This window comes from Vitis riparia, chromosome 15, assembly GCF_004353265.1.
Source record: "Vitis riparia cultivar Riparia Gloire de Montpellier isolate 1030 chromosome 15, EGFV_Vit.rip_1.0, whole genome shotgun sequence".
NCBI lineage: Eukaryota > Viridiplantae > Streptophyta > Magnoliopsida > Vitales > Vitaceae > Vitis > Vitis riparia.
Window position 1 is genome coordinate 863,406 of NC_048445.1, and position 136,408 is coordinate 999,813.

The 136,408-nt window shown below is 35.1% G+C and overlaps 23 protein-coding genes, 2 non-coding genes and 1 pseudogene across 31 annotated transcripts; 15 read left to right on the forward strand and 11 right to left on the reverse strand.

Annotated features, from left to right (window-relative positions):
* LOC117932548 overlaps nucleotides 1-1,595 on the forward strand; it is a 1,866-nt pseudogene extending 271 nt beyond the window's left edge.
* A 2,647-nt stretch (nucleotides 1,596-4,242) lies between these two features.
* Nucleotides 4,243-10,772, forward strand: LOC117932490 (O-glucosyltransferase rumi homolog). The gene is made up of 6 exons (XM_034853760.1): nucleotides 4,243-4,677; nucleotides 5,419-5,921; nucleotides 7,672-7,864; nucleotides 8,443-8,507; nucleotides 8,602-8,812; nucleotides 10,184-10,772. Exons 1-6 carry the CDS (start codon nucleotides 4,408-4,410, stop codon nucleotides 10,544-10,546), a joined length of 1,605 nt encoding a protein of 534 aa, XP_034709651.1. The 5' UTR covers nucleotides 4,243-4,407; the 3' UTR covers nucleotides 10,547-10,772.
* A 1,955-nt stretch (nucleotides 10,773-12,727) lies between these two features.
* LOC117932535 (O-glucosyltransferase rumi homolog) lies at nucleotides 12,728-15,232 on the forward strand. Its single transcript, XM_034853809.1, has 6 exons — nucleotides 12,728-13,132; nucleotides 13,230-13,780; nucleotides 13,852-14,044; nucleotides 14,129-14,193; nucleotides 14,486-14,696; nucleotides 14,771-15,232. The coding sequence occupies exons 1-6, from the start codon at nucleotides 12,962-12,964 to the stop codon at nucleotides 15,128-15,130; spliced, it is 1,551 nt and encodes a 516-aa protein (XP_034709700.1). The 5' UTR covers nucleotides 12,728-12,961; the 3' UTR covers nucleotides 15,131-15,232.
* A 1,767-nt stretch (nucleotides 15,233-16,999) lies between these two features.
* Nucleotides 17,000-19,351, forward strand: LOC117931847 (O-glucosyltransferase rumi-like). Of its 2 annotated transcripts, none has more exons than XM_034852918.1 (6): nucleotides 17,000-17,331; nucleotides 17,499-18,010; nucleotides 18,119-18,311; nucleotides 18,392-18,456; nucleotides 18,539-18,749; nucleotides 18,825-19,351. In XM_034852918.1, the coding sequence occupies exons 1-6, from the start codon at nucleotides 17,155-17,157 to the stop codon at nucleotides 19,203-19,205; spliced, it is 1,539 nt and encodes a 512-aa protein (XP_034708809.1). In that variant the 5' UTR covers nucleotides 17,000-17,154; the 3' UTR covers nucleotides 19,206-19,351. The 2 variants fall into 2 exon arrangements, with proteins under 2 accessions (XP_034708809.1, XP_034708808.1); XM_034852917.1 differs by having other exon boundaries at nucleotides 17,001-17,331; nucleotides 17,499-18,049.
* Nucleotides 19,352-20,979: 1,628 nt separating this feature from the next.
* Nucleotides 20,980-23,333, forward strand: LOC117931729 (O-glucosyltransferase rumi-like). Its single transcript, XM_034852769.1, has 6 exons — nucleotides 20,980-21,262; nucleotides 21,425-21,975; nucleotides 22,044-22,236; nucleotides 22,319-22,383; nucleotides 22,482-22,692; nucleotides 22,769-23,333. Exons 1-6 carry the CDS (start codon nucleotides 21,089-21,091, stop codon nucleotides 23,123-23,125), a joined length of 1,551 nt encoding a protein of 516 aa, XP_034708660.1. The 5' UTR covers nucleotides 20,980-21,088; the 3' UTR covers nucleotides 23,126-23,333.
* Nucleotides 23,334-23,616: 283 nt separating this feature from the next.
* Nucleotides 23,617-24,921, reverse strand: LOC117931730 (actin-depolymerizing factor 10). Its single transcript, XM_034852770.1, has 3 exons — nucleotides 24,685-24,921; nucleotides 24,141-24,406; nucleotides 23,617-24,051 (listed from the first exon to the last, which is right to left on the reverse strand). Exons 1-3 carry the CDS (start codon nucleotides 24,685-24,687, stop codon nucleotides 23,901-23,903), a joined length of 420 nt encoding a protein of 139 aa, XP_034708661.1. The 5' UTR covers nucleotides 24,688-24,921; the 3' UTR covers nucleotides 23,617-23,900.
* A 6,152-nt stretch (nucleotides 24,922-31,073) lies between these two features.
* On the forward strand, nucleotides 31,074-35,901 carry LOC117931728 (FT-interacting protein 3-like). Its single transcript, XM_034852768.1, has 2 exons — nucleotides 31,074-31,374; nucleotides 32,621-35,901. Exon 2 carries the CDS (start codon nucleotides 32,675-32,677, stop codon nucleotides 35,735-35,737), a length of 3,063 nt encoding a protein of 1,020 aa, XP_034708659.1. The 5' UTR covers nucleotides 31,074-31,374; nucleotides 32,621-32,674; the 3' UTR covers nucleotides 35,738-35,901.
* A 976-nt stretch (nucleotides 35,902-36,877) lies between these two features.
* Nucleotides 36,878-40,155, forward strand: LOC117931708 (pentatricopeptide repeat-containing protein At5g16860). The gene is made up of 2 exons (XM_034852731.1): nucleotides 36,878-39,697; nucleotides 39,813-40,155. The coding sequence occupies exon 1, from the start codon at nucleotides 36,899-36,901 to the stop codon at nucleotides 39,455-39,457; it is 2,559 nt and encodes an 852-aa protein (XP_034708622.1). The 5' UTR covers nucleotides 36,878-36,898; the 3' UTR covers nucleotides 39,458-39,697; nucleotides 39,813-40,155.
* Nucleotides 40,156-44,658: 4,503 nt separating this feature from the next.
* On the forward strand, nucleotides 44,659-47,101 carry LOC117932633. The gene is made up of 2 exons (XM_034853912.1): nucleotides 44,659-45,232; nucleotides 46,616-47,101. Exons 1-2 carry the CDS (start codon nucleotides 44,672-44,674, stop codon nucleotides 47,099-47,101), a joined length of 1,047 nt encoding a protein of 348 aa, XP_034709803.1. The 5' UTR covers nucleotides 44,659-44,671.
* Nucleotides 47,102-48,345: 1,244 nt separating this feature from the next.
* On the forward strand, nucleotides 48,346-49,063 carry LOC117932550 (putative ripening-related protein 2). The gene is made up of 2 exons (XM_034853827.1): nucleotides 48,346-48,403; nucleotides 48,630-49,063. Exons 1-2 carry the CDS (start codon nucleotides 48,346-48,348, stop codon nucleotides 49,061-49,063), a joined length of 492 nt encoding a protein of 163 aa, XP_034709718.1.
* Nucleotides 49,064-50,914: 1,851 nt separating this feature from the next.
* On the forward strand, nucleotides 50,915-57,394 carry LOC117932551 (putative ripening-related protein 1). Its single transcript, XM_034853828.1, has 2 exons — nucleotides 50,915-51,475; nucleotides 56,840-57,394. The coding sequence occupies exons 1-2, from the start codon at nucleotides 50,915-50,917 to the stop codon at nucleotides 57,323-57,325; spliced, it is 1,047 nt and encodes a 348-aa protein (XP_034709719.1). The 3' UTR covers nucleotides 57,326-57,394.
* LOC117931713 (BEACH domain-containing protein C2-like) lies at nucleotides 52,633-55,816 on the forward strand. Its single transcript, XM_034852743.1, has 2 exons — nucleotides 52,633-54,735; nucleotides 54,837-55,816. The coding sequence occupies exon 1, from the start codon at nucleotides 52,710-52,712 to the stop codon at nucleotides 54,339-54,341; it is 1,632 nt and encodes a 543-aa protein (XP_034708634.1). The 5' UTR covers nucleotides 52,633-52,709; the 3' UTR covers nucleotides 54,342-54,735; nucleotides 54,837-55,816.
* A 1,383-nt stretch (nucleotides 57,395-58,777) lies between the features above and the next one.
* Nucleotides 58,778-62,231, forward strand: LOC117932162. Its single transcript, XM_034853260.1, has 2 exons — nucleotides 58,778-59,338; nucleotides 61,627-62,231. Exons 1-2 carry the CDS (start codon nucleotides 58,778-58,780, stop codon nucleotides 62,110-62,112), a joined length of 1,047 nt encoding a protein of 348 aa, XP_034709151.1. The 3' UTR covers nucleotides 62,113-62,231.
* A 991-nt stretch (nucleotides 62,232-63,222) lies between these two features.
* LOC117932161 (AT-hook motif nuclear-localized protein 9) lies at nucleotides 63,223-69,849 on the reverse strand. Of its 4 annotated transcripts, none has more exons than XM_034853259.1 (6): nucleotides 69,521-69,849; nucleotides 68,259-68,860; nucleotides 66,536-66,603; nucleotides 65,717-65,848; nucleotides 64,534-64,695; nucleotides 63,223-63,820 (listed from the first exon to the last, which is right to left on the reverse strand). In XM_034853259.1, the coding sequence occupies exons 2-6, from the start codon at nucleotides 68,698-68,700 to the stop codon at nucleotides 63,587-63,589; spliced, it is 1,038 nt and encodes a 345-aa protein (XP_034709150.1). In that variant the 5' UTR covers nucleotides 68,701-68,860; nucleotides 69,521-69,849; the 3' UTR covers nucleotides 63,223-63,586. The 4 variants fall into 4 exon arrangements, with proteins under 4 accessions (XP_034709150.1, XP_034709147.1, XP_034709148.1 ...); XM_034853256.1 differs by having other exon boundaries at nucleotides 68,259-69,099; XM_034853257.1 differs by having other exon boundaries at nucleotides 69,449-69,849.
* A 7,154-nt stretch (nucleotides 69,850-77,003) lies between these two features.
* Nucleotides 77,004-78,612, reverse strand: LOC117932377. The gene is made up of 3 exons (XM_034853614.1): nucleotides 78,435-78,612; nucleotides 78,198-78,259; nucleotides 77,004-77,330 (listed from the first exon to the last, which is right to left on the reverse strand). Exons 1-3 carry the CDS (start codon nucleotides 78,490-78,492, stop codon nucleotides 77,205-77,207), a joined length of 246 nt encoding a protein of 81 aa, XP_034709505.1. The 5' UTR covers nucleotides 78,493-78,612; the 3' UTR covers nucleotides 77,004-77,204.
* A 1,138-nt stretch (nucleotides 78,613-79,750) lies between these two features.
* LOC117931572 (50S ribosomal protein L21, chloroplastic) lies at nucleotides 79,751-85,899 on the reverse strand. Its single transcript, XM_034852551.1, has 5 exons — nucleotides 85,559-85,899; nucleotides 85,146-85,226; nucleotides 80,485-80,586; nucleotides 80,320-80,394; nucleotides 79,751-80,102 (listed from the first exon to the last, which is right to left on the reverse strand). The coding sequence occupies exons 1-5, from the start codon at nucleotides 85,856-85,858 to the stop codon at nucleotides 80,031-80,033; spliced, it is 630 nt and encodes a 209-aa protein (XP_034708442.1). The 5' UTR covers nucleotides 85,859-85,899; the 3' UTR covers nucleotides 79,751-80,030.
* A 1,584-nt stretch (nucleotides 85,900-87,483) lies between these two features.
* Nucleotides 87,484-94,978, forward strand: LOC117932279 (serine/threonine-protein kinase BSK3-like). Of its 2 annotated transcripts, none has more exons than XM_034853453.1 (11): nucleotides 87,484-88,412; nucleotides 88,897-89,022; nucleotides 89,104-89,330; nucleotides 89,941-90,076; nucleotides 90,719-90,852; nucleotides 90,944-91,049; nucleotides 91,719-91,804; nucleotides 92,458-92,646; nucleotides 92,864-93,016; nucleotides 93,585-93,698; nucleotides 94,144-94,978. In XM_034853453.1, exons 2-11 carry the CDS (start codon nucleotides 88,941-88,943, stop codon nucleotides 94,396-94,398), a joined length of 1,482 nt encoding a protein of 493 aa, XP_034709344.1. In that variant the 5' UTR covers nucleotides 87,484-88,412; nucleotides 88,897-88,940; the 3' UTR covers nucleotides 94,399-94,978. The 2 variants fall into 2 exon arrangements, with proteins under 2 accessions (XP_034709344.1, XP_034709345.1); XM_034853454.1 differs by having other exon boundaries at nucleotides 87,485-88,412; nucleotides 89,110-89,330.
* A 723-nt stretch (nucleotides 94,979-95,701) lies between these two features.
* Nucleotides 95,702-95,773, reverse strand: TRNAC-GCA. Its single transcript has one exon. It is a non-coding gene; the product is annotated as a tRNA-Cys (tRNA).
* A 312-nt stretch (nucleotides 95,774-96,085) lies between these two features.
* Nucleotides 96,086-100,275, reverse strand: LOC117931630. Its single transcript, XM_034852623.1, has 3 exons — nucleotides 99,967-100,275; nucleotides 98,789-98,843; nucleotides 96,086-96,815 (listed from the first exon to the last, which is right to left on the reverse strand). Exons 1-3 carry the CDS (start codon nucleotides 100,168-100,170, stop codon nucleotides 96,445-96,447), a joined length of 630 nt encoding a protein of 209 aa, XP_034708514.1. The 5' UTR covers nucleotides 100,171-100,275; the 3' UTR covers nucleotides 96,086-96,444.
* A 4,189-nt stretch (nucleotides 100,276-104,464) lies between these two features.
* Nucleotides 104,465-106,657, forward strand: LOC117932160. Its single transcript, XM_034853254.1, has 2 exons — nucleotides 104,465-104,618; nucleotides 106,281-106,657. The coding sequence occupies exons 1-2, from the start codon at nucleotides 104,505-104,507 to the stop codon at nucleotides 106,359-106,361; spliced, it is 195 nt and encodes a 64-aa protein (XP_034709145.1). The 5' UTR covers nucleotides 104,465-104,504; the 3' UTR covers nucleotides 106,362-106,657.
* Nucleotides 106,658-107,693: 1,036 nt separating this feature from the next.
* LOC117932159 (UPF0187 protein At3g61320, chloroplastic-like) lies at nucleotides 107,694-110,328 on the forward strand. The gene is made up of 4 exons (XM_034853253.1): nucleotides 107,694-108,573; nucleotides 109,015-109,182; nucleotides 109,653-109,859; nucleotides 109,946-110,328. Exons 1-4 carry the CDS (start codon nucleotides 107,887-107,889, stop codon nucleotides 110,141-110,143), a joined length of 1,260 nt encoding a protein of 419 aa, XP_034709144.1. The 5' UTR covers nucleotides 107,694-107,886; the 3' UTR covers nucleotides 110,144-110,328.
* On the reverse strand, nucleotides 109,463-113,495 carry LOC117932158 (riboflavin biosynthesis protein PYRD, chloroplastic). 2 transcript variants are annotated; one of them, XM_034853252.1, is made up of 4 exons: nucleotides 112,950-113,495; nucleotides 112,022-112,336; nucleotides 110,100-111,755; nucleotides 109,463-110,002 (listed from the first exon to the last, which is right to left on the reverse strand). In XM_034853252.1, the coding sequence occupies exons 1-3, from the start codon at nucleotides 113,003-113,005 to the stop codon at nucleotides 111,146-111,148; spliced, it is 981 nt and encodes a 326-aa protein (XP_034709143.1). In that variant the 5' UTR covers nucleotides 113,006-113,495; the 3' UTR covers nucleotides 109,463-110,002; nucleotides 110,100-111,145. The 2 variants fall into 2 exon arrangements, with proteins under 2 accessions (XP_034709143.1, XP_034709142.1); XM_034853251.1 differs by having other exon boundaries at nucleotides 112,022-112,320; nucleotides 112,950-113,494.
* A 38-nt stretch (nucleotides 113,496-113,533) lies between these two features.
* TRNAV-CAC lies at nucleotides 113,534-113,607 on the reverse strand. The gene has a single exon. It is a non-coding gene; the product is annotated as a tRNA-Val (tRNA).
* Nucleotides 113,608-114,392: 785 nt separating this feature from the next.
* LOC117932553 (integrin-linked protein kinase 1-like) lies at nucleotides 114,393-120,592 on the reverse strand. Its single transcript, XM_034853829.1, has 12 exons — nucleotides 120,515-120,592; nucleotides 119,650-119,886; nucleotides 118,995-119,069; nucleotides 117,930-118,010; nucleotides 117,642-117,736; nucleotides 117,152-117,272; nucleotides 116,986-117,065; nucleotides 116,132-116,194; nucleotides 115,845-115,957; nucleotides 115,679-115,764; nucleotides 115,360-115,478; nucleotides 114,393-114,642 (listed from the first exon to the last, which is right to left on the reverse strand). Exons 1-12 carry the CDS (start codon nucleotides 120,548-120,550, stop codon nucleotides 114,510-114,512), a joined length of 1,239 nt encoding a protein of 412 aa, XP_034709720.1. The 5' UTR covers nucleotides 120,551-120,592; the 3' UTR covers nucleotides 114,393-114,509.
* A 4,205-nt stretch (nucleotides 120,593-124,797) lies between these two features.
* On the reverse strand, nucleotides 124,798-132,540 carry LOC117931835 (integrin-linked protein kinase 1-like). Its single transcript, XM_034852907.1, has 12 exons — nucleotides 132,129-132,540; nucleotides 130,498-130,734; nucleotides 129,843-129,917; nucleotides 128,621-128,701; nucleotides 128,337-128,431; nucleotides 127,785-127,905; nucleotides 127,621-127,700; nucleotides 126,754-126,816; nucleotides 126,507-126,619; nucleotides 126,341-126,426; nucleotides 125,650-125,768; nucleotides 124,798-125,146 (listed from the first exon to the last, which is right to left on the reverse strand). The coding sequence occupies exons 1-12, from the start codon at nucleotides 132,162-132,164 to the stop codon at nucleotides 125,014-125,016; spliced, it is 1,239 nt and encodes a 412-aa protein (XP_034708798.1). The 5' UTR covers nucleotides 132,165-132,540; the 3' UTR covers nucleotides 124,798-125,013.
* A 1,699-nt stretch (nucleotides 132,541-134,239) lies between these two features.
* LOC117932717 lies at nucleotides 134,240-135,081 on the reverse strand. Its single transcript, XM_034854009.1, has 2 exons — nucleotides 134,625-135,081; nucleotides 134,240-134,430 (listed from the first exon to the last, which is right to left on the reverse strand). The coding sequence occupies exons 1-2, from the start codon at nucleotides 134,987-134,989 to the stop codon at nucleotides 134,325-134,327; spliced, it is 471 nt and encodes a 156-aa protein (XP_034709900.1). The 5' UTR covers nucleotides 134,990-135,081; the 3' UTR covers nucleotides 134,240-134,324.
* Between the last annotated feature and the right edge of the window lie 1,327 nt (nucleotides 135,082-136,408).

Below are 136,408 nucleotides of genomic sequence, written 5' to 3' on the forward strand. Positions count from 1 at the left end.
TATACCCTAATATGTTACCAGACTTGGATTTGATGTTTCAGTGCGACGACAGGCCAGTCATCCAGAAACGGGACTACAGAGGATTTAGATCGCCTCCGGCTTTGTTCCGGTGCTCTAAAGATGACCTTACTTACGACATTGTCCTTCCAGACTGGACTTTCTGGGGTTGGTAAGATACTCATATTCCACTTGACAGAACAATTGTGCTAAGAAAACTCTAGTAAGGTTACAATTTTTCTTGATAGGGCGGAAACCAATGTAAAGCCATGGCGGAGTATTTTGGAGGAAATTAAAGAAGGAAACAAGAGAATGAAATGGAAGGATAGGGTGCCCTATGCTTATTGGAGAGGAAGCCCATATGTGGCTCCAACTAGGGTTGATCTTCTCAAGTGTAATGTCTCTGAAAAAGAAGACTGGAATGTCCGTTTATATTTTCAGGTATTTTTCCATATCTGATTAGAGCTGTATTTTTATTGCTTCCATGAATTAAAATTAAGATGCTCTTTATGCCATCAGATTGAGCACAACAGAGAAAGGGGCGAAAGAAAATATCAATAATGCTTTATCTACATAAGACTTAATTTTAATACTCTGTCGATTTCAATTGTCACATCTAGGCTAATAGGCCATGGTTAGAGTCATATCTAATCTAGGCTAATAGGCCATGGACACAAGCACATAACATTATTATATTTTTTCAGAACTGGGAAAAAGAATCCAATGGAGGGTTCAAGAACTCTAATCTAGCACATCAATGCACCCACAGGTACTTCAATTTTCTCTCATTTCTTTTATGCTTTTTTCTTGAGAAAATTTTGAAATTTTCTTGTGGGCTATATTCACATGAAGGTACAAGATCTATGTAGAAGGATGGGGATGGTCTGTGAGTGAAAAATACGTCCTAGCATGCGACTCCATGACACTTCTGATAAAACCTTATCACCATGATTTCTTCACTAGAAGCATGGTGCCATTGCAGCACTACTGGCCCCTTAGGCCTAGAAACAAGTGTAGAGATCTTAAATTTCTTGTTGAATGGGGTAACACTCACCCTAAAAAGGTAACCCGTGAAATCTTAGGTTATGTTTGCTTTGAAAAACACAAAAAAAAAAAAAAAAAAAAAAGGTTAGAAAAAGAAGTGAAATGAATTAAAATAATTTGTTAATGTTAATTTTTTTTTTCTTTTTCTAAGAGCTGAACTGGGAAACGAATTTTTGTGAAATTGTGTACTTAGGCCCAGGAAATTGGTAAGGCAGGAAGCAACTTCATTCACGAAGAACTAAGATGGATTTTGTGTATGACTACATGTTTCATCTGTTGAATGAGTACTCAAAGCTCTTGAAGTTCAAGCCAGCAGTACCGCCAGGAGCGGTCGAGCTCTGCCTGGAACAATGGATTGCAGTGCAGACGCGGTGTTGCAGAAGTTTGTAATGGAATCCACGGTGAAGTCTCCTAGTGATTCAGCCCCATGTTCCATGCCTCCACCCTATAGTCCTGAGGCTCTCAGGGCTTTCCTGAACAAAAAGGAGAATTTAACGAGGCAAGTGGAGATGTGGGGGGATGCGTATTGGGAGAATCAAAATAAGCAGCTATAAAGCTTTCTCTTCTTTGTACGACGATTGGATATGAATTTTTCATCCTGCAATTTGTCTTCAATATATATTGGGTCAACCAATGGATCATTTCAAAGAGTGATGTAAATCCCATTTTTCCTGATTTTGAAATAAAATTAATGAAATCATTGATTTGAAATAAATTTTCAAAGTGACGTATATAGTTCTAAAAATGTCCACAAATTGATGACAAAGTTAAGCACAAGGAATATGCTCTATTTTCACTTTTAAGGAAAACAATTCACATGAGTTGAATGCTTTTTATTGAGCTCGTAAAATAGTTAATCACAAAGCAATTGCTTGAATCTGAATCGTTAAAAACACAAAATAAAGTTGGTTTTATAGATGCTGATTCGATACTTTAGATTTTTTTTTCTTATAAATTTTTTAAAATTTGAACCTGTTAAATAAGGATACAGATAGATAAATCTAAAGTATAAATAAATAAGACTAAAATATAAAATATTAGAATTTCATATTTGATACAAATAAATGACAGTTGACTACAGTATAACGGGACTTGAGTTTTACATGTGACACGCCTAATTAATGTAACAGAACCTAATTCATAATTAAATAATTTAAAGTCCATTAGAGTCTTGTCTTCATCAATATAGTCAATTCCACGTTTTTTTTTTCAACACATGAACAAGAATATAATGCCTTTGTGCTTGAATGATAATTCTTTTAAAACATTCACTTTATTCTTCATGAATGTGAAATCAAATTAGATATTATTCAAAGCATGTTCTGATTCTAATTTTTTTGTTAAGCACAAATTTTATTCTTCTCTTTTGATTTTTTTATCAAGCAATGCTTTGGTTCCCATTCTTTAATGCCTCATTTTCCATACCAACAACATGACTATTAATACTAATACATTAGCTAAAAATTTCACATGACCGTCTTTTTCTTCTCTTCAAACATGATTCAGGGAATAAATTCTCATTGAATTAATTTTCTAAAAATATAAAAAATATCCTTTTCTTCAATAAGTATTTTCAAAAGTATAATTTCAAACATAAAATTCAATTGTACAATATTAGTTACAATTTTTTTTCATCAATTAATAAATAATGTATTTTTCAAACAGACCCTTAAACTATATTTGGCTACCAAAAAATGAAAAAAAATAAATTAAAATCAATAAATTATTTTTATATATATTTTTTCAAATTTATTTTACTTTTAAAATATATAAATTTTTAATTAATTTTAATTATATTTGATCTTTCTTATATTTTCTACAATACAATCAAATATATGAAAACCATTTTCCTTAATTTTTTTTCCTTGATATTTTTTGGAAAACCAAACATGGCCTTAGAGTAATACACAAAATTTTCTCATAATCTTCTTGGAATTTGAAAGAATATTGTCCATAAGATTTTCACTATTCAATTTGTTTTTTCTTAAATATAATTTATAGAAAGAAAGAGGTGAATTTTTTCCACGAAGGAAGCTTAGTATAGACCGTATAGGACGCAAGAACAGACCCAAAATCGAAGTCAATCCTAGTGGATGTGTTACATCTTCATCCTGTCAAGTCACCAACCACACCATCTCGCTTCGAACACAGAATTCTAAGCCCCAAACTTCCATCTGGTACGATCCTACCCCACTTTTGATTCCTCTACAAATTCGCTGCCACGCCATCCCTAACACATCTCTCTCTTATTATGGCTATTTACCAAACGAGGCCTAACAAATATAATTAATAATTACGTGTTATTAGGTCCAAATAATCAAGTAATATTTTTTTGACGTGTGAAATAAGAATTTGACCTAATTAAAAATAATTTTTTTTATTATAAAATATTTTATGATCATATGATAATATTTTCGGTAACGTCGGGCGCAAAGGTTGGTTTCACATTTTTAGACTTTTTAGTCCTTTCCAGCGAACAGTTCAAGCCGTCGCCTCCAAAATAGATTGAAAAATCAAGAGGTGACATATTTTAATACAGAGCGGGTTCCAGTGCATTAATTAAAGATTAACAATTCAAATAAACTATGATATAAAAAGAATCAAATCAACTGAACGTGATGGCACGACAGATTAATTTCTACATTACTTATACAAGTAATTAATCTTTATTATTTCCTTGATTAAACAAATATTGATAAATTAATATGAAGTAATGAGCAGGTTGTGCCGAAGAGTCAAAAACCATACCCTCAACCATCAGTCTTTTTCATCATTTAGGACACGTAACTTCGTATTTGGAACCCACCTAACCAAATAATAATGACAATTAAAATCTCCTATATACATTACTCCCAGTAATCCAAGTTACATACACCATAAAAAAAGGTTTTATATCGGGATTTTGTACCTTAATTATATTGTTCGATCAATGACGTTATTAATTAAGCTTTTAAAATCATGATTTTAAGTTTAATTTATGCTTTTAATTACGATCGAAAATAAATCATTCTGTTATTATACGAGCATGTATAGATATTTATGATCATCTTGTCTTACCTAGTATTGTATTATTCTTTGGTCATTTTCATGTGAAACCAAAGGGTTAATTAAAAAGAAAAAGAGCTTTAAATAAGGGGTCATGCTCTTAGAAAAGTCAATCAGAGCTTTAATGGTAAACACCAAGATATCTCCTGTTGGGCCTTTCAACTTAGCTTTCTTCTTCTTCTTCGTCTTCTTCTCCCCATTCATCAGTCTTTGTTTTCAATATGCACCACGCATACACAGCCACAGGGTGAACGCCCATCAATAAAGAACTTTTCTTCTTCTTGTTTTTAAAACTAAATCTTGGTATATCTGAGGCTAAGCATGGCGGCATCAAAGGCTGACTATGAGGCTGTGGCCCATGAGGAATTGCAGAAAGAAGAAGAAGAAGGAGGAGGAGGAGGAGGAGAACAGGAAGAAAGTGTTGATGAAGGAGGAGTTGAACATGGGTTTTGGTCGCATGGAAGCAAACTGTTGAGTGATTTTCCAGAGAGTGTCGGGAGGCAGTTCAAGAGGGGGGCTTCAACTACCGTTCCTCTCTTCTTTGTTCTTCTCTTCATCGGTGCCTTCTTCTTTATTCGCTGGTTTGATGTTGTGAGTCTTTCTTGATTTTCTCTTCTCTTCATCGTCTTCTCTGCAATATTGCAAGATTTTTTTTTTTTTCTTTTTTCTTTTTGTTTACTGATTATTGTAATATGGATTAAGTTAGTAGTTGGTTCGGCTACGTTTGGTAGATTAATTTAATCTGGCATGCTTGGTTTTTTTAAATTGCCTAGGAAAGAGAGATCGAAGAAAAATCCATGGATGCCATGAAAAAAAAAAAAGCCAATCGATTTTCCTGTTAATTTTCTTTTAATAGAGATGAGAAAATTTTCGTGCACAACTAAATCAAAGAATACTTCTTTATGGCTTTATATATATATTTTTTTCAAGAACAATGGGTTGGGAGGAAAAGTTTTGTTTGGAGGCCTAGAATCCTGGGGTTTGACTAGCGTATTTGTTAGGTACATGTTTTTAATTGGATGACTGCCACGTACCAAACACTGTTCCATGATTTGGTTTGATCATATTTTTGTAGAACCTTGTTTTTCTCATGGGCTCCAAATTGGCATTGAGAGACAGTCAAATAATAATAAAAATAAAATATTGACAATAGGATGACATTAATTATATTGGGCATGAGGGCATGCTTGGGGTCTTTTACCATCTTGCCCCATCAGACTAATTAATTTGAGGTTATTTGGTTAATGCAAGATTGAAGGAGGAAAAATAATTTGGACATTCTTTTCATCCGACCAATGACAGACTAAAGAACCTTATCCATTCTTTTTCCAGTCCCTTTTCTCAGGAACCTCTCTAGAGAAAGCCTTTAGCACCTTCCAAACAACCGAAGAAAACTGCACCAAGGAAAACATAACATGCTCAACCAAACAGCACCCACTCTCCGGTAATGCATGCCCGGACTACTTCCGGTGGATCTACGAGGATCTCCGGCCATGGGCGGAGACCGGAATCACCCAAGAGATGATGGAAGCAGCGAAGGACCCAGCATTCTTCAGGCTAGTGATATTGGACGGAAAGGTTTACATGGAGAAATACAAGGGGGCTTTTCAGACAAGGGACGTGTTCACCATATGGGGGATTCTGCAGCTTCTGAAGTTGTATCCGGGGAAGGTGCCGGACTTGGAACTGATGTTTGAGTGTGGAGACCGGCCGAGGATCAAGGCAAGTGACTATGGAGGAGGAAAAGGGAAGAAGAAGGTGCCGCCTTTGTTTCACTACTGCGCAAGTGATGACACCTTGGATATTGTCTTCCCGGATTGGTCCTTTTGGGGTTGGTAATGCCTTCTCAACTCTACACTTTTTTTTTTCTTTTTTTTTTTTTCTTTTTATGGTTCACAATTTGTTTTGTTTTTTCAGATGTTTGAATGTGGGTGTCTGTGGGTTTTTGTTTTTTGTTTCTGTTTTTTGCGTGTGGGTGTGGTGTTGTGTGTCTATCATTCCTTGTTGCAATTTGTGTTTCGGCATGTTACAACGTATGTTATACGTTTAGGGTCTTTGACTTTTAGGTGTGGGTTAGGATTTTTTGAATTTTATAAAAATAGGATATTTTTACAAATAATTTTTTATTTGTTAGCTTTTAGATATACATAAAGGATAGATTTAGTAATATATTTTATAGTTTTTAAAAGGAAAATATATAAATTTAATGAAAATTAGTTTCAATGATTTAATTGCCAAACTTTTGTTAATCCTTTAGATATATATTTGGGTATCTGAAAATTTGAGGAAAAATAAAAGACAAAAAAAATAGATTAAAAAAAATTAAACCTATCTACTTCAAATTTATTTCATTTGTTTATTGAAAATAAAATAATTTGAAAATACATAGATTTTTAATTAACTTTTATTTTTTTTAATATTTTTGAGAAAGCAAAATTTTGTTAACAATTTTATTACCTTTCCATTTATCCACATCAACTATTTTCTATTCCAAGTAGACATTAATTTCTTCTTTTAGAAAATTTATTTTAAAGGACATTTATTAAATTGGATTATTTTTCAAATGTATCAAAATGTTATTATTTTCAATATTGACATGGATTTTCTTAAACATGTTCATTATTTTCATTTTTTTTGAATTTTTTTTATAAAAATCTGTTTTTGAGTATTTGATTTATATGGGTAAGGCCTATAAAACACAAAAAAAATGTTAATTTAAATTTTTTAAAATAAAAATTAGACTTAAAATTGATTTGATCATAAAACAGACATTATGGAAATATTCTTAAAATTTTATTTTAAAATATTTGGTATTTTATTGGTTGTATAAATATACAAAAAGGTTAGTTATAAAAAATAAAATATACTGGTTTGATTCTAGTAGATAGATAGATAGATACAAAATTATTGGTAAAGTAAACTTACATCAGAATAATTAATATTAAAAAAATAGATTAACGACAAATTAGTGGAAGACTGCATTACAATTCTACCCTCATAGTAGTTTCTTAAAATTATGATAGTCCCTGGAGTTTTATGTATTTAAAGAAGTAGGTGGTAGCCCCGCACGTGCTTTGTTCACTTCGGGTTCGGTTTCACCTAAACTTCTCAATCCTCTGTTTGGTTCTTTATTCTCAATCCTTTGTTTGGTTTTAGAGTGTTTCTATTTGAAGTGTTTTAAGCATGGAAGAGTTTTTAAAAAATAATGTTTGACAATTAGGAAACATTTTCAACTTTTCCAATATTTGAAAATTTTTTTTATCATACCAACCTAAAATATTTACATAGAAAGTATGATAAGTAATATTTTAATATTATAAATGATTTTTAAAATTTTTAAAAGTGTTGCTTAAATTTTATCAAACATTTAAATTAAAATACTTCCTATAATTACTGTCAAATAGACCTAAAAATCAAGAAAATTCATTAAAAAAAAACGACATATTGATGCTAAAAAGACTTTTCTCGTGGTTTAAACTTCATTTTTATAATTTTTTTGGAAATCAAATTTGAGAAAAAATTTATGACTTTTCCCTACTCTTATTTAGTTAATATATATGGGTCAATTCCATTATGGACATGCAGGCCAGAGATAAACATAAAACCATGGAATTCCTTGAGAAAGGAACTAGAAGAAGGCAACAACAGAACCAAGTGGGTGGATAGAGAACCCTATGCTTATTGGAAAGGCAACATCAGAACTAGTGGAAATAGACAGGCACTTTTCAAATGTAGACCCTCAAACAATCATGATTGGAATGCTCGCGTATATGACTTGGTAATAACTTGTTATTTCTACGACTATTATTTAATTTATTTTTCATATTCTAATTAGGATTTGATAATGCTTTGGGATTTTTATTTTTTCGTTATTATTATATTGAGAAGGTGACATCAATCATAAACAGGAATAGCATAAATTATTTGGGCTGAATCTGGATAGAGAATTAGAAATTAAAAATTAAATATGAATTCTGATATAGGGAATGGGGGTCAGCGCTACATTGGATACTTATCCATATAGTGACCATTTGTGGTCCTTGACCCACCTAATTTAGGATAGGAAACAATACAAAGATGGAGAAAGAATTATACATCGGAAAAGGACGGGGGATTCTATTTGCCCCGGCCCCACCTCATTTACATATGAAGTCATACGTACATTTTAATCGTATTATTTCATATGTCACATTTCATCATTTTGTACCTTGATCTCATTATTTTATACTGTGATTCAATTTTTCATGTTCAATAAACCGAACTTTATCATACCTTTAAATGGTAAAAGGTAAGATTAAAAATTTCATATGGTACTAACTTTATGAATATTTGGTATTAACTTTTATGTGTTTTTAGGATTGGGGACGGGAGTCTCACGAAGGGTTTAAAGATTCGAATTTGGCAAGCCAATGCACTCATAAGTGAGTAATCAAATTAATTTTGAATTTCATCCTCATTTCCTTTCTCCTGTGGGCCTTTTTTTTTTTTCTTATTGGTTTAATTAAAGTAATGTAGGTACAAGATTTATATGGAAGGAATTGCTTGGTCAGTTAGTGAAAAATATATTCTGGCCTGTGATTCTATGAGCCTGGTTCCAAAGTCTCGTTACTATGATTTCTTCACCAGAAGCTTGCAGCCAACAATCCACTACTGGCCCATACAACAGAATGATATCTGCAGATCTGTTAAGTATGCTGTGGATTGGGGCAACAAGCATCCACAAAAGGTAAATTAATTTATATATCTTTCTATACCTAAGGAGTTGAGGCCTTTGATGGGGGCGACTACATAAATTAAAGAGCGACTTCATTATTAAAATTAATTATTTGGACACAACATTTTATAATTATTCTAAGGTTTTATGATAACCCACATCAATTAGGAGAATAAATTCCTCAATTTATATATATAAAGATTTTTTCATAATCGTATAGACTCATTTCAAAGATACGAGACTGATAGACTTAAGCGGATAATATTTATATAAAAAGAAGTTGATTGTTATGGTTTTTTGTTTTAATTAGTAGTAACAAAAAATGCATCAATTTGTCACCATCAATAACATGATACCCAATAAATAATGGTTAATGTAGAGAAGCTTTTAGTAATTAGGGTTACGCCTTTGGTTTAGTCAACTTTATATTATATTGTTAGCTCATTGTATAATAGTTGAAGCTTTTGAATCAAATTGAAAGTTTAATATAAGATCAAAGTCTAGTTTTCAAAGCAATGTGAACAATAGTTAAAGCAATGTGAAAATGAGGAACTTTCAATTCATAGATTAAAAAAAAAAAATTTGTTTGTAATATTTGATTTTGGACTAAGTCTATTGTAGATGAAGTACCTCTTCTTTTAATCAATTTTTTTTATTGGTTAGATTCTAGTCGAGGGTTGGTGATTTTTTGTATCCCATCTTCTTTTTGTTCTTATTTTTGGCGCCTCTTGTATACCCCGTATGCTTTTGAGTCAACCTTAAGGTGCCTTTTTTTCTAATATATTTTTTCTCTGTGTGTTTACTTTTATATATATATATATAAAAGGATGTTGTTGTTTAACCCATTACATTATCAATCCAATATTTAATTAAGAGGGTGTTTGTTTTCAGGTTTTAGATTATTTGTATTTTTACATTTTCATAACTTATTATAAATTTTTTGTTGAATTGAAAATGTTAAAATATTTAATTTTTGCTTTACTTTTTTAACGTTTAATAGAAATAAAATTCTACAAAAACGACAATTTAATACTTGATACTATTAAGTACTATTTAGTTTTAATTTTATTTAGAATTAAGTAAAAAAAAAAAAAAAAACATCACCTAAGTTTAACTTTTGAATAAGTTAATAGTTTAATATAGTATCATAGCTTAGGTTTTTTAGAGGCCGAGATTTTAGCTAATCAACTTCGCAAAACATTTTCCCTATTTATTATCTACCCATTTAAACTGTCAAGTCAATTAATAACTAAAACCCGGATCAATCATAGGAAGAAAAACTTATGAAATTGATCTAATTTTTGTTTTTATGTTAGTAAGATGGCACTTCTCATACAAATTGCTAATTCTTTGTTTTCTAACGACATTCTAATCATCTTGCAGGCACAAAAGATAGGTAAGGCTGCAAGCAACTTTGTTCTAGAGGAGCTCAAGATGAATTATGTGTATGATTACATGTTTCATCTCTTATCTGAATATGCCAAACTCTTCAAATATAAGCCAACAGTACCTCCAGGAGCCATTGAAATTGTGCCAGAGACAATGGCCAACACTGGGGGAGACTTAGAGAAGATTTATAAGAATGAAAGCTCAGTAAAAGGCCCTGCAACCACAAGCCCATGCACCATGCCTCCTCCCTATGATCCCAAAGCTCTTAAAGCTTTTCTCAAGAGGAAAGACAAAGTGACCCGTAAAGTGGAGAAGTTGGAAGCAAGTGGAAATCTTAATAAAGACATCTCCCCCTAAATTCTTAATGGGGGAAGGCCAATTTTTGTAAATCATGTTGTCTAAGTATCCATTTTCCATTATTTTGGTTGTGAAGAAGGGGGATTAATCACATATTCACACCAGCCAAACAAAGATAATGAGGGTATGCATGTCAAAGCTTACTCATTTATAGGTTTTGTTAATTCTCTTATACACAATAAATCTTTGAATTTATCTCACTTTTATGAGTCATATAACTTTAATATCTCTAATTTTCTCCATGTGAATTGTTCTTGTTGGTGGTTTTTTTTTTCTTTTTTTCCTTTTGAGAATCAATTTGTTACAATGGATGATAAAACTTAGGCTAAAGAAAAGGTAGCAATTTTAAACTCAAAAACATGTTCGTAAAATTTTGATAATTTATTCTCAAAATATGGTATGTTTTGAGAATATAATTTAATTGTTTTTATTTATTTTCTTAAATATTTAAAAAATTTATTATACAAATATAGAAAATGATTGAAAATAAAATATTATAAGTGAAAGTTATTTTTAAAAAATATTTAAAAACACAAAATAAATTGATAATATTTCATGTTCTCAAATAGATTTTTTTTTTTTGGTAAAAAATACCATATACCAATTTTTGAAAATTGTTCCCCAACAAGCCTTAAAAAATAAAATAAAATAAAAAAATTCTAAATTCGGATTTTGATGAGAAATTCATTTTAGCATGTTGACTTAATGACCTTGCTCACAAACCCTCTCATTACTGCAATTTCTTCATTGAAGGTTTGGTACTAGAAAGAGGCGCAGACATCATAAATCTTGCTGCGGAATACAGTCATAATCAACCTGTGGGCATGGTTGATGCCAATTAATGAAGCATTACTAATCCATTAATACCTGAAATGAGTGCAGACATTCTTGAATGGTTGGAAGAAGACACCAGAAATTCATGAAATGTCGGTAGTTAAATTTTATGAAAATATTACAGAGTTTTTTTTTTTTTTTAATGAGATGAAAAATTAATAAATTATGTAATAATTGTCTATTGTTCTGAATATTTCTTAAATAGTCAGAGCCTATTTAATATTATGTTGTTGGGTTAATGTATAACCAATATTTATTCATATCATGTCATCTTAATATTCAAATATCGAGCTACTTTAATTTTATTTTTATCTTGTACTAAAGATGGTGATTATACATGAATTAATGTTCTCTAAATAAACATGAAATTATTTTTCTTGTCGCTAAAATAAAATGTTTTAATATACGAATATAAATCATTGAGAAAATAATAAACCATTTTCCTTGATAGAAGAACAAGTTATTCCTTTAACGTCTCAATCTTCACATTTTTCATTGCTTTCAATCTCCTTTCCTCCATCTAAGCTCAAACCCACTCATGATTTCTTTCCTTGTTCATGAAAAATTCAAACCTAGTTCATGTTGATAATGTGACTCTTCCCTTTTTCTTCTTCCATCCTCACATTTCCATGCTTTTCATGTTTGTTTCTTTCCTCTACACAAGAGGTAAACAAGAGTAATTTAAAGAAAAATATTATAGTATCGATTCGATATCATAACTAAGATATAATCCTAATCGTTTAAATGAATGATAAAATTTGAATTTTAGAATTGGACATATATGAGATTAGAGAACAAATAAAGTAATGGTATTTAAATAAATTTGATGTGACATTTTTCTATTGATATTTGTTTTTCAGCACGATTCTGAAAAATAGTCATTCAATAACTAGTTAATCTATTTTTAAATAAATTTACATACAATTAGAAATATTCATTTATCAATCTTAATGCAAAAAAAAAAAATTAAAATTAATAAGGGATTAAATCAAAGATGTCTTTAAAAAGGGGGAGTGAAGTTGATTTTATTTCGAAATAAATGGAATTAACAACCCACATAACCTATTGTTAGAAGTGACATCTAAGCATTGAATATTAGTGCAGCCGTTGCCGTCCATATATTTAATTGTTTAAATTAAGCCTTCTTTGATCTTATTATCCTCTTAACTTTCAATTTATTTTCTTATTTTGGCTTCTTTTTTTTTAATATTTTAGTTTTAATTCAATTCAATTCAAAACAGGATGGTCTAGCTGCTTAACTGTCAAAACAGGAACCAGCGGGCCTTTTCAAATGTTGTATTGAATTGATGAAAAACCCCACTCCAGGATTTAAATCAAGGAAAATTCCATGCATTGAATTGATGAAAAAATGCACCCTCTTTTGTGCAAATTTTCCAGGTCAAAAACCTTAAGGGAAACCCCATAATTCACACTGTTTTTGTCTTCTTCTCCTCCTCCTTCTGGGCTTTTTCTTCTTCTATGGCCATGGAGGCTATCATGGAAGATAAATGGTGATTTCTCTTTTTCTTGTCTCAACATTGAGGTAGGAGAAGGGTGATCATCTTGGATAAGAAGAAGGCAATGAAGGAGGCTGTTGGTAATGAGAAGTTGCCCCATATGGGAGACAATGTCCATGCATTTCATGGAGCTGGGCTGCCTGGTCTCTTCAAGAAAAGTTACACCATGAATGTTTCTGTCTTCTTCATCATTCTCCTCATCGGCACCTTCCTTTCGACCCGGTGGAGCGGTGTTGTAAGTTGCCATTTCCCCCTGCATTTCTCTCCATTATCCCATAATGCATGCCTCCTTCATTACACCATACAAAATTAGGCTAAGAGCTGTTTTTCAGTCTATTGTTACAGGAGATTCCTTTAGGACAGCTTGGAATTATAGGAGTTCAACAAAGCCCCATTATAAAATATTTGAGTACTCAATGAATTGCAGTGAGGGAAACATGACAAAGACCTGCCCAGTTACTCATCTGACAACATTTGAGCCGAGCAACCTCTCCACCGGGACCTGCCCAGAATACTTCCGGTGGATCTACGAAGATTTGAAGCCATGGATGGAGACGGGAATAACGAGGGACATGGTGGAAAGAGCGAAAACCCCAGCACATATTAGGGTTGTTGTGGTGGATGGCAAGGTCTATACGGAGAAGTACAAGTGGGTGTTTCAGACTAGAGATGTGTTCACCATATGGGGCATTCTGCAGGTGCTGAGGATGTATCCTGGGAAGCTGCCGGACTTCGATTTGATGTTCGAATGTGGTGACAAACCGGTGATCAAGAAACATGACTACCAAGGGCCTAATGCCACTGCTCCACCTCCATTGTTTCATTACTGTGGAGATGATGAAACACTTGATATCGTCTTCCCGGATTGGTCATTTTGGGGATGGTAAGCCTTCTAACATTGATCTCTTGATATGGTTTTCTGAAGATTAGGCAATTTCACATTTGGTTATGCAGGCCAGAGATCCGTATAAAGCCATGGACCACCTTGAGAAAGGACCTGAGAGAAGGCAACAACAAAACCAAGTGGGTGGATAGAGAGCCATATGCTTATTGGAAAGGCAACTTCAAAATGGGCGTAACCAGACATGAGCTTTCCAAATGCAGTAAGACCAATGAACAAGATTGGAATGCTCGAATTTATAACATGGTTACACATCTTAATCACTTTCCCAATTTTCTCAGTAATAGTACCACATAAAATAAGTGCTGATCATAGCTAGAAAATTTGCAGGACTGGCTCCAAGAGATGCAAAATGGATTCAAGAGTGCAGATTTATCGACCCAATGCACTCATAAGTGAGTAACCAATAGGGCTGCAACTTGGGTGCATCTAACCCACCCAACCCGTGCCCAATCTTCTAACGCTGGGTTGGTGTGGACAAGGTGTTAACAAGATTGGGTTACAAAAATATTAACCTAACAATATTACCATCGGTATGAGTTAAGAATTCTCAACCCGATCTTGGGTCGAATTTGCTACAATACGTCCAAGTTGCACCCTAAATTGGATCATTTACCGAGTCTCCTTTCCTTTTTTTTTTTTTCTCTTTTCATGGCCCTTTTTTTCACTTTGGCTCAACTGATCCAGATACAAGATTTATGCGGAGGGAGCTGCATGGTCAGTTAGCGAAAAATACATTCTAGCTTGTGATTCTGTGACCCTGCTTGTCAAGCCTCAATACTATGATTTCTTCACAAGAAGTTTACAGCCTCTGGTCCATTACTGGCCTATAAAACTCAAGGACATGTGCAAATCCATCAAATTTGCCACTGAATGGTGTAATAACCATACACAAAAGGTGACAAACAAAGATTTTTTAAGAGAACAACTCAACATCTTGCTCTGATTTCTAACCTTGAAGCCACCTAACAGGCACACGAGATAAGGAATGCAGGGAGCAGCTTCGTCCAAGAGGAGCTAAGAATGAAATTTGTGTATGATTACATGTTCCATGTGTTGTCGGCTTATGCAAAGCTGTTTAAATACAAGCCAACTGTGCCTCCAGGGGCTGTGGAGGTCTGCCCAGAGACAATGGTTTGCCCTGTGAAAGGGTTACAGAAGAAGTACAAGATCCAAAGCATGGTGAAGAGTCCTTCTGATACGGGTCCATGCGCCATGCCTCCCCCATATGATCCTGCAGAACTCAGAGATATGCTTGAGAGGAAAGACCATGTAATGAAGCAAGTGGAGATGTTGGAGGAGGGTTCATTGAAAAATCTGAAGGCAAAATGACCAAATTTTGTAAATGATGTCATGAGAAAAGAGCTCCCTTGTGCCTGTCTCTTGTTATTTTTTTCTTAGGAAACAAACAGAGAATAATAGTTTGAACTTTTACTAGGACTCAATTTTCTCATTCATAGGCATTAATGTTAACTGATAGACGGATTAACAAATCTTTCATATATTTTCGCCCTCTGCAGATCATCTAAATTCAGTTTACTGATGTTTCCTCTTTCACTGCTTCTATGAACATTCCCAACTTCTATCAATAAACTCCAGAGAAAGTGATTGCTAGGAAGAGGAAATTTATGATTATAACTCAACTTTTATACATGAATAAATTCTCTTTTCCATCTATGTACCAATTGAGTAATTCATGGGATTCACTTCAACTCTGTTTGGCACATGGGAAACAAGTGCTTGCCATGAATTTTTTTTTTTTCTTTGGTTTTTTCATTCTAGCTTACTTTCTTGAAAAGAGAGACTGGATGCGTTGAATTGATGAAACAACTGCGTAGAAAACCAAACTAAAGGCATATAAATTTTTATGTAAAAAAAAAAAAAATTGCAATAAATCTTATTTTAATGGAAAAAAAAAAAAGATTTTTTTAGAGAGGAAGGTTATATTATATTTACGGAGACAAATATTTTTTCACAAGATTTTGAAATAATAGCTCCGTTTTTTTAATGATATCATTAAAAAAAATGTAGCTATTATTTTAATTAGATGTGGTTGTTGAAGTTTTATAATTAAAAATATATATATTAAAAAAAGGTTGATGGGCAAAATCGTCCCTAGTTCAAGTACCTCAAACAAATTTCTAATTAATATACACAAATTTAAATTAACAAAAATTTTATAGGAAAATTGTATAAGAAATTATTTGTCATAAATCATTGTCATCATTACATGTTATTTTTTTGCTATGAATACAAAACTCATGTCAAAATCTTATGAAAAATTATTTGTCATAAATATATAATGTTATTAAAAAAAATATTTATGGGCAAAATCATCTATAGTTCAACTGTTCAACCAGCTTAGACAAATTTCTAACGGGCTTACACAAATTTAAATTAACAAAAATTTTATAAGAAAACAAATCATCGTTATGATTACATCTTATTTTTTGCCATAAATACAAAATTCATATCAAAATCTTATGAAAAAAATATTTGTCATGAAAATATAATGTTATTTATAAAAATGTTGAATGGACAAAATCATCCCTAGTTCAATTAACCCAAACAAATTTCTAATAGGCTTACACAAATTTAAATTAACAAAAAATTTATAGGAAAATTGTGTAAGAAGCTATTTGCTATAAATCATCCTTGTGATTAAATGTTGCTTTTTGACATCAATACAAAATTCATATTAAAATCTTAAGAAAAATTATTTGTCATGAATATATGATGAGATTAAATATAATATTTTGTTATGAGTGCAAGTTTCATGTCTAAGAAAATCATTTTTTCCATAAAAATAAAATTTGTTGCAAAATTTTTTATTTTTTGGTAAAATTTTTATTTTTGCCTTAAATTATAGTAGGAAAATGTGAAATTTGTTGTAGTGTCGTGGGATTCACTTCAACTCTGTTTGGCACATGAGAAACAAGCACTTGCCATGAAAAAATTTATTTTCTTTGGTTTCTTTATTCTAGCTTAATTTCTTGAAAAGAGAGACTGGATTTACTCAAATGAAAGCAAATTCTAAGCGTTGAATTGATGAAACAACTGCATAGAAAACCAAAATAAAGGCATCTTATATTAAGGAGTACGTCAAGCTATCTCCAATTTTCAATAGCCAAAAAGCCTTGAGGTGAACGCCAAAATTCACTTTCTTCTTCTTCTTCTTCTTCTTCTTCTTCTTCTTCTTCTTCTTCTTCTTCTTCCGGGCTTCTTCCTCTTGTTTTTGTCATTGTATTTACCTAATAAAATGCACCCATATAGCAATTAGAGCTATCATTGAAGATTAATTCTGAACATTTTCAAATTGAAGTGGAAAGAGGGTCATCTTGGATCAGGAGAAGGCAATGGGGAAGGTTGTTCGTAATAGGAAGTTGTCCCATACGGGAGAGACGGCTCCTAATCAAAATTATGGAGCTGGTTTGGCTGGTCCCTTCAAGAAAGGTGCTACCGTGACGGTTTCTCTCTTCACCATCATCCTGATCTTCATTGGAGCTCTCGTTTCCACCCGATGGATTAATGTTGTAAGTTGATCCTGTCATCTGCATAATTCTTTCTCCATCCACCCCATGCATGATGTTTCTTTCTTCTTGTTTTTATGTTTATATGTTTTATTATATACATATGTTTTTTAATGCAAAGTTCTTGAAAATATTTTCCCTTTTTCTGATTCTAATTTTTGTTCTTCCAGTCTATTCTCACAGGAGATTTTTTGAAGAAAACTTTGAATTATACTAGTCCAACAAAGCCCCATAGTCAGAAATTTGAGTATTCTCTGAATTGCAGAGAGGGAAACGTGTCACAGACCTGTCCGGTTACTGGACCGGTGGCATTTGAGCCCCGTGAACCGCCCAGTGAGACCTGCCCAGAATACTTTCGGTGGATCTACGAAGATCTGAGGCCATGGATGGACACGGGGATCACGAGAGCCATGGTGGAAAAAGCAAGACCTGCTGCAAGCATCAGGATTGTGGTGGTTGATGGCAAGGTTTATATGGAAAAGTACAAGAGGGTGAACCACAATAGAGATGAGTTCACCATATGGGGCATTCTGCAGCTGCTGAGGATGTATCCGGGGAAGCTTCCGGACTTCGATTTGATGTTTGAATGCCGCGACAGACCAATGATCAAGACACATTTATACCAAGGGCCTGATGCCACTGTTCCACCACCATTATTTCATTACTGTGGAGATGATGAAACGTATGATATTGTCTTCCCGGACTGGTCATTTTGGGGTTGGTAAGACTTCTACCATTCTCTTGTGATGGTTCTTTGGAAGATTATGCAATTTCACATTTGGTTGTGCAGGCCAGAGACCAAGATAAAACCATGGAATGGCTTTAAAAAGGACCTGAAAGAGGGCAACTACAGAACCAAGTGGATAGACAGAGAACCCTACGCTTATTGGAAAGGAAATGTCAAGATGGGTGTGGTCAGAAAAGAGCTTTTCAAATGTAGAAACACCAGTGAACAAGACTGGAATGCTCGTCTTTATATAATGGTAACAAACCTTCATGACTCGGCCAAATCTTTTCAGTTACAGTACTACATAAATCGTGCTGATAGCTTCAAGATTTGCAGGACTGGGGTCGAGAGGTTCAAAGTGGATTCAAAACTTCAGATTTAGCAAGCCAATGCACTCATAGGTGAGTAATTGAAATTGGAGAAACTTTAAGGATTTTTTTCCTTTCTTTTGTGTTTTTTCCCATGACCCCTCAACTGATCCAGATACAAGATTTATACTGAGGGAATTGGATGGTCAGTTAGTGAAAAATACATTCTAGCTTGTGATTCTGTGACCCTGCTTGTCAAGCCTCAATACTATGAGTTCTTCACAAGAAGTTTACAGCCTCTGGTCCATTACTGGCCTATAAAACACAAGGACATGTGCAAATCCATCAAGTTTGCCGCTGACTGGTGCAACAACCATACAGAGAAGGTGATGAAAGATCGATTTCTCTAATAGAAAATTTTCCATCTTGCTCTATTTTCTAACCTTGATTCCACCCAGCAGGCACAGAAGATAGGAAAGGCGGGGAGCAGCTTCGTCCAAGAGGAGATAAAGATGAAATTTGTGTATGACTACATGTTCCATCTGTTGTCCATGTACGCAAAGCTGCTTAAATACAAGCCAACTGTGCCTCCAATGGCTGTGGAGTTCTGCCCAGAGATGATGGCTTGCGCTGTTGAAGGGTTGGAGAAGGATTATAAGCTCCAAAGCATGGTGAAGAGTCCTTCGGATACAGGTCCATGCATCATGCCTCCTCCCTTTAATTCAGCAGAACTCAAAGATGTGCTTGAGAAGAAGGACCATGTGATGAAGCAAGTGGAGACATGGGAAGAAAGTGGAAGTGTTGGAGAAGAGACCATTGCAAATATTCTTAAGGCAAAATGACTAAATTTTGTATATAATGTAGATGAGAAAAGAGTTCCCTTTGTGTCCTTTTCATGTTACTTCTTATTCTTAGGAACCAAACATGTAAATTTTCTCATGCATAAGCATTGTTGATCGATAAATGGATCAAGATCTCTTGGATGTAATTGTATACTCTGCTGATCATCTAAATTTAGTTTTCTTCCATATACCAATTGTGTAATTCATGGGATTCACTTTAACTTCTGTTTGGGGGAACTGTTCATTCAGACATCAAACTCAAAGGAAACATTTTGGGTTAATTCCCCACCCCCAACCCAACCCCCCTTCTAAGCAACTGGGCTTAATACCTTATAGAACAGCCCCATTACCCAATTTTCCCAAGATTTTAAATTTGGGTCCAAACAAACAGGGGAACCACTGGCTTGAGTTTCAGAGTAAGAATTGAGATAAACAGGAAACAAGTAAAAAGAACAAGTATTAACAATCAAATTGAACAGAAACTGAATGCAACAGTAGAATTATTTACTTCAAAAGCTCTTAATACAAAGCCACAATTTGGAAGCCAAGGTTCAGGGAAAAATGGAAGGAGCAGCAACTTCCTGTAGATCTATGAGGATTTGATGTCGTGGATGGAGAGGGGGATCACGAGGGAAATGGTGGAAAGAGCGGAAACCCGGCACATATTAGGGTTGTGGTGGTGGATGGCAAGGTCTTTATGGAGAAGTACGAGTGGGTGTTTCAAACTAGACATGTGTTCACCATATGGTGCATTCTGCAGCTGCTGAGGATGTATCATGGGAAGCTGCCGGACTTGGATTTGATATTTGAATGCCGGGCTAAAAACCGGTGTTCAAGACACATGACTACCAAGGACCTAATGCCACTGCTCCCCACCATTGTTTCATTACTGTCGAGATGATGAAACATTTGATATTATCTTCCGGGACTGGTCACTTTGGGGTTGGCAATCCTTCTAATCTCTTGTGATGGTTTTTTGAAGATTAGGCAATTTCAAAATGTATTCAAGAGCTCAAACTTACCAGCCTAAGTTGACATGGGCAAGGTGTGAACGAGTTTGTGTCGAACCTAGATTACAAAATTATCAACCTGAAGATATTAGGGTTGGCGCAAGTTGAGAATTCTGAACCCGACTAAGGGTTGGATTTGGCATGAGTTGGACATATTCATAGACAAGTTTAGTACGAATTAGTCTTTCACCCGTCCAACCCAAAGTTTTCTCATTCATATGCATTAATGTTTACCGATATATAGATAAACAGATCTTTGATGCCATTTCACCCTCTGCAGATCTTTGATGTAATTACTGATTTTTACCGATGAATACTCCCAACTTTTAAAAATGAACTCCAGGGAAAGTGATTGCTAGGAAGAAAAAATTTCTGATTATAACTCAATTGTTATACATGAATAGATCTTCTTCTCCATCTATATGCCAATTGACTAATTCATGGGATTCATTTCAGCTCTGTTTGGCACATGGGAAACTAGTTGCCATGAATTTTTTTTATTTTCTTTGCTTTTTTTATTCAATTCAATGGTATAGCTTAACTTCTTGAAAAGAGAGACTGGATTTATTTAGATCATATCAAATTCTAAGCATTGAATTGATGAAACAACTGCATAGAAAACCAAACCAATGGCAACTTGAATTAAGAAGTACGTAAAGCTATCTCTAATTTTCTATAGCCAAAAGCCTTGAGGTGAACGCCAAAATTCACTTTCTTTTTCTTCTTCTTCTTCTTCTTCTTCTTCTTCTTCTTCTGGGTTTTTTTCCTCTTCTTATTATCATGGTTTTTCCCCATTAATACATGTAGCAATGGGGGGTTTCTTGGTTTTTCAATTGAAGTGAAACGAGAGTCATCTTGGATCAGGAGAAGGCAATGGGGGAGGTTGTTGGTAATGAGAAATTTTCCCATATGGGAGAGAATGCTCATAATGAATTTCATGGAGCAGGTTTGGCTTCTCCCTTCATAAAAGGTGCTACCATGACTGTTTCTCTCTTCTCCATCATCCTCTTCGTTGGAGCTTTCATTTCCACCCGGTGGAGCAATGTTGTAAGCTGCTCCTGTCATCTGCATATTTCTTTCTCCGTTCGACCCATGATGTTTTCTCCTTCTTGTTCTTATGTTTATATATTTGTTAAATACATATGTTTTTTCATGCAAAGTTCATGGAAATATTTTCAGTTTTTCTGATTCTAAGTACTGTTTTTCCAGTCTGTTTTTACAGGAGATTCCTTTAGGAAAGTTTGGAGTCATAGCAGTTCAATAAAGCCTTGTAATAAAAAAATTGAGTATTCACTGAATTGCAGTGAGGGAAACATGGCACAGACCTGCCCAGTCACTCCACTGGCGACATTTGAGCCCAGTGAACCGTCCACTGAGACCTGCCCAGAATACTTCCGGTGGATATATGAAGATCTGAGGCCGTGGAGGGAGACGGGGATCACGAGGGACATGGTGGAAAGAGCAAAACCTGCAGCATATATCAGGGTTGTGGTGGTGGATGGCAAAGTTTATATGGAGAAGTACAAGGGGGTCTATCAAACTAGAGATGTGTTCACCATATGGGGCATTCTGCAGTTGCTGAGGATGTATCCTGGGAAGCTGCCGGACATCGATTTGATGTTTTCATGCGGGGACAAACTGGCGATGAAGACACGATACTTCCAAGGGCCCAATGCCACTACTCCACCCCCATTGTTTCATTACTGTGGAGATGATGAAACATATGATATTGTGTTCCCGGACTGGTCATTTTGGGGTTGGTAAGCCTTCTACGATTCTCTTGTGATGTTTTTTTAAAGATCAGGCCATCTCATATTTGGTTGTGCAGGCCAGAGATCCACATAAAACAATGGAATACCTTGAAAAAGGACCTGAAAGAGGGCAACAACATAACCAAGTGGATAGACAGAGAACCCTATGCTTATTGGAAAGGCAACATCAATCTGGGTCTGGCCAGACATGAGCTTTCCAAATGCAATAAAACCAGTGAACAAGACTGGAATGCTCGGATTTATGACATAGTAACAAATCTTCATGACTCTCCCAATATTTTCAGTAATAGATCAAATACATGAATGTTGCTGATAGCTTCAAGATTTGCAGGACTGGCGTCAAGAGATTCATAGTGGATTCAACAATTCAGATTTAGCAAGCCAATGCACTCATAGGTGAGTGATTGAATTTGGAGAAACTTTTCGGGTTTTTTTTTTTTTTCCTTTTGTGTTTTCTCATAACCCCTGTTTTCACTTTGGCCCAACTGATCCAGATACAAGATTTACACCGAGGGAGTTACATGGTCAGTCAGTGAAAAATACATTCTAGCTTGTGATTCTGTGACCCTGCTTGCAAACCCTCACTACTATGATTTCTTCACAAGAAGTTTACAGCCTATGGTCCATTACTGGCCTTTAAAACTCAAGGACATGTGCAAATCCATCAAATTTGCCACTGAATGGTGCAATAACCATACAGAGAAGGTGATGAAAGATAGATTTCTCTGTCAGAAAAACTTGTAATCTTGCTCTATTTTCTAACCTTGATGCCACCCAACAGGCACAGGAGATAGCGAAGGCGGGGAGCAGCTTCGTCCAAGAGAAGCTAAAGATGAAATTTGTGTATGACTACATGTTCCATCTGTTGTCCATGTATGCAAAGCTGCTTAAATTCAAGCCATCTGTGCCTCCAGGGGCTGTGGAGTTCTGCCCAGAGACGATGGTTTGCCCTGTGAAAGGGTTGGAGAAGGATTATAAGATCCAAAGCATGGTGAGGAGTCCTTCGGATACGGGTCCATGTACCATGCCCCCTCCCTATGATCCTGCAGAACTCAAAGATGTGCTTGAGAAGAAAGACCATGTGATGAAGCAAGTGGAGACATGGGAAGAAAGTGGAACTGTTGGAGGAGATCTTTGAAAATAATCTTAAGGCAAAATGACCAAATTCTGTAAATGATGAGGATTAGGAAAGAGTTCCCTTTGTGTCCTTTTCCTGTCATTCTTATTCTTAAGAACCAAACAGCTAAATTTTCTCATGCATAGGCATTGTTAATTGATAGACAGATTAAGATATCTTTGATGTAATTCTCCCCTCTGATGATCATCTGAACTGAACTGTTAGTTATGCATATAGGTCTTCTTCTCCATCCATATACCAATTGAGAAATTGATGGGGTTCACTTCAGCTTCTGTTTGGTACATCGGAAACAGTTGGAAAATCATTCTCCAGAGAGACTCGGCAAAAATACCTTATAGAACAGCCCCAATAACCCATTTTCCCAAGAATTTAAATTCTTCCCAAACAAACAGAGGAAACCATTGGCTTGGGTTTCAGAGTAAGAATCGAGGACAACCCAAATACAAATGAAATCAACAAGAAGTATTAAACAGCTAAAACTGAACAGAAACTGAATGCAACAGTAGCAGTATTTACTTCAAAAGTTCTAAATACAAAAGCGCAATTCGGAAGACAAAGATTCAGAGAAAAATGGATGGAGCAGCAACTTCTTGCAAAAGTCCTTTGGTATGAGGATCAACCACATTAAAACCCGACAATTTAAGCCTCAATGTAACAGAAGAATGAATGGTATTACACCCTACTAATGGTTCATATTCAATCCACACAAGTCAAGAAATCTAAAAATAGAAAAAGGCTCAAGACTGGAGACGCCAAACAGCAATGCCTCAAGGGTCTAAAGAGCTCGGCCTTTTATGATATCCATGCTCATTTCGCTAGGATCTGTTGCCTGCAACTCAACTTGGATCCCATCAAGCTCTCTCTTGAATCTGTCTTTGGAGCTTGCATACAGCATCTTACTCCTCACCCTTGATGTATCTGGTGACCTACAGTCACAAAATGATTAGGCCTTTTTTTCAGGTTGAGAATTAAAGATCATACAGTGGATTAGAGATTGATATTGGAGATAGCCCACCATGCAATGAAGAAAATCTTGCTCTTCTGGCAGTTCTCATCTGTTGTGAAGTCGAAATCAAACACAGCGTAGCGACACTCATCGGCAGGCAAGCTGTTGGTGAAGTCCTCATAGGTCTCGTCAGGGCTTCCCAACTTCTCTACCATCACTTGTTGGATCCTTTCATCGATCTTGAAGACAATGAACCGATGATTTCTCTTTGTTTTTAGTTCCAAGAACTTGAGCTTGCACTCATCATGCACTGCCATCCCAGATGCCGAGTTCGCCTACCAGGATAAAATATAAGCTACGTAAAATAGAGCATGGTAAATCACCCAACAATCACTTTTCCTAATTAAGATTTAGGTTCACAATTCAAATCATGCTATCTAACATGCAACGATTGGAATTGTGTAACTTTCAATTATGTGCATTATTTTACTACCATTTGATCTTCTTTTTGGTCTTTGCATTGTTTCTTCAATGTTTTTGGGTGATTGTTTTTCATTAGTCTCATCCATCAACACAAAGTGAAGGAAACTCAATAAGATGTGTGAGAACATACCATGTTGTCCTCCACCGAGAGATGACCCTTCTGTAAAATGAACCAAAAAGAAAAACCCCACAAAGTCTGAAAGAAGAAGAAAGAGAGAGATCCCTAAGTTTTGGAGGGCATATGGGAAGTGGGTTATGGAGGAGGAAGAGAATAAGAAAAGGTTAAAGGGAGGAGAGACATTTGTGGGGGTGAAAATAAGGGGTTGGCATTCACTTCTTGCATTTATCCAAGGCTGATCACGTCCACCACTACACTTTCTTGTTGCCACGTTTTGGTTTCCACTTTTTAGGAGTTTTGGCCTTAGGATTTGGCCACTGAATTTTTTGCGGGGTTTTGTAATATTTTTGGCCTTTTTGACCATGTTTTTCTCTTCTTTTGGTCTTCTCCTAACCCTGGTCTTTCCCTATAGTTCGGAAGCCGTTTGTGGTTTGTGGGTATGGTGATGGGCCTCTTTGATTTGGGTTGGGCTTCTTTCAGCCCAACTCAATCCAACCCTTCCACATGAAAGTCTTTCTTCTTAGGCCAAGCGTATTGGTTACACTTTCTCGATCATAATATCCTCACCTAAAGGGCTTAGATTAAGATGTGTTGTATAACCTTAATATGACATGAAGGCGACGGGAGATGTTATTGTCACACTTAATCCCAATCAATTTAAGTTGGATATAAATATTGACTATTGGAGAATAATAATGACATACGAAATTACAATCTATGAATTGATCAAATGTCAAATCTAAAAACTATTTTAAATATTTTATGGTATTACTTCCATATTGTACCAAACATGTGATTAAATGTTTAGTAAAATATGATTATATAAGACCATAATATCAATATATTAAAAAATTAGAATAAGGTATAAAATAATATTATTATTTATAAAATAAAACAACGATACCCACCCACCATATAAAAAAAAATGAAATATGTGGGCATATGAATATAGTACAAATACTTTTATATTATAAAGTGTTTAATAACTTAATTTATATTTATTTTAATTATTTAAAATCATTTTTAACTTTAAATTATGATATTAAGTTATATTAATAAATATATTTAATTTATGTAGAGTCTGTTTCACTTTTTCGATTCATTTATGTTTCGTGATTGGTGTGATAATCCGAAATTATTTTGAGTTGGATGATGGCAAGTCAAATCCAAACTTTTGCCTAAAAATTTTAGGTGGAGAAGACCAATGTTTGGCTTCAAGGAAAAAATATTCCACACTTTGATGGGATTCATTTTGGATCAGCCTTTTGTGGTGCATCGGCAATTCCTTTGATTCATGGGACCCAACCACCTCCCAACTTCTCTCTCATGTAGGTTTAGCCATGGTTCGAACCCACGTGAACCACTCATCACCACATGTGAATAAACAATCCCTATAGGAAAATGCCTGACACCTGTAAAGTGATAAAGAGCTCTTAATTTTTAGCATTTTTGTGAATGATATTTTCTTATTAAAGACTTTTTTTAATTTTTATAATTTTATACAAACTAATATCCAAATAAAAAAGTATTTAAATATTTGATATCTTCTCTTCTTGCCCATATTTTTTTCTTTATTTTTTATTTTGGGGAAATTATTCTCTTGTTTTCGTAATCACTTTTTTCTCAGGCCTTTCCAGGAAAGTATCCTAGAAAATGAATCCTAGCATATCTGGCCAAGGAAATTGACCATCCCTAGTTTTTTTCCCCAGCCATGTGCTTTGCCTTTTTGTTCTCAGCAAAGAAGACAAGGGTTTTTTAAATATTTTTCACATCAATGACCTGTTTGGGAAGCCAGAAAATCAAGATCAACCAGGTTGAGGACCCGTGCCAGAATGATCTGCCAAAAGCCCAGCTTTTTAGAAACAAATAAAAAAAAAATTATGATAATGCTAAAAAATAGATATGGGTGAGCTTAAATTTTTTTAAAAAAAAATTATTAATTGAAGAAGATGAGGGTGTGACAAGTGAGATCAAATAATTGGATGATTATTTTTAATTTAATTATTGATTGATTAAAAAATAATGTAGAAATAGTATAAATTAAAGGGATTACACATCACCTTACACAACCTATATTGACCTTAATTTTATAAACAAAGTGACGACCATGACCGGCCTCTACAAATTAAAAAAAAAAATCATAAAAATTGAATTAAAAAATTAAACCAAGAAAAGGATGTATTTATTTTATTTTAATAGTACTAAAATATTCTACCTAATTTTGATATTTATTAAATTATGTAAAGAATTTCAATAGTGTTATTATAGTATAGATATATAAATTATAAATTTTACCAACTTAAAAAATCATAATAAAAATAAATAATTTTATAATGAAGAACCTTCAAAGGTTTTTATAATATAAAAGTAATCTTTTATATGAAAAATCTACAATACGAAGACACAAAGTCAGTGTCCAGAGTCAAATATTTTTACTCCGATATTCTAAAACGAGTTCAAAATATATTAAAAAATATATTCAAATTTTATGTATAATAGATATTTTATATTATATTTATTATAAAACTTTAAGCTAACAAATTATGTGACTTTAACTATATTAAATATCTCATTAATTTTAAATAAAATTAAAATTATAAGTAAAAACTTTTCTTAGTGAATTAGATTTGCATCATTGGGATCAACCCTATCTTGGAAATTTGGAGGATTCGCAAGTACAAGCTCTCGAGTCCAATTTTTTTGGACCGACTTAATTTAATTTAAAATTTTCGAACTAATTTTTTACATCCTTGCCATGAGATAGCAATGTCTTACCCAATTGGGATCTAAAAAAAGTGAAAAATAAAAAGAGGCAAAAGGTTGGTTTGGGATCATGATCATTTGGTGAACGATATTTCTAAAGGAAATGATTGTATGGTTGACAAAGGGGCACGTATAAAGAAACTATTAAAGCTGCTAGATGTACTCTTTTAACATTTGATTACAAATTGTTTTTCCCCTATAGTGGCATGACTAACCTTTAGGATTCCCATTTCTAAATCATTGCGTTCTTTTTCTCTCTATAGTATTTAATAATTTCGAAAAATTAAATCATTCTAATTGGTAAAATTATTAGTGCCTATAATTAATTATTATTTGGAAGTTTTATACATTTAAAAATTTAAATTCTTAAATATAAAGATTAATAATTCATTCATAATGAGTTGGATGTTAATATTTAATTAAATTAGCTATTTAATATTTTATGTTCCCAAAAAAAAAAAGGGGGAGAAAGATTTTATACTTGTATTTATTTTAATGAAAAGATTGAAAGAATGTGCAAATAAATGATATTAAGGTATAAATAAATGGAATCAATTACAAAGAAATAAGACTGTAGTACAAAACATCGAGACCAAAATTTAGAAAATAAAATGAGGGTATGAAACTACAAAACCCTGTATAAATGACAAATCAATGAGAACATAGAGAAATCATGTGTACACGTAGCACCTCTAAATTGGTGATATTTTTCTAATATCATATTGAAAATGTATCAATTAGTATAATATCAAACTTTCAATCTAGATCATAAGTTTATACTGAAATTTGAACTATTAAATAAGACTACCAACGAATAAGACTAAGTTTTAAAAAAAAAGTTACGGTATAAATTTATAAGGTAATGAGACTATATATAAAGTACAAATAATAAGACGTGGAGTATAAAACAAATAAGTTTTAGGTAAAACTAAGGTGTGAAAACTCATAATTTATGAAACCTTTTTTATATGGTAGTGAAACGTACCACTTACTAACATGACAAACCCTATCTTAATACCAACCATCTAAATATTCTATATCCATCACCATCGCCATCATCATAAAGTTCATTAAATCTTCTAAAATTCTACTAGAATCCTAAATCAGCACTTACTAAAAATCAAGATCAATCACAATGGGTCACAAATATAATTTGACCACATCCTTTTGTATGTTTTGTATCTTGTTGTCATTCTTTTCTACTTTGATCTTATTTATTCGTATTATAATATCATATATTTATATCATCATATATAGATTTAAATTTTATTATATTATTTAAATGATCGAGATTGCAAGTTTGGTAAAATACCAAATCAGTACAGTAATTTGATTATGAAGGGGTTTTAAATTAATAAAATAAAATACTAAAATACTGAATTAATACATACGACCCAAAGACGTACCCTTAACATCACCTTATTGGTGGTGTGCTTTCGATATCTATGAAACCATAGTAGGACCATTAATAATTGGATAGCCACCTTAATATGTAAGGCGAGGGACGTAACGGCCAAATAAATAACCACTTTAATGTGCAGGAGAAGGGAAGTAAAGGCAATAACCCCGTGAAAAGCATTTCCAACGAATCTTTCTTTAAAAACTCTCTCATTGTTGCTTTCAAAATAAGTTGGGAATTCGAATGTGACATCAAAACTTTTTGTCTTCTTTCCTTTGGGAATCCACTTTCTTGTTTAAAATAATATTTTATTTTTTCATTAATATATTGAACGTGAATCATGACTATAATACGAAAAATTATAGATTTATTTTAAAGTATTAAAAATTAATTTTAAAGTAATATTTTACACAAAAAAATAAAATTTAGAATCTATATTTTTTAAATAGATAAAACTTGTAAAAAATAATAATAATTTGTTGTGGGCACTAATAAATTTATCAACCATATAATTATTATATTTAGAAATATTGTTACAAAAAATAACCATGTCATAATCCAACCTTTGCCATTATTATTATTATTATTTTGTGAGATCCCCATTAAGTTTTTTTTTTTGTATTTTTAATTATTTTATAATAAAATTTGAAAAAGATATTAGCGGTTTATTTTTCATTTTTAATGCCACTTGTATTTATTTTTATATTATTTAATGAAGCCTTAATTATTAAGTAAGTGGATAAAACTTGGGAAAAAAGTTATTAATCTTTGTTTTATTTGTAACCGTGGTGGGTGAGTCACGAGTGATGAAAGTCTAGTCAAATCCGAGTTAAGATAATCTCCAAACGTTCAAGGCCACACACGTCAACAACCAATAGGTGCCCCACACGTGGCAACATCCTACGTGGTTCCTACCCATTGCATGGCGCTTTCAGATAATCATAATGCTTTACCCCACTTTTCCACTTGCGACCCCTGTGGCCCCCACCTCCCGAATGTATTTCTCCCAAAAGGTTGGGGCGAAATCCGTCATTTTACTATCCATATCCTAACTCTTGTCCCATCCCGGCCAGCCTTTTCTTACCAGAATATTATACTGTGTAGTTTTAGGACGGAGACTACGGTATGCACGGCCCCACCTTGTGCATGATGCTCCGAACCAGGACCGTCGGATCGTTGGAACTTATCAGAGCATCGTCAATTCTTCTCATCCCCGGTGGGACCGGTTCGTCTTTTGATGTTTTAATTATTAGCCACCTGGAGATGATTTAACACAGGGCCTATGATGTTATAAGATGATGATAAAGTGTGTGAGTGACCACACTCAGGGCCTTCCTCGAATTATAGAAATTGAAAATAAAATTATTTTATCGTGTGAACGTTAGGAGAAGTGAAAGTAAGATAATTAGGAATTGAAAATTGTACTTGCAGTTGCAGGTGGACATAAATTCTTAAAATTCTGGGAGTGAAGGGTTTGTTTGTTTGGCAACCGATGTCAAAAACGCTTATTACATAGAATAGTTTATTTGAAAATTTATTCTAAAAATATATTATTTTTAAAATAATTTCTAGATACTTTTCAGGTGTTTTTATAAGATATAATGAGGAATCATTAAAATAAATATGAATTAAAGAAAATAAAAAAATGGGTTATTGATTAAATCAAATTGGTCACATTGACTTAAAAAAAAATCTAAAGTTGGTACCAAACTAGACTTTTCTTCAAGTCATTTTTTTATAAATAAATATAGTGGGGTGTGAAATGTGATTGCGATGCAACTACTTTATCTTTTTTATTTATTAATTTTGTGTATATTACATTATTTTACACTTAAAACTAATAGTTTTCTATAAAAATATATTTATTTTAAAAACTAATTTATCAATAATCCATATAAATTACTTCTTCTAATGAATTTAATAATTAATTTTAATATATGTATTATTAATTATTTTATTATTTTTCGAAATTATATTTTAAATTTTATATTTATTAATCAAATTTTCATTTTCATTTTATTAATATTTTTTTACAAAGTCTTGATATTTTGGTGGACAGCGATATTTTTAATCGTTAACTTTGGAAAGCAAAGAGGAAAAAAATATCCGAATATTCAAAAAGCGGCCAGCGCGAGTAATGGGACTGACCAAACAACCGCGAGTAGGGAAAAGATGGACGACGTAGTTTTAAGAGGAATACAACAGGTTTAAAACGCCTTTCAGTCCTTAGGTTCTGTTTGGCAGAAGAGGAAGAAAAAACAAGCGGAAACGGATACTTGCGGTGACCTCCTCTCGCTTTCTCTACTCGTTTTCGACGACTCTCTCTCTATCTTCTCTCTTCTCCGAAGCATCGCAGAAGCTATTTCTAGGGTTTCTCAGCTTCTTCTTCTTCTTTTCTCTCTGAAGCGGTCGCTTTCTCTTCTTTAAAGGTGAGAGCTCTGGAGGAGGATTGCTCGTTGATCAGCTCGAGGATCAAGAGGTGTGAGCTTCTGTCGGCAGCTTGCGAAGCGGAATCGGCAAACTTTGAAGCTGAAGAGAAGGTTGGTTTGTATCTTTGTTGGTTTTTCTGATTGTCATTTTGTTGTTTCTTTTTGTTTGTGTGGATATCTGTTGTTTGGTTGCTGGAAAAGCGTGGGAAAAGAGAGGAAACTTGGGATTTTCCGGCAGGTTGGGGTTGAATTGGGTTGAATGAGACGAGTTTCCGGGTTTTCTTTTTGTTTTCCTGCGTTTTCTGGTAGGCGAAGGGAAAAGTGAGGCGCTTTCGTGGCGTTTGGCAGGATTGTTTGTTTGTTGTTGTTGTTTTTATTTTTATTTTTATTTTTTTGTTTTTTTTTGGGTGCGGATATCTGTTGAACGTTGTGAAAAATCTGCGGAATTTTGTTTTCTAGATGACTCTGTTTTGCAGAAAAAAAAAAAAAAAGATTTTTCTGGTTTTGTTTTTTCCAGAGAATTTTGAGAATCGGATTAGAAAGCTGACTTCTCTAATTATTCAGGGAAAAATATTTGTAGGAACAATTTTTCTCGAGCGGTTTGATGTAAAGAGATTTTTTTTTTTTTTTTCATAATAATAATAATAATAATAATAATAATAATATTATTCTTAGTATTTTGGAAGCTGTAAGAAAATACCTTTTTTTGCCCCTGGAAAACAGAGCCATATCTTTGTCCTAGTTTTTCATCTGTGAAGTTGATGACAAGAGGAATTAGATGCCTGTTTTGCTGCTGAGAAAATCAAGCGCCTTTTTTTTCCCCCTTTTTTATCCATAATTTTCTCAAGAATATCCTAAAAGCTTTGTGGCTTTTATTCAGAATCTACCTTTTGTTCAATCTGAACTTTTTTAGATTCTCTCTTTCCCTTTGTGTAGGAATCAATGGAAATTTATCAATGGTTTCTTTCATTACTTTTGGGTTCTTTTCTATGTTATGAGCTTGATTCCATATATAGGAAGTTTTAACTCTTAAGAGTCATTTAAGGGTTGATTCTGGAGGAAAATGGTGTCTCCACCAGTTCACAACACCCATTTGTTTTTCTAAGATTATAGAGTGAATTTAGTTTCCGGATTCTTTGTTCATATCTTCTGAATTATAGTGATGTTAATCACTGTTGAATATTACTTTGTGAAGGTTCATTAATGTCCTAGATTTGGAGATGCTGTCTGTGATAGGAGGATGAGGAGAATGTAAAATTGACTGGGCATTCGTTGATTCTTCAGTTTTTCCTGCGACATTGCATTTATTTGTCTATTGGAAAGCCACTGTTGCTAAATTGTTTGTTCCTTCCTTCAGGAGAATACCTTGTTTTTGTTCACTAAGTCTTGGAGGATTACATAAAAGAACACCATGTCAAATTTGAAGCTAGGAGTGGAGGTTGTGAGTGCTCACAACCTCATGCCTAAAGATGGGCAGGGCTCAGCCAGTGCCTTTGTGGAGCTCCACTTCGATAACCAGAAATTTCGTACCACTACCAAAGAGAAGGATCTCAATCCAGTCTGGAATGAAAGCTTCTACTTCAACATTTCTGATCCAAACAACCTATCTAATCTCATTCTTGAAGCCTGGGTCTATAACCTTGTAAAGACCACCAATTCTAAATCCTTCCTTGGGAAGGTTCGGCTCACTGGGACATCATTCGTCCCCTATTCTGATGCTGCTGTTTTGCACTACCCTTTGGAGAAACGAGGCATTTGGTCGCGTGTAAAAGGAGAACTTGGTCTTAAAGTCTTTCTTACTGATGACCCTTCCATAAGATCCTCAAATCCACTTCCAGCAATGGAATCCTCTGTGCTTACAGATTTGCACAGAACCCAAGCTCAAGGGCCTGTCCAACAAGTTCAGAACATTGTCCAGAACATGGTCCAGGGCGCATTCTCTAATGACAAAGACAAAGCCGAGGCAAGGCACACATTTCATCACCTTCCAAACACAAATGTCCCACAACAACAACACCCTGCAGCCATGTCACAAGAGCCAGGAAGATTTGGGGCTGATCAGATGAGAGCCGAACCGCAGGGTCCAAGAATTGTTCGCATGTTCTCAGGTTCGGCTTCTCAACCATTTGATTATCAACTTAAAGAGACAAGCCCTATCCTTGGAGGGGGACAGATTGTTGGGGGGCGAGTTATACGTGCAGACAAGCCAGCCAGCACCTATGATCTTGTTGAGCAAATGCATTACCTTTTTGTACGAGTTGTGAAAGCCCGTGATCTTCCTACCAAGGATGTTACCGGGAGCCTTGACCCATTTGTTGAAGTAAGAGTTGGGAACTACAAGGGAATTACAAAACACTTTGAGAAAAACAAAAACCCTGAATGGAATGAAGTGTTTGCTTTTGCTGGGGACAGGATGCAGTCATCTGTTCTGGAAGTTGTGGTCAAGGATAAGGATATGTTAAAAGATGATATTGTTGGGTTTGTTCGATTTGATCTCAGTGATGTTCCCACTCGGGTCCCGCCGGATAGTCCATTGGCCCCAGAATGGTATAGGATTGCAAACAGTAAGGGAGAGAAAAATAATGGAGAACTGATGCTTGCAGTATGGTATGGCACACAAGCTGATGAGGCTTTTCCTGATGCATGGCATTCAGATGCAGCTTCCCATCATGATAGCTCTGCAGCTGGCTCCTCATATATACGATCTAAAGTTTACCATTCACCAAGACTTTGGTATGTCCGAGTTACTATAGTTGAGGCGCAAGACTTGGTTACCACTGAAAAGACTCGTTTCCCAGATGTATACGTGAAGGCTCAAATTGGTAATCAGATTTTAAAGACAAAGCCAACTCAAGCTCGAACTCTGAACCCACTCTGGAACGAAGACTTGATATTTGTTGTTGCTGAACCCTTTGAAGATCACCTGATGCTTTCAGTGGAAGATCGTGTGGGTCCAAACAAAGACGAGACAATTGGGAGGACCATTATACCATTGAACGCCATTGAAAAACGTGCTGAGGTTCGACATGATGATCGAATTGATCGCTCTCGATGGTATCCCCTTGAAAAGGCATACGTCATGGATGTGGATCAGAGTAAGAAAGATAAGAAAGATAAGTTTGCTAGTAGACTCCGGCTCTGTCTTTTCCTTGAGGGAGGTTACCATGTGCATGATGAGTCAACACACTACAGCAGTGATCTCCGACCCTCACTAAAGCAGCTCTGGCTCCGGACCCCCTCAATTGGTGTCTTGGAGCTGGGTATTCTAAATGCTGATGGGCTCCATCCGATGAAAACAAGGGATCAAAAGGGTACATCAGACACATACTGTGTAGCAAAGTATGGTCAGAAATGGGTTCGGACTCGAACCATAATGAACAGCTTGAGCCCAAAATACAACGAGCAGTACACTTGGGAGGTTTATGATCCAGCCACAGTTATCACAATTGGGGTTTTTGATAACTGCCATGTTGGGGGTTCAAACGGTAACAGAGACCTGAAAATTGGGAAGGTTCGCATTCGAATTTCTACTCTTGAAACCGGTCGTGTTTATACTCACACTTACCCGCTTCTGGTCCTTCACCCCAATGGTGTCAAAAAGATGGGTGAGCTGCATCTGGCAATACGGTTTTCATGCACATCCTTGATGAACACAATGCTGATATACTCACGCCCCCTTTTGCCTAAAATGCACTATATTAAGCCGTTCACTGTAATGCAGCAGGACATGCTGCGCCACCAGGCTGTCAACATAGTGGCAGCCAGGCTTAGCCGGTCAGAACCCCCTCTTCGGAAGGAAGTAATCGAATACATGTCTGATATGGACTCCCATCTCTGGAGCATGAGACGCAGCAAGGCCAATTTTTTCCGGCTAATGTCAGTTTTCTCAGGATTAATTGCAGTTGGAAAATGGTTCGGGGAAGTCTGCACATGGAAAAACCCCATCACAACAGGGCTGGTACATGTTCTGTTTGTGATGTTGGTATGCTTTCCAGAGCTGATCTTGCCAACAGTGTTTCTCTACATGTTTATGATAGGGCTTTGGAACTACCGGGGCCGCCCCAGATACCCTCCTCACATGAACACAAAAATATCTTATGCTGACAATGTCCACCCTGATGAGCTTGATGAGGAGTTTGATTCATTTCCAACCTCCCGGGGCTCAGAGTTGGTCCGAATGAGGTATGACCGGCTGAGGAGTGTGGCTGGAAGGATTCAGACTGTAGTGGGCGATGTTGCAACCCAAGGAGAACGGTTCCAGGCTCTGCTAAGCTGGCGAGATCCCCGGGCCACAACCATATTCCTGGTGTTCTGTCTTCTTGTTGCCCTTGTTCTGTACATCACCCCCTTCCAGGTGCTGGCTTTGGTGGCTGGGTTTTATCTCATGAGGCATCCCAGATTCCGGGGCAGGTTGCCTTCAGCACCGATCAATTTCTTCCGTCGTCTGCCAGCCAAGACAGACAGCATGTTGTAGATACAGGTTGCTGGTTTCTTTTTGGCAAAGTTTCTTTTGGTATTTACCTCTTGTGCTTGTGATTTAGTATGTTTTGGTCATGGGAAGTGGACATACATGACATTCTTCTGAGAACTCTTTATTATACATAAATTTGGTCTTCAGCTAGGCAAGCATGCCGCAAATCAGATGTATGATGCTTCATTCTCCAGGTTCCAGACAGCATCTGCTGTGGATGTTCAAGAACTTGTTATCACTGCCCCCGTCTTTCAAACTAAAAATTGCCGATTTCCTTTTTTAAATCATTTTTTCAAAAAATCAATTACACTACAAATTAAGAAATCAAAGTAAGAGTTATATATACCTATAGTATAAAATATTTGTTCATTATATTATTAATTTAGTACACATTTTTCAGATTTAGAAAATCTCAAACCGTAACTTCATAAAGATTTTCTATAATGGGACTATTTAGTATAATTCGTAAATTAGATTACCAATATGATTTGACATGGATTTTAATAATATCATTTAGGTTGCAATTGGTTCCGAAAAGTGTTATAAAAGAAAAGAAAATTAATTTTCTAATATTTTGTTTTATACTTTTATTATAAAATAAAATTAAATATAATTAAAAATAGTTAAAATTTTATATATTTTTAAATTATTAATCTTTATACAATGGAAAAAAAAATAAGTGAAATGAGTTTTAAAACGTATTGAAAATAATTTATTAATTTAAATTTTATTTTATTTTTTCTCTTCTTATTTTCCTCTTTATTTTATTTTTCTTGTATTTTTCTCAAATTTTTAAAAAATCAAACAAAACCTTTATATTTTTTTATTTTATGGTTCACAATATCCTAATATTAACTTTTTTATTTCAGCAAAAGAAACCCAAAAAAACCTTAAACAAAATAATCATCCCTTATTGTCATTAAACATAACCAATCCAATCAGTTTTTTTTTTTTTTTAAATAATTAATTTGATTCTTAACATATAAAAACCTATGAAATCAATTCAATTTGAATGCTCAAAATCCAACCCTACATATTCTTAATTAAAAAAATATATATAAAATATAAAATATAAAAAATAAAGATGAAGAGAGCCGTTAGGCTCGGAAGCAAACCGGTTTAATTGGTAGTTTAAACTCTGCCGCCACCACGGCCACGGCTACGATGCCAATATCGTTGCCACGCCTAAAGCCAAAGCCTCCATTTCTCTTCCTCACCACCTTCTTCTTCTCCACTGCGTCATCAACCACTGATCTCACCTCCACCCTCTTCCACCAATGCAAATCCCTAGCCTCCGCCGAGCTCATCCACCAACAACTCCTCGTCCAAGGCCTCCCCCATGACCCCACCCACATCATCTCCATGTACCTTACCTTCAACTCCCCCGCCAAAGCCTTGTCGGTCCTCCGGCGCCTCCACCCATCTTCACATACTGTTTTCTGGTGGAATCAGCTGATTAGACGAAGTGTGCATCTGGGTTTTCTCGAAGATGTCCTCCAACTTTACCGGCGGATGCAGAGGCTGGGGTGGAGGCCGGATCATTATACCTTCCCTTTTGTCCTCAAGGCGTGTGGGGAGATTCCGTCGTTTCGATGTGGGGCTTCGGTGCATGCGGTGGTGTTTGCTAGTGGGTTTGAGTGGAATGTGTTTGTGGGTAATGGGTTGGTATCGATGTATGGGCGGTGTGGGGCTTGGGAGAATGCGAGACAGGTGTTTGATGAAATGCGGGAGAGGGGAGTTGGAGATTTGGTTTCGTGGAATTCGATTGTGGCAGCTTATATGCAGGGTGGTGATTCAATTAGGGCGATGAAGATGTTTGAGAGAATGACCGAGGATCTTGGAATCCGCCCGGATGCTGTTAGCCTTGTTAATGTACTCCCTGCTTGTGCTTCAGTGGGTGCGTGGTCACGGGGCAAGCAGGTTCATGGTTATGCTCTTCGGAGTGGGTTGATTGAGGATGTGTTCGTGGGTAATGCTGTGGTTGATATGTATGCAAAGTGTGGCATGATGGAGGAGGCAAACAAGGTTTTTGAGCGAATGAAGGTTAAGGATGTGGTTTCTTGGAATGCTATGGTTACTGGGTATTCTCAGATTGGTAGATTTGATGATGCTCTGGGTTTGTTTGAGAAGATTCGGGAGGAGAAGATTGAGCTCAATGTAGTGACTTGGAGTGCTGTGATTGCCGGGTATGCTCAGAGGGGTCTTGGTTTCGAAGCCCTGGATGTGTTTCGGCAAATGCTACTTTGTGGATCAGAGCCTAATGTTGTTACCCTTGTGTCCCTTCTATCAGGTTGTGCTTCGGCAGGAACACTACGTCATGGGAAGGAAACTCATTGTCATGCCATCAAATGGATTCTGAACCTAGATGAGAATGATCCAGGGGATGATCTGATGGTGATTAATGCTCTTATTGATATGTATTCCAAGTGCAAAAGCCCTAAAGCTGCACAAGCAATGTTTGATTTGATACCACCAAAAGATAGGAGTGTGGTGACTTGGACAGTCTTGATTGGTGGAAATGCCCAGCATGGGGAAGCTAATGAAGCCTTAGAACTTTTCTCCCAGATGCTCCAACCTGATAATTTTGTAATGCCAAATGCTTTTACTATATCTTGTGCTCTGATGGCGTGTGCTCGTTTGGGTGCACTAAGATTTGGTAGACAAATTCATGCTTATGTATTACGTAACCGTTTTGAGTCTGCGATGTTATTTGTGGCTAATTGCCTTATAGACATGTATTCCAAATCTGGAGATGTTGATGCAGCTCGGGTTGTTTTTGACAACATGCACCAGAGGAATGGTGTTTCCTGGACATCCCTAATGACAGGCTATGGCATGCATGGGCGTGGAGAAGAAGCTCTGCAGATTTTTTATGAGATGCAGAAAGTGGGTCTGGTGCCTGATGGTGTGACCTTTGTAGTTGTGCTCTATGCTTGCAGCCATTCTGGGATGGTTGATCAGGGGATCAATTACTTTAATGGCATGAACAAGGACTTTGGAGTGGTTCCTGGAGCAGAACACTATGCCTGCATGGTTGATCTCTTGAGTCGTGCTGGTCGTTTGGATGAAGCTATGGAACTCATAAGAGGCATGCCTATGAAACCAACCCCAGCAGTGTGGGTAGCATTGCTTAGTGCTTGCAGGGTCTATGCAAATGTTGAACTGGGGGAATATGCCGCAAACCAGTTATTAGAGTTGGAGTCGGGGAATGATGGGTCCTATACCCTACTCTCAAACATTTATGCCAATGCCAGGTGTTGGAAAGATGTGGCTAGGATCAGATCTTTGATGAAAAATACAGGGATCAAGAAGAGACCAGGTTGCAGTTGGGTCCAAGGGAGAAAGGGCACTGCAACATTTTTTGCAGGAGACTGGTCTCATCCAATGTCTCAACAAATATGTGATCTCCTTAGAGATCTTATGCAACGCATCAAAGCCCTCGGCTATGCTCCCGACAATAGATTTGCTCTCCATGATGTGGATGATGAGGAGAAAGGTGATCTTCTTTCTGAACACAGTGAGAAGTTGGCTCTTGCTTATGGTATTCTAACAACAGCTCCAGGGGCTCCTATTCGCATCACCAAGAACCTTCGTGCATGTGGTGATTGCCATAGTGCCTTTACATATATCTCTATAATCATTGAACATGAAATCATAGTCAGAGACTCGAGCCGCTTCCATCATTTCAAGAATGGATCTTGCTCCTGCAGAGGCTACTGGTGATCCCTAACTAATGATCAAGTTGGATGCTTTGCACTGGGAGAGCAAGTTATACAAGGCAAAAAGAAACTCATAAAGCAGCCAAATAATTCAAGAGATCGTCAAAATTGATCTCAATTGGCCAGTATAACTGAAGACTGAGCAGAGGCTTTCACCACAGCTAATAGATTAATTATTCTTTTAGATGGGTTGCTCATTGGTCATTGGAAGCTTATTTGGATGGTGAGAAAATAATGGGAAGAGGTAAGAAAGAAAAGATTACTGTTATATTTCTCTTGTTTTGACATCCAAAACATTGTGAATTTACATGACCTTTCAATTCCAAGGTCAAAATAATGAAAAACCACACTCTTTGCAGCACTCCCAAGGCCTTACAAACAGCTTTAGAGGCATCAAGGATGTTAGGTTATGGGGGCTGGTAGTCATGGTCAGCATCACACGCCATGGTTGATCACACTCATGACTGCCATGGCTTTCATGCTCCCTCCATTCCCATAGATGGTAATGTTTTCAAATCACCTATGCTGTTTGTTGAACCATCCTGTTGACAGTGCCACAACTGGTGTGTTGTCAGAGTCTTTCTTGTTCAGATGGCATGCCACCATCCCTGCCAGCCTCAAAATTGTTCATTGTCATCACTGCCTTTGTACGTCTTTACACTTTTGGTGAATAATTATAAGTGGTATATAGCTTTCCTTCTTTGCAGCACTCTTGAGTCTTATACCTTAGCTTTCCACTAGGCCAGCAAGACTGAGCTTCAACATTTAAAAAGTTGTAACAAGAAGAAAGAAATGGGAAGAAAAGCACTTGAGCAAACCTGCTACCTCATCTTCTTTTCTTGTCTTATTCTTTGATTATTTGATGTGAAGAAGCTGAGTAGTCATCCAAGCATTGAGAAGGAGATCCTTAAACAGTTGGGAGCAGTAGAGATAGTTTAGAGAGATCTTTTTGTGAAGATGTTTTGGCAGTTCTTGAAGACAAATTTTGGATGCTGTTCTTATTACTAATGAGGTAATTATCGACTTGAGGTAACTTAGCTAGGGTTTTTTGTCTTCAGTTTTGAGTTTGATTGGTTTGTGCAGAAACAGATTGGGTGGATAAAATTTTGCATCTCTATGGCTTGTTTCTCATGTTGATCAATGGATCTCCCTCGGGTTTCTTTCAAAATCCTAGAGGTTTGAAAAAGGGGATCTGCTTTCTCCATATCTCTTCATTCTTATAATGGAAGTGTTGAGCTGCTTTATTCAAAGGGTAGTAGAGGGGAGGTCTCATCTTGAATTCCAAGGTAGGCGTTAGAGAAAACAGGGTGGAAAATGATACCTTGTTTTTGGGTGAGGCTAATGAAGAGCAGCCATTATATGTTAAGTTAGGTGGATTCTCCTCTATTTTGAGGAAGTGTCTGGATGGGGAAATGTGAGGTCATTCCTATTGGGAAGACTTTTTTCTTTGATTGGTTATTTGATTAGAGACATGTCACTTAATTGGCATGGTAACTTTATTGGGGTTGATAGTAGAAGGATTTAAAAGTTGATTCCTTTATTTTAGTTAGTTATTTTGGGAATACATGGAGAAGTGAGAACTCACAATCATAGAACATTCAAAAGAATAAAACAATCAACTTTCGCTACAAAAACTACATTCCTAAAAACCTTGTAGATGTGGATGGATGGCTACATGCCAAATGTAAAACTTTGATTTGTTGATTTTGATACAATTTGAAGTTGGCTAGGTCTTTGTTGTGTCAATGAACGTTAAGAATATAAAAATAAAATAATTTACATAAACGATATATGATATTTTAATGTGGTGCAACCATACCCATATCTATGTATTAAAGAAAATCATTCCTTTATACCATAAATACAAACCAAATATGGATTCATAAAACATTTCATGTTTCTATACTCATTATATTTACACTCTAAACAATAAGTCCTATCGTTCCACTAAGCGACTCTCATTCTTTCTCACATCTCTATTCACTTCATATGGTTTTTACAAGTTCATCTTCATCTCATAACCATTTTTCTCATAACTTAAAATATTTATAAAGATATTCCGAATAGCTTTCTCTATCCTATAAGAAAATCTAATATTATAATAACATATGAATGTAGAAAATATTTTATATAATTTTTTTTGTAAAAGATGAATCTATACTAATTAGAAATTTGAAACACTTTTCAATAATTTTCCTTTTATATGTATGGTATTCTTGTTGTATCTCTATGGTACTTTATTTTTGTTTGATACTACTAAAAAAACAATATATCCTTAAAGCTCATATTACAACACTCTCTTAGTCTTTTCCTTTGCGAAAATTACATAATTTGTACATTGTATTAGTGATCAAACGAGGTATGCATGATCAAAGATACAAGACAGGAAATTAATTCGAATAAAGTAATAACATATAACATTGTTGATTATATCACAACAATATAGGCTTTCTGTTGGTGTATCTTTGATGGGTGTCCTTGGTTGGTTTCGATAGAAAACAATGTTTTTGTCCTTTGGAATTCTATATCATAATCTAATTGCAACTTATAATAAAGGGAGTCTTATATATATATATATATATCTTGGTGTATCCTTGTTGGGTGTATTTGGTTCACTTTGAAGGCAAGTATTTGTCCTACGGAATCTAGGACAGCTGCAAATGACTTGGGTTTGGTCAATATAGATTTTTATCTTGGTGTATCCTTGTGGGTGTCTTTGGTTCACTCTGAAGGGAAGTATTTGTCCTATGTAATCTAGGACAGCTGCAACATGACTTGGGTTTGGTCTTGAACTTGAGAGGACCATGAGACTTGAAAGGGAGACCATTTGAAGGAAATGGTCTAGCCTTGTTTGATCACAGCATGGACCTAATGTAATGGTGCAGTGAAGAGTGTTTGGTAATCAAATAATTTGGTATATTTGTGTTGGAACCTAGAAAACTCAGTAGCAACGACATTTTCAAACACAAATTTTTGAGAATAGTTCTTAAAAATCATTTTTAAGAAACAATTTTCAATTATGTTCCCGAACAAAATTCTATATAAAAAATAATAATTTATTCTTTATAAAAGTAATATATACTTATATATAATTATATGAAGTACAAAATCTTTTAAAGTATTCTCCATGTTTTCGATTGTGGTCGGGATGCTATAGAAAATAACTAAACATATCTTAAATTTAAAGTTAGAGCATTCTTATCTATTAACATATATAATATAGAAGAGTATGAAACAACCAAGAAAACAAAGGTAAGAAACTGTAGAGGTCCATGGAAAACATAAAAAATCAAGCTGTGACCTTGTGACAGTCTCTTTGATTTTATCCAAGCATTTGCGGGGTTATCAGCATTGAGCATACAATTAGCTCAAATAATTTATTCACTGCACCATACAACCAGATCACATTGATGGTGATGGTGATGTGATGATCATAATAACAAAGAAGGAAGAATTTTAGCAGTCTTCTATACCACTATTTTCCTTGGTTTGATTAAAGAATCACCAACTCCCATATGTGAAGAAACCAAGAAATTCCCATATCTTATTTTCATTTTTATCATGAGAAGAAGTGATAACTATGACTATGGTATCTAACATTGTACTAGTTGCTAGGCCATGATAATTTTCTTGGTATAGGTGTCCTAAGACTCCAATGACTCATCTATCATCAAAAGGTAATAAATTGTGCTTTTTTGGCAAGTATTGAATACCATCAATGATGATGTCACATAAATACTTTTAAATCTTATTATTTGCACCCTAGTTTCATTTGCTTGTAATTTCATACTTTAATCTAATTTATTTATATTCTTGATTAACAATTTAAATCTCATCATAACTATTCAATAGTCCAAATTTAGACTTCGAGAGGTATCACTACAATACCTTAACATTTTCTAATTCTAACAAGCAATATATGAAATATAGAAGCAAAGTTGTCTGGTTATGATGTGGATTTAAATTCTCATTCCTACCTCCATTGTTTTGAAAGGTTTCCTTGGAAGCAATAATTTGAGAAAGTGTAAGCATATTGAGCACCATGACTTGGTGCTCCTAGGTTTTATGAGTACAAGGTCTAAAAGAAATTAGAATTACGTTGACAATATAAATATAACAACCCTTTTCTTATAAATAGCTTTGAACCATAGAAGATCTCACAAGAAATGTACTAGTCCGATTGTAATTGCATGGGAGGTTGATGCCTAGTCTTGATGTGGAAGTATTCTATAAAGCCTTGCAAGGGATATTTACACATTTGACCTACATAAAACTAATCGCTCACATCAACCAAAAAAGTTTTTCATACTATATATGTAATAGATTCCTATTAACCATAAGTAAGTATGATATAAACAAAAACTCCAACTCGTAACTATGATTAGGATATAAACAAAAACTCCAACTCATAACTATGACATGTAAAAAGACGACTATGAATGAATATGTTATAAAATTCCAAATAAAACCGACAAATGTTATCATATACCAATTCTCTTGTTCTTTTGTTTGTGTTTAAGGGGAAGTTGGAAGGGTTGTTGTCATTGGAATCTAATTCCACTGCCTAAAACAGCCAAGTGATTAGATGTAAATTAAGAAAGCTAACAAGCGTATGATGTGTAGCAAAGACCACTGCAGCATAAGATAGTTGGAGGATTTCTTTGTTTTCTCTTATGGATTGAAGATGCCTTGGAGGTCCACTAGGATACCAGCTTCCCCATTATGTATCAAACAATGACAGCCACAGGATCATGTGTAAAACCTCCTGCATATTATATTACCATTAAATTTAATTATTCTAGACTATGATCCCATGTGCACTTCCAAGTCCCCAAAAGGAATGCATAATCTCATGAGTTTGGATAAGGGAGATTATGATATCCATGTCAGTTTGAGGAAGATCTTAATACTATATATATAATGGATTCTCTTAATTATGTGGACGTGTTTCAAAATTTGAAGGTTCATTGAACTCAAATCGAATAAAATTTACACGATAAATAGTGATTATTACCAAATGGTATAAAAGTTGATTTCCAAACCCAAATAATATATTAGAGTATATGTTGCGGGCTCCAATCTAATAGTAGAATAACCCTATTTTTCTTACATTATCAGAATGCCCCTCCTTGGAACCATACCACTTCTATATATACCCACTTGAAACCCTAGTTTGGAACAAGCACTCAACACAGCTGCAGAGAGAGGGAGAGAGAGAATGATGACTTTTGGCCTAAAAGCATCCTTGCTCCTACTAGCTATTCTCTTATTCACAGATTGTTTGCATGTTCAAGGCCAGAACTGTAAGCCAAGCGGCAAGATTAGGGGGAAGAAACCTCCTCCTGGAGAATGCAACGACGGCAATGACTCTGAATGCTGTGAAGAAGGCAAGTTTTACACAACATACAAGTGCTCTCCACAAGTATCTAGCCATACCATGGGATTCCTCACTCTCAATGGCTTTGATAAGGGCCAAGATGGAGGTGCCCCATCTGAATGTGACAACCACTACCACTCTAATGACATTCCTATTGTGGCACTGTCAACTGGGTGGTACAACAAAGGAAGCAGGTGCTTAAACAACATCACCATAACTGCTAATGGGAGGAGTGTGGTGGCCATGGTGGTTGATGAGTGTGACTCTACTATTGGGTGTGATACAGACCATGATTATCAGCCCCCATGTGATAACAACATTGTTGATGCCTCGAGAGCTGTGTGGAAAGCCTTGGGTGTGCCTGATAACAAATGGGGAGGGATGGATATAACTTGGTCTGACGCCTAATTTCATGCTGTTACCTTTCAGCTCGTTGTCTGTCTTGCTGCTGTTGTTTTTGTTGCTTAGTGTGTTTTGAGTGTGGTTGGATGTAGTCTTTTAAAGTTTCCTACATTGGACTTGTAGCACTACCTTCTATAAGATCTTCCTGGTTTTACAATTTGAAGAATTTACTGATGATCCTTAAGAAAAACAGCCGATGACTTAGCATTTCTAGGGCACTAATTTCATATATTACAAGAAGAAAGAACATCCTAATTCTAGATGAGAAGAAACCGAGAAATCCCCATATTTTTATCATTCTGAGTTTTGGAGAAGTCATGACTCCTAACTATGATGGTACAAGCATAACACAAGTTGCTAGGCCATGAGAGTTTCGTTCAGAGATGTGCTATGAGACTCAAAACAGGCAATTATACTGATATTTCTAGCCCTGCATGAGAAACAAAAAAGAAGTTATCAGTTCTGACTCTTGAAATCCACATTTCGAAAGGTTTCTTGAACGGATATGAGCATGATCAAGGATCTTGGAGAAATGAGTGTATAAATCACCAGACAACAATGCAACATAGTAAAATTAAGTATTTCATGGGAATACTAGGAAGTATGTTGCTTCAGTTTTAGGTTTTTGAGCCTCGGACTGTGCATAAAGTTGAATCTCAAGCCTCAGGGAAAGATCACAATCTATGTTCCTAGGAAGGTACGCAGATCAAACTATATGCAGAAAAGACAACTATGCATAGGCATGTTATAGTAATGCCAAATAAAGTGAAGAACTCTGCTCCCTCGTTCATTTTTTAATAGAAAACTTGGAATGGCTTCTTGTCGTTTTGGACCTAGTCCCATTGCCCAAAAGAGCCAACTGATCAGCTATAAACTAAGAAATCTAAGAAGATGGTGTGTTAATAATGATGACTACTAAAAGAGCAGATATGTAGGAGGCCTTTTTTATTTTCTTGTGATGGGTAGAAGATACTTTGTAGATTGGAGGTCCTCTAGGATACCAGATTCCCCATTTTGTATCGACCAAGGAAAGAGACAGGGCCATGTCAAAAACTCCTGCATGATATATTACCATTACATTGAACTCTTTAGACTATGATGTTATGCCCACTCACAATTCTGTGAAATGGAATGCATAATTTGGAGTAGTATTTTGGACTTTTTCACTATTCAGCGTAGCAGTTATGCAGCTGAAATGTGGTCCAGACTCAATCTTTTCCCTATATATACCTACTTGAAAACTTGATTTGCATCAAGCATTCAACAAAATTGCAGAGAGAGAGAAACAGACAGACAGAGAGAATGAAGACTTTTGGCTTAAAAATATCTTTGCTCCTAATGGCCATTCTCTTTTTTACAGATTTTTTGAATGTTGAAGGCCAGGTTTGTCACCCAAGTGGCAAGATTAGGGGTAAGAAACCCCCTCCTGGAGAATGCAACCAAGGCAATGACTCTGATTGCTGTAAAGAAGGAAAGCTTTACACAACATACAAGTGTTCTCCAACGGTATCTAGTCATACCAAGGCATATCTTACTCTTAATGGCTTTGAGAAAGATGAAGATGGTGGTGCACCGTCTGAATGTGACAATCAGTACCACTCTGATGACACACCAGTTGTGGCACTGTCAACTGGATGGTATAACAAAGGGAGCAGGTGCTTAAACAACATCACTATTACTGCTAATGGGAGGAGTGTGGTGGCTATGGTAGTCGATGAGTGTGACTCAACTATGGGATGTGACAGTGACCATGATTATCAACCTCCATGTGCCAACAACATTGTTGATGCCTCAAGAGCTGTGTGGAAAGCCTTGGGGGTGCCTCGTGACCAATGGGGAGGGCTTGATATCACTTGGACCAACGCTTAATTTCGTGCAGTCATCTGTGTTTAAGAGTATTGTTGTTCTATTTCTTAGTATGTATCTTATGTAAGGATGAATGTAGTCTTCATACTCCCTCCATCGTGTCAGATAATAGTAAAATTCTATTGAACTTATCTAGTTGAAATCCTTTCTAGATGAATGAGGCACCAAGATTGTCTGCAATCTGGCATTGCCTAACCAATATAAAAATCAATATTGGCCCAGTTTCACAATACCTGAAACCAAGGAAAACATACCCTAGACACAGTAGGATCCCTTAAAAGAGTTACCATTACGATGGTATAACATAATTAGCTAATTAACAATTAGATCAAATAATTAATCCGTTGGACTGTACTACCTTGACTGCAATGACACTGATGATGATGATGATCAAGAAAGAAAAAATAAAAGGAAATATACAAACAATAGCTTAGAATTTCGACAACAATTTTCAACAATTCATTCAAGGGAAGAACAACTTATTCTAGATGAAAAGAGACCAAGAAATCCCCAAATTTTATTTCATTTTTATCATTCTGAATTCTAAAGAAGTCCCAACTCATAATATCAGCATACTCATATCATATACTTGATTATTCTACCACTGCCTGAAAAAAACAAAGAAAGTTGTCAGTCCGATTCCTGAAATCCGCATTCTGAAAGGTTTCTTAGAAGTATTAAAGCTGAACAGATGTGAGCATGATTAAGGACCATGAATTGGAACCATCAGTTTAAATGATAAAAGAGTATTAGGAACTCATGATTATACCATTAGAGATATAAATCACTAAAACTGCAGATCCATTATAGTCTAATGAAATATTTTCTCATTATGTGGTTTCAGTTGTAGGCTTTTGAGTCACAGATTATGCATACTTGGATTCAGATGAAGGCCACATCTAATATCCCTCTATACAGTTGTGCAGATCACAGTCCAAGTCCAAAGTGAAACAATCGATGCAGAAAAGACAACTATACATAGATATGTTATATTAATGTTAAATAAAGCCAACAATTCTTTTTTCTTTTCTTAATCCAAGACCAATCCTCTGTTCTTTTGTTTCTTATTAAGGGGGGAGTTGGAAGGGGTTCTTGTCAATAGTGGATCTAACCCCATTGTCCAAAACAGCTAACCAACAGGGTTATAAATTAAGCAATCCAACAAGAGGGTGATGTGATGTTATGACCGTTAACAGCAGCTGATCTGTTGGAGGCCTTCTTTGTTTTATTTATTGGCTGAAGGCACAATGGAGGTCCTCTGGGATACCAGCTTCCCCATTTTTTTTTCAGACAAGGAAGCGACAGGTACATGTAAAAGCATCTTCCATATTATATTACCATTATAGTTAATTATTCTAGATTATGATTCCAAGCCACTCACAAGTAAAAGTATGCATAATCAGGATTAGTATTTTAAACTTTTAGTCCATTCAGCGTGTCAACTATGTTGATAGAGGGTACACATTGTTGCCGGCTGAAACATTGAGGTAATTCTAAATGTAACGATGCCTTCAATTGTCGTCTTTCCTAGCAAAACTAGTAGTACGTTCCGATTGCTGTAAAGAAGGCAAGCTTTACACAACATACAAGTGCTCTCCACCAGTCTCTAGCCATATCAAGGCATTGCTCACTCTTAATGGCTTTGAGAACAATGAAGATGGCGGTGCTCCATCTGAATGTGACAGCCAGTTCCACTTTGATGACACGCCGGTTGTGGCACTGTCAACTGGGTGGTACAACAAGGGGAGCAGGTGCCTAAACAACATCACTATAACTGCTAATGGGAGAAGTGTGGTTGCCATGGTAGTTGATGAGTGTGACTCAACCATGGGATGTGATGGTGACCATGATTATCAGCCTCCCTGTGTTAACAACATTGCTAATGCCTCAAGAGCTGTGTGGAAAGCCTTGGATGTGCCTCATGACCAGTGGGGAGGGCTAGATATCACTTGGACCAAGGCTTAATTTCATGCAGTCATCTATATTTCAGAGTGTTAGTCTGTCTTGCTGCTGTTGTTCTATTTTTTAGTATTTATTCTGTGTATGGTTGAATGTAGTTTCGATACTTCCTACATTGCATCAGATAATACTAAATCTATTGAACTTATCTAGTTAAATCTGCAACCTATTACTGCCTAACCAATACAAAGATCAACATTGGCTATAAGATCTTCCTGGTCTGAAACGAACCTACACAGTAGAGATCACTGAAAAGAGTTACCAAATAAAGCTGTGACATTGTGAGGTTTTCATTTGATGGGGGCAACTCACAATTTTCTTATACGTTCTGGAAGAATTTTCTCGGTTATAGTTATGATGGTCAAACATAGGTAGCTCAAACAATTAATCTGAGGAACTATATAACTAGATTACAATGAAGGTGATGTGGATTTATTGTGATGATCACTCAAAAAGGGAAAAAAGAAAAAAGAAAAGCAACCAATAGCTTAGCATCTCTGCTGCTCTGTGACAACAGTTTCATCAAGTCATAGAAATAAAGAATAGCATATTCTAGATGAGAAGAAGCCGAGAAATCATCATACTTTATTCATTATACGACTATGGTATAAACATACTGCCAATCACTAGGCCATAAGAGTTTCCTTCATAGAGGATTGCAATGAGACTCAAACAGACAAATATACTGATATTTCACCACTGCATGAAAAATACAAACAAAATTGTCAGCTAAACTCTCGAAATTCACTTGTTCAAAGGTTTTTTCAGAGTTAATCTGAATAGATGTGAGCATGATCCAGGACCAGTTTCGGAGCTTCCAGTTTCATGAATATGAAGATAAAGGACTGAAATTTACACAACTAACCATACAAATTGCCACAATTACAGATTCATCATAGAGTAATGAAGTATTCTTTAATAGGAATTCCAAGAAGTGTGTGGTTTCAGTTGCAGGCTTTGAAGTCAGATTATGCACAAATTTGAATCTCAATTTTTTTCATCTAATATTTAGATTCAGGGGGGAAGATCACATCCAATATTACTATACACAGCTGTTCAAATCAAACTCCAATGCCAAACTAAAATTATTAGTGCAGAAAAGACAATTGTGCATAGATCGTTACGCTGATGATAGATAAAGCCAAGAGAATTTTTTATCCAAGACCAATACTTTGTTTTCTTGTTCCTGTTAAAGGGGGAAGATGGAAGGGGTTCTTGTCAATAATGGATCTTAACTCCATTTCCCAAAAATTCCAACCAACTGGGTTATAAATTAAGAAATCTAAGAAGAGGGTGATGTGATGTTATGACCATTAAAAGCAGCTGATATGTTGGAGGCCTTTTTTGTTTTCTTTATTGGCTGAAGACACAATGGAGGTCCCCTAGGAAACAGGTTCCCAATTTTGTTACAGACAAGGAAAGCAACAGATAAATGTAAAAGTGACTTCAAATTATCTTACCATTACATTTAATTATTCTAGATTATGATCTCAAGCTGCCCACAAGTCTGTAAAAAGGAATGTATAATAAGGACTAGTATTTTAAACTTTAGTCCATTGCCAGCTGAAACATTGGGTATTTCCAAATATAGTGATGCCTTCAATTGTTTTCTTTCATAGCAAAACCAGTCGCACACTAGCTCTATATTTTATGTAGATTATCAGAATGCCCCTTCTTGGAACCATACCACTGCAATACACAGATAATAGTTATTTACACAAGGTAGTTTTGTAAATCAAATGCCCCTTCTTGGTCATTTGATTTAGGCAATTTCTATATATATATCCACTTGGGAACTTGATTTGCATCAAGCATTGAACATAATTGCACAGAGAGAGGCAGAGAGAAACAGAAAGAATGAAGACTTCTGGCTTAAAAGCATCTTTGCTCTTAATAGCCATTCTCGTTTTCACAGATTGTTTGAATGTGGAAGGCCAGGTTTGTCACCCAAGTGGCAAGATCAGGGGTAAGAAGCCCCCTCCTGGAGAATGCAACCAAGGCAATGACTCTGATTGCTGTAAAGAAGGCAAGCTTTACACAACATACAAGTGTTCTCCAACAGTATCTAGTCATTCCAAGGCCTATCTCACTCTTAACGGCTTTGAAAAAGATGAAGATGGTGGTGCTCCATCTGAATGTGACAACCATTACCACTCTGATGACACCCCGGTTGTGGCACTGTCAACTGGATGGTATAACAAAGGTAGCAGGTGCTTAAACAACATCACTATAACTGCTAATGGGAGGAGTGTGGCGGCCATGGTAGTTGATGAGTGTGACTCAACCATGGGATGTGATAGCGACCATGATTATCAGCCTCCATGTGCCAACAACATTGTTGATGCCTCAAGAGCAGTGTGGAAAGCCTTGGGGGTGCCTCAAGATCAATGGGGAGGGCTAGATATCACTTGGACCGATGCCTAATTTCATGCAGTTATTTATGTTTCAGATGTTTTCTGTGTTACTGCCTTTGTTCCTATTTCCTACCATGTATTCTGTGTATGATCAAGCTTAGTCTTGACCGTTCCTACATTCTATTAGATAATACTAAATCTATCAGATTTCTCTATTAAAATCCTTTGTGAGTGAATGAGAAACTGGGACGTCAAATCTATAATCTATCACAGCCTAACCAGTATGAAAGTGAATATTGGTCATAAACCCTTTTTTGAAGAAGTCATAACTCAATTAACTACAACTGGGGTATCACACACAATACAAGCCCTTAGGACTTGAGAACTTCACTGTAAGAGGTGTGCCCATAAGACTCAAAGAGGTAAATGAATTGTTATTTTATCAGTGAATAGAATACACCAGGAAAGTGTCTAGGAATGGTTCGAGTTTGATCTTGAAATCCACAGTTTCAAAAGGCTTCTTAAAAATATTAAGCTGAGTGGATGTGGGCATGCTTGAGGACAAACATGAGAACTTAAAAGTTATATGACTAACAATCTAAGTTACCAACCTGCAGATGATCAGAGTTCCAGTGAAGCATGTGGTTTCAGTTATAGGCATGTGAGTAACAGAGTATGCATAAATTTGAATCTAAAGCTTGTAACTGGTATCTAGAATCAGGGAAAGATCATATCCAATGTCCTATAGAAAGGTTTTTTCAGAGTTAATCTGAATAGATGTGAGCATGATCCAGGACCAGTTTCGGAGCTTCCAGTTTCATGAATATGAAGATTAAGGACTGAAATTTACACAACTAACTGTACAAATTGCCACAATTGCAGATTCATCATAGAGTAATGAAGTATTCTTTAATAGGAATTCCAAGAAGTATGTGGTTTCAGTTGCAGGCTTTGAAGTCAGATTCTACACGGCTTACTTGAGTGGGCATTTTGCATTTTTTTTTTTCGGATGTGAAACCTAATTAGATTTGATGAATTCTATTTTCCTCCCCCGCATTTTTATTGGCAATCTAGGAGAGTGTAAATATGGATTTTTTTAATCTTGTTTAAATGGCATTTGAATGAGAAGTCACCGATTTTGATGAATGTGTCAACTTTGTAATGGATAGAGATTAATGTATTATTTATTGCATGTGGTCACTGGTGTTTTTGAATTGATTTTGTTTATTCTAATATTTTTAGGTGGCGTGTAAATAGTCCGAATGAGGGTATACTAGGTCAAAGAAAGCAATACTATAATGGAAGAAGAAGAAGCACAAGAGGTGAGGAAAGTCTCTGGAGGAGGTGGTCTTGTAGAGGTAAGGGTAGGAACATCTGATCAAGAAAATATTAATATTAGCATTAGTGATCAAGCTGAGAGCCAAAATATAGAAGTCTTGGAAGGGGTTAGCTCCTTGCCTTCGGTTGTTGATGAAGATCAGTTTGAACAAGTATGTTTAGGAGACCAAGAGAAGAACACCCGGGAAGAAAATCAGGGTTTTGTGGATTGTAACCGATCTTCAAATTCGGGAAGTATGAGAAATTCAAATAGTGAGATTGAGGATGATTTTGCATCTGCCCATGGGAAACTTGAGGCGGAGGTTGATTCCCCAGTTGATAAGCAACACGAACGACATTATTCGAGTCCAGGTCCTGAGAGATATGAGTCATTTCATGCTGTGCGACAAACATTCTCTTCAACTAGTCTTGATTTTGCCCCCGGTTATTTTGGGGATGTTGGGTACTCTCCTGTTGGTTCGCCTAGAAAGCCTAGGCCCAAACCTGTAATGCCGAATGTGTCCCCAGAGCTATTGCATCTAGTGGATTCTGCTATCATGGGGAAGCCTGAAAGCTTAGACAAATTGAAGAATATCGTCAGTGGTGCAGAGGTTTTTGGAAATGGCGAAGAAACAGAGAGCATTTCTTTATTAGTAGTTGATTCGCTACTTGCCACAATGGGTGGTGTTGAATCATTTGAAGATGACGGGCTTCACAATCCTCCCAGTGTAATGCTGAACTCCAGAGCTGCTATCGTGGCTGGTGAGCTTATTCCATGGCTTCCATGGGAAAGTGACAGTGAGAGTATCATGTCACCTAGGACAAGGATGGTTAGAGGATTGCTTGCTATACTGCAGGCTTGCACTAGGAACAGAGCAATGTGTTCTATGGCTGGTCTGTTAGGAGTTCTTTTGGGGTCAGCTGAGAGAATTTTTACTGAGGAAGTTGATTCATCTAAGCCGATGAAATGGGATGGAACTCCTTTGTGCTATTGCATCCAATATTTGGCTGGACATTCGCTTAGTGTAATTGATTTGCACAAGTGGTTTCAAGTAATCAGGAGCACACTTACCACTGTATGGGCAACCCCATTAATGCTTGCAATGGAGAAGGCAATGGTTGGGAAAGAGTCGAGGGGTCCATCATGTACATTTGAGTTTGATGGAGAAAGCTCTGGATTGCTGGGTCCTGGAGAGAGCCGTTGGCCATTCACTAGCGGATATGCATTCGCGACATGGATATATGTCGAATCATTTGCAGACACACTAAATGCAGCAACAGCAGCTGCTGCAATAGCGGTTGCTGCTGCAGCCAAGTCAGGGAAATCATCGGCCATGTCTGCTGCAGCTGCTGCCAGTGCACTTGCTGGTGAGGGAACAGCGCACATGCCTCGGTTGTTCAGTTTCTTATCTGCTGATAACCAGGGGGTGGAGGCATACTTCCATGCTCAGTTTTTGGTGGTTGAAAGTGGTAGTGGAAGGGGAAAGAAGGCTTCCTTGCATTTTACTCATGTATTCAAGCCACAATGCTGGTATTTTATTGGTCTGGAGCATACCTGCAAGCATGGGTTACTTGGGAAAGCAGAGAGTGAGCTGAGATTGTATATTGATTGAGCCTTGTATGAAACTCGGCCTTTTGAGTTTCCTCGGATCTCAAGGCCACTTGCATTTTGCTGCATCGGGACAAACCCTCCTCCTACGATGGCTGGTTTACAGAGACGTCGTCGTCAATGCCCTTTGTTTGCTGAAATGGGGCCTGTTTATATCTTTAAGGAACCGATTGGACCAGAGAAGATGACACGTTTGGCATCTAGGGGAGGGGATATTTTACCTTCTTTCTGTAATGGCGCAGGTTTACCTTGGCTAGCAACAAATGATCATTTGCAAAGCATGGCAGAAGAAAGTTCACTTCTGGATGCAGAGATTGCAGGATGCATTCACCTACTCTATCATCCCAATTTGCTTAGTGGGCGTTTCTGCCCTGATGCTTCCCCTTCTGGCTCTGCAGGTGTCTCAGTCATCTCCTGCATTTTCTAACAGTACTTAGATTAGAATCATATTGAATTTGGAATGCTTCCCTTTTTCAAATAACATTTTTTAATGTTTTAGGTATACTCAGAAGACCTGCAGAGGTTCTTGGGCAAGTACATGTTGCTACAAGAATGCGCCCGACGGAGGCTCTGTGGGCCTTGTCATATGGAGGGCCCATGTCTTTACTGCCACTGGCAGTATGCAACGTGCATAAAGATACCTTGGAACCTCAACAAGGGAGTCCTCCTTTGTCTGCTGCAACAGCTGCTCTTGCTGCTCCAATATTTAGAATTATATCTGTGGCTATTCAACACCCTAGAAACAATGAAGAATTGTGTTGAACAAGAGGGCCTGAGATTTTGGCACGAATCTTAGACTATCTTTTACAAACATTGTCCTCGCTTGAAATTGGAAAGCGTGAGGGAGTAGGAGATGAGGAACTCGTTGCAGCAATTGTGTCTCTTTGTCAGTCTCAGAAAAGTAACCATGCTCTGAAAGTGAAGCTTTTTAGCATGCTTCTATTGGATCTGAAAATTTGGAGCTTATGCAACTATGGACTGCAAAAGAAGCTTCTATCCTCACTTGCAGATATGGTTTTTACAGAGTCATTAGTAATGCGGGATGCTAATGCCATCCAGATGCTTCTTGATGGCTGCAGGAGATGCTACTGGACCATTCGTGAAAAGGACTCTCTGAGTACATTTTCTCTAGATGAGGCAACACGTCCTGTTGGAGAAGTGAATGCTTTGGTTGATGAACTCTTAGTGGTAATCGAACTCCTAGTTCTAGCAGCAGCTCCGTCATTGGCTGTTGAAGATGTTCGCTGATTACTTCGGTTCATGGTTGACTGCCCACAGCCCAATCAGGTAAAATACTTAATCTGAATAGATGTGAGCATGATCCAGGACCAGTTTCGGAGCTTCCAGTTTCATGAATACGAAGATTAAGGACTGAAATTTACACAACTAACTGTACAAATTGCCACAATTGCAGATTCATCATAGAGTAATGAAGTATTCTTTAATAGGAATTCCAAGAAGTATGTGGTTTCAGTTGCAGGCTTTGAAGTCAGATTATGCACAAATTTGAATCTCAATTTTTTTCATCTAATATTTAGATTCAGTGGGGAAGATCACATCCAATATTACTATACACAGCTGTTCAAATCAAACTCCAATGCCAAACTAAAATTATTAGTGCAGAAAAGACGATTGTGCATAGATCGTTACACTGATGATAGATAAAGCCAAGAGAATTTTTTATCCAAGACCAATACTTTGTTTTCTTGTTCCTGTTAAAGGGGGAAGATGGAAGGGGTTCTTGTCAATAATGGATCTTAACTCCATTTCCTAAAAATTCCAACCAACTGGGTTATAAATTAAGCAATCTAAGAAGAGGGTGATGTGATGTTATGACCATTAAAAGCAGCTGATATGTTGGAGGCCTTTTTTGTTTTCTTTATTGGCTGAAGACACAATGGAGGTCCTCTAGGAAACAGGTTCCCAATTTTGTTACAGACAAGGAAAGCAACAGATAAATGTAAAAGTGACTTCAAATTATCTTACCATTACATTTAATTATTCTAGATTATGATCTCAAGCTGCCCACAAGTCTGTAAAAAGGAATGTATAATAAGGACTAGTATTTTAAACTTTAGTCCATTCAGTGTGGCACTTAAGTTGATAGAAGATACGCATCATTGCCAGCTGAAACATTGGGTATTTCCAAATATAGTGATGCCTTCAATTGTTTTCTTTCATAGCAAAACCAGTCACACACTAGCTCTATATTTTATGTAGATTATCAGAATGCCCTTTCTTGGAACCATACCACTGCAATACACAGATAATAGTTATTCACACAAGGTAGTTTTGTAAATCAAATGCCCCTTCTTGGTCAATTGATTTAGGCAATTTCTATATATATATCCACTTGGGAACTTGATTTGCATCAAGCATTGAACATAATTGCACAGAGAGAGGCAGAGAGAAACAGAAAGAATGAAGACTTTTGGCTTAAAAGCATCTTTGCTCTTAATAGCCATTCTCGTTTTCACAGATTGTTTGAATGTGGAAGGCCAGGTTTGTCACCCAAGTGGCAAGATCAGGGGTAAGAAGCCCCCTCCTGGAGAATGCAACCAAGGCAATGACTCTGATTGCTGTAAAGAAGGCAAGCTTTACACAACATACAAGTGTTCTCCAACAGTATCTAGTCATTCCAAGGCATATCTCACTCTTAACGGCTTTGAAAAAGATGAAGATGGTGGTGCTCCATCTGAATGTGACAACCATTACCACTCTGATGACACCCCGGTTGTGGCACTGTCAACTGGATGGTATAACAAAGGTAGCAGGTGCTTAAACAACATCACTATAACTGCTAATGGGAGGAGTGTCGTGGCCATGGTAGTTGATGAGTGTGACTCAACCATGGGATGTGATAGCGACCATGATTATCAGCCTCCATGTGCCAACAACATTGTCGATGCCTCAAGAGCTGTGTGGAAAGCCTTGGGGGTGCCTCAAGATCAATGGGGAGGGCTAGATATCACTTGGACCGATGCCTAATTTCATGCAGTTATTTATGTTTCAGATGTTTTCTGTGTTACTGCCTTTGTTCCTATTTCCTACCATGTATTCTGTGTATGATCAAGCTTAGTCTTGACCGTTCCTACATTCTATTAGATAATACTAAATCTATCAGGTTTCTCTATTAAAATCCTTTGTGAGTGAATGAGAAACTGGGACGTCAAATCTATAATCTATCACAGCCTAACCAGTACGAAAGTGAATATTGGTCATAAACCCTTTTTTGAAGAAGTCATAACTCCATTAACTACAACTGGGGTAGCACACACAATACAAGCCCTTAGGACTTGAGAACTTCACTGTAAGAGGTGTGCCCATAAGACTCAAAGAGGTAAATGAATTGTTATTTTATCAGTGAATAGAATACACCAGGAAAGTGTCTAGGAATGGTTCGAGTTTGATCTTGAAATCCACAGTTCAAAAGGCTTCTTAAAAATATTAAGCTGAGTGGATGTGGGCATGCTTGAGGACAAACATGAGAACTTAAAAGTTATATGACTAACAATCTAAGTTATCAACCTGCAGATGATCAGAGTTCCAGTGAAGCATGTGGTTTCAGTTATAGGCTTGTGAGTAACATAGTACGCATAAATTTGAATCTAAAGCTTGTAACTGGTATCTAGAATCAGGGAAAGATCATATCCAATGTCCTATAGAAAAGTTGTGCAGATCAAACATCAATGCAGAAGAGACAACAATGCATATATACTAAATATGCCCGACTATCTAAGACGAGTACTCTGTTTGGAAGCTTCCTGTCATTATGGATATAACTCTGTCCACAAAAGCATCGAACTGGTTTGTTATAAATTAAGCAAGCTAACAAGGGGGGTGATGTGATGTGATGTGATGACTATTAAAAGCAGCAGACAAGTTGCAGGCCTTCTTTGTTCTTTCTTGACAGGCCAGCAGACGTGTTGGAGGCCTTCTTTGTTTTTCTTGATAGGTTGAATGTAAATTGAATGCCTTCTAAGATAGAAAAAGTACAAGCAAGGTCTGGCATATTAAGTTATTCTTACACTTAACCGATCTAGATAATGATCTTAGGCCAAATCTGTACACATGAATGCATAATTAAGATCAGTATTTTAAAATTTTACTCCATCTGGCATGGAAGGTACGTTGATAGAGGCTTATCCTCATTGCCAACTGAAAGGTCAGGATACTTCCAAACATCACGATGCCTTCAACTGTTGTTTCCTGCCCAGAGTAGCGTAACAACTAGGCAGTTTTTCCTGCATTATCAGAATTGCTCTCCTTGGAGCTATAACATTATGATATATGGATAATACATGAGCTGGGTAGTTTTGTAAACTAGACAGAATGTTGCTGATTGGATCAGGCATTGCTATATATACCCTAGTAGACACCTTGATTTGCATCAAGCATTTAATACAATTGCACAGAGAGAGAAACAGAGGGAGAGAGAGAATGAAGATTTTGGGCTTAAAGGCATCTTTGCTCCTAATGGCCATTCTCCTTTTCACAGATTGTTTGATTGTGGAAGGCCAGGCTTGTCACCCAAGTGGCAAGATTAGGGGTAAGAAACCCCCTCCTGGGGAATGCAACCAAGGCAATGACTCCGATTGCTGTAAAGAAGGAAAGCTTTACACGACATACAAGTGTTCTCCAACCGTATCTAGTCATACCAAGGCATATCTAACTCTTAATGGCTTTCAGAAAGATGAAGATGGTGGTGCTCCGTCTGAATGTGACAACCAGTACCACTCTGATGACACGCCGGTTGTAGCACTGTCAACTGGATGGTACAACAAAGGGAGCAGGTGCTTAAACAACATCACTATAAGTGCTAATGGGAGAAGTGTAGTGGCCATGGTAGTGGATGAGTGTGACTCAACTATGGGATGTGACAGTGACCACGATTATCAGCCTCCCTGTACTAACAACATTGTTGATGCCTCAAGAGCTGTGTGGAAAGCCTTGGGGGTGCCTCATGACCAATGGGGAGGGCTAGATATAACTTGGACAGATGCTTAATTTCATGAAGTTGTTTCTGTTTGCGAGTGTGGTTTGTGTAGCTGCTGCTATTTTTATTTCTTATTATCTATCCTGTGAGTGGCAGAATGTAATCTTCATATTTAATATATTGTGATAGATAATACTTCATCTATTGAAACATCTGTCTAGTTAAAATCCTTTATGGACGAACACGGCATGAAGATGTTGAATCAGGAGAGAGTCACGTAGATAAGCCAATGAAACACCCAGTCTGAAGTGAAGTTTACAATGAAGAAAAGACAACTATTACACTCTATTGCAGACACAAACTTCAATAACAATGCTAAATAGAGCAAAAAATGGTTTTAAGAAAGACTAATGCTTTGTCTTTTATTCATCTTCCAGAGGAACTTGGTAGGGCTTCTTGTCATTGTGAGCCTAATTCATCATCCCAACAGCCAACTGGTTGGCAATAAATTAAGCAAGCTAACAAGAGGGTACTCACCAATCACCATGGCCAGCTGAAACAGTAGGGTATTTTCAAATTTTCTGATTCCAACTACTAGTGTTTCCTACAAATACTCAATAGCAAAACAGCTCAATCTTTTTCCCACGTCGTTGGAATGCCCCTCCTGGGAACCATAATGGTATGCGATGTAGAGAACATACGTACCTGGTAGCTTTGCAAGTTGAGTACACCGACTAGAAACCTTATTTCCATCAAGCATTCAACAAACTACAAAGAGAAAGAGGCACAGAGAGAAATAGAATGAAGACTTTTGGCTCAAAAGCATCTTTTATCTCACTAGCCATTCTCCTATTTGCACATTGTTTGGATGTCGAAGCTCAGTCTTGTCACCCAAGTGGAAAGATTAGGGGTAAGAAGCCTCCTGGATAAATGACTGAAATGCTAACAGGAGAAGTTTGGTCGACATGGTGGTTGATGAGTATGATTCAACTATGGGATGTGACAATCACCATGATTAACAGCCTCCATGTGCTAACAATACTCAAAATCTGTGTGGAAGCCTTGAGCAGGCCCCACCACAACTGGTTCGACATCTACCTCCAAGCAGTTAGTTATGTTTTAAAATGGTTGCTTGTTATTGCCTAGCATGTTGAATGTTGTCTTGAATTTCTTACAGAATACAAGTACTAAATATACTGAATTTTGCTTAAAGATCTTTGTGGCTGAATGAAGTCCAAGATGTTGAATCTGCAAGCTATCAAATATCATCAATACTGGCCTTAGTATCCTATCGATAACTGACTATAAGGATGGAAATGTGATCAGATGATCATTGCAAAAACACTGATAAATCAGCAATCTTCTACACTACCCATTTCCTCAATTCAATGGAAGAAAGAATAGCAATTTCTATAAAAGAATTTCACTAGAATTTGTTTCATCTGAAGATCTGGTGATTCATACTGTTAAGAATGTATCAAATCCTAGTGAAATTCTTTTATAGAAATCCCAGTGAAGTAAAGCAGTCTCAGTTTGCTTCTGTCATAGATTAATCAAACTTTGAAAGGCAAAGTATTCAGAATCAGAGCAAGATCGATTCAAAGATCTTCCTTCTGGATAGTTATGCAGATCAAACCTCCAGTCTAAAGACTAGCAGTCTGCCATTTTTGTTCATGTGTCGATCAAAATTTGGACGAAGGGCTTGTCATTGACAATCTAATTCAATTTCCTGGAACAGAAACCAGGTGGTTACAACTAGTGGACAAGAAAGTGATGTGGTAGGATGACTATTAAAAGTAAATGGTACATTGGAGGCTTCAAAGTTATCTGCTTTAACAAGGGGCATATAAGATATAACAACTTCCCGTCTAGTATGTTCTATTGTGTATAGATTAATTTAGCATCCTGCCACAAGACTGTAAGAAGAAGAATTATAAGGATTAGTAATTTAAATTTTCCTCCATTTGCCGTGGCAGTTGTTTTGATAACAGGAGTTCCTCACTTTCTGCAGAAAAGGTTAGGTTCTTTCAAAGGCTGTGATGCCTTTTGTTGTTCTTTCCTACCAAAACCATGTGCATTAGGTACATGGAACCAGACCACTAAGTTGTTTACAGATACTACATGTTGCTATATATATAATATACCATTAAGTTGTTTACAGATGCTACATGTTGCTATATATATAATATACTGACTTGAAGCTTTCCTTCGCATTGACCTAAGTGGAGGGAGAGGCAGATAGAAGCAGAAAGAAACAGAGAGAAAGGGAGGAATGGAGAGTTTTGGCTTGAAAGCATCTCTACTCCTACTAGCCATCCTCCTTTTTACAGAATACATGGATGTTGCCGCTCAGGCTTGTCGGCCAAGTGGCAAGATTAGGGGTAAGAAACCACCTCCTGGAGGATGCAACCAAGAGAATGACTCTGATTGTTGTGTCCAAGGCAAGCTTTACACTACATACAAGTGCTCACCAGCAGTGTCTAGCCATACCAAGGCAGTGCTCACTCTTAACAGCTTTGAGAAGGGCGGAGATGGTGGGGCTCCATCTGAATGTGACAGAAAGTATCATTCTGATGATACCCCAGTTGTGGCACTATCAACTGGATGGTACAACAAAGGGAGCAGGTGCTTAAACAACATCACCATAAGTGCTAGGGGTAGAAGTATGGTGGCCATGGTTGTTGATGAGTGTGACTCTACTATGGGATGTGATGAAGACCATGACTATCAACCTCCCTGTCCTAATAACATTGTCGACGCCTCAAAGGCTGTGTGGGAAGCCTTGGGTGTGCCTCTTGCTGATTGGGGAGAGCTAGATATAACTTGGTCTGATGCTTAATTTCAGGCAGGCAGTTATGTTTCAAACTAGGGTTTGTCTTGCTTCTGTTTTACTGTGTCATGTATAAGTATGGTGGAATGTCGCCTTAAAACTTCAATTTACCTTGTTAATTTTGTTCATTTGGAATGTTGGGGAAATCTAAATTCTAGATTGTGGGTTCATATCCTAGTAGTTTAAGATTTTGACAGAGTCAGATTAACACAATATCAGAGTTATCAGAGTTACGGTTAACTAGAGGTCTCAAGTTCCAATCTCTCCTACTGCCACTAATTTGTATACATTGTAGGACATTGTGGGAACGACCTGCTGGTGCCCTCCCTCACCCGAGCCTGGAGTCATATTTCAGGGGATCATATCTGACCCTTGAGAGACCAAAGAATATCCATCTCTGAATTCAGGAATGGTTGAATTCACACCACATAGAATACAACATAATGATCACACTGTCTTTGTATATTGTGAGATGTTTCCACCACTCTGTTTCATATTTGTTGAGAAGTTTTCCAAAGCTTGTTTCACTACCAATCACAACCGAACATCATAGAGGGGCTAGTCTCAGGCAGTTCACAGGAAAATGATGATGATCTGATGCCCAATTCTAAACCCTTGGAAATCCATACAATCTGATGAAGGGTTATTGATTTACAGATTTGCTAGAGTTCGAACAGAGGCTTGAAAATCTAGCAGAGAAAATATCAGGGAAAGACTAACTCTGAAGGGTGTTCCTCACATGTGAAACATATTGCCGCACCAAGTTAGACCTTTGAGTGTGTGCACATGTTAACCTGATAGGGACAACTTTATCAGACAAAAGACTACAAGTTGGTCCTTCACATAGTCCACAAAAAACCCCTAAGAACACAATTCATTATTCAAACCCATCAATATTCTCACTTTAAATCAACCAAAGATGGCAACAAACCTAATCCATATATACACGTTTCTTAGCAAGAGGCAAATACCCCTCCTTGGAGCCATGGCATGATTGACAAATAGATAATCGAAGCAGCAGACCTTTAATAGCTTTGAGTGCAGAATTAGCATTTTCCAAGAGCAAAACCCGATATATAACCTATCACTTAATCCTAATTTGCATTCAGCATTTCAACATTAGTGGAGAGATTGAAGAACAGTAGTAGAGAGACAATGCTGTCAGAATAACAGATACTACAAGTCCAACAGATAAATATGGCTGCACCTCTAAAGAAATATATACCTTTGATCCCTATATTACTGTTTTGGACTAAAGATCAATGATATAGGATATAGAATGGTACAGACCAAGAACACCAAAATCAAACTAAATTTCCATTAAGCTACAAAAATATCAGTACAACCCCACTAATGTGGGTGAATGGAGTAAGAAACCGAGAATCATCTGGCTTTTTTGGGTTGGGACTGAAGAAAATTAGAGTCAAGTGGCTTAGAAACAGCAAAATATATACACTGCCCATGTATATATCAATGGAACTTCTCAGCCACGCATCAAATCGATGTCAACAGGAGAATTTCGCATATCCAACTGCCGTGAACCTGGCCACACACCCATCGATGAGGCTGGAGTAAGATTTTGACTGGCTGGAACAGTAGTGGGAGTAGTGATTGGATGATCAACTGTCTGACGTTCTGAATCCCCAGCACCTTCCACACTTTCCCCCATCTTGTTCTTTGTCTTTGAATTGCCCCATATGAAGCTCCCAACTATCACCTGGAGTCATTCATCATTTGCTTTGAGTCTCAAAAAGGAATAATTCAATGATTTTTGAAACCACGGTGTTTGGTTGTGCAAAAATTATAAGCCTCACAGCTAAGGGTGTACACCAGGGCCCTTTGGAATCCTTGGGCCATTCCAAAGGGAACCCTGAGGTAGGAGAAGTAGAAGAATCAAGGGAATGGAAAGATATTGAAATTGGGAAGGTAAAACCTGGGGCTGTCTAGGGAGGTTTGTTTTAAGGACAAAAAAGGGAGGGAATCGGGATAGGATTGTCAGGGCATCTGCACCTAGGGTGTTTCAAACCAGGGCCAGGGCCTGTGGCAAGGTCACAGTCCAAAAATATGGTGCTGGCATGATCCAGACTTTGAGCAAAATTTGTTTCCATATTGACAGCCTAAGACAAGGAGAATAAACAATTTAACATTATTCAATATTTCTTAACGCTTTGTCTTTTTGGCTTCACCACTAGCTACTTCTACAGACTTCCACAGATTGACAGAAAAAAATAATGAGGGACTAGTTTAGCAAAAATATGGCAAAAATAGTTATGTGTTCCTCAGCAGCCTAAGTTTTTGGGTGTAGAGAAATGAGAAAACAGCAGGGAACGTGGAAAATGGTCACACTAGCAAAACAAGTGAAATGGCAATGTGAAGGCACAAGAATCATGAATGTGGAAGATACAACAGCATAAGCAATCAAAAGATTACCTGAACAGGACTTGCTGCTGTAAGCATTCCTCCAACTCCACCACCAATGACACGACCATCAGGACTAGCAAGGGAGACACTTAGACCACCAGTTCGGTTGCGGGAGCCACCATTATCAGTTAGCAAATAAGAGCCTGACAGACATAGTATCTCAAAACGTCCCTGGAGAAGACAAAATGCAAAATAAAAAAGGATTAGCCTTTCTGGGACAAAAGGTAAGAGAATATTTAAAAAAAAAAAAAAGAGTTAGCTTTTCAGGCATGAGGTGCATGAATCATGCATGCACATGTGCATCTTGTGTGTGTGTGCGTGCGTGCGAGTGAGAGAGAGAAAGAGGAGAGGAGCTTCTCAAGGACAAGAGGAGTGTGCATGTGTGAGTGAGTGAGGGAGGGAGGGCCGGGGGGGGGGGGGGGGGGGGGAGAGGGGAGGGGAGAGAAAGGCACTAGGGTTGCTTAAATAGGGTATTTTGTCCAGTCATCACTTCATACCACAGAATTCAAGCACAAATATCAGAAAGGAAGTCAATTTCGATTCTTACAAACAGCTCTACAGGCAAAGCTGTAAACAACCTTGAGCAGGGCAGTTTTGAAATAAATGTGATACTAGGGGCCATTTTGCTTCAAATTGGCACAATCTATTCATGCAGGTTATGTTGGACACAACTAAAATATTATTGTTTTAAAAGAGACACAATAGGGACCACCATTGGCAAAATCCCTCAACCACCATTAAAAACTCCAAGGAAAGAAATAAAATACAATAGGGCACCCAAGGGACAGCAGAATCATAATAACCTAAAATATTATATGCATGTTGAAATTAATAGAATTTTATAAAACCAAACATGACTATAAATCCCAGTTCCATGATGAGGAGAATGGAGAATGGAGAATGGAGATTGGAGAATACTATCTCGGTTAGTGCCAGGGAATTTGCCTCTGGCAACTATACCAGTTAAAGCCTGAGAAGAAGACATGCCTCGGGCATAAGACATCCTCTAAGTCCTAAGCTTCGGGGGGTTTTGAGCATTTTCATTGACCTTGACCTCAAAGCATAAGCTTTGCAAACCTAAGTATTGTTCTTGATATTAGATTGCAATTAAAAAGGGAAGGATTTTCCAATGCTCTTCATAGGTACAGCAAGTCAGCAACTATCAAACATGTAGATAAAGATCATGCTTAACCTCATATGTGACGGTGCCACCAGAGGTTGAAGGCTGACGAAGGGTCACAGTGGATACAGCTCCATTTGCTGATAAGATGCATATAGCTCTTGGCCCCTGCTGTGAAAATGACATAATTTTCGTTGCAACATCCTGCAGGAAAGATAAACAATTTCAAGAGAAAAGAAGTTCCTCAGAAAATAAAAGAACATGAAGATATAATACCACCACTACAAAACTATGCTTCAGAAAATGGGTCCAAAGGGGAATACCAGCAGTTTTTAACCCAAAAAAATAAAGTAAATATGACACGTAAACGCCTCTTCTATAACACTACCAAAAAGAAATCATATAATAAGAACCATAGCAGGGCTTGTCTTTGTCCAGCACAATCATCATTTATATTTTTCCTTTTCGTCTCTCCTTTCATTTTTTACTTTTCATGGACATCATCCTACATTGTCCGGGTTCAAGTGAAGATCGCTTTTGGGTTCATAAATCAAACAAGAATGAATAAGGCCAAGTTGAGATCCTTACTTTTTATCTTCCTTCTTTCCTTTCCAATTTACTTATCATCAATGTTATTTATTATGCTTTAGATTAGTTCTTCTGAAACTATCTTCTCTTTTCAAGCAGACGTAACTTGAAAAATGTTTCGGCACACTACCAATGGAACAAAACATGCAAATAATATCCAGCTTTCTCTGCCCTAGAGCACCATTTCTTGCCATCACAACAAAACGACACAGTACTCCTCCTTAGTGAAAATTTTTCATTTCCACATATACTTGACTTATAGTATGGAGACACATATATAGATTGACAGAAAATATAGCATACTTCTCCTACTGCAACGGTGATGACATGTGGAGTAAAACCCATCCCAGCCGAACCAGACAGCCACTCACCTAGCAAAACAATTAACCATTTGTAACATCATTTACATACCAGAGAGAACAATTACAGAAACAGAAATAATATGCATTTAAACTACATGACATTAGGGACCAGCCATGGAAATAGCTTAAGAATTCTAGAAGATGACCTTGAGAAACCACAAGCATAAAGATAATAGAGATTACCGGCATATAAAATTGGAAGTGGGGATGAAAACACACCTTATCAAGCAAATAGCATAGATAGTAATTTACAATATGACAATGTTCTTATTGCGATAGATAAGTATTCAGAGTCCAGACCAAAGGACTGATTCAGCATAATTGAAAGGCTGGAAAATACAATGTTATCAGTTCATTTCAAATTACAGTCACACTTGCACTAGACACAAAGATGGAATGGAGTGAATATCTTGCATGCCATCTGCAAATGCATTTGACTGTCCCATATAAACATGGTTTGTAGTAGGCCATGTATCTTATATGCAGTCGGTGTGATGGCAGGCGTTTGGAAATCCCATGAACAGGATTGGAATGAAGTGAAATGGATTTTACAATATCTTAGAGGCTTAGCTGCTTTGGCATCATATTGGACATTAATGGGGCTTTGAGTAATGTTGCAGGTTACATTGGTGGAGGTCCAGTAGGTATTGGTGGACCATGGGTTTCCCGAGACAAAAGGCCAAAAGGGATGAGCATCATAGCCCTATGCAAAGTGCATCAGGAAAGCAGGCAAATGCAGGCCTGAGGAACTGTGTCTTGATTCAACTAGTGCATTCATCAGCCCAGTTCTAGCCTCTAGTCCCAGAGAAAACCCCCTGGGTTAAGAAACTGAGTGCATCACCCAACTCATTGTTCAATTTCCTCAATCAAACCTCTGACATTCCCATTTGTCACCACTCAACAGAGGCTTTGATGCCTTTATTAGCACCACATATACTTCAATAATTTCTAATAAAGGAGGCAAAATTATGATACAAGAGATTCAGCACTGCTGAATAAAGTAATGAACGTTAATGAAACGAACTGCAGTACAGTTTTTCATTTGTTTGAGCTAACATCCACCCAGCTGGCAGCTAGAAGAGACACCATTCTGTATGATCATTTCATGCATAACTTCTCACTTTCTTTTCCTAAATTCTTTCCAGCTTTTCCCCTAAGTTCATAGGCATCTAGCTCATTTTGGTTGGTGTAATTAAATATAGATAGATATTATTAACCTGCGTCAGCGTAACCCATATGCCCTCTAACACCATGAAATGAAAATTAACGAATCTTGATACACTGATATCATATCATCATAAGGGTAATAATTCTTTGAGAAAAATGTGGCAGACATTAATTATGCATACTAAGCTGTACTCCCTAACCATTTGAGTTTTGTTTATTCTATTGAATTACTTTGACTTTTAATTCATTCTCTTCGCTGACAAGATTGAGTTCTTAGAGCCCAGCTGAGATGGCCTCCTTGTTGCCCTTTTGTTATGGAACAAGTACACAATACAAACCAAATAATTTCTTCCAATATATCAAAATAATAAATGGTATGGATACATCTCTGCTAAGCTGTTAATAGTGCTGAAAAAAGTCACCCAATAATTATAGTTAATAGTATAGAGGTACAAAAACTTAAAAAGAAAATACAAAAATTCAACAAGAAATCTCACCAAGAGAAGCTAGCTGCTGCTTCCTCCCAGTTCCTGGTGGCCGCCCTCTACCCCGCTTCTGGGTAGATGGGGTTAGTGTCCCAGGAGAAGTGGCGGATGAGGGAGACAATGCCAATGACACAGTCCCATCAGGTCCGTATTTTCGGGGTCTTCCCCTTTTTCTCTTCACAGGCTCACTTGGTGGCAACAATGTGGATGGTGCACCCACATTAACACCATGAGTGGAGATTACAGACGAAGGCTCCACGGGTAATGTTGATCCCATAGAGCCACCACCTCCAATATTGGGCTGAAATGGCATGCTTGGATTAGATAATGAACGAATTCCCGGTGATCCATGTAATCCAGGCTGCGGCCCAGACCCGGACCCGGACCCAGCCATTCCTCTTTGCATATAATAAGAACCTGACCCAGGCATCGCCATAGCATCTCTTCGATCCATGCATTTACTTGGAATAAATTATGCTTAAATCTCTCTCTGAAACTCTGACCCAAGCCCTCAATTCACTCAATAACACCAATTCCTTGAGCAAAATCTAGACTCCCCCACTCTACTCTTGTTGTTCTCTGTAACTCCAAACCCAGCAGCAAGTATCTGAACACTGGATTTTTTCCAAAGGTACTTGAAATTGAGAAATTGTATGAAGATATTACCCTCAACAATGAAAAGTTCTTAGAGAATGCCCACTTGATTCTACTCCATCAGAGTTCACATTATAAAAACTGTGTTCAAAAATTGCCTTTTGGTGGAAAAGCATCAAATGTGCTTGAACTCAAAACAAGAAAGCTTCTAGCAGCTGGATAATGAAACCTCAAAACTAGTGATAAATCTTCACCAAATCTACGAACGAAAAAGGGAAAAGGAAAGTAAAGAAGTCACAAAATCAAGATTCCAAAACTTCTTCAAAAGAAAAACGAAAACAAGTAGAGATCAAAGCAAAAAAGAAAAAAAAGGATAAATAATTAAATAAACAAAAGCAAAAGAATCAAAAAGGCAAGACCCAGATATTTTACTCTCAAGTAAACAGCCAAAGAAAAAAAAAAGTACGAATTCAAGACCCAGAATTCAAAGAAAAAGCTTAGGGCTCAAGCTAATTTACAGCTCACCAAACCCTAGAAACCAAAAAAAGTCTTCAACTTGAAGTCAGAAAACAAGCGTAAAAATCATGAACAGATGCACACATACTCACCAACCCATTTCCAACCCTTAAACACCAAGCATCTTCCAAAAAAAACCCAGATGGAAAAACAAAGAAACAGACCTCAAATCAATGCCATTCACCACCACCACCACAAAGAACACCACTTGCACCACCACACCAGAAGCAGCAGCAACAACAAAAACCCTCCCTCCAAGAACAAAAGGGTATGTGGGGTTAAAGGTGGAAGAGGGTGTGAATGATCAGAGCCGTTAATTCTGACTCATGTGCAGCAGAGAAAATGTACAGAAGATGCCATTGGTGAACTACAGCTCTTACAGCTACAGGTCCTTATCTGAATTACAATCCCCCTTTTTCTCTCTTTCTCTCTCTAGAGCTACCTCTCTTTCTCTCTCTAGATATCTACCCATCCATCTATCTCTATATCTATCTATCTATCAATCTGAATGAGTATTGATGATACTTTTCTTTTGCTTAGGCTTCAGCCCTTCTTGTGTTGAGGGGGTGAGAGAGGAGAGAGAAAGAGATTGAGAAACAAACAAAATTGAACAGAAAAAAGCACTTATGGATAGACCTGATTTTTTTGTTGCGATAAATTTAATGTTGTGACTATTTCAACGTCCCTTCCCCACTTTCAGTTCTTGGCGCGTTCAACAAAATGGAAGAGTCCTCCCCACTTTTTTCTCTCTTTGAAGTCTCAAATTTTGTTTCATATATTTAAAGATTATCTCTCAAATAAATGAGATAATTAAATATTTTCTATCAAAACTATAAAATATTCCTTATCTCAAACAAAACATATAAAATATTCTTTATCTCAAACAAAATAATTTATTTAGATAAATATCATTAATGAGATAATTAAATATTTTATATCAAAACTATAAAATATTATTTATCTCAAATAAAACGGTTTATTCAGATAAATATCATTCATTATGATTATATTTTGTATAATTTTCAAAACATTTTTTATTAAATTTATATTAAAAATATGAATAATTTCATTATCCTCTCATCAAAGATAAAATAAATATGAAAAGAATTTACTTCTTTAAATTATTTTTCAAAAATTGTTTTTAGAAATTTTATTTAGCAAACACTTATTTTAAAATATTATAAATATGACAATAAAAGAACGATACTTTGTAAAAATGTTAATAATAATTTTACCACTTTTAATTAAATAAATTTAAAAACCTTAATTAATTAGAATGAATATGATGAAAATATAAAATAAAATAAAAATTGGAAAACTTCATGAGTTTGTTAAATAAAGTAATAAACTTTGGATGACTAAATATTATTGCCTACAATTTTACCGATATGGAAGCATAGCCGGGGGGCGGGGGGGGGGGGGGGGCGCTACCACGTGCATGGGAGTCGCGTGAGTAGCATGTGGAGCGAGACAAAGTGGGTTCGGATCCTGAGACGGTAAAAAAATTGGAGTTTTTCACGTGACCAAGTTCAGTCAAAAATATCTAAAAAGAGCTGCGATAATCTCACCCGGAAGGTCACCCATTTAATTTAATAAGACAAGACTCAGTACGTTCACGTTTCACCCTCTAATATATATTTTACCAAAAAAAAAAAAAAACACCACTGTGAAGTCTGTAATTATTTTTTTATGTTTTCAAAATTAGTATTATTCTCAATTATTTATTAGATCAATGATGAAAAAATTAAGAAAATTAATTTCTGTAAAAAAAATTTATCAACCATTTTTCTAAATTAAAAAAGTATTTTATATAAAAATTTAAAAAAACTTCTAGAGTCCAAACATGGCCTAAATTTTTCTGTTATTATTATTATTATTATTTAAATTTTTTTAAGTTAATTGATTTGAATCATATTATTATGTAAATAAATTTTATTTAAGAGTTTATTTAAATATTATTTTTTTAAAATTAATTAAATAAAAAAATATTTCTGGATCTCTCTATAATAATAATAATAATAAATAGATTTCTGAGGAGTATGTTTGGTGGGATGAAGAAGGTAGACAGTTGACTTTGAAAAGTGGGGACATGAAACTTTCCCCATGAAAGAGGAATTTACTTTTTTATTTTTATTGATTGATTTATTTATTTTATTTATTTATGTTGAGATCCTTTGTTAAAATAATGTTTGATATTGAAAGAATGCCCACTCGATGGTCAAATGAAATTAATAAAAATTTCTAGGGGATGATTGATTTCAGATTATTGTATTTGGGATCATTCCCTATCTTCTATAGTATTATTACTATTATTATTATTATTATTATTATTATTATTATTTTGTTTTCTAAAGTGAGACATTGGATCATATAGTTCCTAATTTCAACAACTTTGGACTATACTCTATAAGTCAATATTCCTAAGTTTTTAAATAATTTTTTTCTCTAAAACCCCTCAATCATTATTACAATTTTTGTTTTCTATTTGTATAAATTTTAATAATTCGAAACTTTGTTTATCTAATATAAATATTAAAAAAAATGAACTTCATAACCTAATAGCTCATTTTATTTTTCATTTTAATTAAAAACAAATACATAACTGAAAATCATAAATTTAGAATGCATTCAATAGTGATTTTAAAAAGTGTTTTGACTTTTTTTAATATTTGAATTTTTTTTAAATATTAAAAATATTAAAAACACTTTCTAAAATAAATACTAAATATATTTAGACTGCATTTGAAAGTGATTTTAGAAAGTATTTCTAATATTTTTAACATTTAAATGATCAAAATTTTCGAGTATTATAAATATTAATAGTGCTTCCTAAAATCATTACCAAAGGGTTCTTAGAAATAATAATAAGATTATAAAAATTTTTCCTAAAATGAATAGAATTATATTTGACAATGTTTTTAATAGTTAAAAATCAATTTTTTAATAATAAGTTTTTAAGAATTATTTTTTTATTTTTAAAAATAAATTTGCATCCACAACAAAGAAAATGATGAATAAAAAACTTGTTATACATACACGTGGACATATATATGCATTTTAAAAAATATAATTTCTATTAATGCTTTAAAAAATCAATTATTTGGGTCAACTTAGGGTACAAAATGATTTAATATAAATATTACGACCAAATAATATAATGGATCAAGAAATAGTACCCCAAATAATATATCGCATCATAAAATAGTACATGTACAATTGGATCTTATGGCATTATATGATTTTTTATTTTATTTTTTTTTGTGAGGTTGAGAATGACTTTGAAAAATATTAAAAGTACTTTCATAAAACACTTTCTTATAAAAACATTAGGTGTTGAACGAATTTAATGTTCATTTGACGAAACATTCAAAAATTATTTTTAAAACTATTTATAATTTTTCTTTTTAAGAAATCTTTATTAAAGCATTTCAAATAAAAAAATATTATTAAACATACTTTAAATCAATTTTTTGACATATAATATATTATGAAAAATACTGTAAACATATTTTTAAAATTTATATCCATTAATTTTTAGAGTCCGTTTTATAGTGTTTTTAAAAAAATTGTGTTTATCAAAATTAAAAAATAACTTATAATATATATATTTTTTTTAAAAGTTGAAGATGTCAATCATTTTTCCAAATCTATGTAAAAACATTTTTAACTCCAAACTCTAAGAGGATCTTAAGATCATTGGAATGGATGATTGATTGGAAAAAGCAGCACCAAACAAAAATAAAATAAAATTAAATTAAAAAAAGGGAAAAATAATTGAGAATAGGAAGGCATGGGTCGTAGAACAAAGTGTCAATTCTACCATCAAGTACATGCATGTGGAGATGTTGACTTGATATTTTTAGACACTGGACCCACTCTCTGCCATCACCACCCAACCTGCCTCTTTGCTTACACCACTCTCTCTCACTGCCAACCACTCACCACCCATTTCCCTCATCACCCCCTTCCATTCAAAAATAAATAAAGTATTTCAAAATTTCAAATTTTAAATTTTAAATTAAAAAATTTTCATCAGAAGGATTAATTTTTCATATTTTCAACTATTTAATTATTTAAGAAAAATATTAAATATATGAGATGAATACCCGGAAAAACTAATCCCACCCCTGAATTTAAATTAAAAAATTCAAAATTAAATCTAAATGAGCCGAAAATATATCAAATACTCATTCTTTGCCCTTAAATGGAGGGATAAATAGGAATAATAAAAATTATTTTTATAATTTAAAATTGATTGAAAAGAGTGAACCTACAGTGAGGGAAATTGACATATGGGCAGTTGATTGATTAGGTCACCATATGAGGACACTGGGGTACCAATCTTTGACCACCCTGCACCAACAAGCTATTAATGGATTCCTGCCCTCCTTTTAATCCATTTCCATTTGAAAACGAACAATTTTTAAATCTGTTCAAAGGAGTAATGATTTTTTTATGTTCCCAAATATTATATCTATGCAGGAGTGAAGTAAAGTTTAGCAACAAATTCAAATTGAAGTTTTCTTTAATAAGCTTCTAAAAATTATTTTCAAAAAGAATTTTAAGGCCATGGTCTAAGCAATTTTAGCGGAGACATTTTCTATATAAATATTTTAAGATATGTTTCTTTTAAAACTATTATTAATGGAAATAGAACTACTTTAGGAGAAAAACACTATAAATAAGATTTTATTTTTTAAAAAAATGGTTTTAAAATTTAATCAAATACCTAATTAAAAAAAAAAAAAAACTTTTTAGGATAAAATTACCTTTTTAAAAACACTACCAATCAAAATCTAATAATAGAAATAACAATGGGAAGAATTCAGGAAAAAAGGATTAGGATTGGTTGTGTTTGTTTTTTTTCTCTTAGAAATTCCAGTAACAGATGAACCCTGGTGAAATATGATCCAGAACAAACCAGCAACTTGTTCGACTTATTTAAAAATTTGATAACAATTTTTTAATTACTTTTAGAAATAAAATCTTGTCTATGAAGTATTCTTCTTAGCTTATTTTCTATGAAGATATTATAAACTATACTAACCCAAAAAATTTAAAAATGGTTTTTATATTTTCAATTATTGTTAAGAATATTTCATAAAAACTTGAAAATAACCCATTTTTCAAAAGAAATTCTAAATAAAGGAAAAAACATTGTGCAAATGGGCTTTAACTATTACCAACTATTTAAATTTTATTCGATCGTCGGGATAAACCCCCACTCATACTAAGAATTTGAAGTCTAGAAAAGAAGTCACTTTCCATTCAATACAAGTGGGAGAAAACGTAATATGTGAAAGAGAAAATGACGCAGGAGTTGAAAAGCAAGATTATGTTGGTTGGTGGAACAAACCCCTTCTCCTGTATGTATCTGTTGAAGACTAATTGGGTAGTTTTAGGTTCAACTTTGTTTTTTTTTAATTAAACCAGAGTGTTGTTTTGACTCTGAAGCTTCACTTTACATCTGGGGCCTAATCCCAAAAGTGACTTGTTCTAGTTCCAAAGGAACTGATTAATTTAACCTTTTCTCTAACAAGCAAATTAATTTAATATGCATGAGACTCTGTTTGTCTTCTTAAATAGTTTTATTAAGGGTCTTAATATGATCGCTAATTGGTACCACTAATCAGGAGGTGTCGTGTTCAACCCAGTCCCACCTCAATCTCATCGCTTAATACCTAGTGTTTCATTACTTGGTACTTTCATTGTTTCAGCTCTTAGTCCCATTGATTTATTTGTGATCACATAGACCCAAATAGTCAGGATTAAGAGTTTGTTCCGGTACCCAATCATTACCATAGATTTTTCCTATTAATCGTCATATTAAAGAGCCTAAGAGAGATACAGGCCTCAGCCCACTCAACAGGCCCATGATAAAACCCTAACCAAGCAGTAATCAGAATTCAAAACTAGAAGGTCAAGTGTTCAGCAAAGCCACACATGAGTTGCAAAAACTCCATAAATAATTATAATCACCAGAAAGCTTCCTATATTGGGTTCAACCACCAACCAATTTTCTTTGAAGATCCCTTGTTTCCAGCCTTTCTCCAGTGTTATCCTGCACTTTATAACCATCTTGAATTGTCTCACCAGGTTTTCTCAGGCTTTCTCCCTGCTAGTCTGATTTGTCCTAGTTCCTCAAAATCCTCAACATCCACGACACTTGATCTTCCAAAAGAAAAAAATAGTTGGGATTGTTACATAAAATCTCCCCCAGCTGCTAGAAAAGATTCAAACCGTATGCTATACCTGCTTCAACCTTGATATAATCCCCCACGTTTTATTAAGCTCTGAGCTATATTTAGACTAGGTAGAAGAGAAATTCTCATTCTCACTCAAAACCTGTGACAATTTCTGTTGGTACTACTATATCAGACATGCATGCCTACAAACTTATTCAAAGAGAATGAAGATATTTAACTACTAATTATAAAGCATTGCTTTGCAAAATAATATGAAGAGATAATAGCCTGAAAAATGCAACAAAGACAGAATTCTCTTCTAAACAATCATGTCCTACTTTAGATGATTCATACAAAACCATAAACAATAGTTTAACACATTTAAGGGTGAGAAAAACTAATAGATAAAAGGAGATAAATCTGTTACTTGTGCCTACACCTCATGCCAAGGCACCATAAGAAAAATTTAGGTCTGCTGAATCAGATTCCCTGACCATGCAGTATAAAGTGACTTGCTTGATTTCAAAAGTTTCAACTTTATAACTCTTACCCTTGATGGCTCTAGCATAAGCTAGAAACAAAGGCATACTTCCTCCTACTGGTATAGAACTTCTAGATGGACTTGCACAGCTTAGAATAACTCAAATTGCCTGACTACCAACTCTGGGCATTGGAGATGAGATCTATCAAAATCAAAGAGTTAATTCCAATTTTGTGCTGCTATTCCACCAAGATTTTGAAGTCTTTCCAACCAAAATATTTTTCAAAATAACAATGCTCCAAAAGCAAAAATTTGCTCTTTTAAAACATTACAACAAATCTACAGTGTCTTATTTAGGATTAGGGAGTATGGAAATCCCTTTCCAGGAGATTTCTGCAGCAAGGAATTCACCAGTCACCTACTTTGCCTCAACTGTTCATTTAATGTCCTTAAGTTGAACCCTTCCTCCCAATCATACACTCTAAAAGCTTACCCTTTTATTCTTTTGGGGATTTTACATCTTCAAAAGTTAAGAGCCATGCCACCTACATTCAGTGTCATTCCTCGATCAATACAGCAATTGGCAAAGAGAGTTGACCCTTGTCTAATTCTAGCTCCATGAGATCCAGTCTTGAAAGCACAGACATAGTGCATGCCCCCTCCACTCCCACAGCACCACTTGCTGAGTTTAACATTTCTGAAAGGTACCTAACTAGTGTGGGCATTAAGAGTTGAGCTTGGGTAACCATCCATTGGCCAAAAATTTTTGGTTCATAATATTGTAATTTCTTTTACACTGAATGATGTTTTGCACCTACATGGCTGAACATGGGCACTCTGGAGTCTAAACTAGATTCAAAATGACTGTCGTTATCAATCTTATTTGTCCACTAAAATCCTGCCGTTGAACTGCTTAGGACTATATGCATGACACTAATCAAAACAGGACCAGATACATAGAAAGCAAAAGAACAGGAGACATAAACAATCCACAATTTCCATATAATATCGAAAATTTTTTTCATAAAAGCAAACAAAAATACGATTGTGGAAACAGTAAAGATAAACTCTCCCATCTCCCTTCTAAATTACAAACCCATAAATTGAAAAAACATGCATATCCACTACAAAGCGATTTCACCTAACTTTTTAGCACAACCACCTTCACATTCTATTTGAACCTTATTTCTCAATCTCCATGGCCTGAGCAGCTTTAGCTTTTGCCAAGGCAGTCAATTTGGTCTTCACCTTTCTCTTCCCAACTTGAAAACCACCTGCACCCTTCTTTTTCTTGCTCCTAGTATCAACCTTAGCACATAAAATGGCCCAGGGGAAAATTTTCAGCATTCACAACAACCAACCAAATTTGAAAGATAACAATTTACAAATTTGTCTACCCAAGTGCTTCCTTTGGCATTAATCTTATCACACAAAATAATCTTCACATTCAAACCAAATTGATAATTATTGCCAAACAATTTAATAACACAGTATAATTTAGTCTCTAACCATCTATTTGTAATAGAAATATTTAGGACTTGTTTGGCAATGTCTTCAAAAACAGTTCTCAATTGTTTTTAGGAACAAAATTCTATTTGAGAACTTAGATATGAAAAATAGTTTTCTCAACTTATTTTCCATTAAGATATTGTGCATTTATGTACAATGCAAAAACTCTTAAAATATTCTCTATATTTTCACTTGTTTGTAGAACACTGTACAAAAAACATTTGAAAACACCTTAAATCTATTATAGAAAACAATATGTTTTCAGAACAATTTCTTAAAAACTGTTTTTAATATATATATATATATATATATATATATATATATATATCAAACCTGTCTTTCTAGCTAGAGAAGTTCTCTGTTCTATAGAACAGAAAACTGTTTTCAAGATCAGTTTCCAACCAGGCTTCATTTAGATACTACTAGACTCAATCAGGTGCAACCTTTATTAGGTCCGGAATGATGAAGAGGAAAAACCTATGATTTGACCACTTATTTTCTTTCCTTTTCCTACATTTTCTCATCAACCAAACAAAGCCCAAGAATTTTCCATAACTTGAACACAGAAATTTACAAAAATAAGGCAACTTCTTCTGAAAACCAAAATAAAAAATAAAAAATGAAATGGGCAATAAATTATCCAAGAGACTTCAGAGAGAGAATTACTTTCATCTTATTCTTCTTCGCCGAAAGCTTCATCGTCTTCTTTTCTTTCTCTTGTTTCTCTCCTAAGCAAAATGTCAAAAAACAATAGTAAGTGCATCGTTTTGTTACAAATTCCCAAGTACTTTTTTCAGATTTTGAAATAAATTTCAGCTCTTAATAAGCAAAAAGAAATAACTGCTTTCCATCAAAAAATCCAAAAAACCAAAAATGTGAAACTACAGAGGAATGGAGCTTTACTTCGAAGGTCGAATTCATACTGCTTTTTTCTGCGAGCTAAATTATTCTTCTTCGACATTTTCTCTCACTTTATTCCACCAAATCTACTGATTTGCCTCTTGAGTCTCTTCTTCGAACAGGGTCGGAAGGCTCAAACCCTAACCCTAGAAAGGTTTGAAACTTTGGCCCTTTTTCTTTTGGGCCTTTAAGTTTTGTTTATTCTAGTATCTGCCCCAACTTGTCTTCTCTTTAAGAAATGTGCCCCGGCAAATGAATTTACCACGTGGCACGTGATTATGGCTGAGCATTTTCCCTTGTCATTCCCCAAATAACAAAATCATCTTTTACAACGTTTTCTTTACCAATTTCAATTTGGATTCAAACATGATCTTGAAAGTTTGAAACACTCCGTTTCTGAAAAATATTTACCATTCAAAATGAGGATGCGGATGAAAATAATTTATTTTAAGACTTTAGGTTGTTTGGTTTTTTATTTTTTATAATTTATTATAATTTTTTAAAAAAATATAAAAAGCTAAATTATTTGGTTTTTTGACTTTTTCTAAATGAAAAAAATAAGATATTGATTTTTTTAAATTTTTTAATGCTTAATAAAAATAAAATATTATAAAAATAAACAATCTAATACTTAACACTATTAAGCATTAAAGTTCTATTTAAAGTTAATTAAAAAAACAAACAACATCGAAATTTTTTGTATAAAAAAATGCATTGAAAAAGGAAAGATGTATATAACCTTTCAACGAGATAATACCTTTTTTAACTCTCTCAAAATGAAACTTATTCCAAATATATTTACCATGATTCCTTACTTTGACAGGATACAAATATATATAAAAAAATTTGTCATGTGGTAAAAAATATTTAAAATAGTGTTGAAGAGTATATTAATCTCTTCATATTTTATATCATTGTCATCAATTATATAACTTTCATGAGTCAAATCTTAATTTTTGAACCCAATTGAGTTCAAAACACAATTATCCCTTCTTTATATCTCAATCCTAGAGATCTTTCATCACATAATCCAACGGTTTAAATTGAAACTTCAATATGGTACCAAATCAATGTTATAGATTTTTATTTATTATTAATTAATTTTTTAATGAACATAAGATTTTATTATGATATGAAAAACAACACTTCACTTTATTTATTTATTTATTTTAAAAAATAAAGGCAGTGAATTGGCACACTAACACATGTTGGGAAGTCACCATGCCTCATCTTCTCATTACCGCAGGAATGAAATTGACACCACAAGTCATTTAAACACTATGAAGATGCATCCAACACACCAAAAATTGTAATGAAAGTTGTGTAAAACATAGAAATCAAATAATTAATACAAATTTTAAATTACACCAGCATTAGTGTTGGATAGTATCTAGGGTTCTTGCTGTTCACACCCTCCAACCCCCCACATGTGAAAACAGCACAAAATCAATCCTCTGCCCCCAAATAATTATGCCAAAATAATCCCACAAGGCTAAAATTAAGGAAATTGCATACAAAATTTTCAACAAACTGCATGGAGAAGAAACAAGAGGGAAGAAATTTCGCTACAACCAGTGTGGTGTTACTGTTTGGGAAGTCCTATGAATCAAGGGTAACAGCTGGGGAGTCTTGATAGCCCGTGATGCCCGTAATCCTTATCCGTGTGTTTGGCTGTTTAGTTAAATCACCATAAGATAGTGAGACAATCATAAAGCACATGCATAGTTTTAAAAGGCTTTAGGCACACCTTTAACAACTATGAGCTTATGCTTGTTTCTAAGCGCATATTACTTATATTCACTAGCATGGTTTTTGATAGAATCGCCACTATTGTACTCATGCAATCAATTCTAAATGTAATGGCCAATCTGAAGCAAAATTGTAATACCTGTCGATGACCGATGTTTCTGCGATAGTTCTTTTTCTTCTTGTACTTGAAGACCATGACTTTAGGATTTAATCCCTGAAAGGAAAGATTATGGGTGATGACCCAGGTCAATGTATAAGAATGAACAGAAAATCAAGTCAAAAGAATCTCAAGTCAGTGAACCACCTGCTCTTCAACTACAGCATGCACGGCAGCATTTGGAACCACTGGTTTTCCAATGTAAGTACTTGTTTTGGTGCCGACAAGCAACACCCTGTTCAGGATAATCTGCACAAAAACAATTTCAAACACAGAAACTGAGAAACAGAGTAATAAATTATGTAAAAATCAGAGTAAATAAGAAGTAACTTTTCCAGTTCTGTGAATCGAAGAACTAGCATTCTTGAATATTGTAAGAATGGTCACATTGACTATATAGTACCATAGAGGGCTCTTGTTAATAAAGCAATATCTCATTAGACAAAATCAGCGAGCAGGACTGGCTTGCAACATTGCTATGTTAGCCATGATGATCAAAATGCCTAGGTGGAGTCTTGGACCGACTGATAACCTGAGTGTGATTAGCACAATCTACATTACACCCTACATATTTTATACTTATCACCAATTATATCAACATTTTGAATCAATCATTGGGCATAAGGAACTAATGGACAGAGAAGAATTATCATAAGAAAACCACCTCTGATAGATTCTATGAGCAACATGGACATATAAGGAAAAGGGAAAAGAAAGGCGCTGTGGAGGATTTGGGATGAATATGGTAAGAACATCTATCTAGATTCATGTATAATCACAATTAAAATGGAACCATGGAATGACATTTAGCATGCATTTTGGCATTCACATGAGTAAATCAGTTCAGGACAAAGGTAACATGATGAAAGCATAGGCCACAGCTTACATAACAAACTTGCCAAACTTCTTAAGCATAAACACCATATTCGACGGCAAATGAGAAAACTGCAGTTCTTAATGAACCCTGCTTGCAATAGCCTCTCAACCTGGCGCTAGTTAACCATCCAATGTCCCTCAGAACGTCCTTTGCTTCTAATGCACCAGGAGATCGTTGGGATCCACATGCATGATGATCCATAGGAGTCTATCCCTGGCATGCCTCAATGCAGAGAGATCACTGTTATCATGCAAAGGTGGAAGAGAATTGCATCAAATCTTCTTCTTCTTGATGCCCTAATAACAAACCAAGCCAACTTAGACAACAGTTTCTGATTCATCAGCCCCAATCCACACTAGCTCAAGCTCCATTATTGTTGTGACTCCCTAGGCACCCCTTTACCTCTTTCGTGCCAGAATCTTGCTGTAATAGCTATTTGAGCTCTAAAAACAGGTGGTCGTTCTGCCTCAGCCCTCTTCTTAGGAGCTCAAATACTAACTCTGTAACACCTTGTAGCGACCTAGTCCCCTACAATCCCCATTACACCCTCAGGATACAGGACCGCTGGCATGTGGCAAATCCAAGCTCTGCCCATGATGAAATTATAAGGAAATGGGGTGTCCAAAAAGATGAAAGGAATTATGTGCATCACTACATGCAAACTCTCCCCACTTGCTTGAAGTCAAATGTTTCTTTTCTATCCCCTTATCTCAAAATCCACCATAAAACAGACATTTGTTGAACTCTCAATGTCTACCAATACCCTTCTCAACGGTTAAAGATCTAAAGGTTTACTACTAAAGCAACTTCCTCTAGGTGATCCAAGTAGTTTAGCTCCTAGTCCAACCGATGATCTTCCTGGTCAAAAAATGGCACCCATGCGGTGTCAGGCTCAGAAACCATGGACCATAAAGGAAACCTTGAGAAAATTTTGAGAGACTTCCACAGGGAGGAGATCACACACAATTTATTGTTCATGGCAAGGGATATGACCAGCCTATTAACCACAAATGTCCAGAGTTAGTTGCATCTGGTTAGAGAGGCTCGACCAATTCCTTGAGTTTGGTAGATATTTCACTTACTTTGTAGAAACCATTAAAGAGCGTCTGGACTAGTTGCTGCTGCGGTTCTTGGAAGACTTGAGTCATTTACCAATTGCCTTTTGATCAGATGCATGTAAGGATTATCCCCATGCTCTGATTTCTCATTTCTGACTAGAGAGCTTGGAATCAGAAGGCCTCAAAGCTGGTGTCTTAGACCCTATAGTTAGAACTTGGATGCTCAGTGTTTGCACTAGGACAATTGTCTGGGCTGAGTGATGCTCAGAATTTGGGTGAACTGTCAAAGATCCGAGTCAGGGTTGATATGCCTTATACCTTCATTCCAGCCGATACGGGTTTGATGCTTGTCATCCCACTTCAACCGGCCTCTAGTTTTACCCACCAAACTAAAACCCTCAAACCAATACCAAAGAGCACTTTGGTGGGAAAGCCAAACTCAACAATTGAGATGCACCAAATCCATTTTAGTCCCCCAAGCTCCCAACTTGGGTTGCATTTTAGCATTGGGGTATTGTCTCAAGGGTGACATGTTTGATGAAGTACAGGATAGCATCTAGTGACCACAATTTTTTAGGGAAACATTCATTCTTTCCCATAAGAGAAGAGACAAGGGGACTGGTGTACAAGTAAGAGAAATTTGATAAAAATGATTTTTTAGGAGTAGAATTAGAGTTCTGGGTGGTTTCTAATGGTTTAGCATATGTTTTCGATAAGCAAATAAGAAGAAAGTATCAAAAAAATGCCAAACAAACAATGGTTTGCAGCCATGTTCACAGGTAAGTGTACAAGGTGAATCAAAGGCTTAACAACAAGAACAACACAAGCATAAAACTTATTCCCTTTAGAAATCAATAAAATCTACAAAGAAAGCATCGATGAGGTTGGGGAAACACTGCACCAAGAAAAAAAAATTCAGAAAAAACCAAAAAATAAAGATTTTCGCCAACAATTACAAACCTTCCTCACCCCCAAAAACATCTATTATTGCGTTCTTTCCATATGCACCCCAATCAAACACAAAGGGCTGAGCCTCCAAAACCTCCCCTAGCTCCTTTCATTAAGGCTTCCAAGATAACCTAGCACCAACTACTTTAAAGACTAGTGCAGCACCCAAAAAATTTCAAATGGCAAGACAACCAAGGCCCACAAATTGCTCTCCACCTCATCTACCATCATTGGTTTGATCCATACTATTATTTATCCTTGCTTGATCAATAATATTATCATCCTTAACTTTGAGTTCTTGGGTTTAGTGCTGTTATCATTTTGGCCCTTATTTGCTCAAACACTGTATCATGTACGATTCTTGTTTTGTGAGCATCAAGTTGCTAGTTGGATGATAACTTTAAGAAGAATCAACCAAAACTTGGACGGCTGAACTATCTCAAGCTTCTTTTTACTGTGATGAGGATTCAGGACATCAAGGCCAAAATTTGGCAAAAACCAAAAGATCCCTAGCCTTTAACTAAGAGACTTCCAGCAGGACTCTTACATATATCAGCAACCCACAATTTCTCAAATGGTTTCATCTTTATCTCCTTAATAGTCTATACATTTAAGAAATGCCATCATTTTGGTGATCACATCATCATTCAAGAAGGTCTAAAATTTTAATAAGAACTTTATAGTTGTTACCGTGAAGGTAAAATTGCCTCTTTTTTTTTTTTTATAAGTACCATGAAAGTAAAATTGCTTAAAAAACATATGAGGTTTAAAAAAAGAGAACTCTCTCTTATATTAGAACTGTTGTAGGATCTTTTAAAATCTAATGCCACAGTATGGAATTAGGTTAAGATTGTCTTTGCATTGGTTTAAGAACTAAAGGTGAGAAGGAATACAAAAAACAAGGATGTTGACAGTTCAGTATGTAGATTTTGTGTAAAGGAGAAAAACAGTGACATAATTGCAGAGGAACTAAGAGAAATGAAGAAGTGTTTGAGGGAGAGATGTAAGCATTCATGCCTTCAAACAAATAGTTAGGCTCCAAATTCTTAATTTAAGATTCACAAACTCAAGAATGATTGTGAACCCATTTATAGACTGTAAATTGTATAGTGATTAGTCATGACTCTTGAATCAAGCTAATGATTACCATTAACTAAGAAAAAATTAAAAAAAAAAATAGTACAAGAGGCACTTGAAAGGACTATTAGAGGGGAGGAAGGAAGCACCGATAACAAATCCTCATTGCTACAGAAATACCAATAATAACTTTCTACAGTAGAGGGAATGGTAAGAGAACATAACTCACTATGTCAGAGTAGCCACCATAATTACTTGCAGTAGAACCACTTCCTAAAATCTAATTCTCTTACTTGGAAACTTATGAATCCCGACCACCCAGTTCATTAATAATAAAACTAATAAGTAAACCTCCATCTTGATAATTCTGGCAGAAAATATATTCCATCAAAGCACATGTAGCATTGTTTGCTTCTAGTAACATCCTCCTCAAAAGGATGCCAGGAAGGGTTTGAGCCATATATTTGCCAAACAAGTGACACATACCAATTCGTGCCAGAAATCTACCTGGATCCAAAAGTGTCTAAATTTATTGATTTTCATTATACTTTAGCAGCACACTTCATTCAGATATTCTAATTATCTATTCCGACTGCCCTGAAGTTAAGCAAATCCTATAACATTTGCCAAAAGCCATATGAACAAAAATCAAACAGTTGAAGAGCAAGATTCCCAGAAAATATTATTACTAAACTTAATCTTTTGTTATAGATTTAAACATGAATACAAAAGCTATATCTGCAACCACAACACTGAAAAAACACAAAATCAAGGATTAAAACGGGTGTTCTATTTCGAAGGCCTGAGAAAACTACAGAATATCAGAAAAACTGATGTTAAATCCTTACCTTATCATTGACATCAGCACCTTTGAGCCTCTGAGTATAGATATACCGACCAGGGAAAACAATGTATTGGCGAGACCCAATCTAAACAAGGCGAGAACACAACAATTCAGATCATAATACTGTTTATACATTAAAAAAGAAAAAGAAAGTCATCTGGGTAACCAAAATTAACTCCAAAAATAAGCAGAATTGTCCCAAAAAATCAACATTCATACATTTGTCCATCTGGGAACCAAAAGTCACCCAGAACCACGCACAATCACCAAAATTATCATCTGGGTAACAACAAATATCACCCAAAAACACACCCATTAGTTAAAACTTCTTTGTAATACAAAATTCCCCCCGAAACACACATTACCAACAAAACAGTCCGAGATGCGCAGGAAAAGGTGCATTTCCTACGTCCTCACCATAACCACAGCAAAAATCTCCTCGCGCTTAGGCAGTTCGGGCGGCGGCTCTTCGACCACTTGGAGAGCTTCGGAATTAGGTTCACTAGACTCCACTTCGATGACTGACGGTTCGGATTCGGATGATTTGGGAAGGGGAGAAGGCGACCGTCTTGAAGAGAGAGTAAGGCTGTGAGGAGAAAGAAAGCCAAAATTGGAGAAAGAAAGAGTCTTTTTTGGTGCTGAGGATTTGTGCTTGAGGGAGAGTGTTGCAGTGGGTGTGAGAGAAGAGGAGAAGAAGGCAAGTGTTGCGGAAGCCATTCCTTGTTTGCTTTGGCTTTGGCCTCGGAGCTCTCTCCTCTCTACTTCAATTCCATATTGTTGGCTTCGTTTTCAGGCTTATCCTATCTTGCTTTTTTTTTTTTTTCTTTTATTATTTTTTAACATATCATATGAGTTTATATTTTCTAATTTAATTTTTATTATATGTATTTTTTTCCCTAGTTTTTTTTTTATCATAAGTTATATATAAAAAAATTATTTTGTTTCACTAAGACCTGTTCTCCAAAATAAATAAATTTTAAAAACTATTTTATAATATTTCATACAACTAATATTTATAATCCGAAATGTTTTTAAATTATTTTTCATATTTTTAAAAATAAATTTTATATAATAATGTATTTTCAATCATTTTTCATACCTATAATTATTTTTTGAAACAACAGTAAAAAAATATTCAAAAAATATTTTCTAAATACACTTATTTTCTATTTTTAAAAATAAATAATTATTTACTATTTTCTTGTTATCAAACGTTTTTTTATTATAAAAATTAAAATATTGAAAACTACCTTATTCTAGAATCAAACATGAATAAATCTATTTCATGAAATGTACAATAATTGGTATTAACAATTTTTAGTATGAATTTTTTTTATTTTTTTCCCAATTTTATTTTGGATTTGTATAATAAAGATTTAGTCAACTAGATATTCATATTCTTTCATTCACTTAACATTAATGGAAATAAAGATTACAAATGCAGTCTTAAGATAAGAAGAGAAAATATCATTGCTTTTAATCCTTTATAAGAATATATATATATATATATATACATATATATATATATAAAAATTTGAAACTACGTTTAAATTGTGGGAATATCTATCATAAATTTATTGCTTAACCCTATCCAAAAAAATTGATTTAGGTTCGAATTCATTTGAAACAGTTATTGCTTGTAATTATATGTATAAATAGATAAAGGATTAATTTTACTCAAATTATTTAAGTTTAGAATAAATATATTAAGTTATATCTTATTTCAAATTGCATCGGTTAGTATCTTTTGTGAATATATTTTATTTATGGTATTTACTTTTTAGATAATAAAATTTATTATTTTAAAATTTTGTTAAATATATATACATAAAATATTTATATTGTTGGAACTTTCAAAAATTTAAATAAGTGTATTTACATCAAATCCAATGGATGGTTTGTAAAATTAAACTTCTATAATTGAAGTTAGATTGAAACATATATATTTAAATTAAAACAAAATTCAAATATATATTTTTTAAAATTATTTAATTATATATATATATATATATATATATATATATATATATATATATATATATATATATATATATATATATATATATATATAAGAAAAGAAAATTAATTGTTAACTTTAGATCTATTTTATTTTTTCTTATATTTTTATTTTCAATTTTCTTTCAATCTATTTATGGGATTTATTTTAAAAATTAGGCCGAGGAAAGGAAAAATCTTCTCATCATTAAAGTTAACCCCCCTTTTTCCCCACATTTTATGTTCACCCTTTTTCCCTCAGTCGAAACGGGGCTTTGAATTTAAAACGGTTGATTCTTTGAATCAAGCGATTCAAGCAGGAAGAAATCCACTTGTCCAAATGGGTTGGTACTTACGGAAAGCAAAGCAGAGAATCAATTCGGCGCCGTTGGGTAAACACCCAAAAGAAAATCATAATTAAAGGAAGCAAAATTTCAAATGATTACAGGCGAGGGTGTGGGGGCAGACCAGAATGATGAAAAAGTCTTCTCTCTCTTTTTCTCAATTTATTGCTTCTTTCTCATTCTCTCCAACCCACAAAACCCCCCTTCTCCCCATTCCCCATTCCCATTGGCGGTGCCTCCAATTCTTTAATAAACCCCAAATAAACCACTTAATTAATTAATATTCCTCAATTATCACTCTCGCAACTACTACTATTATTTTTTTTCCATTAATATAATATCCAAATTTTCAAACCACAATCGTGACATGTCGGTGATAATTGTTCCGCAGATCTGCTCAGCCCTGAACTGGTCTCCCTCTGTTCTTCATAATTATTCTCTCTCAGTTCATTTGCCTCGATGAGGATCTCCATTACTCAATTGGGTTTCCCAAGAAACGTGGTTTTTTTTTTTTTTGTTAATTCATAATTTTTACTCGATTTGATTGAAGCGTATGGTGGGTTTTGTTTATTTTTGGTTTTTAAGGTTGTGATGCGAGAAAGGGTGTGTTTTGGTGGAATCGAGAACTGGGTTTAGAGTTGTCAATCTGATTTTTCGAGGGTTTTTTTTTTCTTGATTTTTGGAGCGGAAATGTGGATCTTGAATAATCTTTATCGAGGAATATTGGTTTGATTGAAAGGTTTTTCTTTTTCTTATTGGCTCAAGTGTCCTCGATTAGGGTTTTGCGTTTTTTTTTCTTGGGAATATTGATGCGAAAAGTGAGGTGAGTTTGGGTGAATTTCTGGGTAGTTGTTTTTGGAATCTGGTTTGGTCCGGTTTTTGTAGTTTCAGCATCACTCAGTTGGCCCAGGAGTGGAGAATCGTTCCAAAAGGTAACTCTTTCCATTGAAATGCAGTAGAATCATGATTACATCCCCCAAAAGTAGTAGAATTTTGATTTCTTATTTCTGATTTAATCAAAATATATTAACTAAGATTTGAGTCTGATAATAACAGAACTTGCTATTTTGTTAATTAATAGAAAAATGGGAGTTTTGATGTCATGAGTGAATTTGGCTAATATGATGATTCCATTCAAATGTTATTTACTTGAAAACAAATTTTCCATTGGTTTGAAGATGGAGTCCTGATCGAGTTTCTGAGTTAATTAGGGTTTTAATTAACAGAACTGTTCAATTTAGTTCTAGGCATTATGGTGAGTAAATTGAATGGAAACTAAATTTAATTTCTAACTAGCTGTGAGCTTTTCTAACCAGTTTAGAAGATTGTAATGCAATTTGAAATCAAAACTGAATGTCTGTGAAGCACAGAAGGATGAATCTGTAACCAATGATGGAGTTGTTTTGCTATGTGCAGCCTTGAGGAGATTTTTTCATTTAGGTTCTGATCTCCGATTTGACATGGGGTGTCAGTGCTCAAAACTCGCACCATGTTGCTGGGATTCACAATTCAAGGGGTCGGTTCTTGAGGCTCCTGATGTTGGTGAGTTGAACAATTTCAGGTGTCGTTCTTATTTTTTCTAAGAATGAGGAGAAGGTTGTGCTTGATGGACTGTTATGTTAGATGCAGATAATGGGGAGAAGAGCGAGGTTGATTACTTGCCTGTATTCTGTGAATACACATTCGAGCAACTTAAGAATGCCACATCTGGTTTTGCCGTAGAGAACATCGTGTCTGAGCATGGAGAAAAGGCTCCGAACGTTGTGTATAAAGGGAAGCTAGAGAACCAGAGGAGAATTGCTGTCAAGCGCTTTAACAGAGTGGCTTGGCCTGATGCCCGACAATTCTCGGTAAAGGAATTCCTTCTTTCCAATAACCCTCATGCCAAACCCAACCCCCCTCCCCTCTTCCTTTTTGTTTCTCATCTTCATTTCAGGAGTTCTTAAATTGGTTGGCTGGATCTTGGTCTTGTTGGTTCACCACATATCTAATTGACTGACTGCATAATTGTCATCTGCCTTTTGCATTCAAGATCCATTCAACTCCCTCAACTACTCCCTACCTCTTTACTGCAACCATACATACATCCAAAGCTTTTAATTTTGGTTTCAAACATCATGTTCCTTGTCTGCTTGTATCTGAAATATATCCTTTCTGCATAGTTTCTCAATGTTCAACTATGAAATATATCCTAATATCACACAATGCATTTATTTTTGTCCTCTTGGCGTTCAATAAAAGACTGTTGAATTATTGTGGCATTTATTTTTTGTCCTCTTTGCATTCAATAAAAGACTGTTGAATTATTGTGTGTTTGTTCTTTTTATGCCTTCAATCAACCAACTTCATTATATTCATCCATATTTTGCATAAAGGTCCATCCTACTTTTCGCTGTCCTTCTTCACAAAAGTTCCAAACCTTATGACTGAACTTTGACAGTTTTTCCTTTGCAACCTTAGGAAGAAGCAAGAGCAGTTGGTCAGCTCCGCAACCATAGATTGGCAAATTTGCTTGGTTGTTGTTGTGAAGATAATGAAAGGTTGCTGGTGGCGGAATATATGCCCAATGAAACACTTGCAAAACACCTTTTCCATTGTAAGTTTTTGGTACAGGAATAACTGTTGTAAAGCTCTCAATGGTTCTTTAGCATGTGTTAGAAGATGTTTTTTAACCTTTGCACTTGTTCCTGATGTATCTAAAATGCTCTTGTTTTTTATGCTAATCTATCATCCATCCATTCTTGGGCAACCAGCCTATTAAATGTCTGCACTTAGAACTGGATGTGAATGGAATCTGTCCTAGTAAGTTACTGTTGGTTTGTTGATGGCATTTAGTTAGAAGACTACATTGCAGACATGCCTTTTCCATGAACCACCGCACCAGTATCCTTTTTCTTTCTTTCTTTTTTTTTTTTTGAACAACTTTTGAAATGTTTCCATATTATATCATGCTGTTGTAGTTTCATTAAGGGAATCCATGTTGACATTTTCAAAATAAGTGTTAATATGGGCTCCGTATTAGGTTCTTGAGAGAGGGGTGCTGACATGCTTTATAGATTACTTGTGTTCATGAGGGCGGGGGAAGAGGGGGGTGTGTGTCTATGTGAGGAGGGGGTTTGGGTGGGTGGTTTCTTTTTTTAGCAGTCGAGTTTGCATTGATATATTTAGCAGGATATATCTATTAATGAGTTTGTATCCTGCTATTATATGGGATACTTATAATACTTCCTTGAATCAGGGGAAACTCAACCTATGAAATGGGCAATGCGGTTAAGGGTGGTTCTACATCTTGCCCAAGCTTTAGAATATTGTACAGGCAGAGGGCGTGCCCTTTACCATGACCTTAATGCTTATAGAATTTTGTTCGATGAGGTAAATATTTTTTCATTCCCTTAAATTTGGAATCCTTTTTGCTTGTTAGATTTTATATGCATTCCTCTATTTATGTACTAGAATTTTGCAGGATGGTAATCCTAGACTCTCTTGCTTTGGCCTGATGAAAAATAGTAGGGATGGAAAAAGTTATAGTACGAATCTGGCGTTTACTCCTCCTGAGTATTTGAGAACTGGTATGTACCTCTTATTGAAATAATTTTAATTTTATGTCAAAAAGTATTTGTTTTAAGGTTCCTATGTATATATCTTGCAATTCAATTTGAGGGAAAAGTGAGAGGTTTTTGGATTCAGCTCTCATGGTTTCCTCAAATCGTTTGTCTTGGGTCTTCAGCTGTGGAAGGATTTTGGAAAAGCTCATGGACTTTCATTATTGATGTTGCTTGTTTGATTCATCTCCCTCTTAACTGCCTTACCTGATGATTTGATTTTTAACTACCAGAATAAAACAATTTTTTTTTTCAGGCATAAAAATAAATTCCAAAGAATTGATGCTTTATTTTTTAGTACTGTTTGGGATTTTATCATTGTGATGCAAAAGCTTTTGATAGCTGTCCCTGCCAACTGTACTCCTTAGGGTGTAGATTGCTTATGAAGTCCCAGGGTTGCAGGATTCTGTTAATGTTTACTTATTTGTTGTATTTCAATTATACCTGAAAAACCTTTGGTTGTTCATATTCTTCTGAATGATGTAATGTAATAATGTTGACTCCGTGCCTCATAATTATTTCTCATCATTTATTATGATTTGATGTAGAGTCTGTATCAGATATAATATATGAATAATATATGGTATTTTGTAATCTAACTAATTTTTGCTTCATATGCTTGTTTTTGTTCTATAGGAAGAGTAACAGCAGAAAGTGTAATATATAGCTTCGGCACTCTTTTGCTTGACCTGCTCAGTGGAAAGCATATCCCTCCCAGCCATGTAAGTACTTGTTTCTTGCCTAGTAGCATTCTTATGAAGCATACTTTATCTGTTCTGCAGTCGGATTGCTTGAGTTGGTTTGGAATCAAAGTGTAGTTAGGCAAAAAGCCTTGTTGATTTGAGCTTGATGATGCATAATTAAAATGTTGGAATTCTTTTGATCTTTCTCTTTCTTCAATGAGTTGTATAAATTTAATTGGTGGATGCAAATAGCATAAATTGAAAATTCTTTTAGTGGCTGGAATTTTGTCTTATAATTTTGTGGGAGGCCTTCCACCTATTATGGTAATTGTTTTCACACTGAAAATACAAGATGGTGGTGTGATATGGAAGCAGAGCTATGGTTACCAAAATAACATAGAAGACCAGTATTTTCTTTGATAAATCCCAAAATTCCCTTATCCATGATAATTGTGACGAACAACATCTTGACTCATTAGAACTTCCAATAGCACTTGTTGCAAAATTAGCATAGCATTTGCAATTTTTTGTCACAAAGTTTCTAATTAGAGCCTATTTTTCGCAATTGCTATCTTCCCTCAATATACACGACTAGTGCAAATGTTATTTTGTGCTTCAATGTTTCTTTTGGGGTTATAGAGTTGACCTTTTTATTTATGATTTACATCTAATGCTTGAATAATTTGAATCAGGCCCTTGATCTGATACGAGACAGGAATCTGCAGATGCTGACAGATTCCTGCTTGGAAGGACAGTTTACTAATGATGATGGAACTGAGTTAGTACGGTTAGCTTCCCGATGTTTACAATATGAACCTCGAGAACGGCCAAATCCGAAGTCATTGGTGGCTGCTTTGACTCCTCTTCAGAAGGAAACCGAGGTCAGTTTTCTTTTGTTTCTCTAGTTAGATGGCATTGCATTTTCAAGTAGAAACTTGGGAAGCATGACTAAACTGTTTCTGAATCTTATATGTATGTATGAATGCATGTTAATGGCTCTCCCTTTCTCAAAATCAAAGGCTTCAATTTATATTGTGTGTATTTATTGCTTTTTTTTTTAAATTTTTTTTGTGAATTTGATCTTTTCCACCTAAGCAGGTTCCTTCTCATGTATTAATGGGGATTCCGCACAGTGCTTCATTCTCTCCCCTATCCCCACTTGGTGAAGCTTGCTCAAGAATGGACTTGACTGCCATACATGAGATCCTAGAGAGTGTTGGGTACAAAGATGACGAAGGAATGACAAATGAGGTTAGGTTACATTACATTATGAAAAATTTACTTAGTAGGTCTCACTGTTGTTTCATGGTTAGTCTTGTTGCATCATTTAGTCATAGTTGTTCATCAAAAAATGCAAAAAAGAAAAATTATTTGTAGATCCTGTTCCTTGTTTACAGTATTTTCCTGGCAATGACTGTCTTTCAAACTTCATCTACAACTTCAATTAGAATTTTCCTTCATCTCTGGGAATTCATGGGTTTAGCTGTTAAACCTTGTAGTAGTTTGTTGGTGTTCTTCTGCTACTTTTTTCCTTCCTAAATTTTCTTTGTTGTGTAAGCTGGAATGTGGCTCTGAGAGTCTCTTCCCTGAGCTTTAATGATGGCAACCGCTTGAGTGATGGTTCCGGATTGCATACTTTATAGAATGTTTATGATTTAATGTTTACATTACATTCATTTTTTTTTTTTCCTGGATGACCTGTATGCAGTTACAAATAGTAGTGTGGCATATAGTTATATCTGGAAGCAGCTACAAATAGGATCTTACCTACACATTTTCCTTTCTACTTCTACTTACACATTGCTTTGCAACACTGCAGCTTTCATTCCAAATGTGGACTGATCAAATGCAGGAGACATTAAATTCTAAGAAAAAAGGTGATGCTGCTTTCCGGCAAAAGGATTTCAGAGCTGCCATTGACTGTTATACACAGGTTAGTTTCTGTCTATGCCATGTTTGCCACCCTTTTTATTGTTCACTTCTACGTGCAATTGGCAGTTATCTTTTTTTCTCTATATTTTCTTCTTTCCTTTCTGTATTTTCCTATTTTCGGGTGGGGATTGGTTTACAATTGCTGGCATTGCATTTTGTTTTCATTTTGAGAAATGACCCCGATGATTTTAGTTTGCAACAGTAGCTATCTTATATGGATGGACGCTCATAGAAGGATATAGGCATTTACATGATAAAATTATGTCAACAAAATTAACTTGTTATTTGGTTTGGAATCCCATTGAAACCTTGAAACCATACTTTGTGTCATTATTTCCTTACTGTTCTTTTCTAAGTGGAAGTGTGAATTAGTTCTTGCCTCTCTCCCTAGTTTGGCTACAAGTAGCATTTAGAATTGTGCTGATGGTTTCTTCTCTGATTTGCAGTTCATTGATGTTGGAACCATGGTTTCTCCAACGGTTTGTGCACGCCGTAGCTTGTGTTATCTCATGAGTGACATGCCTCAAGAAGCTCTAAACGATGCAATGCAAGCCCAAGTCATTTCCCCAGTATGGCACATCGCGTCATATCTGCAAGCTGCTGCCCTTACGGGACTTGGAATGGAAAATGAAGCACAAGCTGCCCTCAAGGACGGTACCACTCTTGAAGCCCAGAGGAACACCCCTTCTGGACAAAAGTGAAAAGCTTGTGCACGTCTGTAAATTTCCCTCATTTTTCTCATTTGTATCGCTCCTGGGGAGACAACTGCATGGCATGGATTCAAGGTTTCAACTTCTGGGCAGATCGACCAAAGCTTCGTTCATTTCCATAACAGTCAAAAACGACACTCCAAATTCTTTTTCAACCATGAGGTCAAGGGTGTCACAGGTATGAAGAATTCTTAGGAAAACAAGATTTGGATGGTTGCAGGTTTCGGCCATTTTTTCTCTGGGCATATAGGGTGTCTTTCTGAAAATTTGTTTTTCCATTTTCTTGGGTTTGATCAACTGTGCATGAAAACGATACGAACGATCTTTCAGCCACCTCAATTGAAGAATAGTGAGACAACAGATGGAACGGGGGAGGCAAGAATTTGTTCACAAGCTTGTAATTTGTGTACAGAAACTATTGCCTGGTTTGTTTTTTGGTGATGTGAAATTGAGTGTTGCAGACATCAAATACTGATTCATCCTCTTCTTCTCTCCTACTCTTGCTATAATAGCTTGCTGTTATAATAGTTGGTGATTTCCAGAAATTTTAGCTAGAGAACTGTTTTGAGCAGATCATTCAGGACTCTCGTTCAACCTGTCTCTTAAGAGGTTATATTTCAACAAAAACAGAAATGGGATGTGATCAATGGTCATGCATTATCATATTGGTTGTGAGACATATTTATACATTGTCATGGACAAGCAATGATGATATTTAGGGGAAATATTGATAATGATGAAAATTTTAAAAAGAAAAAAAAACTATGAAACTTAACTAAAAATATGAAATTTTTGCCAAAAAAATAAAAGAGATAAATGATTAAACATTAATAATATTTATATTAAATTGGGTTTTTTTAAAGGAAATTATTTAATATGGGTATGATATAGGAATATTGAAAAAATAAAAGATTGTATGTTGACATTAATTCCTCAAAATGAAGTTACAAGACGCTATAATTACTTTGATTTTTTTTTTTTCTCAGTTTATTATAAATAAAAAAATTTATGTGACATTTGTTAGGAAGGATATTAAAACTTGGTATCTTCTCTTTCAATATTACCTCTAAATTAGAGATATTTTGATAAAAATATCATGGATATTTTACCCGAGGTCCATTTTTCCATGAAATTCAAACCTAAAACCAGGGAAAGAGAAAAATTATGTCAAATCCTTTTCATTGAAATTCATATAGAATCACATAAGCCATGTAGGGAAACAAAAAAACTAGTGAGCACTCTTTTTCAAATAACAAAATAGACCCAAAAAAATAGAAGACAACACAAATAAGAAAGGGCCCAACCGGGTTCGAACCGGTGACCTCTTGATCTGCAGTCAAATGCTCTACCACTGAGCTATGGACCCTTGATGGTTTGAACAAGTGAAGATTTATAATATTAACTCTTGTTTCTAAACTATGTGGTATGAAGATCTGCATAGATGCTGCCAAGAATTACCTTCCAACTTCAAGAGATCAAGGTGATCTAATGATCATATACCATCTAATCATGGTAAAACAAATGAAACATTCAAAAACAACCCATTGATTCTTAACTAAACCAAATCCTCTCCTGTCCTTTTTTTCCTCTTTGGTGTTATTCAAGAACATTCCCAGTAACCCTTTTCTTCAAACCTGATGCTGATTCAGTTTTCATATTGTATCTTGCCATCTGATAGGGTTCGAGAGTGCTTCAACTTCCTATTACCATATAACAGAGTACAGGATTTTATAGCTTTTACAGAAGCATAAAACAAAAAGCAAAATCCATTTTTCAACACTTAAAATACAACAGGAATACCATGTATTGTCATCCAAAGGCATGTACACATTTCAATCCCCCATTTTGTTCAACTCTTTTTTCAAGCAAGATAAATATCAGACTAATAGAAATGAGTCTAAAGTAAATGGTCTCTATGAAAGCCTGCTGCATTATCATCATCTTCAATCAGGCTGGTGGGGAGGGACGGAGAGGGAGAATTAGCAGAATGTGAATTCACTTTTGGTCAGGCCACAGTGCTGAGGGAAGAAAGAGGAGTTACTTTGCAGCAGCTCGAAAAGTCTCTTTTGTAACACCATAGTAAGCAGGTTTGCTGCCAGGGAATGTGATGAAATTCCAGCCGAAAGCCGATCCTCCTACAACATATGTTCCCTGAGCCCAGCCATCTTCAGGTCGTTGCTTCTCAGAGAGATTTGCTGTTGGAAAAGGCATATCTTCAGATGGTTTTGCAAATGCACGGTCTGGTACTGACTGCTCTGCCTGCTTAACATCTTGGTGTCGCTCATGGGGCTTTTGTCCATCCTTGTTTTCACTTAATGTTGGCTGAGCTTCCGGCACATTTTTACACTTCCCTATGGAGACTGTTTCTGCTGTCATCTGTTTGTATAGATCCATCAGAACCTTCAGCTCTGCAAATTGAAAGTTGAATGGGCATATGGCTTCAGCAACCAAAGGAAAAGAGCAGTGATATCACAGACTTGGTTCTATCAATTCTTTGATCTGGCTCCAAGTCATTGGCACAACAACTAAGGCCAATAAGCATGGAGTTGGATATTGTTGTTTTATGGTCCTGTTTGGATTAGTATCAGAGAAGTCAAGAAGCTCTTGATAAGAGCTTTCATACCCTTTTGGATGGCCTGAAGCCATGTATTAGATTAATGGCTCCTTTTGACATGACTTTCAGTATAATTATCATGCAAAGAGCAGTTGTAGGAAAACTGTAACTGTTTGTAAATGAGGTAATCAAGATCCTGATGATCCTAGATTCAAATTTGACTTGGCTGACCAATTTGTTCAAGAACCTTTACAAGCTTGGGACCTGCCTTGCCCAAAAGCTGTGAACTTAATCCTTCTCCTCTGTAAAGCTAGAGTGCAAAAAGCAATCATGAGCTTCACAGAGGAGAAGGATTAGGTTCACAGCTTTTGGGCAAGCCAGGTCCCAAGCTTGTAAAGGTTCTTGAACAAATTGGTCAGCCAAGTCAAATTTGAATCTAGGATCATCAGGCAAGCCAAAATGGATAAATCTTCATTTTTATACACCCATTATGAATTGAGATTTTGAAGAATAGGCTTCACATGGTCCGTCAAAGACAAGAAATCAAGTAATCAAGAAAACCATTTGAATTGAAAATAAACTTTATCAAAAAAAGAAGATGAAAAAAAGAAAAAGAAAAAGAAACTACGTGAGCTGAATCTAGCAAATGAAATAAACATCAAAACATATTTAAGTTCCCGAGAAGCAAATGTCGTGAAATTCTGCAAGAGAAAAACCTCACTACAGAACATTCATATTCAACTCAATGAGGCTAATCCCATTCTATGTCACATGGATTCAAGTATGGGTGCTGATTTTCAGTGCAAGTCTAAGTGTATGATTCACAACTCAAATTTTAGGATACAAGGACTCTGCTGAAAAATTATCTAGAATGATACTTGGATATGATATTATAAAGGAAAAAATCAATTAGAAGTCAATTAGACTCAAAAAATAACAAATCCTTGATGACAAAAATTCATTTTCTTCTCTTTTATCTTTATTTAAAAAAAAAAAAAATCAAAATAGTGAATATCCAAAGCAAAATAGAAGTATCTAACAAGGACCCCACACCCATACCCTTCTCATGTTATGCTGACACAGGTACATTGGGTGAAGTTGAAGAGTCTGAGTATCTGAGATCCCATCTACTTTTGTTTAGTTACATGAATCAGCTAAAAAAAAAAAAAAAGATTGAGAATGGGTTTGTTCATACCTTTAGCAGTAAGAAAGTAAATTTCAGCAAGATAAATGAGGTTGCATTACAGAAATTATGAGATTAGTAAGAATCTGATGTGTTAAAAAAAAACCAAACCAACCCCATCATCCTACATAACCCCCCAAGCAAAGCCATAATGGAAAGAAAAAAAAAAACAAGAGACACGATATCTAACCTTGCAGGGTTTTTTTCTGGAAAAGTTAGAAGATGAGGCTCCAAAGTGCCTCTAATTTTTCATATGAACTGAGAATTTCTACTCATAATCTATACACAAAGTGATTTGACATGCCAATCAGTGTTACAAGATGAGATGCCCAACATGGCGGCACCACAATGAATTTTAGTAGGTTTGGCCCGAAATGATGCCAGGGCTAGATACATCTCATTGTTCCCAAATGGCAAAAACACAATACAATAGGAGTGCCACTTTTAGAAAGATAATAACCTTAATCTAAAGTCATAAAGAGAACTGTACAACACCCGCTTCAGAGTTTCCACAAAGAATTGACATTTGAGTAAGATGAACACTGAAGCATACCAACATAGAAAGAAAATTTGCAATGAGGATGTATGGTATATTTACTCATTTAAACATGTGAAAGACAAAAGATGCATCTCAGGGAGCTTACGTTCTCGAATTTCATTGGCTGCCTTGCAATTCCGAAAGTCAGGGGAACGGAGAACCTTCACAACAAGCAAATTTTAGAACCTTCATACAACAACATACACTACATAATATATCAAGCAATGAAAAAATTCAATGCACTAATATAGTGAGAATGTAAAAAACACGTCTGTTATTAGTAATCATGAACAAAATGCACCATTGATTTTGTTTTTTTATTGGTCATTACAATATGACAATCTTGAAAATGATGTCATGAGACTAAAACCGATCTCAACATAGAGAACCTTCAGCCGAAACAGAGATGATGACCTTTAAGATTCTAGGCTTTGCTCAAGATTTAAACTCCTTTTGATGTCTGGAGAGAGTACATCTGTAAATGGTCAAAGAAAAATTCCTTGATCATCTTGGTTGCAGCACAAGGCTACAGACACTCTGTTGATAACAATTTAAATCTTCTCTCAAAACAAGGAACATGACCTCTTTATTTTTTTTAGATATGCCGCTTTGCAGCAATTGACCAGAGATCAGCTTTTGAGCTTTGATGCAAATTCTTCAATAACAAAGTTTGCCATATAATAAAATGAAATTCAATCTTGCACAACAGCATTGTTACATTTCTTTACCAATTTCATTTCCATTTTCCACCAAGGCAATAGGCAGTAATATTCGCAATTGTCATTTCCATCAGAACTCAGTCCCTTAAAACTGATAAAGCAATTGACTGGAACGAAATGAGAACTGCAAAAACACTACTCAATGTTGAACATTGTAAAGTAAATTCTGAGATAATTAATTCTATCAAGGAAGATTATATCAAGCACTACAAGCCTCACAAATTTTCCCCCTTTTAGGATCCAGTCAACAAGATCTTAAACTCCATATAAACCCTAATACTTCCAAACCCATGTCACCTAACTCCAACACCTTTACAAAAACAATACTGAAAAATGATTAATTTGATCTCAAAACCTAGTTAATTTTCTAAAAATGCCCACCATACACAAACCCAGAAATGAAATCAACAAATTCTTCAAAACCAGTACAAATCATGAACAGCAATGCTTGTTTATTAATGGGTCTGAACCCTACATCCCCATACATGAAACCTAGAAAACCTCAAAACTAGCACAAGCTTTGAATGAATTATAGCTAAAGTTAAATGGCGTTTGAACAGTATACCTCAATGAAATGAGGACGAAGATCTTTAACAACAGCTCTCGTCTTGAAGTACTTGGAGTTTTGGATGCTGACATTACTGTCGAGTGACCTTTTCTTGGTCTTTTGAGGGAGAGAAGTAGGAGGCTGAGGAGGTGGAGGAGGAAGGTTTTGGGGAGTGTTTGGAGGTGGGGTTGGGTTGGTTTGAGCTGGGTTTGGTTCTTCCATTCCTGGGTCTGGACTGTGGAAGTGGGTTTGGGGAGTTACAGTTGTGGCTTGTGGGTACAGAGGAGAAAGACAGGGAAGGGAGGTGTTTGGTTACAAGTCTGAGGTTGATATGGAAAACTGGTTGTATTTTAGGAAGCTAATCCTCTATTTCGTTAATTATTTTCAAGTAATAAATTGACACCTTGGAAGTTAAAAAAAGAAAAAGAAAAAAGAAGGAAAATAAAAGATTTGCTTATTTTATATTTAGGATTACATCTTCTCAAATAAATACAAAAAATTCAGAAAATATTTAAAAGATAAGTAGAGCTTATTGCCGGTTTTAAAAACCATTTTTAAAAACAATTTTTGAAAATAGTTTTTAAAAGCAATTTTGAATTCCTTTTAGGAATAGAATTCAAATATAAAACTAGATTTATGTAAAAGTTCTCAAACTTTTTTTTATATTTTTAATTATTTCTTTAACTATTTTAAAAATATATATTTCAAATTTATTTTAAAACACTACCTATTTTAAAATAAGTTGTTAAAAATTGTTAATTTTTTCCTTCCTCAAATTAAAAAAAAAAAAGTTAAATACACTTGTGGACCCCGCATTTCGGCTCAATGCGTTTCCCACTCGATGGCGAGCTCGATTTTTATTTTGGAAAATTGATTTTATTTGATTAAGAAAACTGACTTGGAGTCGCCACTTATTTTTGTTTTATTTTTAAAGGGTAAACAAAATAAGAAAGAAAAACCCTAAGTGTGACTCCTCGTTTTGGAAAAGGTTGGTCTACGAAAAACCGGATCGGGTTCGGGGGTCAGGTTACTTATCGGGAAGGTACGGTAAAGACCGTAGCACCCCTCTAAGTCCCTAAAGTCAGGTCTCTACTAATAAAGTGAAGCGATCATGACAATTGATGAGTAAATCGATGAATACCCAAAGTGATCATGCACGTATGAGAGTTCGAATATGCATAGACAATGATCAGATGGAAAGTGGGTACGTACCTCGGCAATAAGCCACCATGCACTATCAAGAGAGAGAGTTAGTGCACAATTAAGGAATAATAGCATACATGTCGGAGAGCAGGATAAATAAATCATGTGTGATAACCAAGTCAATCAAATCGGATCAATCAATCGATCATAAGATCATGTATGTGGGGCCCCCACCAAAGCCCGATTATTTTTGCATGGACCAAATCCGTAAATTCCATTATTCAGAATTACAAAATTTGATTCTTTGCTTATTTCAAAACATTTTTAAAACAGAGGAGGTGTGGAAATGGCTTGCCAAAAAGAAAGTGGCAACCAATTTTTATTAAAAATGTGATTTTTAGGACCTAAGACCGTAAGGATGAGAATTTAAAAAAACTAAAATTATTGATTTAGAGATTGGAAAACCATTTAATAGCTTGAATTTGAAAAAAGATGTAAGAAATGGGAGTATGGAATCTGAATTGTCGGCTGCAGATGCTCTCCGAGTGAGCACCATCAGAGGATCCGGACATGGCTATCCGGGGAAGTTGAATCGTCCTCCTATCCCATCCGGCGTCAGGCGCCAGATATGAAATATCCGGAGAAGGTGGGAATGTCGGCAGACAAAATTTCCGGATGTGAGACATTTGGAGAAGATGGAATGGCGGCGGATAGAATTCCGGATGTGAGACATCCGGAGAAGATGGAATGGTGGCGGACAGAATTCCGGATGTGAGACATCCGGAGAAGGTGGAATGGCGGCGGATAGAATTCCGGACGTGAGACATCAGGAGAAGAGGGGGACGTCGGCGGACAAAATTCCAGATGTGAGACATCCGGAAAAGGGTGGAATGGCGGCGGACAAAATTCCAGATGTGAGACATCTGGAAAAGGGTGGAATGGCGGCGGACAAAATTCCGAATGTGAGACATCCGGAGAAGGTGGAATGGTGGCGGATAGAATTCCGGATGTAAAACATCCGGAGAAGAGGGACGTCGGCGGACAAAATTCCGGATGTGAGACATCCGGAAAAGGGAGGGGGGGGGGGACTGTTGGCCGGACAGAATTCTTCCCCGGGTGGAATGTTAATGGGTATGTGAAGGAGTGAAGGATAACATGCGCTCGCGATACTCCATGTAAGTGAGGGAGTGGGGTGGAGAATGAATGAGAGGAAAATGGGTGTGGTGGAGGATGCTTGATTCCTGCAAGCTTGAGTGGGGAAATAGGTATGACGACCTAGAGAGAGAGGTGGATAGATGAACGATGGGTATGGTGGATGAGAAAAAAAACATGGGGATGAGATGACGACCCGCTTGCATGAGAATAGAGATAGGGGTCATGCAAAGTGAAGACATGTGCATGGACATAAACACAATGGGCAGGCCACCAGCAGATGTGCCTCCACGTCTAGCCGACGAATATGTCTGGTAGTATGCAACCTTGGGTTTTTGCTGACCGTGAAAGCTTGGAGAAAACTGAAAAGGCCTACTCTCATCATCACTGAGAACCCAGATTCTAGCCACAAAGAGGCCATGGCTTGAAGCTTCACGGAAAGCAGCCGAGACTTTGGAGCCTTGAGTATGCACTCAGGGAGGAAAAGAAAACAAGGAGATCACAGGATAGCGACAAGAAGAAGAACATGAAGACTTTAACCAACATATCAGACCCATTTCATCATTTCATCCATGGGTCCAACATCCAGTGAGTTAAGATGGAGAAATACTCGTCATAATAGAGCCTAAAACACAGCGAACTCTTCCAATATTTAATCAGTAATCACCAAAACAGAATAACCCAACAAGCAGAAATGAAAAGTCACCGAGAATCAGACTTGGACAGTCTGATAAAATGGAAAATATACAAAAATCAAATGGTCATACCTGGAAATCTCCCTTCTCAGCTCTGTGTCCTGGACCCTTCTCAGCAACTCTATGCCCCTCTGTTCTTAGCCCCCCTCCCAAGTTCAACCAATACTCTTTTTCTCCTTGGTATCCCTCAGAAAAACCACCTCTTCGAAAAACCCCCCTCCGTCCCTCTTCCTTCTTCTGCTCTTCTTTTTCCTATTCACCGGTCAGCAAGCATGGCTTGCCCAACCACTCTCTCTGCTGCTGCACGCCTGCTGCAGCCGACATCGAGCCCTCAGCTTCCTGGCTGCCTGTCCCATCTGGCCGGGATTCATGGTCAGAGGGGGGGGGGGGGGGGGGGTCCCCCTCACACCTTAAAAGAATCACCAAACTCCACTCTAACAGCCCAAAAGCTCTTCTGAATATCCTCTAACAGGTGTCGCCTCTTGATAGCTCCTCAAAAAGCAATATCTGATTCCATAGCGGCCAATTAAAAGACGCCATGTGGTCTCCTGGGGTTGCGACACTTGGCAAAACAAGCTGCATGAAAGTGCATGAAACCGAGCCCTAAAATGGGGATCTACAACACTTTCCGTTCAACCTTTAACATATTTTACATTTTGTCATCTTAGATTTAACACCCGATTTTTTGCCCTTTAAACTTATTAAATATCAACACTTTGTCATTAATTGCAAACCTTTCGTAAAATTACAAAAAAGATTGATCACTTTAGTTGAAACACTAGTATAAAATGGGGGAAAACCAACTTTGAATTAATAATCTTAAAGTAAAAATTTTTAAATGCCTTAAATATAATAGTTATCAGTTTTGATTTTTTTATATTTTATTTTAGAGAAATATTTAAATGACTATTCGTGATTTTCATATGAAACTGTAAAATGTAATGACTTCAAACTTGAGTAATAAATGTTTTTATTTGTATTTCAATTATTTTTCTTTACATTTTAACATTGTTTCTTTACTTAATAAATTATTTATTAATTTTTTAATAAATTATTCGTTAAATTTTTAATAAATTTACGGGCAAAGTGTTGCATTTTAATAAATTAGAGGAATAAAGTGTTGAGTTTTGAATGTGAGAAGTAAAGTATAAAACACGACAAAATTTGAGCGGTAAAATATATTTAACCCTTTTAAAAATGAAAAATTGATTAATTTATTTGATACTTCTCAAATTAATATGATAAGATATCTTGTGAAACTTTTCTAAAATTATTTTATTTTTTATCTTCATGTAAAATAAAGGAAGAAATGAGGTGACAATTTTACATCAATTTCTATTTTGTATTTTTGTTTTTAAAATAAAAATTAAAACTATTTTTAGACCATTTTTAATTTTAAAACGTTATAACTTTCTCCGTTTCCGAAGCATCCCTGAAAAGGTTCCACCGTTTCAATATTTACCAAAACGCAGCGTTTTGATACGCGCCGTACGAGGATGCTAACCGCTTCCCAAATTGTTCTTCTACTCCCATCTCCCAGAGAGCAGTAAGCAGAACAGTATCCTGATGAATCCAAGAACGGACAAGCTTGTGAGGAGAACAACAATGGTGGCTACTGCCACTGCTTCATATTTTCTCCTTACTGCTGATTACGGTGCCGAACCCAATGCTCTTGACCCTGTAAGTTTACAAATTTTATATGTATTTTCAAAATTTTCCTATTTTTTCTGGGGATTTTTAGGTGGAATTGGGGTAGAAATGGGTTTCGCAATTTGTTTGAAGTTTCTGATATGGGCTTTCCCTGATTTTTCGTGTCTCTTTACGTTTGAAAGCCACTGATTTACTTCTGTGATGTACAGATTCTTTGCTGATATTATTTTTTTATTGGGGTTGCTCCAATTTCTGATAGTTCTTTGCAAATATGGATGCTTTTTTATGTTGGGTTTGTGGAATATTGGTAATTAGTTGTTTGATTGCTTTTGTATTGTGTGGATGAGTTGCTAGGTTTTCATTGTTTGGGAAGATGAGTTTGAATTTGTTCTTCTTCGATTTCGATTGATATGTACTTTCTAGTTTCCGGGTTTACTTGATATGATTGTTTTCCCAATTGGATCTTCTCTCCATCTCTCTCCTTTAAGCCATGTTGATCCTCTTCTTATTCTTTTTTCTTCTTTTTCCCCGTTTCTGCTGATGACTTACACTTCTCAATCTTTGTCAAGATTTCTCTGAGAGTATTGGATTAGTAGGAGTTGTGAATGAAGTGGTATTGGTTTCTTTTACTATGGGAAGATGTGATTCTCAGGTTTGATGGATCATTGAAAATTATGAAAATTATGAACAAATGACAGATATCATATTTTACATGGTTTGTTGGGATTCTGGGATATTGTTTTCGAATTCTCTCCCGAAATCGTACTGTTATTTTTTGGGGGAAAAAATCACCATGGCCCCCTTCCACTACAAAATTGACCATCTTGCACTCTTCCCTGATGCACAAAAATAAAGTCCTATTTTAAGAATGTGGTAATAACCAAAGCTTATAATTTTTACCCAACCTTAATTTGATTGAAATCTTAGTTCAAGTTCAATCTATTTATTCCCAGAATAATATGGTCTGCAAGTTTTCATTTACAAGCCTACTCACCCGGAAGCAAAACTTATAACTTATGAGACCTTTTCAGATCATTGTGCAGTGTTTGCTAGGGCTTTTTAGGACCCAATCTTATATAGAGTTCAATTCACAAGCACAAGATTTTCTGGAACCCCCAGAAAATGATAGTGTTAGATTTTAGCTTCCAGGAAGAATGACTTGTAATGTCAACCTAAGTTATTTTTAATAAAAAGCAGTATGTGGTTTTCTTGAATGAGAGAATTTGAAAATGATGGCATAGTATAAGACATGATATTCTTACATAACACTGATTTGGACCTTGAGAAATAGCCTTTTATCTCCTCTCAGGAATCATATCTTGTGTGTTCTTCTAGCAGTCGCATGAGTATTAATTGGATGATCTAGAAATCCAGCTTATAAGCTTAGTAATATTGGAATGTCAACTCCCATGAAGTTCTCTCCTGTTACGTATGTGCTCATTTTTCAGGAAGAGTATGAGCAAGGAGTCAGCTTTGTGAAACATCTGTATGAGCAGTTTCATGTTATAGCAGACTTGCTAACTTGTAGAAGCTTCTTGAAAACCTATGGAGATCTACATTTTAGTATACAACTTGCACCACTGCACTTTTTAGTTATTGGTTGTTGTAAATATTTGTTGTTTTACCATTAATGATTACCAATTATTTTGATATGCCTTATTGAGTTCTGATGGCATTGACTTGCAATCACAGATTAAGAATGCTATTCATTCAGCTGAGCGTTCTGTAAAAGAGTTCATCTTTGGGTCAGAAAAGGACTCTCCAGGAAAGTGACAGGAAGCTGGGCTCCAACAGTGCGAAGTAATATCCAGATCTTTTGAACGAACAGCCTTTGTATAGGCAGAGTGCTTTCAATTAAGGTTTTTATAATCTTGCTGAGTTCGGAGATTTGCAGTGTGAAACTATGTTCTTTTCAGGGGATTACTTTGTTGACTTCTTGCTCAGTTTCTCACTTTGATGAGAACATTAGAAGTTAAATGAATGATGTACTTACTACTTGTGAAATGTATATATATTTTGAATTATGGTTCTTTATCCCTTCATAACAAAGCATTTAGGACTTCTTTTTATGAGGCAAATGTGTTTTGCTGGTTATTTTGCGTAAGATGTAACTTCTTGGGTTGGCTCCGGTATTTAAAACCCTCAATGTGCTCAGGGTAGAAAGCATGTATATGCAAAGCATTGTGCTCTGCCAGAATGCTCTTTGTGAATCCATGAAAGAAGCATGCTCTCTGGTTACACTATAGCTACTACTGACTTGGAGGTCATCAATTGAGTCTGCATATAATTTCTTTGGTTGTTTTTTTGGTCTCAGTGGCCATTGTGAGGGAAATGACAGGTTCTGTTGGCTGCCTCTGTAAAGAAGCTGACTTTTTATTCTCATTAGCCCATTTCTGAATCAAGAAAAGGGTTTTCAAATCCATTATTTGATGGCTCTGCACATTGATATCAAGTACAGAAGAGATGACTTTTAGCCATGAGATTTCAAGTTCTCTAGAACCCTTGCGCAGATATACTCAAATGGAAAAAGCAGGGACAAATTTCATCAAAGGAAGCTTCTTCTAAGTATTCTCAAAGAAAAATACTACAAATTTTCCTGCGAAAATACAGGGAATGGCACCTTCTTTTGCGTTTTTTCCTTCTCTTTTTTTTTAACCTATTCGTCTTAGATTTAATCAAGAAGGTGGGTTTCATCAAATAGTCTCCCGTTTGTCCTCCTCTTAGGATTTTAAATGTTTTGAGGGAGTTGTTTCCTTTCTATTTACTTGATCAGGATTGTGTCACAAGATGCTTGGCAGGTGCCCAAAATATATCGTTAATTAGGTTATATATCATGTGTATGTTCTGACGTTTTTCGGGTCTTATGTTTGTATCCTCATCAAACGGCTTAAATTTTATATGGTGGAGATTTCAGTAAGAATTGATAGGGTATTTCTTTCGAGGAGGAGTAACTTCTCTCAACTACCTCTCAGTATATATGTTAAGAGTGTTGCATCTGATGGTCACAGCACCTTGACCAACAGCAGATGGGACCCATTTAACCAGTTTGTCTATAATATCAATGGCAGAGATGGGGGGCCGTGACCACAAATGGTAACAGCATATGTGAAAATAGTGCCTACTAATATTTTATCCAAATGCATATGAATATGTGTAAAAACCTCATTCACAAACAACCGTTTCTAACTGCTAATCCATTTCTCTTTAACTTCACTCTCACTCCTTTCGAACCCTAACATGTCCTCTCCATCTCTTGACTCTCTTCTTCCTCTGAAAACCCTAACCCTAATTCCCACAAATGAGAAAACCCACCCACTCAATTCAACTTCCCACAAACTTAGCACCCTCTTTTTCTCTCAAAACAATCCCGAATTTTCACTTCCTACCCTTTCCCTCCAAACCCACCAAACTCTCCTTCAGAGTCTTCTCTTCACGCTCAGCAGACTCACCACCCCCTCCCTCCTCCACCCAAAACCTAACCCTAATCTCAATTCTCCGGACAGTTCCCGACTGGGCTGATGCCATAAAAGAACGTGGAATGCAGCAGAAAAGGTCTTTATACAACCATGAAACTTGGGTGGAGCATAGAAGTTCTAGGCGCCATGTCAGGCACCTGTTATCCAGCTTTTCTTCGCGGGTAATTCTATCATTGATTCCTCCGGTGATCGCCTTCACTTCAGTGGCAGTGATCGTTGCTAGTTACAATTCAGCAGTTACCTTTCACTGGTTACCGGAGTTCTTCCCCTTATTGAGGGCCTCATCACTGCCCTACCAGTTGACAGCGCCTGCCTTGGCTCTTTTGCTGGTTTTCAGGACCGAGGCGTCCTATTCGAGGTTTGAAGAAGGCAGGAAGGCTTGGACTAAGATCATTGCAGGGACTAATGACTTTGCCAGGCAAGTGATAGCGGGGGTTGAGAGCTCGGGCGATGCATTGCTGAAGAAGGCGCTCTTGCAGTATATCATGGCATTTCCTGTTGTTCTCAAGGTTGGTGATGCTTCATTTTATCAAACACGTGTTGTGCAAATTTTATAGCAATCCATATAGTGTGGTTTTTTGTTGGGAAGTAAGTGAAGACCCTAGAATCTAGATTGAATTGAGCGAATCAGCATTTGAATAGAAATACCAAGAAGTGCACATTAGGAATATATCGATAAGGATTTTGCTTTTGAAAACACTTGAGAATGGTTTTCAAAAATTATTTTTCAAAATCATTTTTTGATAATTATTTTCAAAAGTATATTATCAAAGTGACCTTCATTTTCCACTAAAAATTGATGACCCTTTGGCTTGAAGGTCGGAAATATTCCTCTTTGCAATCAGTCATGCTACACACACACCCATTTTCTTATCATCTACTATGATTTGGTTGGATTGAGCCTCAAATGTGAGATAAAATGATAGTGCTATAAACTTTCTCAAATGCAGTGTCATGTAATCTATGGCTCAGATATAAGACAAGACCTTCAGAATTTGCTTGAGGTGGATGATCTAGCAGTAGTTCTGAGTTCAAAGCATCGACCCCGCTGCATCATTGAGTTCATTTCTCAAAGCCTCCAGCTGCTAAACCTGGACGATGCCAAGCGACATGTGTTGGTAACTTCCCTCTTGGATTAGTCAACTTCACTCAATTTTCTGTTCATGCATCAAAGTGCCCAGAGAGCATTCTCACATTGTACACTTATATGTAACATCCCAGTAAGAAAAGAAGTTCTTAACACTATATATGAGGATGAGTCTCGACCTTGAGGGTCAATGACAATAGTTGTAACAGGGGCATTGTATTGTTGGCCCTACAATCTCATGGGATAGATGACGACAGTGTCGTATGAAGTGTTTTAAAGCCATGTGTTGTGTGTGATTTTTTCTACATCGATTAGGGGGAGACACCACAAGGGAAACCAGGTTATTGCATTACACATGTGATAACCCAAACCCTAAATATAGGAGCAGTCATTACATTACACATGATTGAGTCTTTCACTACATAAATACACACCAAATATAGGGACTACATGGAATAAAAAGATCACTAATGTTAACATAACTTCTACATTATGATGCAGGAGTCAAAGTTATCTTGTTTCCATGAAGGTATTGGTGTTTGTGAGCAGCTCATGGGCATACCTATCCCCCTCTCATATACCCGCCTGACCTCAAGGTTTCTGGTCCTCTGGCATCTCACTCTCCCCATCATCCTCTGGGAGGACTGCAACTGGATTGTGGTTCCTGCTACTTTCATCAGTGCTGCTTCTCTCTTCTGCATTGAAGAAGTCTCTTTCTTTCTCTCCCCTCTGGACTCTGCTATTCACTCATTCATGCTTTCTAGCTTCCTCTAATCTCCCTAGAGCTTTTGCAGGTGGGTGTTCTCATTGAAGAACCATTTCCAATGCTTGCGCTGGACGAGCTCTGCAAACTAGTTCATAACAACATTCAAGAAGCAATTGCCAGTGAGAAGTTGATTCAAGCACAACTCATTGCAAAAAGAAAGAACCACGCAGATGAGCACTCACCCAATGGTAGGCCCAGTTCTGAAGTGGACAGAAAACTGGGTTGAAGAAATTCTCTCCCAGTCTTTAAGAGCTGGGAGTCATCTATGCCTCCTGTTATCAAAACCACCTCACACAGATTTGTAAAGCTCAACTGGTTCACTCTTGTGGAACCCATTTTGTGGTGCATGTATGTGTATATATGCTAAAATTTTGTTGCTCAATATCATACAAGATTACACCTTTACAGAAACTAGAATTCATCTTGAAACTTTATTAAACCATTTGAGTTAATGCAGATCCATCAATGAGAATCACAGAGCATGTAAATTTGTTGAGTTGATGCTTTGCCCATCAATGAGAAAATCACCAAATTGCAGGCAAATGCAAAGATGCTATAACGGTACCTACGGAACAAAAAATTCAGACTATTGAATATGTATGGTAAGATACAGGTTATAGATCGAGGGTAAAAACAAATGAAACCAAGATACAAAGATACAAATAAATGAAACTAGAGTACAAAGAATGAGATTTGAAAACATGTGTATAGCATCATCTAATTGATGATGTCTTTTCGATACCGAAAAATATACTTTCTATATGTCAATTCCCACCGGCACCCTATTCAACTCAACACAACCCAAACAGCTAAATGAATCATTTTTCTCCATCAGAACTACTCAGTACTCAACCAAATCAAGGCTACCTTCAAACCTTCAACCTTAAAATATTTAACATGCCAAGCAACAAGTGGGCAATGTATGATTTTAAGTCATTCTTCATGGTTTTCAATGCATAAATTATAATGCCAATACTTAATTCTGCCATGAGGTGTTTAGGAGGATGCTCCTTAGAATTTTTTATTAAGAAAAATTCGATTCATTATAATACATCTACAAGAGGGGAAAACAGAGAAAATGTAAACGATCCATTTGTTCCCAAGCGAGAGGAAGGAAAAACTCACGACCATTCAATCAACTCAGTGTTCTCCACGTGCAGTGCAGCAACTGGGTTTCCAGAGAAGATTGCAATAGTTTGGCACTCGCTCACCATGCGTCTAATTTGCCTCAGAGATATCCCTCCAGCACAACACTGTCATTTGAGTTCCGAGAAGTTATATTCTTTAATCTAATTCCTTTCCTCAGATTCTTCAAAGCCAAGGGTAGTCCCTCTTCTTCATTTGTGCTCCAAAATGGCAATACTTCCACCACAACCTTTTGCAGCAAATTCTCTTCGAGAGACTGTTTGAGAAGATCTTCAAAATAGCCAAAATTTCCCCTTAAATCCAGCAAAATGCTGCATAATCCTTGACGTTTACAATATTCTAGAACTGCATTCAAATTTATCTGATCCAAAACCACTGTTTCAATTCCCTTTTGAACCATTTCTGGCTCTACAGCAGTCTCATTGTCAGCAAAGATTATCACCTTAGAAGTTGCTTCTGTGTGGGGAACGGGGATTTGGTTCGGTGAGATGGGACTTTTTGCTATCAAAATCTGAAGAGGTTGATTGGCTCCAGGTTCTTGGGAGGCAGGAAAAGAACACTTCTCAGTTACAGTTGTTGGAGAAAGAATTATTGCATCATATTCCTGTACCAATTGCGAGTAGTATCCACCGGCCTCCTCAACTCCTTCTCCAAGCTGATCCAAAATGTGGCCATTGATTGAGAGGGAATATCTGCAGAACAATGAGAGGATGCTAAGAAGAATTTTTTCATATTCATATTTACTTGAGCACAGATTGATAATGTGCAGGTATTCGGAAAAGAGCCAAGATCCAAATCCACATTTTAAAATAACATTGAATGCAACATCCAGGAATGAATTGCTTGAGCAAATCAATCAAAAAAATCGAGAAAACCAAAATAGGATCAATGGAAAGAACTCTATCCAACTCACTCTCTATGGCTTGCTTTCTTCTTCAAATTACATGCGTAAGTTTACCTCAGTGTGACAAAGGGCTTCCCTGTCAGCATTTGATGTATATAGGCTTCATTAAGCTTCTTGCATAGTTCTTCCTCCACGGCCACAGTGACTTCAATTCCTGCATCTCTTAATCTATCCACCCCCTTTGAAGCCACAATAGGATTTGGATCGACCATCCCAATTACAACCTTTTTCACCTTGGCTTTAATTAGTGCTTCAGTGCAGGGTGGTGTTCGCCCATAATGATTGCATGGTTCCAAGCTCACATATGCAGTTGCATTCTCGGCCAAATCCCCGGCATCCCTCAAAGCAAAAACCTGCAAATTGAACCTCCTGACTTAAATAACTCATCAGCTGTTGTACATTCATAACAGAAACCTTCAATCAAATCTGTATTTTCCTCTAACCATGTTTCTTAAAAAAAAACCCAATAGTTCAAAATCCACATCCAACATCAATACGATAAAAAACTACATCAATATATACGCTTGCAATCCAAAGTCACAATGAGACTAACACATTATTGGTTAGAATACTAAAGTTACCTCTTTTAAGAACCAGAAACAGGTTTAATTTTCTCAGCAATAGTACTATTTCAAGTGAGATGCAAACAAAATGCTTATAATCATTTAAAGACGATTGAAATTTAACCCAGAAATATTATATCAGATTACTTCAGGTCCCAAAAAGTGAAAAATCGAACATAAAAGAACCAGAAACAGGTTTAATTTTCTGAGCAATAGTACTATTTTAAATGAGATGCAAACAAAATGCTTATAATCATTTAAAGACGATTGAAATTTAACCCAGAAATATTATATCAGATTGCTTCAGGTACCAAAAAGTGAAAAATCGTACATTCAAAATTTCATCTTTTTCATTTTCCTGCATATTCTCAACAACCAACCAGAGCTTAAGGAAAAAAGAGAGAGATTTTGGGGTTTACCTCACCATGAGGCTGCCCAGCTTTTGGGTGAAACCCTTCGCCAACAACCTTTCCATCTTTCACAATAACACAACCAACCATGGGATTAGGACTTGTACAGCCAACAGCCTTCCTTGCAAGCTCCACACACCTCCTCATATAGAACCCATCATCCTCTTTTCCCTGTAAAGCCTCACATCTGACACTAACCAAACCACCATAGCTTGTCAAACCAGTTTGTGACTTAGACATCCTTTTGAGTGAGCTGCAAGACCCAGATGGGAATTTTGGAATAGAGACAAGTTTAGTAGGTTGGAATGATGATGAGAAAGGGATGAGAAAATGGGTCGAAGGTGAGAAAATTGGTGACCTAAGACTATAGTTTGGAAGTGGGTGTGGCTGAATCTGCATTGTTTGACTAATTGATGAACATCCAGATGAGAAAATGTTAAAAATCTGGGTGAGTGTTGTTGATATTGAGAATCTGGGAGACTCCTAGCAGAAATGGAAATGAGATTGTGGGACTGAGTGTCGTTGATACTCTGAGCCTGGGAGACTCCCAACAGAAATGGAAGACTGTGGCAATAATAAAATAAAAATGCAAATGTCTGAGCCCGGGTTCGAACCGGGGACCTCTAGTGTGTGAGACTAGCGTGATAACCAACTACACCACCCAGACATATTGTTCGATTGTTTTCTTATTTTTTATCTACCATAAAATAATTTCTTCACCGGTTCAGAATTTTTAAAAACTTAAATATGAAATACAATTTTAATTTTTATCTCCTTATAACACTCTAAAAACATACCAAATTTATTTTAAAAAACTATTAAATTTTTTAAAAAATATCCTCTATCAAAAGTTTATCCAAACCTGTTTTTAAGAAGAGTTTTCATGTAGCCCCAATTATTATTTTTAGAGTTTGTAAATTACAATATAATCCCCCTTGAAGGTGATGGTTATGCCATCATATATGGCTCAAGATGTGAGAACAATGAAAATATTCATGACATGTTCTGATGTTTCTATTTAAGTACCTACAATTAGGGTGCCCACTTTGAAAGAGTGAGTGAACTTTTCATCAATATTTAACTTTCTTTACAAATATCATATAAAATTTCCAATCTGATAGGGAGAAACTGAAATAACTTCTTATTCATGATAAGTTGTGAAAGGAAATAAACATATTGATGTCTAATTATTCAGATCCATTCTGTGATGTCAACATCAATATATTTTTACCTTTATAAAAATTTTCATCATCATCATCATCGATATTTCCATCATGGGTTAAAACATTTAGTACCTGAAGATTGACACCAGCTATGAGTTACTTTCAGGGTTGTACAGGCAATGATGAAAGACAACTACCATGAAGAAGAATATAAGTCCGTTTACAATTTCAGCATGAGGCTTATGTATATAAGATCAATGTGATTGATCTTCTTTCAGTATATATATATTAAGGGTAGGGGAATCCATTCTAATAAACCAAAATGGGGAAAGAAAGATACAATCCATAGAGGGGAAAACAATCTATGAGTAAAAGGAAAAAGTTGTTATTAAAGCCACAACTCATCTCATAAGATAGCACAATCACAGCAGGCTGTTTTCTTACTTATCATACTCTCTTGGATCTTCTCTAGCTCCAGAATTATGGCTTCAAATGTAGGTCGCGATTCTGGATTCTTGTGCCAGCAGTTTCTGAGAAGCCTATATCAGGAAAAATAGGGAATTACTCTTACATGAAAAGCATCATCAAAAGAACCAAAGGGGTTTGTCTTGAACTTTTTTTTAGAACAGTTTCCAAAAAGAGTTTTTGATTCTTTCAAGAACAATAATCTGTTAAGAAATTTGAAATGTTTTCAATTTATTTTTGTGTTTCTAATTTTTTTTAAAAAAATAACTTCTATATTTTATTTTCAATTATTCTTCATATTTGAATAATTATTTTTTGAAACTGTGCTGAGAAAGCAACTGAAAATAATTAAAATATGCCAGGAGAAACACCCTATTTTTATAATAATTTTCAAAAACCTGTTTTGGAAACAACTAACAACGAAATATATTTTGTCTTTTTTTTTTTTCTTTTGTATTTTTAGTGGGCAAACAAAAAGATATACTACAAAGAGTCTATCAAAAAAGGGATGCAGAGAGTACAAGAGGAGCCACCTAGACAAAAACAAAACGATGCCAAAAGATAAGAACAACTAAAAACCACAGTTCAAATTATCAATAAAATCCAGCAGAGAAGTGTATTTTCTCCCAACAGGATTCTAGACAATTCCTTAAGAGACCTAATAAGGGTTTCTTTCAGCTTAAGGTCATTGAGTGAATGATTGCGGTGACATGGGGAAGTGTTTTTATTTTTGTGAATTGTTTAGCCCATCCTAGTTGAGGAACATAGCTGATGAAAATTCAGTTACTCACGTCTTGATAGGTTCGGGGTATACAAATGAGGAGAGAGGTGGCCGTGAGTCTTCATATGCTCGCTTATCTGCAACATATTCTGCGTTCTCTGCTCTATTTGATGGCCCCCCTTGGAACATCTATAAGAAAAACCACAGCCATTTTTGAGACATTAGTAATCAGACTTGTTCTACCATGAAAACTTTCTAAGAAATTCAGATGGTTACTGTAATAAATGAGCCTTCCATGATGAGTCAATGCCAAAATTATTTATGGATCTCAAAAAAATTGGGTCTGAAACCCAAATTTAAAAAATGAAAAAAAAATCATTTAATTGTACCTCATGTACTATTAGTGCAAAGGAGAAGACATCAATACTCTTCCCATATGATTCTCGGCGATAAACCTCAGGTGCCATGTAACGATCTGAAAATGTCATAAAATTGTCTGAGAATTTTTTCAAATACTAAAAAATGTTTGACTTTCAGTAAGATGGAAAATCTTACATGAACCTGTTCCTCCAGTCATTTTGTAACCAACTGCATCTTTTTCCTGAGCAATTTTGCTTAAACCGAAGTCTGTAACCTTAAGGCGTCCTGCTTCATCTTGTAACACATTTCTGTGAGAGCCAAACGAAACGACTGTGAGACATTCTTTCTTTGCCATTGGGAGGTGGGGAGCAGACTACAGATGAAGAGTCAACTGGAAATCATATGGTTTTTGACTTATGACCACACCCAACAGTCTAATACTCTCAAAATGAACTTCAACAGAAAAGTTCAAGTTGCAATACCTTGGAGTTAAATCCCGGTGAATTATAGCATGTGGTTTATGCTGGTGAAGATAATTCATCCCTCTGCAGAGTTTTGCAAAGAACGAGTTCATCGAGTTAGAAGTGAGTGAGGCAAAAGTGGGTTACATAATTGAATACAAATGCAATAAAGGGCTGCAAAGTAAAATTACCATAGTTGCTTGTAAGTTCAGTGACCAATCAAAGTTTTTTGGGAAGGGGAACAAGAAAAGGAAAGTTACAGAAGTTTGTATTAGTGGCAAATGCTTACAGTATTGCCAGAATAATTGCATAATAATTTGACATAATTATGATCCAATGTAGAATGTGTTTAGTTATATTTACTAAGTAACCTTGTATTTATTTAAAGACATGAAATTCAAGAGCAGCTACTGATCTGGTAAAATTTAAAAGAAAAAATGAACAAAAAATCACGAACGATCCCACTAATAGTAAGTTAAAACAATCCAAATGTACATCCTTGTCATGAGAAGCCAAAACAGTACTCCAGAAAGCACATGATAGGATAAGCACCTTAGTTTGTTGTGCTGTGTGCGAGTCTATGAGGGGGGCCTACATTCAAATGCCTTATATGTAAATTCCATTTTGATCTATCCTTATTTAGATGGCATATCATTTGAAGATACAGAACAGCAAGACAAACCCTAAATAACACTTAGATCATTATATTTGTTACAAGGGCCAAAGAACAATATTAAATTGAATGACATTGTACTGCTTTACAGAGAAAAAGCACGTCTCATTAGAATAATCACAAGAGAAACCAAAGTCACGTTCTACTAAAATTAGAATTGCTACTTAAAACCTACAGGAAAAAAAAAACCAAGAAAATTTACCTTGCAATATCTAAAGCATAGGCAACAGCTACTGGTGGATCAAGTCTTCCTTTCTTTCTCAAAATATCATACAAACTTCCCTAACCATTTCAATCAATGGAAAGATCAGAGAGTGGAAATCCAAAAAAAAAAAAAGAAAAATGAAAACCTATTATGAAAATCTCACATTTCGAAGATACTCAGTGAGGAAAATAAGGCGCTCAGAGTGCTTTAGAACACCAAGGAACTGCACTATATTAGGGTGGCGCAGTTTCTGCCATAAACCTAGTTCCCTCAAAAAGGTATTCCTGTAAAACAATCAAAGTTAGGGGGACAAAATATAACATAATTAAGAAAGATTTTTCATAGGCTTGAATTTGGTGATGATTTCAGAACAAAGTAGATAAAAGCTGAAAGTACCTAGCATTATTACAACTTGCCATGTAAAACAATAGTTAACATCAAAACTAATTATATTGTAGTTTTTCTAGTTGAATACATGTATGTCATTTTCCTAGTATTGGATTGTTTTTCCATTTGTTGATACTAGGAAGACTACAAAGTCAGTAATATCAACCCCCTCTTTAATGGGAGAAGCAAGCATCAATGAGCTTAATAAATCAATAGCAAGTCAATAAAACAATTCCCATTAACCATCTTAAGATGAAGAAACTCACTTCACCCTTGGATCCGATGCAATGGAGGAACGGATTGTCTTTGCAGCAACTTCTGTTCCACGCCACTTCACTAAATAAACTTCACCATATGCTCCCTGCTGCCATGCTACATATTTTTAGTGCAGTACAAGAATATATATAATAATAAAATAAATAGAGAGGTTACATGTAGAAAGGGTTAAATATTTTAAAGGAACTCCTTTTGCCTAAAGGTGGCAGTCTAAAATGGGTGTAAGGTGTCCACACTGTAAATATTTGTCTGAAGAAATTGAAATAAAGAGAAAGTACTTCTCCGATAAGTGTTGCTTCATCCATGTCCACCTCGGTGTGATCAATTTCGTAGCAGGGAGTCTGGGAATCAAGCCCCACCTGAACAACAAGAGGATAGAAGAACAAAGCTAATCTCAAGATGGAATATCTATGCAGAGAAATTGTGAAACTTAATGCAGGGGCTTCCATAAAAGAACCCTTAAGAAAAATGTCTGGAAGCTTTAGACGCTTAAGGAATCAGTGTGTGATATGCACATAAAATGATTTAACTAATTGACAATTATTTCTTCACTTTTCAAGTTTAAACTATTATCTATTTTCGCATAGTCAGAGTTCTCAAATACTTGTCACACCCTCTTTCTATGATTTTCTATTTAAGGAATATGAGCTGCTACCATGCATTTAGTTTTTCATTACTTCTTTGTAACTGTTATCTGAAACCAAAAGGCACAGATCCATAAACATTTTAAAGAATGCAAAAAACTAACCCGTTGCATATAGTGAAAAGAGGCCTCAGATATGTGTGTTTTGTATGTTTGTAAGACATGAAAACCTTAAACTACCTTACTAAATTTTTAACTTTTCAAGCATTATTAAGAGGGGCTGACCATAAAAGGGAGCATCCAAATAAACAACCTAGTAGAATATTGTATTTGTTAACACTCTGACATGAAACTGATAACAGTAAATACACTTGTGAATCTTATCTGTGATCTTTCACTTCTTAAAAACTAAAGGATATGAAGGTTATTATGTAGCCACCTGCATCTTCGTTGTAAAGGACAATTTGATCCATTAAAGAAGGAAAAAAGAAAACCCAGTACAGAAACAAAAACCTCCCCCACATCACATCTGTCATCTAATTCTTATTTTTGGTTGGATAAAGATTTTTAAAGCAACAGTAGTATTTGTGTGGTTGAGGAATCTGCACAAACATGATGGGTAAGTGTCATGAACAAGCACACATTTGTCATTTGAAAGTATCAAGATCAAAGCAAATTACGTATATAAAAGAAAAAACATGTTTCCTTACATAGCTTAAGTAAAAGCTTCCAATTATTTACACATTAAAAGGGTATATACCGGATCTGTTCCACCCTGCGCCTCCAGTATCTTGCATATCTTCTCATGACCAAAGCTGCGAGCATCTGAAAGTGGCTGCCAAAATAATCATATCACAGGTGGCCCACATCAGTTATATTCTACAGGGAGAAGAACATAATGCTTCCAACAAGAATATCCTTTAAGTTGATTGCACAACAGCCAGGCTAACAGGAATAATCTGCAACAATCTGCGTAGGCATAATGGAGTGAAACCTAAAGCTGTGGAAATAAATGGGAGATACTCGGCCCTTTTGAAATTATTCAAACAGCCCCTCAAGTGACAAAGGAAGTGCTGAGACTATAAATAATATGATATTGTCAGTGCTTAGGATGTAGTAGCTTGTGAGACATGGAAGAGACCAAATCAGCACAGTGATTAATTGCAAGAAGAAAAAAACTAAGCAAAACAAAATCAAAGTAGTTTAGTTCCTAGGAGATTTTCTAGATTGCCTTGCCATGTTATTGCCATCACCAGCAATTTTAGCAGAACCCTGATGCAATTGTGGACAGTTATACGCAAATCCAACGTTACGTCAGACATGAGGCAGAAGTTTCTGCCACAAAATACTTGTTCAACACTCCAGAATGCCAATTGAATGAATCACAAAGATTAAATACTATAAACAAAACTTACAGTGCGTCCCCAGCGATCAATGGAGTTCACATCAGCTCCTTTCTCAAGTAGGAGGACAACAATTTCTTCGCAGCCTTCACAGGCTGCTAAATGGAGTGCTGTTCTTTTATCATAGTCAGCTAGATTGGCATCAACTCCTTTCTCCAATTCTTGTATTACACCTGCTTTGTCACCCTTACTAGAGCAGTGGAGAAGCTGATATGGTCCTTCTGAATCCATGGTTTGTGGTTGCATCCTCTGTTGAAAAGTGGAACTTCATTTCTACTTTGAACAACACCATACCCAATTTTTTTTAAATTCATCTTAAAAACTACAGAACTATCATGCTGACAGATGTTCATAGAATTTGCAACAAAGAACTGTTAGTAAGGAAGCATTTTATCAGTTTTCTGGCTTTGCATTCCATCAAAACAAACGGACCAAGTCAATTGCAGGTCCTCTGAGAAAGGTGAGTTCTTATATCTATTTTGGACAACACTGTATCTGTATTCACTAAAAAATTAACAATTTTTACAATGATATCTTCAGAAATAAAGTCCTATCAAGTGAAATTTTATGGTAAAATTTGATGATTTGCTTTCCATAGAAACAAACACGCAGAGCTAATCCCTCATGCTTTCTCTGTTGAAAAATGAAATTATATTTTCTTTTGACTAACCACTACATTCCATATCGGCTCTTTCCAACAAATCTTAAATCCACATAACTGTCATTTCGACACTTGGTAAAATTTGTTACTAAACACTAGTAGCATCAGGAGCATTTGCACTCTTTTTTATTTTGTTTTCCATAGAAACAAACAGCGAAACTAACACAATAATTCAAACTTCCAGGTTATACCATTGCCAAAAAAATGAGAGATTACCTTGGGAGGCGGTGAAGAAGATCTGCAATCATCCATGGAAGGGTGAGAACTATCGTAAAGTCAACAATGCTGAGATCAGAGAATTGAAACCGCCCTCTGTTGTTTGGAGGGAAAAAACAGCGTAGATGAGACATTGAAGCTTATAACCGATGCACGGTGACAGTTAATGTGGAACAATCCAAATGCGGAGGAGATATCTACGATGTTATATGTCTTTTTCGCGATTGAATATGATAAACTGGAACTTTGTTTTGTTCGCCTAAATTGTCAAAGGTCTGATTGGCTGTCGAGAAAACTGTGGAAAGTGAAAGGAAAGGATAGCTGTAATTTTCCACTTTCTGTGTTTTTTTCATCCCTAGCTGAATCGAATTTTTCTTCTGTTTTCCTCGGTTTTCTGAGCGACCAAACGGACGGTTAGGGGTTCTTTTTTTTTTTTTTTTGGCGGGGTTTCTGATTTGTCGATTGAAGACTGTAGGCCAGGGACAATAACGGAATTTGCCAACATAAATGGTACGACGTCGTTTCAAAATAAAAATGTTCTTTTTCCAAAATAATTGAAAGGTACAGATAGTGTACCCTAACCGTGGGAAATAATTTTTTGTTCTTAAAAATAAAGAAATAAGTTATTTTTAGTTATCTTACATTGTTTTTACTTAATTTTTAAGAATAAAAGATATTTTAAAAAATAATTATATAAATACAAAAAATAATTAAAAATAATATATAATATATAAAAGTTGTTTTTAAAATATATTTAACAACATAAAAAATATATTAAAAATATTTTAGGTTTCTACATCAACTTTTATTTTAAAATACATCAGCTAACAAATTTTTAAAAATGTTTTAAAAAACTCTTTTTGTATAACCATTTCTGAAAATGTCAAAATGCTTCACAAATAACATCAATATTTTTGTTGGCCTTAGGTGCTAGGAAATGTTACGTGTTCATCCTACTCCTCTGTTTTCATTATTTTTTGTCACGTGTCCCTTTATATCTTATACCAATCTATTATTATTTTATCATATGGTATCATTTTTTAATATTTGATGATATTAATTTTTACCTTATCCCATATGCTTGTAGCTTAATTTCATCATATATTTGGACAACGGAATTTCAGACTTTCATTTGGCACTTGATATAATAAACACAAATAGAGAATGTTGGGTTTAGGAATATTTTTCCATGACACATGCATTTATGGATTTTAACTTTATAAATTTGTTAATTTTACAAATTCAAGAATTGTAAAAGTTTAGAACTTTTATTTTTAATCACGAATGTTTTTTTTGTAGTTATAACTTGTTTCTGTATTGCAAAAATCATAAAAATTAGAAAATAGTTTATGATTGAAAATTAAATAAAACTATAAACAAGTGTAGAATTAAAAGTTTACTTCATATTCTATCGTATAAAACATATTAATTAAAAATTAAATAATTGAATTGAAATATAGAAAAAAAACTAAAATTAAAAAAAAAATAGAAATAATATTTTATAAATTTAAAATCTTAATGAATTAATGTTGGTGGTTTAGAATAGGTTAATAATTTTGTTACAATTATGAATTGGGTTGACGGCCTTACTTTCTTGGATCTTACTAATCATGATTTAATTAAAGTTACTCAAATATCAATTATGGATAAGATAGGTATGTGTATAGGTAAGACAAAAAAATAGTGATTTAGAAGTGAAAATAATAAAAAAAAATTGAAAAACAAAGCAAAAATATGAAAATTAGAAATGTTATGAAAGACTACTCAAACATTTTGCAAGAGAGTTCAAACACCGAATAAAACTTTCAAATGTCCTCCATGAAATGTTCAAATATCCATTTAGTGCATGAATGCTCCTACAAGCACAATCTAAATGCCTTGACATGGTTCAAGAATTGATTTTCTTTATTTTTTTTCTTATATATATATATAAAACCGAGTTTTTAAAATCTAAATTTACCTTTTTATGAAAAATTCCTTCCCATATGTGCACCAACTAAGTCTCCTAGGGTTTTTCCATAAGTACCTAGATTTAAGACTTAGGTAACAAAATACACATAATTTTTTAAGGGTTAATTTCACTAAAATCCCATAAAGTTTGATATAAATACACCTAATCAGTTTTGGTTTCAAAATTTGTCTATTAACACCCCTAAAAATTTATTCCATTTATTCCATTTATTTTTAAACAAATTTTAGGTTAAAAAGATTTTAAGTAAATGTATTTAACAATTCTCTAAAAAAAATTATTTAAAAAAAAAAATAAATTTATATAGGAAATACATTTATAAGGGTGCTACCTGAAAATGACTTAATGTATTTACATTAAATCTTAAAGGATGTGAATAAAATTATCAAAATTTTATGAAATAGTCATTGTTTTACCCTGGTCTTTAATCTTTGAAAAGCTTTCAAGATTACGATTAGAAAAATTTTTTGAGTCTTTTTTTGTCAAAAAGTCGTGGTAGTACATCAATCTACTTGTCTCAAATGATATTAAGGTGACCCATTAAGGAGAATGAGGTACCACAATATATGGATGTGAAAAAAGAGTGCAAGTATTGATAGGTGTAAGACCCTTAAAAGTAAGTGCATCTATATCAAATGAAAAAAATATAGCTTCTTTTCATATATAATGAATTTGATTTACAATATGTGACTTATGATTTTCTATTTTTATTTTTTTATAATTGTAGAGTTTTCTAGGAGATTGTGTAGGTTGTTTTTTCCACATACATCCAATATTATTATTTGATGATTGAGTTTCTATGGAATTATTGGAATCAATCAAGATGAACTTTCACATAAAAAGAGAAAGTTATACTTGTGTTAATGAGGTTAATTAGCGAGCCTAAAGAGTTAAAATTTTGTTAATGAGTTATTCATATTAATTTATACATAATTAAAATCTATTAACTAAACATGTTTGTATTATGTTATTTATAATGAATGTATTGTGTTCATGTCAAAGTGATTATTAAAAGAGTCATGTTCAAATTAAGCAAATTTTCAATATTTTTTACTTCAACATACATAACATCAACCATCAACCTTCCTTATCTCAAGTTGCAAATCAAACTCTACATAACAGAGTCAATATCAAGCCTTGATTGCATCTTGATTTAAGAACACATTATTGCTAGCTTTGAATCAAAACCAAACTATACCCCTACCCCTAGGAGATCAGTTAGAGAACTATATGTTGGATATTTTGGTAATTATGGGCCTACATATTAACAAATTGTACATTAAATTATCTTATTTTTGGGCTTAATTAAATGTGATCAATTAAGTTAATAATGGACCTTCAAAGTATCTCTATATATATGGACTGTATGGGCTTTGCAATATGTAGAGACCAATTTTATTTTATTTATTAATGATGGGTCAATAAATAAAATAAATAATAATAAGAGGTATAAATAGGATTGTGATTCTAGTCTAAATGAGAAGAGTTAGAAAAATTGTTAATTATTCATATTCCATCAATGAGTGATTTTAAGGTTGCAATGCTCGTTTCAGATGTGAAAGACAAAACCCAAGAACATGTTTTCAATGGATTCAAGTATGTCTTCCGATATTATTATCCTATAGATTTAACATGAGATCCTAACATATATATTATTCCGTTGATCAGATTCTATAATCATTCTGCATGATTTGTGATTTTCTAACACTTTATAGTATGTAGTTTAAAGAATATCATAAAAAATTGTAATTATATTTTTTGAAATATCATTATTTTTTGCACACACAAAGGCTTAAGCTACATATTTGCATAGGGACAATGACAAAATCATCACTAGCTCATCCAAATGTAGCCCCACTACTTAGTCCTATGACTCGTCCCAAGTTGAGAGGAGTCATCTCATATAACCTTTGAAGTTTAATTCAACATGATGAAGTTACAATTCAGCTTTCATACCTAGCACAAGAAGTTTATAGCTAGCACCCAAGGTTTATGTCTGAGCTAGCATAACTACTAATTTGATGTCGTACATCTTCATTTGTGCTATGTTCGGTTTAAAGAAATAAAATATGAAAAAAAAAATCAAATATAATTAAAATTTATCAAAAACTTATAAGTTTAAAAATTATTTAATATATATATATATAAGAATTAAAATAAGTGAAATGTATTCGAAAAAAACATATAACCATAATTTATTGACTTTCAATTTATTTTTTATTTTTCTTCATTTTCTTCTTATTTCACCTCAGATTTGTCCGGGAACCAACATAGCCTTAGACCGTTGTTTAAGAGAAGCCAAACCAGGCTAGTAGAGATATAATAGTGTAACCATTATGAAGAATACATAACCATTTACATGGTATTCATGTGATTGATCTTTAAGTATATATACATATAAGAGTAGGGGAAATCCATTTTTAACAAACTAGAATGAATAAGGAAAATACATTCCATAAAGGGAAAACAAACTCAACTGAAAGGAAACGATTCGTACTAAAGCCAGAGCAAGCTGAATCTTTCTCATAAGTCATAAGATATCACAATCATGGCAAGCTGCTTTCTTATCTAGCATACTCACTTGTATTTCCTCTAGCTCCAAAATTATGGCTTCAAATGTAGGCCGCACTTCTGGATTCTTGTGCCAGCAGTTTCTGAGAAGCCTAAGTCACATAAATCACGGTTACTCTTACATGAAAGAAGAATCAGGGCATGTTTGACAATACTTTCGAAGACAGTTCTAAGAAAACAGTTTTTGACTACTGTATTCAAAAACAGTTCATAATTATTTTCAAAAACAAAATTTTTCACCTTTTTATCCATTTAAGGTACTGAACACCTTTACAATAAAAAAGTTCCCAAAGTATTCTCCCAATTGTTTAAAACGTTTTACAAAAAAACAACTGAAAACAATTTAAATTTGTTCTAAAAAATGACTTATTTTCTTAACAAATTCATACAAAATTGTTTTTTGACAAACCCATTTTCTAAGTTAAAAAACCGTTTTCTATTCTTTAGAATAGAAAACTATTTTCAAGAACAATTTCCAAACAGTCCTATATTCCAATACATGGGTTACTCACCTATACAACATTGTGGCTAATTTTTGTGAATTTTTAACCTATCATAGTTGAGGAAAGCAGCTAATGAAAATTCAGTTGCTTACGTCTTGATGGGTCTAGGGTATACATATGAGGAGAAAGGAGGCCGGGAATCTTCATATGCTTGCTTTTCTGCAACATACTCTGGGTTTTCTGCTCTCTTTGATGTTTTCCCATGGAACATCTGTAGGCAACACCCATAACCATTTTTGAGATACTGATGATCAAACTTATCCCACAATGAAAACTTTCTAAACAATTCAAGATGGTCACTACAGAAAATGCGCATTTCATGATGAGTTGGTGCAAAAATTTATCTGCAAATCTCAAAAGTTCCAGTTCAATTCTAAACCCAAAAAGAAAATTAGGGTTTTGTTTGATAACGTTTTCTAAACAATTCTTAAAGAAAACATTTTTTGATAATAGTTCTTAAAAATATTTTTTAATTATTTTCAGGAACAAAATTCTATTTGGAAATTTAAATATGAAAAGTAGTTTTCTCAAGTCATTTTTTGTGAAAGTACCATGCATGTATTTATATAAAATACAAAAACCTTTAAAGTATTCTCCATTTTTCAATTGTTTCTTATAATAAAAAAAACACTTGAAAATTTTTTAAATTTGTTTCAAAAAAGGTTAAAACAAATTATCAAAAAATTATTTTCAATCAAAATTTTACCAAATATGTTTTTTGAATAAGAAAACTGTTTTACATAACAGTTACTACAACCCCTTATTTTTTTCATTTAGTTTTACCTCATGTACTATTACAGCAAAGGAGAAGACATCAATACTCTTCCCATATGATTCTCGGCGATAAACCTCAGGTGCCATGTAACGATCTGAAAATGTCATAAAATTGTCTGAGAATTTTTTCAAATTCAAAAAAATGTTTGACTTTCAGTAAGATGGAAAATCTTACATGAACCTGTTCCTCCAGTCATTTTGTAACCAACTGCATCTTTTTCCTGAGCAATTTTGCATAGACTGGAGACTGTAACCTTAAGGTGCCCTGCTTCATCTTGTAACACATTTCTGTGAGAGAGATGAAAGGACTGTGAGACATTCTTTCTCTGGTATTGTATTGGAAGATAGTTGGATTTCTGACCAAACCCACCATTTTAATGCCCTCAAAATAGACTTTTAACACAAAATTCAAGTTGCAATACCTTGGAGTCAAATCCCGGTGAATTATAGAATGTGGTTTAAGCTGGTGAAGATGATTCATCCCTCTGCAGAGTTTGCAAAGAATAAGTTCATCAGAGGAGTTACAAGTGAATGAGGCACTAGAGGGATACATGTTAATTGAGTAGGAATAACTTTAAATACAATAAAGAGCTCTGAAGTAAAATTATTATAGTTGCTTGTAATTTCAGTAGAAAATTAAAGGTGTTTTTTGCAAGGGGAAACAAGGAAAGGAAAAGTTAAAGAAGCCAGCATTAGTGGAAGATGCTCACGATATTATCTGAACAGATGCATAGTTCAGAATCAATGTAGGAGATGTTTAATCATATTCACTAACAATCCATATTTATTTCACAATAGGAAATTCAAGATCTGATATGTATCTGTTAAAATTAAACTAAAATAAAATAAAAAGCAAACAAACATTAAAAGAAAATACTATCAAGGATCCCATCAACAGTAAGTTAAAACAATCCAAATTAATATCTGTGTCATGAGAAGCCAGGATAGTATTCCAGAGAGAACAAAATGAGACAAGCACCTCAGTCTGTGTTGTGAATGAGTCAGAATGCATGGGGATCTACATTCAAATGCCTCGTATGTAAATCCCGTTTAAGATTATGCTTATTCAGATGACGGATCAATCGAAGATGAGAGAACAGCACGGAAAACCCAAAGAACACCTAGATTTATGTTTATTATAAAGGAAAACAAGCAATGTTAAATTGAATGGCACTGCTTCATAGGGAAAGAGCATGTCTCATTAGAATGCTTCCAGAAGAAACTACAGCTTGTATCAAAACTAGAATTGGTACACACAACCTTCAGGAAAGAAAACCCATAAAATGTACCTTGCAATATCTAAAGCATAGGCCACAACTACTGGTGGATCAAGTCTTCCTTTCTTTCTCAAAATATCATACAAACTTCCCTAACCATTTAAGTCAATGGAAAGATCAGAGAGTGGAAATACAAAAAAAAAAAAAAAACTCAAAACCAATTATGAAAATCTCACATTTCGAAGATACTCAGTGAGGAAAATAAGGCGATCAGAGTGCTTTGTAAAACCAAGGAACTGCACTATATTAGGGTGGCACAGCTTCTGCCATAAACCTAGTTCCCTCAAAAAGGTATTCCTGTAAAACAATCAAAGTTAGGGGTACAAAATATAACATAATTAAGAAAGGTTTTCCATAGGCTTGAATTTGGTGATGATTTCAGAACATGGTAAATGAAAAGGTGAAAGTAACTAGCATTGTCAGTCTTGCTTGATGATCTTGGAATAGATGAATGCTATGCAGTATTACAACTAGAAGTCTATATGATACTTTATTTGTATACAAATTGCCATGTAAAACAACAGAGTTAACATCAAAACTAATTGTATTGTAGTTTTTCTAGTTGAATGCATGCATGTCATTTTCCTAGTCTTAGATTCTCTTTCCATCTGTTGACACTAAGAAGACTACAAAGTTAGTAACACCAACCCGCTCTTTAATATGAGAAGCAAGTGTCAACGGGCTTCATAAATCAATAGCAAGTCACATCATAAGATGGAGAAACTCACTTCACCCTTGGATCTGATGAAATGGAGGAATAAATTATATTTGCAGCAACTTCTGTTTCACGCCACCTCACTAAATAAACTTCACCATATGCTCCCTGCTTCCATGCTACATATTTTTAGTGCAGACCAAGTATATAATAATAGAATAAATAGACAGGTTAAAGGTAGAAAGGGTTAAATATTTCAAAGGAGCTTGTTTTGCCTAAAATTAGTAGTCTAAAATGGGTGTAAGCTGTCCTGACTGTAAATATTTGTCTGAAGAAAATGAAATAAAGAGAAATTACTTCTCCAATAAGAGTTGCTTCATCCATGTCCACCTCAGCATAATCAATTTCATAGCATGGAATCTTAGAGTCAAGCCCCACCTGAACAGGAGGAGGACAAAAAGTACACAGTTAATTTAGATGAATTTAAAATAACTAATCAGATAATATGCAAGACACACCATAACAAAGCATATAAACAAGAACAGTGTCAGAATCAGTGTGTGACATCACTCAGATGCAGAGAAATTGCGAAACTTAAACATAGGGGCTTGCATAAAGAACCCTGAAGAAAAATGTCTGGAAGCTTTAGAGGCTCAAGGAGTTAATGTGTGATATGCACAAAATGATAACCTAATTGACAATTCCTTCATCACCTTTTAATTTTCAAATTATTATGATCTATTTTCACGTAGTTGGAGTTCTCCAATACTTTTCACACCCTCTTTCCTTGATTTTCTAGTTTAAGGAATTTGAGCTGCTACCAAGCAATTAGTTTTTCATTACTTCTTTGTAAATGTTATCTGAAGCCAAAAGGCACAGATCAGTAGACAACTTAAATAATTAAAAAGCTAACTCGTTGCATATAGTAAAAGGAGGCCCCAGACACATGAGTGTTTTATATGGTATATAGGACATGAAAACCTTAAACTTACTGAAATTTTGACTTTGGAAGAATTATTTAAGAGGGGCTGACTAAAAAAGCATCCAAATCAGCAACCTAGTAGAATATTGTATTCATTGACACTGTGACATGAAACTGATAACGGTAAATATGCTTATGTTTCTTATCTATGACCTTTCACTTCTTAAAAACTAAGGGATATGAAGGTTGTGGTTTAGCCACCCACATTTTCGATGTAAAGGTCAATTCAATCCGTCAAAGAAGCAAAAAGGAATATCCAACACAAATACAAAAGCCCTCCCCACATCCATCTGTCATCAAATTCTTTTTTTTAGTAAGATAAAGACTTTTTAACTTGGCAGCAGTAGTATTTGTGTAGTTGACGACTCTGTGAATTTTTTTTTTTTATCATTTAGGAATAATTTATATTTGCATGGTTTCATAACCAATTATTCATGATTGGGAACAAATATGATTGATAAGTGTCATGTACAAGTACACATTAGTTATTTGAAAGTATCAAGACCAAAGCAAATCATGTATATAAAAGAAAGCAACTGTTTCCTTACTTAGTGTTAGTAAAAACTTCACATTATTACACGTTAAAAACGTATATACCGGATCTATTCCACCCTGAGCCTCCAGTATCTCACATATCTTCTCATGACCAAAGCTACGAGCATCTGAAAGTGGCTGCAAAACAATCATATCAATATGTGGGTTACATTCAATTATGTTCTACAGGGAAAAGAACATAATAATTCCAACAAGAATATCCTTTAAGGTGATTGCATAACAGCAAGGCTAACAGGAATAATCTGCAGCAATCTGCATAGGCATATTGGAGTGAAAGATAACATTGCAAAAATAATTGGGAGATACTCGGCCCTTATGAAATTATTTGAATAGCACCTCAAGTGACAAGGAAGTGCTGACGCTATGTATAATATGATATCGTCAGTGATTAGGATATAGTAGCTAGTGATGCATGGAAGGGACCAACTCAGCACAATAATTAATTGTGAGCAGAAAAAAAACAAAGCAAAACAAAATTAAAGTAGTAAAGTTCCTCGGAGATTTCTGGATTGCCTTGCCATGTGATTGCCACCACCAGCAATTTTAGCACAACCCTGATGCAATTATTGACAAATATATGCAGATCCAACATCATGTCAGACTGGTGGCAGAAGTTTCTGCTACAAAATACTTGTTCAACACCTCAGAATGCCAATGGAATAAATATCAAGGATAAAATCGTATAAACAAAACTTACAGTGCGACCCCAACGATCAATGGGGTTTGCATCAGCTCCTTTCTCAAGAAGTAAGACAACAATTTCTTCACAGCCTTCACAGGCTGCTAAATGGAGTGCTGTTCTTTTATCATAGTCAGCCAGGTTGGCTTCTACTCCTTTCTCCAACTCTTGTATCACACCTGCCTTTTCACACTTACTAGAGCAGTGGAGAAGCCGATACGGTCCTTCTGAGTCCATGGTTTGCGGTTGCATCATCTGTTGAAAAGTGGAACTTCATTTCTACTTTGAATAACACCATATTCACTCAAATTTTTATAAATTCATCTTAAAAATTACAGAATAATCATTCTCACATATGTTCATAAAATTTTCTACAAAAAACTGTTAGTAAGGAAGCATTTGATCTCTTTTCTGGCTTTACATTCCATCAAAACAAATGGAACAAGTCAATTTCTCAGGTTCTCTGTGAAAGATGAGATCTTATTTCTATTTTGAATAACACCACATCTGTATTCACTAATAAGTCAACAATTATGAAATCTTAAGAAATACAGTGCCATTAAGTGAAGTTTTATAGTAAAATTTGCCAATTTGTTTTCAATAGAAACAAACATGTAGAGTTAATCCCTCATGCTTGCATCCTCTGTTGAAAAGTGAAATTAATATATGTAATGAGTTCCTCTTAATTGTATAAATATATTTTAAAGTGACTACAAAACTGTATCAGAACCAATCCCTAACTCCGTCTGATTCCTCAAGGAGTGTCTACCTAGTCTTTTAACCCGTAAACCCATGGGACACAACATGGATGTCGTGTTTGTCTCGGGACCTAGACAACAAAGGGTGTTTATCCAATCCTACAATTCACATTCCCATAAGACACGACGAGGACATTGTGTTTGCATAGGAGAGGAGGGTGATTGTGTGTTTGTCTAGTCCAGTGACTTGTAATCTCATGAGACACAACGAAGAAGTCTTGTTTGCATAGGGGAGAAGGGTGATCGTGATATCCTACTTCGGATAGGGAGAGAACTTAAAAGACAATTCCTTCCTCACTTTTTATTTTCTAATATACTGTTATTTATTTTCACATAGTTGGAGTCTCAATTTCAGGCCCCTTGTCACCTAGTTTTCTATTATAAAGAATGCAATTAGCCTTTAGTTACTTCTTTGTTTTGGAGTTCTCCCTTCCCCCATTTTGCTTGGTATGAAAACAAATGGTGATTTTGATTGCATCCAAATTAATTTCTATTTTGAACAACTCTATATCTATATTCACTAACAAATTAACAATTTTTATCCTCTAATCTTAAAAAACACAGACAAACAAGTGAAGATTGGTGGTAAAATTTGCTACTAAATACTATTACTAAGATAAACATTTTCTCTCTTTTCCTGATCTTATTTCCGTGGAACCAAACATGAGGTGATTCCTTGTGCTTGCATCCTCACTTTGAGACTATATTTCTATTTGAACTAATCACTATATTCTTCTTCCAAACTAATCTTACAATCTTCATAACTGCCATGTCCGTACTTGGGAAAATTTGTTAATAAAAATTAGCAATGGAAACAAACAGCCAAATTAACACAATAATTCAAACTTCAGATTATAGAATTGCGAGAAAAAAAGGGAAGTAAGTGATTACCTTGGAAGGCGGTGAAGAACATCTGCAATCATCCATGGAAGAGTGAGAACTCTCACAAAGCCAATAGTACTGATATCAGAGAATTGAAACTGCACTCTGTGGAATTGAAGCTTATAATCGATGCAAGTGATGGTTAAGGAGGAATAATTCAAATGTGATGGAGAAATCTAGGATATGGTGTGTCTTTTTCTTGGATTGAATATGATAACAACTTAGTTTTTGTCGCCTGAATTGATCAAAGTGCTGATTGCTTGTCGGGAAAACTGTGGAAAGCGACAGGAAAAGGGAGTTGGGATTTTCCATTTCCTGGGTTTTTCTCCGTTGTTGATCGTTCAAGGCTTTACTGAATAGAAACTTTCGTTTATTTGCCTCAAGGTTTTCTCAGCAACCAAACGGACGGTTAGGGCCCTTTTTTCTATTGGCGGGATTCAGATTCGTCGAGAAGGAAGGTCGTGCCATGAGGACAGTGATACGACGTCGTTTTAGGTATATTGTATTGGCAATTTAGGTTTTATTATTATTATTATTTACTTTCAATTTAAGAATTCTATTTTTTTTTTTGTTATTATCCTATCATATAAACTTGTAATAATAATAAAAAAAATCTTTTAATTGAAATTATTTTATAGGGATAGTGAAATTTAAAAAAAGTAAATATGAAATTATAATTTTAAATGTTCATTATTAATTACTCAATTTAATAAGTTTATCACACAATTTTTATATTTAGAGAATATACTTAGTAATTTTTTATATTAAAAATTGGTTGTGAAAACGGGTTGCTTTTTAAAATAATCTTAAGGTGTTTTTAAGTTTTTTTTTTCATATAGTATGCTAAGAAATACTTGAGTGCATTTATCAAGAAAACTGTTTTTGATATTTCGGTTTTCAAACAAAGTTTAATTCCTAATCTCTATTTTTTGAAAAAAAAAAATAGTTTGTATGCAAAATACAATAATTCTTAAAAACTTGCCTAAAAAATAATAATTTTAAAAAAATTTAGGTATTAAATTTTTTTTTAATATATGAAAATTTCATATTTAAAAAAAATAATTTTCAATAATATAAGGTAAACTCATTCTTTCAATCCATAAAATTATGTTACTATGATTTCAAATATAATGGTGATGATAACGACAATGATAATGATAATGATATATAAACATATATAATTTAAAGTACCCACATAAGTAAATATACTATTTTGTTATTATAAGATAATTTAATGCATATAATTTAGTGTGCTATTTAGAATAAATGACGAAAACAAAGTAATAAAGACTAGTTTAGATAATTAAAGTTGTGGTATAGTCTTGTTAGCTCAAGATTTCACAAATATAATGCAAAAATATTATTAATGCTACTTGTCTTGATTTGTTTTTATAAATCTCTTAGTTTATTTTATAATTTAATTGAAGTATTTTATTTGAAAATATTTTTTCAAAAAACACTATAAATGATTTTTCAACATTATAAGTGACTTTTAGATTTATAAAAGTCTTTCTTAAATTTTGTCAAATATCTTATTTTTATTCAAAAACATTTTTTAAATTAAAAGTTTACTCCATTCAAAACACTCTAAAAGAATAATTCAAATTATCTAAAATTTGCTTAAAAAAATAACATATCTTCAAAATAAAATAAAAGTGCATGTGGTAGTATTAACTTAAAGTGTTGTTCTTGAAGTGTTTTTTTTTTTTTTTGGAAAATCACCCTATAAGTGTTTTTTTAGATTTTTAAAATTGTTTCATAAATTTTGTCAAACAATTATTTTTTTCAAAAATAATTTTACACTAAAAACATTTTCAATAAAAAATATTTTGATAAAATTTTAAAAATCTTAAAAATTTAGGAGTAATTAGCAAACTTTTGAAAATTATTTTCTAAATAATTTAAGAATAATCCATTGATTTATATCTAAACTACAAGAAGTTAACATACTCTTATTCCATGAATTCAATTACTTCAATGATGACAATTGAAAAATGTTATCAAGTCTATATATATGGATATGACAAAATGAAAAAGGCAACACATTTTTTTTCAATATAACGTCACCATAATTTTCAACAAAATAAAAAATACAATAATAGAAAAAAAAATACTATATGTACTACCCAATGTAGAAATAGTCCAATAGCAATAATGGAAGAAAAAGAGTGACAAATATAAAGTTAAAATGTTGTATTTTATTCTTCATTCCATGGAGGTAATGTTGATTTGGGAAGTTTTGGAAGAAAATTCATCGATATCATCTCTATTGGTGGTATAGCTTGGTGTACTCCCCCTCATTGAAAACAATCTGCAATAATTAAATAAAAAAACAAATAAAGTGACGAATAAAAAAAAAATTAATCAAAGAAACTATTATATATATAATATTGAAAAGTATTTTTTCCATAACTAGGGTTTGTTTGGGTTGGAGAAGGGGCTTTTCTTCATTCTCGTCCCTTTGTAAAACAAAATAAATGTAAGATAATTATATAATAAATAAACCTCTCAAATTGGGCATTCAGCTCCCCTGTGACGACCTCCAACTTTTGCTTCTTCATCTGAACCTCGCGGCCCGGAGTTATGGTCTCAAACATCGTCGGAGGCCGACCAAGCCTAACCGTAGACCGTGACGTCATCGGCGGCCACAGAACCTGCAGATTCAACTGACACGGCTCCCTTCCTTTCTCAGGATCGGAGACCTGGCAGCGGTCCAGCTGCCTTCCGTTCACATGATCGGCGACCTTCTGCCAGCGGTCTGACGTCTCGTCCGGGAACATGACCAGCGCCTGCTCAAAAACTTGGTTTTCGCTGCCCATAATGCACCGATATTGTTTCTCAATCTCGACCATGGAGTCTGGTTTATTCATGATATGTACGGAAAGAAGTTTGATTTTGGTAGGAGATCATCATAGAGTATAATGGTTTTTCGGATTTCGAATTCAGAACTAGACGGAGTACGGTTAGGCTCTTTTTGCAACTCTCCTAAAAAATTAGGTTTTTTTTTTTTTTAATAACAAATTTGAAGTATTTTGAATTCTATTTGATTGTGTTTTGTAAAAATAAATAAAATTTATTTAATATTTATTATTAATTTTTTCCTCTTATCCAAATATATCATTCAATTCTTCAATCAATTAAATTTAATTTTTTAAAATACTTAATTATTAGATTATAGATAATTATTGAACAAAAATTTTCATCTCTCATTTACATTAGTTATTCGAACAAATTAAAATTTTATTGAGATTACATATTAATTTTTTCTTCTTTATTCTAACATATCTTTCATTTCTTTAATGAATTAAATTTATTTTTTTATTACTTTTATGTTTGATTAAATAATTTGATATTATATGTCTATATATATATATATATATATATATTATAAAATTGTTTAAGGTTTGGATGTTATTTTTTATCTTTTAAAAACAAAAAGTGATAATAAATCCTATATAAAATATAAAAACTTAAAAAAATTATATTGATAAGGTAGCCGTTTTTAAAATTGGATTAAAAAATGTATTTTAAAAAGAATTTTTACATAAAATTTTAAATTTTAATTTTTTAAAAAGAAAGTGCATGAAAATCAATCGTTAATTTTGCTATCTAGTCAGTAACTTTGCATAATTAACACTCATAATTTGCGAAATACTCTTTATTTTTTAAGTTTCCTATTATTTGTTTTTTTTTCCATTATTTTTTCTTTCCCTTTTCATTATATAACTAATATCAATTCTTTAATTTTTACAAAGCCTGCAATTTTAATTCATTAGTTACCATTTACGTAAAATTAGATAAATATGAACTCTTAATAAACATTAATTTTGATTTATTGAATAAAAATGAATGAAAAAAACTCTAAGAAAAGAAAAATAAAAATATGTTTTTAATGTTATATTAATAATTAAAATTTAATATCGATATTGGTAAAAATAATTATTTAATTGACTTAAAATTAAAATTATATTAATAAAAATACATTTTAGAACAAGGTTTATTAGAGAACTATTTATTAGAGAAAGTTAATATTTATCTTTTAATTTAAATATTAATATTTATTTATTTATTATTAGTTTGAATTAAAGTACGATCTTGAATTAGAGTAGGATAATAGAACTCAAATCTTATTTCTATATAAATATTTGTATAAAATTGGCATGATAAATTTTTAATAAAAAACTAATTTTTGATTTTTTTTAATAAGGTAATTTTAGATCAATTTTAAGATGTTAATTATTTTAATGTATTTTTAAGAGATAATTGAAATTACGTGAAATCATATGAAC

Excerpts from the sequence above, each read along its gene's own strand:
- LOC117932158 (XM_034853251.1), bottom strand. The coding sequence starts at position 113,339 with ATGCAGATTCAGCCACACCCACTTCCAAACTATAGTCTTAGGTCACCA. Across the intron at positions 112,321-112,949 it reads CTGGGCAGCCTCATGGTGAG|GTTTTTGCTTTGAGGGATGC; the intron begins GTAAACCCCAAA and ends TTCAATTTGCAG. Across the intron at positions 111,756-112,021 it reads AAGCCCTTTGTCACACTGAG|ATATTCCCTCTCAATCAATG; the intron begins GTAAACTTACGC and ends ATTGTTCTGCAG.
- LOC117932553 (XM_034853829.1), bottom strand. The coding sequence starts at position 120,550 with ATGGATGATTGCAGATCTTCTTCACCGCCTCCCAAG. Across the intron at positions 117,737-117,929 it reads AAGCAACACTTATCGGAGAA|GGAGCATATGGTGAAGTTTA; the intron begins GTACTTTCTCTT and ends GCATGGCAGCAG. Across the intron at positions 117,066-117,151 it reads TCACTGAGTATCTTCGAAAT|GGAAGTTTGTATGATATTTT; the intron begins GTGAGATTTTCA and ends TGAAATGGTTAG.
- LOC117931728 (XM_034852768.1), top strand. The coding sequence starts at position 32,675 with ATGTCAAATTTGAAGCTAGGAGTGGAGGTTGTGAGTGCTCACAACCTC.
- LOC117932551 (XM_034853828.1), top strand. The coding sequence starts at position 50,915 with ATGAAGACTTCTGGCTTAAAAGCATCTTTGCTCTTAATAGCCATTCTC. Across the intron at positions 51,476-56,839 it reads TAGATATCACTTGGACCGAT|GTTTGTCACCCAAGTGGCAA; the intron begins GCCTAATTTCAT and ends GTGGAAGGCCAG.
- LOC117932490 (XM_034853760.1), top strand. The coding sequence starts at position 4,408 with ATGGCGGCATCAAAGGCTGACTATGAGGCTGTGGCCCATGAGGAATTG. Across the intron at positions 4,678-5,418 it reads TTATTCGCTGGTTTGATGTT|TCCCTTTTCTCAGGAACCTC; the intron begins GTGAGTCTTTCT and ends TTCTTTTTCCAG. Across the intron at positions 5,922-7,671 it reads GATTGGTCCTTTTGGGGTTG|GCCAGAGATAAACATAAAAC; the intron begins GTAATGCCTTCT and ends ATGGACATGCAG.
- LOC117932160 (XM_034853254.1), top strand. The coding sequence starts at position 104,505 with ATGAATCCAAGAACGGACAAGCTTGTGAGGAGAACAACAATGGTGGCT. Across the intron at positions 104,619-106,280 it reads AACCCAATGCTCTTGACCCT|ATTAAGAATGCTATTCATTC; the intron begins GTAAGTTTACAA and ends TTGCAATCACAG.
- LOC117931729 (XM_034852769.1), top strand. The coding sequence starts at position 21,089 with ATGGGGGAGGTTGTTGGTAATGAGAAATTTTCCCATATGGGAGAGAAT. Across the intron at positions 21,263-21,424 it reads CCACCCGGTGGAGCAATGTT|TCTGTTTTTACAGGAGATTC; the intron begins GTAAGCTGCTCC and ends CTGTTTTTCCAG. Across the intron at positions 22,237-22,318 it reads ATGCTCGGATTTATGACATA|GACTGGCGTCAAGAGATTCA; the intron begins GTAACAAATCTT and ends CAAGATTTGCAG.
- LOC117931847 (XM_034852917.1), top strand. The coding sequence starts at position 17,155 with ATGGGGAAGGTTGTTCGTAATAGGAAGTTGTCCCATACGGGAGAGACG. Across the intron at positions 17,332-17,498 it reads CCACCCGATGGATTAATGTT|TCTATTCTCACAGGAGATTT; the intron begins GTAAGTTGATCC and ends TTGTTCTTCCAG. Across the intron at positions 18,050-18,118 it reads GACTGGTCATTTTGGGGTTG|GCCAGAGACCAAGATAAAAC; the intron begins GTAAGACTTCTA and ends TTGGTTGTGCAG.
- LOC117932159 (XM_034853253.1), top strand. The coding sequence starts at position 107,887 with ATGAGAAAACCCACCCACTCAATTCAACTTCCCACAAACTTAGCACCC. Across the intron at positions 108,574-109,014 it reads CATTTCCTGTTGTTCTCAAG|TGTCATGTAATCTATGGCTC; the intron begins GTTGGTGATGCT and ends TCTCAAATGCAG. Across the intron at positions 109,860-109,945 it reads CTCTCTTCTGCATTGAAGAA|GTGGGTGTTCTCATTGAAGA; the intron begins GTCTCTTTCTTT and ends GAGCTTTTGCAG.
- LOC117932717 (XM_034854009.1), bottom strand. The coding sequence starts at position 134,989 with ATGAATAAACCAGACTCCATGGTCGAGATTGAGAAACAATATCGGTGC. Across the intron at positions 134,431-134,624 it reads CTGAATGCCCAATTTGAGAG|ATTGTTTTCAATGAGGGGGA; the intron begins GTTTATTTATTA and ends TAATTATTGCAG.
- LOC117931708 (XM_034852731.1), top strand. The coding sequence starts at position 36,899 with ATGCCAATATCGTTGCCACGCCTAAAGCCAAAGCCTCCATTTCTCTTC.
- LOC117932535 (XM_034853809.1), top strand. The coding sequence starts at position 12,962 with ATGAAGGAGGCTGTTGGTAATGAGAAGTTGCCCCATATGGGAGACAAT. Across the intron at positions 13,133-13,229 it reads CGACCCGGTGGAGCGGTGTT|TCTATTGTTACAGGAGATTC; the intron begins GTAAGTTGCCAT and ends GCTGTTTTTCAG. Across the intron at positions 14,045-14,128 it reads ATGCTCGAATTTATAACATG|GACTGGCTCCAAGAGATGCA; the intron begins GTTACACATCTT and ends GAAAATTTGCAG.
- LOC117931730 (XM_034852770.1), bottom strand. Across the intron at positions 24,052-24,140 it reads AAGATTTTCTTCATTGCATG|GTCACCAGATACATCAAGGG; the intron begins GTGGGCTATCTC and ends TTGTGACTGTAG.
- LOC117932162 (XM_034853260.1), top strand. The coding sequence starts at position 58,778 with ATGAAGATTTTGGGCTTAAAGGCATCTTTGCTCCTAATGGCCATTCTC. Across the intron at positions 59,339-61,626 it reads TAGATATAACTTGGACAGAT|GCTTGTCGGCCAAGTGGCAA; the intron begins GCTTAATTTCAT and ends GTTGCCGCTCAG.
- LOC117932550 (XM_034853827.1), top strand. The coding sequence starts at position 48,346 with ATGGAGGTCCTCTGGGATACCAGCTTCCCCATTTTTTTTTCAGACAAG. Across the intron at positions 48,404-48,629 it reads TTCAGACAAGGAAGCGACAG|CAAAACTAGTAGTACGTTCC; the intron begins GTACATGTAAAA and ends CGTCTTTCCTAG.
- LOC117931572 (XM_034852551.1), bottom strand. The coding sequence starts at position 85,858 with ATGGCTTCCGCAACACTTGCCTTCTTCTCCTCTTCTCTCACACCCACT. Across the intron at positions 85,227-85,558 it reads AGATTTTTGCTGTGGTTATG|ATTGGGTCTCGCCAATACAT; the intron begins GTGAGGACGTAG and ends CGCCTTGTTTAG. Across the intron at positions 80,587-85,145 it reads GTGCTGATGTCAATGATAAG|ATTATCCTGAACAGGGTGTT; the intron begins GTAAGGATTTAA and ends GTTTTTGTGCAG.
- LOC117932279 (XM_034853453.1), top strand. The coding sequence starts at position 88,941 with ATGGGGTGTCAGTGCTCAAAACTCGCACCATGTTGCTGGGATTCACAA. Across the intron at positions 91,050-91,718 it reads TCCTGAGTATTTGAGAACTG|GAAGAGTAACAGCAGAAAGT; the intron begins GTATGTACCTCT and ends TTTGTTCTATAG. Across the intron at positions 92,647-92,863 it reads CTCTTCAGAAGGAAACCGAG|GTTCCTTCTCATGTATTAAT; the intron begins GTCAGTTTTCTT and ends CCACCTAAGCAG.
- LOC117932633 (XM_034853912.1), top strand. The coding sequence starts at position 44,672 with ATGATGACTTTTGGCCTAAAAGCATCCTTGCTCCTACTAGCTATTCTC. Across the intron at positions 45,233-46,615 it reads TGGATATAACTTGGTCTGAC|GTTTGTCACCCAAGTGGCAA; the intron begins GCCTAATTTCAT and ends GTTGAAGGCCAG.
- LOC117931630 (XM_034852623.1), bottom strand. The coding sequence starts at position 100,170 with ATGGAAGAACCAAACCCAGCTCAAACCAACCCAACCCCACCTCCAAAC. Across the intron at positions 98,844-99,966 it reads TTCGTCCTCATTTCATTGAG|GTTCTCCGTTCCCCTGACTT; the intron begins GTATACTGTTCA and ends CTTGTTGTGAAG. Across the intron at positions 96,816-98,788 it reads AGCCAATGAAATTCGAGAAC|AGCTGAAGGTTCTGATGGAT; the intron begins GTAAGCTCCCTG and ends TTCAATTTGCAG.
- LOC117932377 (XM_034853614.1), bottom strand. The coding sequence starts at position 78,492 with ATGTCGAAGAAGAATAATTTAGCTCGCAGAAAAAAGCAGTATGAATTC. Across the intron at positions 78,260-78,434 it reads GTATGAATTCGACCTTCGAA|GAGAGAAACAAGAGAAAGAA; the intron begins GTAAAGCTCCAT and ends CATTTTGCTTAG. Across the intron at positions 77,331-78,197 it reads CGAAGAAGAATAAGATGAAA|GTTGATACTAGGAGCAAGAA; the intron begins GTAATTCTCTCT and ends TTATGTGCTAAG.
- LOC117931713 (XM_034852743.1), top strand. The coding sequence starts at position 52,710 with ATGGAAGAAGAAGAAGCACAAGAGGTGAGGAAAGTCTCTGGAGGAGGT.
- LOC117932161 (XM_034853259.1), bottom strand. The coding sequence starts at position 68,700 with ATGGATCGAAGAGATGCTATGGCGATGCCTGGGTCAGGTTCTTATTAT. Across the intron at positions 66,604-68,258 it reads GCAGCAGCTAGCTTCTCTTG|GTGAGTGGCTGTCTGGTTCG; the intron begins GTGAGATTTCTT and ends TTGTTTTGCTAG. Across the intron at positions 64,696-65,716 it reads GTGGCACCGTCACATATGAG|GGACGTTTTGAGATACTATG; the intron begins GTTAAGCATGAT and ends TGTCTTCTCCAG.
- LOC117931835 (XM_034852907.1), bottom strand. The coding sequence starts at position 132,164 with ATGGATGATTGCAGATGTTCTTCACCGCCTTCCAAG. Across the intron at positions 126,817-127,620 it reads TATGCTTTAGATATTGCAAG|AGGGATGAATCATCTTCACC; the intron begins GTACATTTTATG and ends CAAACTCTGCAG. Across the intron at positions 126,427-126,506 it reads GACTGGAGGAACAGGTTCAT|ATCGTTACATGGCACCTGAG; the intron begins GTAAGATTTTCC and ends TGACATTTTCAG.